This window comes from Natrix helvetica (genome assembly GCF_964273705.1).
Source record: "Natrix helvetica genome assembly, chromosome: 6".
NCBI classification, from domain to species: Eukaryota; Metazoa; Chordata; class Lepidosauria; order Squamata; family Natricidae; genus Natrix; species Natrix helvetica.
The window spans coordinates 81,269,311-81,413,489 of NC_138553.1; the positions used below are offsets into that span (position 1 = coordinate 81,269,311).

Genomic DNA, 144,179 nt, shown 5'->3' on the forward strand with positions numbered 1-144,179 from the left:
TATGGGACTTTAAAAGTCCTACAAGGAAGGTAAAAGTTACAAAACATACCCAATGCAGTTAAATTTTATAGTTTTTGTACACTTGAGTAATTTTACTGCTTATAATAAGACTTGGCTATGAAACCATCCGTTTTGTCATTGGATTGCTTTCGATTTTGCTATCGGAATCCCCCAGCCCTGAATTTAACTAATACTTGCACAAATCCATTTCAATTCTATTCATATGCGTGGACAGAAACTCTCGGTGAATATCCGAGTTACTAAATGAGGAATTGCCAACTGCTATAGGAAGTGGGACGTGGTGGCTCAGTGGCTAAGACACTGAGCTTGTCAATCAGAAAGGTCGGCAGTTCGAATCCCTAGCGCCGCTTAATGGAGTGAGCTCCCATTACTCGTCCCAGCTTCTGCCAACCTAGCAGTTCGAAAGCACATAAAAAATGTAAGTAGAACAATAGGGACCACCTTTGGTGGGAAGGTAACAGCGTTCCGTGCGCCTTCGGTGATGAGTCATGCCGGCCACGTGATTACGGAGACGTCTTCGGACAGCGCTGGCTCTTCAGCTTTGAAACAAAGATGAGCACCAACCCCTAGAGTCGGGAACGACTAGCACATATGTGCGAGGAGAACCTTTACCGTATAGGAAGACTGTTTCAGACAATGTTATGTCACCAACTTCTCCGGCACCACAATGTGCAATCGTGGGTTGTGTGCATAGGCATTTCACAACCTCCCCCCCCTCCCCAGTTCTTTCAGCTGCTGCCAATTCTCTTTTGCTGCTTTCCCCACCATGTGGCTGCAAGGCAAGTAAAATGAAAACTGGGAACTCTGAAAAGTCCCATTGTCAGAAATGGGATGCGGTTTCCGTCTTAAGACGTGGGACGGGGCTGTTAATAATTGGATAGTTTGTATGGTGTAGCTGGGAAAGGCTTAATCAGGCCTGGAACGGATTATTTCAAGTTTGTTTCAAGCGACCGGCCAATCTCTACCTTGACCCACTTAAATATGTTGTGCAAATAGAGCTGAGAAGTAATCTTTCCATATGCAGCCTCCATAGCTTTGTATCTACTAGCAGTATAAAGCCTGTCCCGTATTGGAAACAAGAAACCAAAATGTTCACCGGAGACAAAATTCCACTTTGTAGTATTTTATATCTGAAGACGTGCTTGGTATCTAATGCTGCTAGCATCAACCATATTATGGAGTTGGTTGATTGTATGCAAAAGGATGCTTGTCAGGTGGAAAGCTGCCAGGCCGGGTTTGAGACCCGAGCTCTGCGTGGCGGGGTGAGCTCCCGTTCTTTGCCTCAGCTCCTGCCCACCTAGTAGTTTGAAAGGATGCAAATTTTACCTTTTAACGACCCCATAATCCCTTGCGGGCTGGAGTCTGGGCAACTGAATGGAGCGGAGTGTTTACTGGCCGGATGCCCTTCCTGTCACCAATGCAGAGCTTCGTTCTGCAGATATATTCTCATTGTGCCGAGAGAAAGAGAAATATCTGCCTCTACCTAGGATTGAATCCACAGCCTCCTGATTGTGAGGAGAGCTCCACCTCTAGGCTACTGTACCACTCTTTGAAAAGGATGCAAATGCGAATAGACAAATAGATACCACTTCAGTGGGAAGATAACGGCATTCTGTGGAAATTTGGCATATAGCCATGCTGACCAGGTGACCATGGAAAATGTCTTTGGACAATGCTGGCTCCCTCGGCCAAGCAACGGAAATGAGCACCATACTCTACAGATGGAGACAACCGGCCAGGGGAAGCCTTTACCTTTAAAAAGTTGAGATTGTATGTAGTTGCCTTATTCTACTGCACCAAAAGGGCTGACTTTTCCCATTTATCCTACACTTTTTCCTCTTTCCCTTCTCCTTCCCTTCCCCTGACCCTCCCAATTCTCATTTTACTTTATCTTTTTTTTTTTGATTATCTGCAAGAATTTGTTCATCTTCTTGGATACCTTTTTTAAAACCGCCTTCTGCAATTTGGATGTCCCGAAGTGCAGGTTTCGTTACCAGAATTATTAACCTGAGGCATTTGTACACATTGGAAAGACGGTGAACTTGAGTAGAATTGCTGAAAACAACAGCAAAAATACTAAGGTTTCTGGTGTACGGCTGTGTAATTGCAAATTTGTATACCGTGACTCGCTCGATAGGCACGTCGGAGGCCAAGAACTTAAAATGTAGAAACCACAGAAAATATGAGGTGGTTTTATTTACAATATATACATGGAGATCAGATGGCATACCGAAGAACCACGCCTAACAACTTGCAGAACAAATGCCTATTTTAAATCATTCCTTTTAGAGGCGGTAAAGCTCGTCGCAGCGTTATTGGAAAAAAAAGTTGAACGTCAGGAATGTTGGGATGGGGTGGGGGGGAAGTTTAGTCCCTCCTTACGTAGAAAATATTATAGCCCAGTTCTATCATCCCTCCAATGAGCAGAATCCAAAGGGGAATAAAGACGTAATAAAGTTTCATGGCGGTGAATTGTTCCAGTTTCGCGCACAGAGCGAGGCAGAAAGCCAGCTTCAGAAGCATCGCCGTAAGGTACCAAGCCTTTTTCTTGAGGTTCTGAGAACCGTTGCGAGGATCGTAGCCGGACTTGCAACGACGAGCCATTTTCACGATGATCATCACGAGGAGGACGGTATCAAATATCCAAACCGGGATAAATATGAGAAACCAGTTCCAGGGAGCCTTTTCATCCAGCTTTAACACCAACATGATCAGGAAGAGTAATGTAAAAAGCCACGTGAGAAGCACTCTCTGGGCCAAGGACATTCTCATTTAAACAGCCTTGGTAGGTCAGTAGCCAAAACAGAAAAAGAGAACACCCTAGAATAAAAAGGGGAAAAAAAAATAAGGTGATGGGTAAAAGCATATAAAAAGACATTCTGCATATTTCTGCCATTAAGCTTTTGCTATTTTTCAAAAAACAAAAACCAGGGGATAACGTGAACTAGGAATTTTATGAGTTCTATAAAACCGAATGGGAAATTTCTACTTGTTCCATTTAATTCATTTGCACTGGAGAGAATAGAATATAGAATAGAACGGGAGGGGCGGGGAGAAGAAAAATAGTGAATAGAATAGTGAATAGAATAGGACAATGAATAGGAGTAAGAATAGAACTCTTTATTGGCCAAGTGTGATTGGACACACAAGGAATTTGTCTTTGGTGCATAAGCTCTCAGTGTATATAAAACAAAAGATACACTTGTCACGAATCATAAGGTACAACCTTTAATGATAGTCATCGGGTAAAAATAAGCAATCAAATCATACTAAGAATCAATATAAATCATAAGGACCCAAGCAACAAAGTTACAGTCCTGCAGTCCTAAGTGGGAGGAGATGGGTGATAGGAACGATGAGAAGATTAATAGTAACAGTAATGCAGATTTAGTAAATAGTTTGACAGTGATGATGTTGCACCAGCATCAGTGCTAGAAGGGAGTGGGGTGTGTGGAAAGGAAGAGGAGGGAGGACTGTAGTATCCTTGGTGCTCTCTGAGCTTGGTGGCTTTATTTATTTATTTTTGCATACGTTTCATTGCCCAACTAGGTAATAGCATAAGTACTAGAAGGGAGTGGGGTTTGAAGATGAGGAGGAGGAAGACTGTGGGGTCCTTTGTGCTCTCTGAGCTTAATGGTCTCCTTGAAGAATTTGCAGGACCCAACTAGGGAACATCAACAGGAGTGCTAGGAGGGAGTGGGGTTTGAGGAGGAGGACTAAGGGGTCCTTTGTGCTCTCTGAGCTTGGTTGTTTTCTTGCAGACATTTCATTCCCCAACTAAGTGACATAATCAGTGCTTGAAGGAAGTGGAGTTTATGGAGTAGTAGAGGAGGAGGAGAACTGTGGGGTTCTTGGTGCTCTCTGAGCCTGATTATTTTCTTGCAGACGTCTCATGACCCAAGTAGGTAACACCATCAGGGGTGCTAGAAGAGGGTGGGATTTGTGAAGGAGGACGACCGTGGCTTTGAGGATCTTTGATCCTTTCTGAGCTTGTTAAGTTTTCTGGCAGACATTTCATGACTCAACTAGGTAACGTCAGCAGTGCTACAAGGGGAAAAGTGGAGGAGGAGGAGGGGTGGTGGAGGAGGAGGACTATGGAGGTCCTTGGTGCTCTTTGACCTTGGTGGTTTTCTTGCAGACATTTCATTACCCAACTAGGTAACATCATCAGTGCTACTAGGGAGGTTTGTGGAGTGGAGGAGAGGGAAGAGGAAGATGACTATGGAGGTCCTTGGTGCTCTCTGAGCTTGGTTTTCTTGCAGATGTTTTATTACCAGACTAAGTAACACCATCAGGATAGAAGGGAGTGGAGTTTGTGGAGGCATTTATTACCCAACTAGGTAACCTCATCAGTGTTAGGAGGGGAGTGGGTTTGTAGAGGGGAAGGTGTGCTTAGGTGATTTGTCTTGAAGACATTTCCTTACCCAGCTAGGTAGCCTCATCAATGCTAGAAGGGAGAGGAGTTTGTGGAGTGGAAGAGGAGGATTGTGGGGGTCCTTGGTGCTCTCTGAACTTGTTTTTTTCCCCCCTGAAGACGTTTCAAGACCCAACTAGGGAACACCATCAGGGATGCTAGGAGGGAGTGGGGTTTGCGGAGGAGGAGGAGGAGAAAAGGAGGAGGCCTGTGGGGGTCCTTGATCCTTTCTGAGCTGGCTTGTTCTCTTTGCGGACGTTGCGTGACCCAACTAGGGAACAACATCAGGGCTCCCGTGAGCGCTGGGCCTTTGGCTAAAAGGCCGAAAAGGGGCTCCAGAGTCGCAGGCGGAAAAAAAGCTATTCCCCCCCCCCCCAAAAAAAACCCTCGACCTTTCCACACGAGGCAGCTCTTCATGGGGCGACGGGGGGGGCGTAGAAAGAGACCCCCCTCCCTCCCTCCCGTCCTCGCCCCTCACCCCCACCCACGACAACCACCGCACAGAGGCCCGAGGCCGCTTCAGGGAGGCTCCGGAGGAAGGCTCCGAGCCCGGCCTGGGCCCCGCGGCGGCGGAAGGCAAGCAAGGCCGACCGGCTCTTCCCGGCCTCGTCTCCAGAGCCCCGAAAAGGCAGGAAAGGCCGTTACTTACCGGCCTCAGGACCCCATGGGCGCCCGCCAAGCGACGCCGCTCTAGGACGGCACCTGCCGGGCCCGCCTGACCAGCGAGAAGAAGAGAGACGGAGAGCCCCCCCCCGCTCCACCACGCATCTCTCCCCATTGGCCGCCCTCGGCTCGTTTCCGCCGCTCTCATCGGCTGGAGGCGCTGCCTGTCATTCCCGCGCGGCGCCTTCCTTCCCTCGCTCCCCTATTCGGCAGTCCAGCTGCCTATCAAGAATCGTTTTCTCTTGAAGCCACCCCCCTTTTTTTTCCCCCACCCACCTCCGCGGGAGCTGTCATTTCCCTTTGGATGGTTTCGCCGCGCACCCGTCAATCAAGTCAAGCTAGCCAAGCCAAGCGCTTTGAGGGCCGCGCCCCTTTCTCCTTCCCTCCCCTCCCCCGGACGTCTCGCCCAATCAGCGAAGGAGGGCTTTCGAGTCACGTGAGAGGATTTTTTCGAGCCTCGCGCGCCGCGGGTCCCTCCTTTCGCTCCGCCCAATCTGGGCTCTGCTCGCCCCGCCGAGGAGGAAAGGGGGCGGGGCGAGCAGAGCCCAGATTGCCGCTCCGTCCGTCCGTCCGTCCTCCTGCGGCGGCGCGCTGTTGCTGCTGCCGCTGCTTTTCCTCCCCCCCCTCCCTCTCTCTCTCGCCCTCCCCCGTCACGGGAGCGCGCGCGCGCACCCCACCACCACCACGCGCTGCTCCCGCTGCCCCTTTCCCGGCTCTGCAGAGGCTCTTCTTTTTTGGGGAGGGCGGGGGAGTCTTCCTCCTCCCGCCCCTCGCCTGCAGGCAGCGAAGAACCGGTGAGTGCCCCCCCTCCCCGCTCTGCAGCTGGGAGGGGAAGGGTCTGGGGGGGGCCTGACGCCTCCGGGGAGGAGGAGGAGGAGGGAGGAGGCAAAGCCAGGATTTGGGTAGGGGGGGTTGTCCTTGGAGGAGGGCGACGTGACTGGGGAGGGGAGGCAGGAGGGGGGGCGTCGTTGCCTGCCAGGCAGAGGAAGGGGGGGTTGCATGCCCCCCTCTCTCTAGAAAGGGGTCTTTGCTGCTTTTGCCCCCTTGCAGGGAGGGAGGAGGGGAGGGCGCAGGTGAGGAGGGGGCTGTGGGCTCTCCTAGAAAGAGGTCTCGACTGCTTTGCCCCCATTGCAGGGAGGGCAGGGGGGAAGGCACAGATGGGGAGGGGGCTCTGGGCTGGATCTCTAGAAAGGGGTCTCGGTTGCTTTGCCCCCATTGCAGGGAGGGAGGAGGGGAGGGCACAGGTGAGGAGGGGGCTCTGGGCTGGGTCTCTAGGACTGGATCTTGCTTGCTCCCCCCCCCCCCGTAGGGAGGGAGGAGGGGAGGGCACAGGTGAGGAGGGGGCTCTGTGCACCCCCTTAGGGCTGGATCTCTGCTGCTAGGTCCCCTCGGAGGGAGGTGGGATTCAGGGGTTAAGGTGGGGGCTCTGGACCCTTCCCCCCAAAAGGGGGTCTTGCCTTCCTTGCCCCCTTGCAGGGAGATAGGAGGGGAGGGCACAGGTGAGGAGGGGCCTCTGCACCCCCGTAGGACTGGATCTGCTTGGTCCCCCCTTAAGGAGGTTGGGAACCCATGCAAAGGTCAGGTGGGGGGCTCTGGGCCCTCACTAAAAGGCGGGGGGTCTTGGCGGCTTCCTTGCTGAGTAGGAAGGGATGCAAAGCAGCAAAGATCCCCCTGGGAAGGGGTTTTTGCTGCTTGGCCCCCTCCCAGGGAGGGAGCGCCTCCCCTCCTCTACAAGGGGGGTGTCTCAGCTGCTTTGCCCCCTTGCAGGACGATGGAATGGTGGAGGGGCAGAGTCAGGACCCCCCCTAGCAGCTTTTCTGCAATTGCATTGGCACTCCTGCTTGACTACCCACCTGCCTGGATCCTTCCCAGGGAAGCAGCCCTGAGTAATTCAGATTTAATTCAGCATTAAGATTTAATTTAATTCTAAACTGAATTAAACTGACAGGTAGATTCCGGTGGAAAATCCATTAGTTTGCTTCCTTCTGGCTGATTTGAGTGTATCGCTTGTGTTTTGGGCGCTCTACCATTCCCACTTCTGTAATTCAGATTTAAAACACACACACACACACACACACAGAGAGAGAGAGAGAGAGAGAGAGAGAGAGAGAGAGAGAGAGAGAGAGAAAGATAGCAAAACAGAACTAATTACAACGCTCTGCAGTAAGGAGAAAATGGTGATTATGGTGATGCAAACAGCCCTGGTTTTGGGTGAAGGCAGGACGGGGGTTATTTCAGTGAGCAGATTAAGCAAGATGTTGGGTGATGCCTCCTGAGGCATGTCTCCCATTTGGCCGTGCCCGGGAGTTTCTTTTCGGGGCGAATGCCAAAACCTGTGGAAGTAAGGAAATTTTAAGCTTTATTGGCTGGTATGTAGGTTTTAAAAAGTGGGTAATCAATCCTGAATAGGGACGCGGTGGCTCAGTGGCTGCGATGCTGAGCTTGCCGATCAGAACGGTCGGCAGTTCGAATCCCTAGCGCACCGCGTAACGGAGTGAGCTCCCGTGACTTGTCCCAGCTTCTGCCAACCTAGCAGTTCGAAAGCACGTCAAAAATGCAAGTAGAAAAATAGGCACCACCTTTGGTGGGAAGGGAACAGCGCTCCTTGTGTCTTCGGTGTTGAGTCATGCCGGCCACATGACCACGGAGACGTCTTTGGACAGCGCTGGCTCTTCGGCTTTGAAACGGAAGTGCGGAGGGGAACCTTTACCTTAATCTATCCTGGGGTGTCTGTCTTGATCTTCAGATGCTGAGGGAGAAGAGGTCATTGAATTCCCCCCCCCCCCATCTTTTGTCTGGTGGGAGTAATATAAGAGTGAGACTCTTGCTGGGGACTCCTCTTAGGATTATCCTTGTAGGTAAGATCAAAATGAGAGAAGTGGGCTCTAGAGACGTGAGGAAAACCCACTCCCCTAAGAACAGCAGAATAGCACAGTTGGAGTTCGTCTAGTCCAAGCAGGAGACCCCACACCATTTCAGACAAAGAGTTATCCAATCTCCTCTTATAAACCTCCAGTGATGGAGTAGCCATGATTTCTTGTTGTTGGACGCCGGCCCCTCCAGCAGCCAAATCAGAGGAGGAGTCAGGGTCAGCATTAAGGCCACCTGAGAGCTCCGAGGAGGAAGAGGGAATGGAGCTAGCAGAGAGAGAGACAAAGGCGAAGCCTGGGCCGTCCGTTAGCCCTCAGATGGAGAGTCAACAGCCCCCAAATCTGGAGGTGACTGATGAGAAAGAGGAGGAACAGCCGGGTCCAGTGCCTGACGCACCGATGTGCAGAAGGCAGAGGAGAGGAGAGCAGTGGAAATCTATGGGCCGGTCCTTGGGACGGAAGAGTGAAGCCCCATCCTAGCTCTGGGGATAAAAGGCAGGGGGCGGAGATGAATAGATGTGGCAGACTTGTTAGCCTACGGTGAGAGAGAAACTTTTTGCCGGGACTCCTAATAAAGGAATCTTTGAGTTAACTTTTTTGTTGTGTTTGGGAGCTGGGTCAGAAAACTTTTGGAGGCAAGCTTGTTCCACCTTGGAGGTCTTCTAGTCCAGCCCGCAAGCAGGGGACCCTCTACCCTCTACCATTTCAGACAAATGGTTGTCCAATCTCTTCTTAAAAACTTCCAGTGTTGGAGCATTCACAACTTCTGGAGGCAAGCTGTTCCATCGATTAATGGTTCTCGCTGTCAGGAAATTCCTCCTTAGTTCTAGGTTGCTCCTCTCCTTGATTAGTTTCCATCCATTACTCCTTGTCTGGCCTTCAGGTGCTTTGGAAAGATCAAACATCCAACTTGGGGAAAAGCTGCAGCCTACAGAAACTTCTCCAAAAGTTTGAGGGCCAGAATAAAGTTTCCTAATCGGGAGATGCCCCTCTAGTTATTGCACGGCTAAGAGGTCATCTAGAAACACAATCTGAGTAGACCAAAGCTTCAACAGAGCTGACGTTTTAAAAGGAGCTCAGTTTTTGTGTGTGTGGCCGGGGTGCTTATCTCCAGACCGGTGGAATCGTGACAGCTTTTAACCGAAGGTAATGTGAAATTCTGCAAAGCAGAAATACGGCACGTTAAGGCTAACAGGCCTGGCATATTGCTTAATTCTTCTTTTGAGGAATCTTTATAATAATAATGTTAAAAAAGCTGGCTTTTTGAAATGCAGAGAAGAGTAGGGAAGAGGCATGAAATGAGGACTTGTATTGTCAGGGCATCTGTTTAATTGATGCACAGGTAATTTCAGCTTCGTGAGCTCACAGATGTCGGTGGTAGAATATTTTTTTTTGTTTTGCTTCTATTGTGCTCAAGACCGAAGTCGGATAGTTTATTTGAGAAGGATGGAGATAATTAATTGCTAAAAATTAAAAAGGAAGAAACCTTTTTCTTTTTCTTTTCTTAAAACCGTGTTTTCTTTCAGTGATCGTATTCGGCTGTTCATTGAGAGACAACGAGGGAAAGAAAGGATACATAAAAGTTTTGGAGTGTAAATAGTCCGCAGAGGGTTATTATAGTTGTACATGCCAGGTGTGGCTTAAAAACGCCATCGCTCGATTCTATCGGATGACATGAAGGTGAGGTGAGGTGGTTGGCAGGAATTTCTCCTGGCTTGAGGGCCCTTCAATATTCATTTCTGTACATTTCGGTTGCTGTTTCCGCTTAGAGAGCTTTGTTTCACCTTATATTTTGCAGAGATTCAAGAAGACTCGATAAGTGGATTTTCTGTAGAGAATTGAGAAAAGAATTATCTGTCTAACCATCCTGGGGGAATTTTATATATGTGCATGTAAGGTAGCTGAGGGTTTGAAAGTTGGTTGTTGTTGTTGTTGTTGTTGTTGTTGTTGTTGTTGTTGTTGTTCTTCTTCTTCTTCTTCTTCTTCTTCTTCTTCTTCTTCTTCTTCTTCTTCTTCTTCTTCTTCTTCATCTTCATCTTCATCTTCTTCTTCGCTCTCAGTTCCTCCTTCCCCTTGACTGGAGTTCTTAGAAGCTCCGTTTTCTTCTGTGGTTGGAGAATTTCCTCCGTAGACTTTTCTCTACTGTTTTGTCATCATCCAGAACTCTTCACGGTGATCCTTTGGGGGCAATCCCCAGCCTTGATTTTTTTTCTTTTCTGAGAAAAAGAAACTACTGTTGTAAATCAAAACGTCTTGCTGCTTGTCAGCATATATAACAGTGGTGGCGAGCGTCGGAAACCCGAAAAACAGCTGGCCAGCACGCACAATGTCTTCCCACTTGGAAATGGCTGAACTGGGCCAAAAACGGCCTGAAAAAGGCCTGGAAAACAGCCGGAAAAACTGCCCGTTTTTTGGCTGTTTTCTGGCAGTCCGGCACCCACAAAGACCAGCTGGCCGATGCATGGAGTGTCTTTTTTCCCACTGGAAAACTGGCCAAACAGGGACAAAAACAACCCAAAAAAGGCCTAATAACGGCCCAAAAAACGTGCTTGAAAAAGGCCTGGAAAACAGCCCGAAAAACTGCCTATTTTGGGGGCATTTTCTTGTGGGCCACCACCTGCGAAGACCAACTGGCTGGACCGAATCTTTTTTTCCCACTTGGAACTGGCCGAAATGGGCCAAAAACCACCCGAAAAAGACCTGAAAACAGCCGAAAAAACCTGCCTGAAAAAGGCCTGGAAAACAGCCCAAAAAACTGCCTGTTTTCTGACCGTTTTCCGGTCATACAATGAAGCAATTCTCACTTAACTGTCTTGGGTTAACAAGACAAATTCTGGGTTCAATTGTGGTCATAAGGGCTACCTGTATGTACCTGTAAATTAACTGGGGGTTATTCACCTTAAAAGCAGAACTTGGCAGGATTCTGCTTGTTTGTCTAATGTTAAATCCTAATTACATTATGTTTTGGATTTAATTACATTTACTCGTAAACTGCACACGATCCAATGCAGAAATTATTGCATCAAATCCTTCGTCCTGGATCCAAATAGCTACCATTGGTTAAGCATAGCGGATCACCTTGAACACGCCTTATTCTGAAAAATAGTCCTCGCGTTATGATCACAATGGAGCCCAACACTTTATGTTGCTAAAAGAAACATTTGTTAGCTGAGTTTTGCCTCGCTTTACAACTTTTCTTGCCACGATTGCGGTTCTGAAATGAGTAACGTGGTCTTTAAATGAATCGGGTCTCCCTGTTGACTTTCCTCATCCGAAGGTCGCAAAAGGGGATCATACGATGTCATGCGGCCGTCATAAATATGAGTCAGTTGCCAAGCACCTGAATTTTAATCACGTGGCCATAGGGATGCTGCAATGGTCGTAAGTGTGAAAAATTGTCCTAAGTTACTTTTTTTCAACGCCATGGTAACATTGAACGGTCACTGAGTGAACTGTTGTAAGTCGAGGACTAGCTGTAGTTGAGTGTTTTTCAAACCCCTGGTACTTGAAGATGGGTAGACTAGATTTTTAGACTTAGAATAACTTTATTGTCACTTTGAATGTTACACGAATTGGCATACATTAAAATGAAATTTTGTTGTGTTGTTGTTGTTAGTTGCGAAGTCGTGTCCGACCCATCGCAAGCCCATGGACCACGTTCCTCCAGGCCTTCCTGTCCTCTACCATCCTCTGGAGTCCATTTAAGCTCACGCCGACTGCTTTGGTGACTCCATCCAGCCACCTCCTTCTCTGCCGTCCCCTTCTCCTTCTTTTGCCCTCCATCGTTCCCAGCATGAGGCTCTTCTCCAGGGAGTCCTTCCTTCTCATTAGGTGGCCAAAGGATTTGAGTTTCCTCTTCAGGATCTGGCCTTCTAAAGAGCAGTCAGGGTTGATCTCCTCTAGGACTGACCGGTTGGATGGCCTTGCAGTCCAAGGGACTCACAGGAGTCTTCTCCAGCACCAGAGTTCAAAGGCCTCCATTCTTTGGCATTCAGCCTTCCTTATGGTTCAACTTTCACAGCCATCCATTGCAACTGGGAAAACTGTAGCCTTGACTATACACACTTTTGATTGGCAGGGTGATGTCTCTGCTTTTTAGGATGCTGTCTAGATTTGCCATAACTTTCCTCCCCAGGAGCAAGTATCTTTTAATATCTTGGCTGCAGCCCCCATCTGCAGTGATCTTGAAGCCCAGGAAAGTAAAATCTGTCACTACCTCCATTTCTTCCCCATCTATTTGCCAGGAATTGAGAGGGCCGGATGCCACGATCTTAGTTTTCTTAATGTTGAGTTTCAAGCCAACTTTTGCCCTCTCCTCCTTCACCCGCATCAAGAGGCTCTTTCATTGCATACAGCTCTCAAAAGGCTCACCACCTCCAATATGCACCGCAGAAGCACAACAAAAAACACATGAATACAAAGTTATGCATAGACCCACATATATTATATGACTTCAGCTCCTAGAATTCTCTCACTTGGACCTTCTTGAGGTTGAGAAACATTGCTGTAGTCCATTCAATAATACAGATACGGATTAACAGAGTTGGAAGGGACCTTGTAGGTCATCTAGTCCAACCCCCTGCCCAAGCAGGAAACCCTACGCCATTTTTGTCACAGAGCAGTCCATTCTCTTCTTGAAAGCCTCCAGGGATGAAGCTCCCACAATTTCTGGATGTGCTGCTAAGGCTGGAAATCCAATGCCTTAAATAATGGATCTCTAGCATTGCTTACAACGAAGCTCAGAGCTTTTACTAAAATCAATAAATTCTACTTCCTTCCATTAATTTCACCCCTCCCCTTAGCTTTTGATTTACGGAGACCTCGTTCAATGGATATTATCGGATTTGGGATTTCTCCTCCTTTAATTCCAGAAATGAGATCTTCAGGAATTTAAAACGCTTTCAACATTCTTGGTTTTTGACCTTTATAAAGCAAAGAATTCAAGCGGTCAACATTTCCCTCCCCCCCCTTGCCCTCTCTCTCTATTCTGGTTGAAGCAGGAATTTTGACTGAAAACCATAGATTTCTGCTGGCTTTTTTCTTTCTTTTTTTTCAATTTGTGTCAGTCGTCCCTCACTCTATATAACTCCATTTGCACCAGGAGGCAGGACAAGAAATGATGGGTGGAAACTAACCAAAGAGAGAAGCCACCTGGAATTAAGGTGAAGCTTCCTAACAGTGAGGACAATTAATCAATGGAACAGCTTGCCACCAGAAATCGTGGAGGTTTTTAACAAGAGACCGGACAGCCACATGTCTGAAATGGTATAGGTTCTCCTGCTTGAGTAGGGGGCTGGACTAGAAGACCTCTAAGGTCCCTTCCAGCTTATTCTTCCCTTCCCATTCCCTACCCTACCCTACCCTACTCTACTCTACTCTACTCTACTCTACTCTTTCTACTGTCTCCGATTGAGATATGACCTTCATATGTAAGGTCAGTTTTTGATTTACAACAAATCATTTTAGTGACTTTTCAAAGTTACAACAGCACTGGAAAAAGTAACTTGTGACTGTTTTTCACACATACAGCCATTGCAGCCTTCCCATGGTCATGTGATCAAAGGCTTGGCAACTGACTCATATTTATGACGGTTGCAGTGTCTTGAGGTCACGTGACCCCCCCCCCCACCCCCCTTTGCGACTTTCTGAGAAACAAACTCAATGAGGAAGTACAGACTGACATAACAACCAAGGGACCAAATGAACAACTAGAGGAATGCTAGTTCGAGTCACTTAATAATTGTGGCAAGAAAGGCCATAAAACAGAGCAGAATAATTGTCTCGCTTAGCAACATGCATTTTAGCCTCAATTGTGGTCGTCTCTCCTTGGTTAGTTTCCATCCATTGTTCCTTGTCTTGTCTTTTGATGCTTTGGAAAATAGTTTGACCTCCTCCTCTTTCTATAGGAGCCCCTCAAATATTGGAATATGGCTATCATTTCTCCCCTACTCCTTCTTTTCATTAAACCAGACATACCCATATGACTATTAGACTAAAATGTCTTTTAGACTAGTTAGTTGTAGGGACAATTCGCTGGAACTAACTCATGATGGCCAACTCAGTGTGAGACAATTCAACAATTCGATTTAATTATTTAAACTAATTTAAATTGGCCATGTCGTGTTGGCTATGTCCTGTTGGCCATGTCTTGTTGGTCATGTCATGTTGGCCCTGTCAAGTTGACCATGCCGAGTTGGACATGTCGTGTTGGACATGTTGAGTTGGACATGTCAAGTTGTCATAGACAAGCTCCATCATTTGAATCCTGATGTGTAGACACACACACAAAACATTGAACTGTGAGTGTGTTGGATTTTGGCAATCAGAGACCGTTCTTTTTCCAGGAAGAATTAAGCGTTGGGAATAGCAACTTATTTTGAACGCCTCTTTCTAAAAATAATAGTTATATATAGAAATTCCGCTTCTACTCATCATCCCTTTTTGCCGTCAGCTTACATTTTACCCCATTGGTTATTTTTTTTTTCTTGTGGCGTTTCTTAAATTCAACCGTTTCGGGCTCTGTGGGAAAATATTATTGTGTGTGTTTTCCAGGGCGGCATCAGGCAAAAAAAAAGGGCTGGCCAAAATTTCCTTTAAAAACAAGCATCACGCAAACGGAGAATGAGATCCCTCTTGCCTATGACTAGATAATTTACGACCTGGCATTCAGCTTGTTTAGCCAAACCCAGTTCTTGTATGAGGAAGGTTGCAAATATATCGCCACGAAAATATGTCCCGAATGAGAGAGAGAACAAAATTGTTATTGCAGATGGTTTTGCAATGAAACTCTACGAATCTGAATTCTTTTTTGGAAACAAGAATCCTGGCTGGTTTAGCAACATTTTCTAATCTGAAAGCAGGTTTTGGATACCATGCAAGATGGAGATATTTGGGTATATTTATATTTAGAACAAAAGGGACAAGGTGGCTCGGTGGCTAAGACACTGAGCTTGTCGATTAGAAGGGTTGGCAGTTTGGCGGTTCGAATCCCTAGCGCGCCGCGTAACGGAGTGAGCTCCTGTTACTTGTCTCGGCTTCTGCTAACCTAGCAGATTGAAAGCACGTCAAAAATGCGAGTAGAAAGATAGGAACCACCTTTGGTGGGAAGGGAACAGCGTTCCATGCGCCTTCGGTGTTGAGTCATGCCGGCCACATGATCGCGGAGACGTCTTCGGACAGCGCTGGCTCTTCGGCTTTGAAACGGAAGTGAGCACCGCCCCCTAGAGTCAGGAACGACTAGCACATATGTGCGAGGGGAACCTTTACCTTTATATTTAGAACAGATTTGTAGCCGCTCGAAAAGCTTAACTTACAAAAGTTGTAACAAAACTTAAAATAGGTTTACTTAACGCACTAATAAACACTGTAAATCTTTTGTATTAGAAGTCAGATAGCTTGGAATTTGCTTGATTTGAGGGTTGGGCTTAGAATCGGCTGGTTCGAATCCCTAGCGCCACGTTTGGTGGGAAGGTAGCAGCGTTCGTTGCGCCTTTGCATTAAATCATGTCGGCCACATGACCACGGAGATGTCTTCGGACAGCGCTGGCTCCGTTTTATGAATTTTCTTGGCTCAGTTGTTAAGTGAAATGCTGCAATTGTTAAGTTAGCCACATGGTTGTTCAGTGAATTTTTGCTGGTCAGAAAGTCGCAAAAGGGGAATCAATCACCCCAAGACAACGGCAACCGTCATAAATATGAACCAATTGCCAAGCGCCTGAATTTTGATCATGTGAACCCCGGAGATGCTGCAACTGTCGTAAAACAGGTATAAGTCACTTTTTTCAGTGCTGTTAGAGCAGGGGTTTCAAACTCAAGGCCCGCGGGCCTGCTCCAGCCCACGGAGCGCTTAAATCTGGCCCTGGAAATAGCAAAGGATCAGCCTGCGGTGTCTCTGGGAGCCAAAACAGAGGGTGGGTGAGCTCTTGTGTGGCCCTCCCGCGCCCTTGTTGGCCAGCAGAGTGCTGCATGAGGCCATCCAGGCCAAAAACTGTGTTTGTGTGACAGGGGGGGCTCACACGGCCGGCAGGGTGCTGCAAGAGGCGTCCATCCCATCATCCCCTGCCCCCCTCCACCCCCACTCCGGCCGGCCCGCGTAGGAGAACTCCAATGCTGATCTGGACCAGAAGAAATCCAGTTTAACACCTTTGCGTTACAGCTTTGAACCGTCGCTAAAGGAACGGTTGCAAAGCGGGGACTACTTATACCTGCGTTCAACTGAGTCTGTCGCACTCACTGAATGCATCATTGCTCTCCTATAATGCAGACTGTGGTTTCTTGAAAACTCTGCATACTACCTGTTTATTTCTGCCATATTTTCTACCCTGTGCTCTCTAGAATAATTTATTTCATTAATAATTCATGTATATGTATATGTATATGTATTGTGTCACAACCCCTAGTATGGGAGGGAGCATACTGCTTCCCTTTTCTGTCTTTCGGCTCACCTTAGGAGCCATCCAGGCAGAAAGCCATTTTTTTATGTTGCCTTGTTACATTTGTGTTGCATTTGTGCTGATGTATGTATGTATTTGTGTTACAACCCCTGGTATGCCCAAATATGGGAGGAAGCTCACTACTCCCCCTTTCTGTCCTTTGGCTCATTACAGAAAACCATCCAGGCAGAAAATGATTTTTTTTTTAATTTTTAATGTTGCCTTTTTATATTTGTGTTGTATTTGTGCTGATAAATAAATAAAGGGAGACTAGTATAGATCTATTTCAAGCTATTTAGCTCTCATCAGCTACCCGGGTTCAAATCCCAGTAGGGGTATGGCTAGCTGATGAGAGCTAAATAGCTTGAAATAGATCTATACTAGTCTCCCTTTATTTATTTATCAGCACAAATACAACACACACACACACACATATATATAAAAGCAGGAGACGGGGGGGTATGTTAGCTGTGATTGACACATCCTATGTATAATGAACAGGGTAGAGGGATAGACTTAAATAGTGCAGAGCAAGGAAATTAGCATCCTGATTTGCAAATCAATTAACAAAGCTGTTACTTGTACAGGCAAAAATGCTGCCATTCATAGAACTGCTGGCAAAGCACCCCGAAGAAGGAATGGGAAGTCCTTTCCCCCCCCCCCCCCTAACTAGCGTTCTGGATGAAGAATCTTCTCCCCCTTTGAGTGGCTTTCACCCAAAAAGCTTACTGTGAACGAAGGAGAAAAAAAAATTGCTGACCGTTCAGAACAAAGAATCAGTGGAACAATTTGCCTTCAGAAGTTGTGGTTGCTCCCAACACTGGAAGTTTTTAAGAAGGGAGGGGACGGCCGTTTGTCTGAAATGATATACGGTCTCCTGCTTGAGCAGGGGGTTGGACTAGAAGGCCTCCAAGGTCCCTTCCAACTCTGTTGTTCTGTTATGCTGTTATCCTTCCTTCCTTCCTTCCTTCCTTCCTTCCTTCCTTCCTTCCTTCCTTCCTTCCTTCCTTCCTTCCTTCCTTCCTTCCTTCCTTCCTTCCTTCCTTATTGCTGGAGGGTTTTTAAGAAGAGAGTGGACAATCAGTTGTCTGAAATGATATACGGTCTTCTGCTTTAGCAGGGGGTTGGACTAGAGGACCTCCAAGTTATTCAGTTATGCTGTACCAATCTTTCCTTCCTTCCTTCCTTTTCTCCCTCCCTCCCTCCCGCATCACTGGAGGTTTTTAAGAAGAGATTGAACAAGCACTTGTCTGAAATGGTATAAGGCTTCCTGCCTGAACATGAGGTTGGCCTAGAAGACCTTCAAGGTCCCTTCCAACTCTCTTATTCTGAGTCCCCCCCCCCGCAGTTTCCTAAATAATATCATGAATAGACTCTTATAAAAAGGAATGGAAAGATATTTCAGTTTGCATTAAGTAACAGTGACTCTTGAAATACAGATAACCTTTGACTTACGACCACAATTTCTGTGGCTAAGGAAGACAGCTGGTAAGCGAATTTTGTTCCCCTTTTTACAACTGGCCTGGCCACAGTTGTTAAGTGAATCGCTGCACTGGATAAGTTAGTCAGGCGGCTATTAAATGAATCCAGCTTCCCACTGACCTTGCTGGTCAGAGGGGATCACATGACCCCGGGGCATTGCAACCGTCATAAGTAGGAGTCAGTCACCGAGCATCCTCCATTTTGATCATGTGACCAAGGGGAGTGGCGTGAAGGTTGTAAGTGTGAGAACCGGTCATAAGTCACTTGTTTGTGGCGCCGTGGTGACTTCAACCATCATAAATAGGAGTTGGTCGCCGAGTGTCTTCATTTTGTGACCAAGGGGGAATGGTTCGATGGTCGTCAGTTGTTCTCGTGGCCATGGTGACTTTGGATGGTCATTAAATGAATTGCATTGACTTCTTGACATACAGCCGGTCCAAGCAAGGATGAAAAAACCATAACATTTTCATTGTTCACCAATGTTTGACTAAACATTTGACTTTTCCAATTATTTGGCAGAGGGTTTAACCAGAACAAGAGGCAGGTAAATACGAATAAATCCTAGGTAAGCTTTGGACAAACAAAATCCGGAATTCAGCGGTACAGATCGGTATTCCGTATTAAAGTGACTCATCTTTAGGGAATGGAATTGACGCTACCGAAAAAGGCCCCAGGCTACCTCTTTGTCAACAGGACTGTTTTAATTGTTGGAGGCAATTAAATCTCTGAAAGAAAAACAAAATAATACGTTTTGATGTTTGAGCAGAGAAGGATTTGGTTGTACCATGAAAACCTTCTTTGTGAAGTTAGGAGAAAACTAATTGTACCGCTACCAGAACAATTTGACCTCTAAGATGCGTGTAGATTAAGAGAAGGCTTTTGTTCGGTGGAATGACAACTTAAGGGAGATGTTGTCTTTGAGAAGGTTGTTATGTGCAGATGTGGTATTCGGCCGGTTCGAATTGCTTTGCCTGAACCAGTAGTGCCGAAGTGCGAGTGGGCCTGTCCACCCGCCCTCGCTTCAAAGCTTCCTGTGTAGCCTCATTTTCGACTCTGCATGCATGCATGCACGCCGTGTGCGCAAGCAAAGCACATGTGCGGAAGGCTGTGTGGAAGGTGCGCGTACTCGCTCGCTCACAGCTGCCAACCGGTGGTAAGCCTAAGTGAATCCCACCGCTGGCTATGTGTCAGTGGTGGGATTCAATTTTTATTACTACCAGTTCTGTAGGCGTGGCTTGGTGGGCAGTACATGGCTTGGTGGGCGTAACAGGGGAAGGATACTGCAAAATCTCCATTCCCTCCTCACCCAAGGGAAAGGATGTTGAAAAATCTCAATTCCCACCCCACTCCAGGGGAAGGTTACTGCAAAATCCCCATTTCCTCACAATCAACTGGGACTCGGGAGGCAGAGAATAGATGGGGGCGGGGCCAGCCAGAGATGGTATTTCCCAGTTCTCTGAATTACTCAAAATTTCCGCTACCGGTTCTCCAGAACTGGCCAGAACCTGCTGAATACCACCTCTGCTATGTGTGCTGTGAAAATCAGCGCAAACTTCATGTCCGCCAGTAAACTACAAATTCAGCGGCTCATGTGCAAAGGCGTGCATATGAATGCATGTAAAATTTAAGGATTATCTAAGCTTGATTGGGGTTTTTTTGGGTGCCGTGAGAGAGCTAAATGGTAATACGGGGAGTCCTCAACGTATGACTACATGTGAGCCCAAAATGTATGTTGCTAAGTGAGCAATTCGTTAAGTGAGTTTGGCTTCATCTTACGAAGCTTCTCGTCAAATTTGTTCAGTGAATTGCTGCAGTTGAAAAGTTAGTAACATGGTGGCTAAAGGAATCTGGCTTCCCCGTTAATTTTGCTCATCCGACGGTTGCAAAAGGAGGATTTCGTGACTCTAGGATGCTGCAATTGTTGTAAGGATGAGCCAGTTGCCAAGCATCCAAACGTAAATCACGTGACCTTTGGGAGGCTGCAAGGGTTGTGTGAAAAATGGTCATAAGTCACTTTTGCCAGTGCCGTTGTAACTTTGAATGGTCACTAAACGAACTGTGGTAAGCCGAGGACTACCTGTACGTATCACAACTTATATTAAGATCTTCTAGGAAATAAGCAACATAGTGTAGGACAGAGGAGTTAAACTGGCCCGCAGTTGGATGCATCACAGGCTGGCCACCCCCACCCCCAGTTTAGTGAAGGGGGGAATATTCCCAATATGTCATTTGACAACGACATGGGTGTGACACTCCTAGTGTAGGAGATGTCCAGGTTGAGACCGTGGGAGTGGTCAAACGTGTCATCAGTCACAAGTTCCTGCATGGCCACAAGACATCTAAATCCATCCCATCTTGAACGGCTTTCTTATCACCTGCTCATTTCCTTTGACTGTTAGTTGGTCAGATTCTTGTAGAGAACTCAAGCCTGCAAAAAGTTTTTATTTGAATTGCCTGTATCGCTGATTTCCCTGGGACCTGACACAAGGGTGTAGTAAAATTCTTTATATGCACTTTTTAATTTTGTGTTACAGGTAGTCCTTGACTTATGACCACAGTTGAGCCCAAAGTCAATGTTGCTAAGCGAGACATTTGCCTAGTGAGTTTTGCCCCATTGAAATCTTTGACTTTGCTTGTTGGAAAGTCACTGAAAGGGATCACGCGACCCCAGGACGCCGCAAACTCGCTTAACGAGTGTCTCTCTTAGCAACAGAAATATTGGCAGTAAGTCGAGGACTTCCTGGAGAAGTCTTAAGCGCTATTGCAGTTTCCTTGTATCAGTTTCAACTTGTTGGTGTTTTACACAGCCGGTTGGAATGCTTTGGGAAAAAGTGGCAAGATGCAGATACCTGTGGCTGCAACGCTTGAGAGTTGTGTTTGTGTCCTTAAGGCTAGGCGCAGTGTTAGCGGTAAGGAAAGGAATGCGTGAATTCAGCTGCTGAAGGGGAAGGCTTTCTGTGCCAGAGGTTTTTATGCGGACTCCTGTTTTTGGCACCTGAAACAGCCTCTCCCAACTCTGTAGACTCGACAGGAGTTCGAATTACGCCAGACTTCCCACACAGTGCGAGCCGCAACCACGACAGGCCACAAACGTGGGAATTGCAATTTCCGTGTATCCGGCGGGAACCGATTTGGAGAACATTGTCCTAAAAAAATAACCCTTTATCGTTTTTGCGGGATATTACATGCAAGAGGGACGCGGTGGGTCAGTGGCTAAGAGCCTGAGCTTGTCAACCGCTGCCGTCATTAAATTAGCAACATGGTTGTTAAGTGAATTTGGCTTTCCTGGAAATAAATTCTGATAGCACAATTGGCGCAGGCAGTCCTTGTCTTAACAAGCACAATATGAGCCAGAAATTTCTCTCTTTAAGTCAGTCTGGCCTTATTTTACAATCCCTCTTCCCACCGTCATTAAGTGAATCACTGCCGGCCTTAAGTTTAGTCACGTGGCTGTTAAGTGAATCCGGCTTCCCCGTGGACTCCGCTTGTCAGAAGGTCGCCAAAGAAGATCACAGGATCTGTGACCGTCGTAAGCACGAGTCAATTTGCAAAGTGTCTGGATTTTGAATCAGGGCGTAAGGGTGAAACAGCGGTCATAAGTCCCATTTTTTAGGGCCGTTGCAACTTGGAACGGTCACTCAATGAACTGTGGTAAGTCGAGGACTACCTGTAATTGGAACACATGCTGCCAGACTGCTGATTTTTTATTTTTTATTTTGCTATCGTAAACTAACCTGGTCCTTTATCCCTGGTGCAAAATTCGGTACATTTTCATCTTCACGCTAACATTTATTTACCGTTGCACGTTAAATAAATAAATATTCCCAGCCTCTCTTTTTTTTTTTTTCAAATAAAATACTTTGCAGCTGTGTCATCCGCCACTTATAAAGTCCGTTTTCTTTTTCCTCTCCTCCACTCTCCGAGAGCTCAGCCAGTTGCTCACCCACTTCCTCCCGAAGCCGGTTTATTATTTTCAGCTTCTAGCCCTTGGAGACTTCAACCGCTTGCGGCAGAAGCGAGCGAGAAGGAGAGGGGTGTGTGCTTGGGAACAATTCCATCGGCAAGGTTTGTTTGACGGCTGATCTGGGTTGGGTTTGGGGTGGCGTTGTTGTTTTTTGCACTTTTCTAAGAATAGAATTTCAGGTGGCTCAGGGGCTAAGACGCTGAGCTTGTCGATCAGAAAGGTCGGCGGTTCGAATCCCTAGCGCTGTATAATGGAGTGAGTTCCCATGACTTGTCCCAGCTTCTACCAACCGAGCAGTTCGAAAGCATGTAAAAAATGCAAGTAGAAAAATAGGAACCACCTTTGGTGGGAAGGGAACGGCGTTCTATGCGCCTTCGGCATTGAGTCATGCCAGCCACATGACCACGGAGACAGCGCTGGCTCTTCGGCTTTGAAACGGAGATGAGCACTTGAAACGGAGATGAGCACTGCCCCCTAGAGTCGGGAACGAGTAGCACAGATGTGCAAGGGGACCTTTTACCTTTTAAAGAATAGAATTGGGTATGGAAATGCATCCTTAATTTTTTTTACTCTCGTGAAGGCTGACTTTTGGATTCTTCAGCTAGGACTTTGAGTGAATTTCACTTTTGATAGCAATAGCCCTTAGATTTATATACCGCTTCTCAGTGCTTTACAGCCCTCTCTAAGCAGTTTACAGAGTCAGCCCATTGCCCCCCCCCCAACAATTTGGGTCCTCATTTTAACTACCTTGGAAGGATGGAAGGCTGAGTCAATGTTTGAGCTGGTCAGGATCGAACTGTTGGCAGTGGGCAGAGTTAACCTGCAATACTGAATTCTAACCACTGTGCCAAAAGGAAGGAGAATGAGAAAGGGAATAAGGGATAAGGAAGGAAGGAAAGAAGGAAGGGCAATAGCACTTAGACTTATATACTGCTTCAACGTGCTCTTGTCTAAGCAGTTGAGTAAGCTTATTGTCTAAGCAGTTGAGTCAGCTTATTGCCCCCAACAATCTGGGTCCTCATTTTACCCACCTCGGAAGGATGGAAGGCGGAGTCCACCGTGAGCCTGGTGGGATTCGAACTGCCAAATTGCAGTCAGCAGAAGTAGCCTGCACTCTTAACCACTGGCCTTACCACTGCGCCTAACGACTGCTCTTACGCAGACTGATTGGTCGCCCGGGGCTTGCAAGGTCAGCTCGTCCCCAGATGTGGGACGAACGGAGGCCACCGAGAACAGGCTGCTCCGAGGATTAAATACTGTATGTTGTGTGTAGTTCATTCGTCCCTGTAGTGATATGTTATCTTGTGTCTGGGGAACACTCGGAGAAGTGATGTTTTTGTGATGCTTTAGACAGGCCCTGGGGAACGTGGGCAGGGTGTCTTCCCAGAAACTCTCTGTTCAGTAACCTTCTGAAGGTCATACTCTATGGGTTGTCAGAGAGCACCAAAGACCTCCATAGTCCTCCTCCTCTTCCCTCTCCCCCCTTCCTCCTCTTCCTCCTTCTCCACCACTCCGCAAACCTCCCTCCCTTGTAGCACTGATGATGGGTAATGAGAGGTCTGCAAGAAAACCACCAAGCTCAAAGTGCTTGTCCCATTGAAGACTCTTTGTGACTCTTCTGCCTAAGAGTTGGAGCTGATCTGCTATGGGGAGAAAGGATATGGTGGGATCGGCATTTCTCTAGATCCCCTGGTTTCAAGCCAGGTTTCATTTGCAACGCAGATCTTGTGCTTATTAGCAACGCAGCTGTTTGTTGCAAAAGAAACTGGTTACTTGCTTTTTTTGGAAGCCCATCAGAGGTCTGAAGTTCTGCATTCCTGAACAGGAAGTAGAAGAAGTTGATTGTGTCACATAATTGGAAAGACGAAGCTTCAAACCTCCCCCCCAAAAGTAAAAGGAGATGGTTTCTGAATTAAGAGTGGAATGGAATAACAGAGCAGGTCTGTTGGAGGTCTTCTAGTCCAGCCCCCTGCTCAGGCAGGAGACCCTAGACCATTCCGGATAGGTAGCTGGCCAGTCTCTTCTCAAAAGCCTCCAGTGATGTAGCACCCACAACTTCTGGAGGGGAGCCCGTCCCATGGGTTAATTGTTTTCACTGTTAGGAAGTTTCTCCTTAATTCCAGCTTGCTATTTTCCTTGATTACTTTCCACCCTTTAAAAATATCGTGAAGTAGAAACTCAAAAAACATCATCTGGAACCAGGGGTGTCAAACTCTATTTCATTGAGAGCTGCATCAGGGTTGTGTTTGACCTCATGGGCATGTCCAAGAAAGGCATGTTCAGCTCGACGTCACTCATGTCGGGGGCGCCTGTGGTGGCCCGAGTGCTCTGCCAGCGAAAACGGGCTCCCCAGACCCGTTTTCGGCTGCGACGGCCTCCTGCAACCCTCTGCCAGCGAAAATGGGCTCCCCAGACCTGTTTTCAGCTGTGATGACCTCCTGCAACCCCCTACCAGTGAAAACGGGCTCCGAAGCTCCGTTTTCGGCTGCGACGGCCTCCTACAACCCTCTGCCAGCGAAAATGGGCTTCCCAGACCCGTTTTCAGCTGCGATGACCTCCTGCAACCCCCTACCAGTGAAAACGGGCTCCGAAGCTCCGTTTTCGGCTGCGACGGCCTCCTGCAACCCTCTGCCAGCGAAAATGGGTTCCCCAGACCCGTTTTCAGCTGCGATGACCTCCTGCAACCCCCTACCAGTGAAAACGGGCTCCGAAGCTCCGTTTTCGGCTGCGACAGCCTCCTGCAACCCTCTGCCAGCGAAAATGGGCTCCCCAGACCCGTTTTAGGCTGCGATGACGTCCTGCAACCCTCTGCCAGCGAAAATGAGCTCCCCAGCTCCGTTTTCAGCTGCGACGGCCTCCTGCAAACCCCTGCCAGTGAAAACAGGCTCCGAAGCTCCGTTTTCGGCTGCGACGGCCTCCTGCAAACCCCTGCCAGTGAAAACAGGCTCCGAAGCTCCGTTTTCAGCTGCGACGGCCTCCTGCAACCCTCTTCCAGCGAAAACAGAGCTTGGGAGCTCCGTTTTTGCTGGCAGAGGCACCGTGGGCTAGTCCTTTGCTGTTTCCAAGGCGGCCTCAGGGGCCAAATCTAAGCACACTGTGGGCTGAATCCGGCTCTCGGGCCTTGAGTTTGACACCATGGATCTAGACCAGGGGTGTCCAAACTTGGGAACTTTAAGACTTGTGGACTTCAACTCCCAGAATTCCCCAGCCAGCCATGCTGGCTGGGGAATTCTGGGAGTTGAAGTCCACAAGTCTTAAAGTTCCCAAGTTTGGACACCCCTGATCTAGACAAACAAGCAGAAGGTATGAGACAAGCGTTTGAACGTGGATTAAATAGTCGTCGTCGCGAGTATTACAATACTCACTGTCACGGATTAATTGGCCATCTCGATTTAAGCCAAAACATTGTGCTTGCTTTAGTTGAAATTCTAAGGTTTCAAGTTGTGTGTTTCCTTTTCTTTTTGTTGTCTCCGCAGCCTAAAATGACTTCGGTATAAACGCCACAGAATGGCCTCCAAAGTAACAGATGCGATCGTCTGGTACCAGAAAAAGGTAAGATTTTTTTTCCAGTATGAAATGATGGTCCAGCTAGGTCAGTAATGGCTAACATTTTTATCGTTACGTGCGCGACATCCCTCCCCGTGTGCCCCGTCCCCCTGTACTTACGTGCATGACTCCCCCTGGTCCTCCGCGTGACTCCCCCCCCGCAATCCTCCCCCTGCCTCCCTGAAGCCTCCTGGGACCAAAAATGAGCTGCGGGAGGGAAATGCCGCCCCCTGCGCCCTCCCCCCGCATGCACACCCCCCCCTCCTTCACACATGCGCTCTGCACATGCACAGCCCAGCAGAGACTCGGAAATCAGCTGACCGGCGGGAGGAACACACGCATGCGGGTGGAGCTGAGCTGGGGCGACGGCTCGCTGATCCAGGTCGCGATTGTCCCAAAGGTGCTTTTTCGGGAGGCCACTGGACTTTCTTCTTCTTATTTTTTTCCTTTGGAAGATGTTTCTCTTCCCATTCTCACTTGGATGAAACCTCCAAGTGGCCTCAACGACTCTCTCAAAGGATGCAAATGGCCAGGTGTCTGCAAGGAGTATCAATCCTTCCATTCTCCCGCCGTTCAGTCAGAGCTGAAGAAGCTTCTTGGATAAGAAGCGAATCTTCTTAAAAAACAAAGCAAGAAAGTCCAGTTGCCTCCTGAAAAAAAAGAAAAAGAAGCACCTTTGGGACTCATATCGGAGAGTTTTCTTTTAATAAAAGAATTCCGGTTTGATCCTCTTGTTCCTCAAAGCTTTTGTAATGTCTGGAGGCAGTAGGTGCAGTCAGTTGTCTGTTGACAACAGCTTTCATCTTTCCGTAGAAAATAAATTGCCCACCGAGCTCACCCCACATGTTCCTAGTTTTTCAAATCTTACTGGAGAAATACGCATGGGTGTAAAGTCATAGCGGCCTTGGGCACATTTGTTAATATATGAATGCAGTCATTGTGTCTTCTTTCTTGGTTCAGTTTACTGGCTGGAGTTTTGTTTGTGCGTCTGGATTTTTGGAACGCAAATTCAGAAGTGCCTTTCTGAAGGGTAAACGCTTTTTGTCTGTTTGTGTTAAGGCTTAAGGATGAACTTGATGTTCGGTTCAGTCAGCATCGCTTAGGTACAAATACAAATTATTTACTAGATCCCTTGGGGGGTCTCTGAACTTGGCTTGTTTTCTTGTTAGCGCTGATGATGCCACCTAGTTTGGTTAATGAAACGTCCGTAAGAAAACAACCTAACTCAGAAAGGACCAAGGATCCCACAATCCTCCTCTTCCTCTTTCTCTCCACAAACCCAACTCTCTTCTAGCACTGATGATGTTACCTAGTTGGGTAATGAAACGTCTGCAAGAAAACAAGCAAGCTCAGAGAGCACCCCGCATCCCACTATCCCCCTCCCTGCAAACCCCACTGCCTACTAGCCCTGATAATGTTACATAGTTGGGTAATGGAACATCTGCAAGATAGCCACTAAGCTTAGAAAGCACCAAGCATCCCACAGTTCTCCTCCTCCTCTTCCTCTCCTCCTTCTCCTCCTTCTCCTCCTTCTCCTTCCTCTTTTCACTTCTTCTTCCTCTTCTCCTATTCATTCTCCTTCTCCTCCTCTTACTCCTCCTTCTTTTCCTCATCTTCTAGCACTAAGGACTCCACAGTGCTCCTCCTCCTCCTCTACTACTCCATAAACCCTACTCCCTTCTAGCACTGATGATGTTACTTAGTTTGAGTAATGAAATGTCTGCAGAAAACAGCCAAGTTCAGAGAGCACCAAGGGCCCCACAGTTCTCCTCCTCTTTCCTCCTTCATCCTCCTCTCCACAAACCCCACTCCCTTCTAGCACTGATGATGTTACTTAGTTGGGTAATGAAATGTCTGCAAGAAAACCACCAAGCTCAGAGAGCACTAAGGACCCCATCGTTCTCCTCCTCTTCCTCTCCCACCCCACCCCAAAACTCCTCTCCCTTTTATCACTCGTAACAATCCTCCTTCTCTTCCACTCCACAAACCCCACTGCCTACCAGCCCTGATAATGTTACCTAGTTGGGTAATGAAACGTCTGCAAGAAAACCACCAAGCTCAGAGAGCACCAAGGACCCCTCATTTCAAAAATATTCTTCTTTATTGATTATTAGATTCCATTTACTGCAGCATAGAGGAGGAACATTACAATAAATCTCCTGAAATTTGGCTGGTCAATTCTAATCCAGCCTGGTATAATTACATCATGTTGTAGTAGGGTTTTCTTTATTCCTAGAAGTTTTTTTTTAATTACAAAAATTTTAGATTATAGGAAAAAGGAAGAGAAGAAAAACTTGCAGAAAATTTTCTGTCCAGGAGCTGGATTCTGTGTCTTCTTAATTAGGACCAACTAATGACTTTATGAGGCTCTAATAATCTTCCTTAGCTGAAGGTCTTTTTAGTGAATAAAACATTTTTATGTCCCGAGGAGCTTTTTAAACGGCAACAAGTAAGGCTGTTTACTGTCCAGGGCATCATCCAGTGCCTTAAATTTTAATATAATTGCCTTCTTATTTACAAAGGATGCTGAGGCTTTTAAAAAACATCAATTAGCTTGGATCCCTGTGAGGAGGCCTACACTGATTTTTGCATAAAAATAGTTGCGCTCCAAGTTAACGCATCTGTCTCCAAATTTAGATATATCTTTATTATATATAGACTCGATCAGCTCAAATACCAGTAAGGAGGGCAGGTGGGCCCTCCGGAGCGCCGTACTGGAATGGTATCTGGTGCTCCCAGCAGGCACTGGTACACCCGTACTGGGGCGTACTGGTCGTATCCCACCACTGGTATGTATGTATGTATGTTCCAGCATAACTCTGGAGCGCCTCGAGCAATTTCAACCAAACTTGGTACACAGATGACTTGCTCTCTGGAAACAAATACTGGGGGAGTAAGGCAATCCTGGTGTGTGTGTGTGTTCCAGCATAACTCTGGAATGCTTGGGCTGTTAAGGAGAGCGAGTGCGGCGTCCTAGAGCGGCAATTGTTTGTGATGTCACCTTCCTTCGCAACGTCCTCTGGAAAGCCACCAGTGGACTAATGGGGGAAGCGCCTGATGGATTTGGGGCAAAGTGCCAGGATCGTAGACAGGGCGGGAAAGAGGAGCGCATGGGAGGGGGAAGAGAGAGGGCAGGGATGATGGGCATGGGAGTAGGGTGAAGAAAAGCCCCCTCAATGGCTCCCTGTCAGACAAACGCTTCGATGTCTGTAAATACCCGGGCAACGCCGGATTATCAGCTAGTTTAAAATAAAAAAAGTCTGTATAATTGCTTGTTGTGCGTTTACCCAATTCGGCAAAGTTTTTCTCCGGAAAAAACAATACCTTTGAATTGAAGCAGTCCTCTTGATCGTCACAGAGAAGACTAGAATACAGATGCAGGAAGTCCTCGACTTACGACCACAACGGAGCCCCCCAGATTTCTGTCACTAAGTGAGACATTTAAGTGCTCCATTTTATGACCTTGCCGTGGTTGTTAAGTGAATAACCACAGTTGTTAATTGACGAACACGGTTGTTAAGTGAATCTGGCTCCCCCCCCACAACTTAACAAAGGCCATGATTCACTTAACAACTGTGACAAAGAAAGGTGGTGAAATGGGGCCAAACTCGCTTGACGACAGAAATTTTGGGCTCAGTTGTTGGTCGTAAGCCGAGGACGGCCTACATTACAGTTATGCATTGCTGAGTAGATACGGTCTCTCTCGCTGAACGTTTTATTCTTATTTCCTGAGGGCCAAAATGTCTTTATCAGGTGGATTACATCAACAATCTGGTTCGGATCGTGATAGTGAACCTATGGCAACATATGGCGTCCTCTCCGTGGGCACATGAGCCGTCACCAGCTCAGCTCCACCGCGCATGTGCCTTGCGCCAGCCAGCTGGTTTTCGGCTCTCTCATTCATGCACGGGGAGTGGGACGCATGCAGGAGGCACACGCATATGCCGGGGGGGGGGAACGGTTGCATGTGCTGGAGGTCACACGCGCATGTGGGGGGTGCATGCGCAGAGACATGTGCACATGTGGGGTGAAGTGGGGGAGCACAGGGTCATGCACATGCGCAAGGGTGGGGCACACGCGGGAGGATGCGCACGTATGCAAGGGCGGGGGTGGGTTATGCGCATTGCGTTACAGGTGCATCCATGTTTTCGTTCACGCGGTGACAAAAAGGTTAGCTATCCCTGGGTTAGGACGACAGGCGAGCGTGTGGGCATCAATTATACATGGATGCTGAAATATTTATTGTTTCTATTAGAAACTCGGCGGTTGTTAAGTATTGGACTACACAGGGATACTGTCGCAGCCTCTAGTTAAACTGAGCTCAAGGTGTTTCTCCCGAAGCTCAGGTTTACATTTGGAAAGGATGCGCATTATTCTTTCCACCAGAAACTTAAGAGAGCAATTAATCAACATGGCTTAACAAAAAAAAATCAACTCCCGTTAAACACACGCAAACGCACAAATGTAAGGGCCGATATTATTATTTTTATAAAAAGGTTTTTTTTTTTTTCCAAAACAAACACAACACATCCTCCTTTACATACTGTAGAAAGTGTATCAGTTGGTTACAAAAAAGGCTTTTGTGCATCTCTTCCACAGTCAACAAACATTACTTCATATTAACTCAAGTATTTTAAACTAAATTTATACATGTTGCCATCATCATACCTCCATTTTCATTTGACTATAATTGTTTAAACGTCCTTCATCATAAAATATTCCTAAGATTTAATACATAACCACATACTGGCATTTCATTTACTATTTCTAAAATCCTCCAGTAACACTGAATCTTTATATCCTATTCTAGCTAAACATCCATAATATTCAATAACAAAATTTTCTAATCCTTCTTTCCAAATCATTATTTGCAATTTACATCCAGTTTCCTTATGTTGTACCCATACCTATATATACGTTATTATCATTATGTTTGTTTTTGTTTGTTTGTTTTATTGGATTTATATCCCTCCTTTATTTAACTATATTCTGTATCATAACATTTCCCCCCTAATATTCAAAACTTAACTATATCTAGCTTAGTTCTTTTATTATTAACCTTTATATATAATCCAAAAGAGGGCTGATATTATTGTTGCCCTTGGTTGTATAAACCGAGGCATAGAATCAAAAATTGTGTATTGGGACCGCTTGATAAAACCTTCGTAAGTATTGCACACCTGGAATAGAGCATTGAGTTTTGGTCACCACATTGCAAAAAAAAAAAAAAAAAAGATTTGGAAAAAGCAAGGAGAAAAAGCAACAAAGATGATTAGGGGACTGGAGACTAAAATATATGAAGAACGGTTGCAGGAACTGGGCATGTCTAGTTTAATAGAAAGAAGGACCTGGGGAGACATGATAGCAGTCTTCCAATATCTCAGGGGTTGCCACAAAGAAGAGGGAGTCAAGCTATTCTCCAAGGCACCTGAGGGTAGAACAAGAAGCAATGGGTGGAAACTAATCAAGCAGAGAAGCAACTTAGAACTGAGGAGAAACTTCCTGACAGTGAGGACAATTAACCAGTGGAACAGCTTGCCACCAGAAATTGTGAACGCTCCAAACACCTGAGGTTTTTAAGAAGAGACTGAACAGTCACTTGTCTCAAATTGTACAGAGGTGTGATGGCTGTGGTACCCAGCGCCCTTTCTGTGGGCACGCAAGCCATTGCTCCAGTTCAGCTGTTCCGCGCATGTGCACTTGCCTTCCGCTGGCCAGCTGGTCTTTGGGTCTCTGCCGTGCATGCGGGGGGCGCTTGCAGGGGGCCACATGTGCAATCATAGGGGCAGGGTGTATGCGTAGGGTGGGGGGCAAAAGTGGGAGGTGGCCACACACCTGAGTGTGGGGCGGGGCGCATGCATGGGGGCCGTGCGTGCATTGCATTTTGGGGGTTCGGGTGCTTGCTTTGGGCACTTTGTTTGGAAAAAGTTGGCCATCCCTGGTCTAGGGTGTCCTGCTTGATCAGGAGGTTGGACTAGAAGACCTCCAAGGTCCCTTCCATTATCTATTCCAATTGTTAGCTCCCTCCTTTTAAAGGTTTGCCTGTGCGTAGAAGTGGGCAATTTTGTCCAAACGCTTCACTCCTACCCCCGGAGTAATATAATACTTCCACATTTTGTATCAAGTTGAAGAATAGACAGTTAAACGAAAATTCTTTCTTTTTTCAAGAAGTGCATTATCGCTCTCTGGACCACTTCCTGCCCCCTCCCTTCTTAAAACCAACTGCCATGCAACAACATTGCTCACAGTTCAAGGCTAGGCTGAGTCCTCCCCGTTCGGTTTCCGTTCACAGTTGCTGGGAGGGGAAAGCGCTGCGCCCCCACATCCTCAGCGATGCTCCGCGCACGCAAGTGCCGTGCGGAGGGCTTGCGAGTTCTCTCTCTGTCTCTCACGTGCTCTGGGAGGGCTGCAGAAAATCAAATGTATATAGACGTTTAAGTGACTTCCGGAGTAACTAATGGAGAGACTTGCCCCCAGAAGTGGTGGGGGCTCCAACACTGGAGGTTTTTAAGAGGAGATTGCACAGCCATTTGTCTGAAATAGTATAGGGATTCCTGCCTCAGCAGAGGGTTGGACTAGAAGACCTCCAAGGTCCCTTCCAACTCTTCCTTTCCCTTCCCTTCTTCCTTCTCCTCCTCCCTCTCCTCTTTTCTCCTCTTGAAGAGATTGGACTGCCAGTTGTCTGGAATAGTATAGGGTCTCCGGCTTGAGTAGTGTGTGGACTAGAAGACCTCCAAGGTCCAACTCAACTCTTCCCCCAACTTCTCCTCTCCTCTCCAAGACTGCCAGTTGGACTGCCAGTTGTTTGGAATGGTATAGGGTCTCCAGCTTGAGTAAAGGGTAGACTAGAAGACCTCTAAGGTCCCTTCCAACTCAGCTCTTCCCCCAACTTCTCTTCTCTCCTCCTCCTCCTCCTCCTCCTCCTCCTCCTCCTCCTCCTCCTCCTCCTCCTCTCCTCCCCAAGACTGCCAGTTATACTGCCAGTTGCTTGGAATGGTATAGGGCCTCCAGCTTGAGGAGAGGGTAGACTAGAAGACCTTTAAGGTCCCTTCCAACTCCTCTCCTCTCTATCTTCCCCTTCCCCTCTTTCTGTGCATGGAACTGAACGTCTCCATATCACTGTAGAAATGGAGGTCGGGTCTTCTGGATCGGAATCCTTTTTCTGCTCTTTGGCGGGAAAGGGCGAACTCCCCTTGGCAGGCAGCTTTTTGCCCCCAGATCCCTGAGGAAAAAGGTGGTTCCCTCAGCTAACCCGCTATTTCTGAACCACCACCCCTGAAAATGCATCAGAAACGCATCTGAGGTAATTTAGAAGCACCCGCTTATGGTGGCATTCCAGTTGCCCCAGTCACAAAGGTGGTGGTTTGAGCCGACATTCCCCTACACCTCGTCATACTCTTGACTCAACAGCAGCCAATTAAAATATATATATTAATATTCTACGGAAGGAATAGAATTACCCTGTCATTAAGCAATAAGTGGCTGATACAACTAATTTTTGGTCTATGATTAAAAAGACCGTCTGATGACTGGATAATTACACCGTTTCTCTTCATTAGGATGTCGGAGTGTGATGTGTAAGAGGTTGTTATTGTCAGCTTTCACCCCTGTTATTTTCATTCTATGTGGGTACCATGGTCATGGGATCAAAATTCAGGCACTTGGCAGCTGATCGTCGTATCTCTGTGATCCCCTTTTTGCGACCTTCTGATAAGCAAAGCAGATTTGCTTAACAACCGTGTTACTAAACGAACAGCCGTAGCGATACGGTGTGTCGTAAAGGCCATCAAATGCGACCAAATTCACCTGACAAATTATTTACTTTGCATCGGAAATTTTAGGGCTCAGTTGTGGTCGTAGGTTGAGCATTACCTGTAATTATCTTCTTTTAATGACACCATTAATCCCTTGCTGGATTGTGTTTCCTGGCCGGATGCCCTTCCTGTCTCCAATGCGGAGTTTTGTTTCAGCAGATATATATTCGGATTGTGGCTGGAGAGAGAAATATCTGCCTCTACCTAGGATCGAACTCACAGCCTCCTGGTTGTGAGGCAAGAGCTCTACCTCTAGGCCACCGCTCCACTAGAGCACTACCTGTAATACAATAGGAAATGTCTCAATTGCGTGTGTGTGTGTCTGTGTGTGTCTGTAAATAAAAAAATAAATTTTGGAGTAACCAGGTGTGAGTTTGGGCTTATTTCTTTATTTCCTGGCTTTATGTTAGTGTGTTTCTTTAAATTTTTTGTGGTGTCTCACAGACCTTTCCCAGGAAGTTTTGTTATCTTGTTCAGTAGATTTTGTTATTAAAAATAAACCACTGAACTGAAAAAAAAATCTACTGAAATATTTTGTTGTTGTTATGAGCAGCATGGTGACCTAGTGGTGAAGGCGCTTGCTTCCCACTTAGGTAACGGGATGTTTCTCTTTCAGGACACAAAGAGAAAATATCTGCTGTGAACTCCACGTAGGCGTCAGGAAGGGGATCCGGCCAGTAAATGCTCAGCTCCATCCAGTCACCCTGATTCTACCCCAAGTTAAAAGCTTACAGGGTTGTAAAAAGGGAGTTATTCCAGTAGATTTTATTATCTTTCTGTGTGAATCCTGTTACAGATTATTTAACTGCCTGTATTAAGAACTCGAGTTCATACAAGGAGATCCATCTCCTTGTAGTTTACCACAGGCAGAATTTTCGTTCCATCTCTTACGGCACCTGACCTTGGAGTGGAAAGGCAAAAAACACAACAACAAACGCCTTGAAGATTTAATAGAAAAGGAAGACGAATGCTTTAATGATAAAAAGACATACAGCAGAAGCACTTAGTTTTAGAAGAATGAATAACATGTAGAGTATGCCTTGTAAATCGTATTACGTGTAGTCTGTTAATCAAATTTTATGAAATTACTTAGTACTAAACCGAAATATAATGTTCCTTTGAAGACTTGTGTGTGGTAAACCACAAGTTTCTATTCCTTCTTTCTCTAAAGATAACAATTGTAGAATGGGAACTTGTTCAGCATGGCACGTAAATAATTTCCTAACGCTTGAAGTGCCTCTGAAGTGATGGTGAAGTTTTTAGGTTTTACTATAATGAAGTCGGCAAAGGAGGAGAGTCAGAACTGCCTTCCATGCATTATCTAACATTCCTGCAGTTGTTTTATTTCGCCATCTGTAACGCCAGGCTGGGTACCGATCGAATAAATGATTAGCCAGCACAAATTATTATCTAGAATAATTCTTGAGCAGGTCCTGAGAGAGATGTGGGTTCCTGGAAGTATACAGTTTACAGAAATGTTGTGCGCACCTTCTACTTTTATATATTTATTTATTTTTCTATTCCTGTTTGAACATAGAGCACGGAATGATTTTTTAAATTAATGACTGTAAATTATGGAAGTTGGCACATTAATCAGCTATCTAATTTACAAGATGGCTGGGTGGATGTGTGGGTGGGTGGGTGGGTGGATGGGTAGGTAGGTAGGTAGGTAGGTAGGTAGATAGATAGATAGATAGATAGATAGATAGATAGATAGATGATAGATAGATAGATAGATAGATAGATAGATAGATAGATAGATAGATAGATAGATAGACAGATAGATATGGATGGATGGGTAGATGATAGATAGATCGATAGATCGATAGATTGATAGATCGATAGATCGATAGATCGATAGATAGATAGATAGATAGATAGATAGATAGATAGATGATAGATAGATATGGACAGAGATAGACAGAGACAGATGATGGATGGATGGAGTGGTAGGTAGAGAGATTGATATAGAGATAGATATATAATATAGATTAGATAGATAGATAGATAGATAGATAGATAGATAGATAGATAGATAGATGATAGATAGATCGATCGATAGATAGATGATAGATGATAGATAGATAGATAGATAGATAGATAGATGATTGATAGATAGATAGATGATAGATAGATAGATATAGATAGATAGATGAATATATAGAGATAGAGATAGAGGGATAGATAGAGGGATAGATAGATAGATGATAGATAGATAGATAGATAGATAGATAGATAGATAGATACAGAGACAGACAGACAGATAGATAGATATAGATAGATAGATGAATATATAGATATAGAGATAGATGGATAGATAGAGGGATAGATAGATAGATAGATAGATAGATAGATAGATAGATAGATACAGAGACAGACAGACAGAGAAGGATGGATGGATGGATATAGGGATAGATAGACAGACAGAAAGGGAGAGAGGGAGGGATGGATGGATATAGATAGATGGATGTAAAGATAGGTAGGTAGATAGAAACAGAGACAGACAGACAGACAGACAGACAGACAGAGAAGATGGATAGAGGGATAGATGGATATTGGGATAGATGATAGATAGATAGATAGAGAGAGAGAGAGAGAGAGATAGATAGATAGATAGATAGATGTAGAGATAGATGGATATAGAGATAGATAGATATAAAGAGAGACAGACGTGATGGCTGGATGGATACAGTAGATGGAGGGATGGAGAGAGAGATGATAGACTGATCCTATTGCACCGTAAAACATAGCAAATCGTTTTTATTCTAAGGACGATCTTAGTAGGAGCAATGCTTAGACGTTTACTTCATTTATCCCAGAATTAACCAAAAGTACTATATCCGGGTGTACTGCTCTATCTCCACTTATTGTAAAGCAGTTCGTTGAATCCGATGGATGGATTTTGCTCCATCAAGTTGCTTTGGGCTCCTCACACCCACATAGATAAAATGTTATCAGGAAACAACACGGGGTCTTTTAAGATGCCTAATCACGTCATTCCTTGGAATGCACTCTCTGGAATTTAGCAATCTTCTAAGTTGAGTGTCTTAATAGGACTTCTGTCATTGTGGCATGCTCCATTTTTGCAAATGTAGAAGCACCGTTAATTTTGAAGCCCGGTAACATCAGCTGGGTGCTGCCACCTATTGGATCAGTGCAGAAAATGCAGAAAAGCCATTTTATAACTCATTATGATTTGCAAGCACATTTAGCTAAAAGTCATAAACTAAAAAACACCAGCCGTGCTGTAAAAACAGATAAATGTGATTTATTATCAGCTAAACCACTGTAATACAAGCAGCGCTTTTGTTTGTAATTGCTAAAGTTTTTTTAAAAAATTATTAAAAGGCAGATTTAAAATAATCAAATGTATTTAAGATGGTTCATCTCTTTGATTTGCTGCTTTTTCTCTCTTCATGTAATATATATGTATATGCACAGGTGCGCTATTTTGGATGCCATGCCAAATTTGCATTCTGCAATGATTTGTTATTTTGCCCTGCCATGTTTTAATTAAATCCTTTTTTTCTCCTTTATAGATTGGGGCTTATGATCAACAAATATGGGAAAAATCAGTTGAACAAAGAGAAATCAAGGTAAATTTTCGCACTTTAATTCCTTTTTTTTATAACAGTACATTCCTTAATAAATTTGTTTTATGTTGGTTAAGAAAAACAGAGATTTTAAGCAAAAACTTCTAATCTTTACAATGATTGAGTATTATTAGGCCTGTTTACGTACAACCAATAATATTTGATATTGTCAGTTGAGTTTTAGATAATTGCATACTGATTTTCCTGTTCTGGTTAATGATCACAATAAACTTTTTCAAGTTCCAGTAACATATTTAAATAATGCGCTTTATAGAAATATTTGCAGATGAATAAGTTTTGAGCAGCTTTCTTTATTAACTGACTAGCCAATAACCCGGCGTTGCCCGGCTATTTATTTATAGGGGGAAAATGTCCAGACCAAACGTAATTTCTAATGTTGGATTTTCTCCCCTACCAGAGGGAGCCCCCTTGTGGAGTACTGTGAAGCTGTTACCATGGCAACTCCACAGCGCTGTACAGTAGAAACCATTTTACGGCAGTACAGTAGAAGTCATTTTAAGGCACAACAGGCTGTATCTTAACAGAACACACACCCTGAGGGGTGTTAGGGGTGTCTTACCGCCAGAGTATTTGTTTCCAGAGAGTAAGTTATCTGTGTACCAAGTTTGGTTGAAATTGTGCGAGGCGTTCCAGAGTTATGCTGGAACACACACACGCACACAAACACACACTGTATATATATTTTAAGGAAGTCGTATAAAATTCTGAACGTGGCCCGCAGAAAATTATTTTGAAAAAAACTTTTCTCTCCCACATTTTGTTAACAAAGTGGTAGGATTTCCATGCTAATTCTTATCAGATCTGCAATATTTTAGTAGTTTTAAATCAATTCAATTCAATTCAATTCAAAGAACAATTCATCAGTGGAACACCTTGCCTCCAGAAGTTGTAAATGCTGCAACACTGGAAGTTTTAGAGAAGAGATTAGATAACCATTTGTCTGAAGTGGTGTAGGGTTTCCTGCCTAAGCAGGGGGTTGGACTAGAAGACCTCTAAGGTCCCTTCCAACTCTGTTATTCTATTCTAGTCCAAATCAGTTTTTTCTCCCACTGAAATGAAACATTAGCACAAGAATCAGGAAGGGGAAGGAAAGTTATAGGATTGGGACAACTCTGTTTGTTTTATGTCTATCAGGCTGTAAAATGGGTATAAACAGCACTATACTTTGCTGTGGGTATCCTCTGTAAAAGCTCCAAAAATCGGAGTAAAAAAAATCTACATTTCTTTCTCTCTTTGAGAAATCTAAGCACTGACAGAAAAATCGTGCTGTGTTTAGTTCACATTGCATTAAAACTGCTTGTCATTTCATCCTGCACGCTCTTGTGACTTTTTGTCCGTTTTAGTTTATTGTCTTCTGGTTGTGTTTGTATAGTTCCAGTTCACTTTTCATCCTGTTATTCTTTTGAACAGTTTATTAAACTGGTAAGTATGTGATGGTGGCCGAAATTTGCATCAGTCGAGCAATTTAACGGTGTTTGCATCTAAGCTAACCTCACTAACAAAATCTGTTTAGTATCTGGTGAGCTACAAGCAAACGTTTGAATATTTAAGGATCCCTTCCATATAATAATAATAATAATAATAATAATAATAATAATAATAATAATAATAATAATAATAATAATAATAATAATAATGCAAGAAGATTGTACAAACTGACAACAAACAGCGGCATGACAAAGTAGCAACAATGGTGCATTGGGAGATCTGCAAGAAGTATCATTTGACTGTAAGCAAGAACTGCTTAAAATATATATGAAAAGCATACAATAGAGAAAGTCATAGAAAATGAAGAAGTTAAAGCTCTGGGACTTCAGAATCCAAACAGACATGCACCTGCCACATAACACCCCGGACTTAACAGTTGTCGATAAGAAAGAGCAAAAAGTCTGGATAGTGGAAATGGAAGTGCCTGGAGACAGAAGAAGAGAAGAGAAAGAACTGGAGAAGATAACAAAAAATCCAAAGACCTACAAATAGAAATAGAACCTCTATGGCAAAGGCAAGCAAGGGTAGGACCAATAGTCATAAGTACCTGGGGCGCAGTCCCAAAACAACTAGAGCATCACTTGAACACCGTAGGCATTGACAAATTTGCCATCAGTCAATTGCAGAAGGCGGCTTTACTTAGAACTGCTTCCATCCAGCAATGAGATCTGTAACCCCATCAAACATCCAGATTTGCCTATCCCAGGTCCTTGGTAAGGACGCGATAGGTAGACAAAAATGCCAAACCCAGACTGAACATCTGGATGACTCTGTGATGGTTAATAATAATAATTTAGTGCAATTTAATGTATCTGGAAATGTCTTGTTAAACATCTGGATAAACATAAAGCATAGTGTTACACCATTGGGTAGATTTTCAGTATTTTAAACTAAATTATTACAGCTTTCATGGCTTAGCCCCATGATGGCGAACCTATGCCACGCGTGCCGGAAGTGGCACGCAGAGCCGTCTCTCTGGGCACGCCTGCCGTTGCCCATTGCTCTTCCGTGTTCCGGTGTGCACATGCGCACCGGCCAGCTAGTCTGTGTGCGTGGGAGGGTCGGAAACTGGAAGAGCAGCTTCCTGGCGTGCATGGTTTTGTCCGGAAGCTGAGCTTCCAGTTTTCGGTGCCCCGCCTCTCGCCCGGCGTGCGCACTCCCGTTTCGGCCCTTGGTGCCAAAAAGGTTTGCCAACACTGGCTTAGCCTGTATGAAATCTGCCCATTATTATAATCACCATAGATATTGTTTGGAGGCATCTCAAGAACTTTTGCTTCGTTATTCTTTGGATTCAGATCAAAGAATGCGGCATACGATTTGCCTCTTTTTCTTCTTAAATTTTGCCAGTTTTATCCGCTGTTTCCGTCTACGAAGCAGCCCCAGGCCATGCCGTTTCAAAAATCCGTCCTTTTGTAGCTTCTTTGAAAAAAATAAAATAATAAAACCCCTGCCTTTTCCCACCTTGGTGAGGCATAACGTGTGCTGTACTTCACACCAGGGTCCCTGCTGACTTCCTAATCCAGCTTTTCTCTTTGAAAACACGAATGTTTGCTTCTTTTGTTGGTGTGTTGGTGTGAAATAAGCCTCTGTAAACTTCTCAGCTTCAAAGATGGCCCAAGAGAAGAAGTCTACTCTGCTTGCTTGGGAATGGGAGTGTGTGTTGCATTCCTTCTCTGTTTACCAGTTCGCGAGCTAATCATTTCACGCATCGAAATTAGCAATACGGTTGTGTTACCAAATCAACAACAGCTATGAAGTCCAGCTCTGTGAAAGGATCCCTTGTTTTAGCATTTGGCCAACATCAAATTTCACATTCTCATTTTTTTTTTAAATGGGAAAAATGCAACAATTTGAGTCCAGCCTTAAAATTTAGTGCCGCACAGAGTGTCTGCAAAGCATGCTGGGGAAAAAAAGTCACATGGGCAACCCACCACAGTGTGATTGAACCCACAGCTGTTTCTTTGTCTGCATGTGGTTCATGAAGCGGCATGGAGGCCTAGAGGTTTCCTCTTGCTTGAAAGATTGAGAGTTCAATCCTAGGTAGCGGCAGATATTTCTCTGTCAGGGCACAAAGAGAAAATATCTGCTGTGAACTCCACATAGGTGTCAGGAAGGGCATCTGGCTAGCAAATGCTCAGCTCCATCCAATTGCCCCAACTCTATCCCAAATTAAGGGATCACAGGGCCATAAAAAGAAAGTTTGGGTGCATCTAACAAAGGGGTGGAGCATTGTTCACACCACCGTGGCCGCCATCTTGAATTTTTTGATCATATCACGTGGATACTCCCTGATTGCTAAATTTAAAAAAAAACTGTTTAGGGTTCTGATTTGAGTGAGATTAGAAGACTTTTTGGAAGCGTAATGGCTTGTTTTGGAAGACATTGTTTTGGAAGACATTGAGACAAGGGCCCTTCTGGAGAGGGTTGGAGATATTTTTTGTAGCCTGCCCCTCATTGGTTACTCCTGGCAAGCAACTCCTTGCCACTTGCACCTGCCTGTTCTTTTTTGGCTGTTTGTGGCTTCCCTGCATGCAGTCAGGGGAAACATCAGAGTTTGTTGCAGAAATCAAATCCAGAAAGCACACACAGGTAACTGATTCAGCAGGATTCATTAACTTCTTTATATACATAATGACATATGAATAAATGTACAATACCAACCGCAGATTCTTCCAATGCGGTAGAGAAATAAAGATTGGTTTCCAGCTTCAATTCAAAGAGCAGACTAGATTAGATTTTCTTCTCAGCACAGATTTTGCAGCTTTAGTACAGAACAGTTGGACTAAGTCATGCCTAGGCTCCGAGACATCTGGCATGGCTCCCAGTCAGTTCCCATTGGCTGACTCAGTTGCCATGCCTATACATTGGCTGACCTTGATACCATACCATGCCTTATTCCAGTTCATGAATATTCTGACAGGCAAGAAATCAGGAGCCAGGATAAGGTTCAAAAAGCACTCTTAAGTTTATTTCATTCTACCTGTACGCAATAATATCTCATGGGGTAATAAACACGTGTGGCTCTGGAATTTATTTCTATCCTCATTGATAAGCTGTTTCAGTTCTCTCTTTGCTAATTAGCAAGCATCATTTAGCTCTCTCTCTCTCTTGTGTAAGTTTTTACTCCAAAATAAAATGGGGGGGATGAGATTTTTCTGTATTATAGCAGAATATGCATGCGTCTGCATTCTGGGTTTACGTAAATAATCCAGAAGCCAATACCCCAAACATGAAAGCTGCAGCATTTTGCGGCAACCATAAGTTAAATTATTCAGTGTGTTGCTTGCACTGAATATTCTATTAATCCGTTTAAACTTTAGTTAACCCAAGAAGGATGAATGTCACCCTCTAAAAATAGATATAGCTAACCATGATTCCTCTGATCGTGTTTTCCAAAATGAAAAAAAAAGAGCCTTAAAAAAAAACAGAGCCAAGAAATGAAAATGTCAAGCGATTTTTTTTGTTTCGCCTCTCTTTTGCAGTGCATTTTTGACATGAAAAAAAAATCAATACAATTCTGCATTGGTGATTGGGAATCTTAGCTAATAATGCAGATACGACTACAGTTGAGATGGGCTTGCAGTATTTTTGCACCTTTGTGAATTCTGCTGTTTAATAGTGAATATAGTAAATTATTTCAATTATTGGGAGTGGTGCAGTGGCCTAGAGTTGGAGCAATCGCCTCACAATTGGGAGGTTGTGAGTTCAGTCCTAGGTAGAGGCAGATATTTCTCTCTCTGGGCACAATGAGAATATATCAGCGGAACAAAACTCCGCATCGGCGACAGGGAAGGGCATCTGGCCAGTAAATACCCCTGTTAGCTTCCATTCAGTTGCCCGTACTCCACCTCCCAAGAGATTATGGGATCGTTAAATGATGATGATAGTAAATTATTTCAATCTGCTTTTGATAGTTAGTAAGATAGGCCTGAACTGAAAAGTGGTTACAGAAAAGAGAAGGCAAAGGAACTTTTCCAACTATATCCTTTTAAACATAATTGAAAGCGTGTATTATTTTAGTAACCAGATCCTTGCGCCCATAATGGCCAAGGTAATGAGAATACATTAATGGAACACATTTGTGAGAGGTAAGAGGAATGCAGTAATGAACTTTTCCATTTGTGAAGCAATAAGACACATAATGTTTTATTAGCCAGAACTGCGGGCAGTAGTTGAAGACTTGAGGTTAGAAATGAATGCAACAAGACTTTAAAAATAACCTGTCTTGTAATGGTTTGAAGTAAGACGTGGGAAGATTGATATTGATATTAAGATTCGCCAAATAATTGATCATTATTTGTTGCCAGCAGATAGCAGGAAAAAATAGCAAGTCAATTATTCAAGATAGATTGGGGGGGGGGGGATGTTATTTCCAAAGGTGGACTGCCATGAATTTTGTGAATTCATTGGTAAGGTTAAGAGGACTGTGAATTTCAAGAACTCCAGTATAAGGTAATTTATAGTGTAAATAATAGAAGTGTTTGATGATAAAATAATAACCTTGATAGAAAATATGGAAAATATTAGCTGGTGTTAAGACGGAGATTTTTCTTAGTTGAAATGAATCTTTTGAGATGTTGCGATCATGAATTTTGGAAATGACAACTTACAGCAAGTGAAGCCATTGAATTTTTGTAAGGTATAATGTTTGATGGCACTGTGGCAACCTGAGAAAATGAGGAGATAGCAGTGATTACAAAAGAGGAGTCAAAACAAAAATAAAACCAAGATTAAAAAATGTCACGAGGGACGCGGTGGCTCAGTGGGTAAGACGCTGAGCTTGTCGATTAGAAAGGTCGGCTGTTCGACGGTTTGAATCCCTAGTGCCGCGTAACGGAGTAAGCTCCCCTGACTTATCCCAGCTTCTGCCAGCCTAGCAGTTCGAAAGCACTTAAAAAATGCAAGTAGAAAAATAGGGACCACCTTTGGTGGGGAGGTAACAGCGTTCTGTGTGCCTTTGGTGTTGAGTCATGCCGGCCACATGACCACGGAGACGTCTTCGGACAGCGCTGGCTCTTTGGCTTTGAAACGGAGATGAGCACTGCCCCCTAGAGTCGGGAACGACTAGCACATATGTAACGGTATTTTCATGGCCTTGAGTTATTTATCAAAACAATAATTTTTTTAAAAATCTAGTTCAGTTTCCTAACTTGTGGCTGTATACAGATCCGAACTATTTAACACGGCGGCCTCTCATCAGATAGATTTCGGATCGCCCAGAGGTGACCCATGTTTCAGCTTTCAATGTAGTAAATAGCATTGGTTTTTTTTTTTTTTTTGCCTCTTGCAGGGTTTGAGAAACAAGCCAAAGAAAACGGGGCATGTAAAGCCTGATCTCATTGATGTGGATCTTGTAAGAGGTAAGACTTGGTCTCCTCGACCGGCGATGTCATTTTATTCCATAGGTCAGGTTCCGGTAGATTGCGAGAAAAGAAAACGCCCCAAAACACAGTCCTGGTTTGTAGTGAGTTTATCTTCTTTGCTCCAGTATGAACTGACCATCACCAAACACAAGGAGGCAAAATGAAGTTAGGGCTAGCCGCCCAGGGCTCCCCATCACCGTTTAAATGTTCCCGCTGCCCCGCCGTAGATAATTGGCGCTAGATAAGAATCAACGGAATTCAAGGGAGTTGGACTTACATGCTTGCGGCAACATAATGATTCTAGGCTGATGACTCACTTAACTCCGCCATCCAGTTCTGTCTGCTCTTCTACTGCAGATTTTCGGTAATCCCGAGCTGCTACCTAAATATCAGCCCAGCATAGCCCTGTTGTCAAGATTAAAACCACTTATGTTTCCGTGCATCTTATCGTTTTTCAACTTGCCCAAAGAACTGGGAGGAGGTGGGAGGTGAGAAGGATATGCGGAGGCTTCAGACTTTAGCCATGAGAACCAGGTTCCCATCAAGGACACTCCTGCAGGCGTCAGCCAAGACACGAACTGTTCTCAAAACAAAAGAGCGATCCATAATTGGACAATGTGACCTCATAATATATAACATTCAATGTGAAATATTATATTATATTATATTATATTATATTATATTATATTATATTATATTATATTATATTATATTAATTATATTATATTATATTATATTATATTATATTATATTATATTATATTATATTATTATATTATATTATATTATATTATATTATTATTATATTATTATATTATTATATTATTATTATATTATATTATATTATATTATATTATTATACTATACTATACTATTAATTTATATTATATACTATACTATTATATAATATAATATTACATTACATTATACAGGTAGTCCTCAACTTACAACATTTAGTGACCATTCAGATTTGCAGCGGCTCCGAAGAAAGTGACTTATGACCATTTTTCAAGCTTATGACCATTGCAGTATTTCCCATAGTCATGCGATCAAAATTTGGTCACTTGGCAACCGTCTCTTTTTTATGACGGGGCCACACCCTTTTGCAACCTTATGAGAAGCAAAAGTCACTGGAGAAGCCAGATTCACTTAACAACCGTCTGACTAGCTTAACAACCGCAGTGATTCACTCAACGACTGAGCCAAGGAAGGTCGTAAAATGGGACAAAATTAACCTAACCATCACTTCCCTTAGCAACAAAAATGTTGGGCTCCGTTTTGGTCGTAAGTTGAGGACTACCCATACTTACAAATATATTTATATAAAATATTTTTTAAATAAATAAAATAACACATGTCTCTGTGTAACCAGTTCATTAATGTTGCTTCTCTTTAGGGTCGGCTTTTGCAAAAGCAAAACCAGAAAGTCCTTGGACTTCCTTGACTCGAAAAGGGATTGTCAGAGTGGTTTTCTTCCCCTTCTTCTTCAACTGGTGGCTACAAGTGACATCCAAAGTTATATTTTCGTGGCTGCTTTTCCTTTACCTTCTTCAAGGTACGTTGGGATGAGAACGTTCTGCCTAAGAAATACCTGGCAGTTGTGGGATTTACATTTTTTTACTACCGGTTCCGTGGGCGTGGCTTGGTGGGCATGGCAGGGGAAGGTTACTGTAAAATCTGCATTCCCTCCCCATTCGAGGGAAAGGGCGTTGCAAAATCTCCATTTCCTCCGCACTCCAGGGAAAGGATACTGTAAAATCTCCATTCCCTCCGCACTCCAGGGGAAGGATACTGCAAAATCTCCATTCCCTCCCCACTCCAGGGGAAGGATACTGCAAAATCTCCATTCCCTCCCCACTCCAGGGGAAGGATACTGCAAAATCTCCATTCCCTCCCCACTCCAGGGGAAGGATACTGCAAAATCTCCATTCCCTCCCCACTCCAGGGAAAGGATACTATAAAATCTCCATTCCCTCCGCACTCGAGGAAAAGGATACTGCAAAATCTCCATTCCCTCCCCACTCCAGGGGAAGGATACTGCAAAATCCCCATTCCCTTCCCACTCCAGGGGAAGGTTACTGCAAAATTCCCATTCCCTCCTCACTCCAAGGGAAGGATACTGCAAAATCCCCATTCCCTCCTCACTCCAAGGGAAGGATGCTGCAACATCTCCATTTTCCCCCACTCCAGGGGAAGGTTACTGCAAAATCCCCATTCCCTCCTCACTCCAAGGGAAGGATACTGCAAAATCCCCATTTCCTCCCGATCATCTGGGACTTGGGAGGCAGAGAATAGATGGGGGCGGGGCCAGTCAGAGCTGGTATTTACGATGGTTGAACGATGAATGGCTTCTCCATTTGTTTCCTCTCTTTTTCTTCCTGACAGTGGCTGCCATCATACTCTTCTTCACAATACAAACCCCGCACAGCATACCTCTGACGGAAGTCATTGGCCCAACATGGCTCATGCTTCTCCTTGGAACGGTGCACTGCCAGATTGTCTCCACAAGGACCCCCAAATCCTCCACAAATACCGGCGGGAGAAGAAGGAGGTACCTTTATGGGGAACGGGGCTGGGTTTGTTATTGTGAATATCATTTACTTTTCTCTACCTTCCTGAACATTTTATTTCTCATTAAAAGGGAAGATCCTATTATTTGAAAAGTGCAGGAAAAGGAGAGGCAGAGCCTGGGGGAGGAGTCAAGAAAAGAATCAGCCTGGAATCTCTACATGGCCACAAACGGTCTTAAGCCCAACCCCTTTTGAATTCTCTTAATTCCGTTAACTTTAGTGCTGACTGTTACCGTATTTTTCAGAGTATAAGACACACCAAGGTTTTGAAAAGGCAAATTTAAAAAAAAAAAAGTTTTTGCACTCTGCAAATCTCCCCAAAACAGCCCATTTTGGGGGAAACCTGGGCCCGTTCCCCCCCCCCAAAAGGCATGAATAGCCTTTAGGAAGCTTGTAGAGTGCTCGGGGGGAGGGGGCAAAAACGAGCAAAAAACAGCCCGTTTTTCATGAAAATGGGCCCGTTTATGTCCAAAAAGGGCATGGATAGCCTTTAGGGCAGGGGTGTCCAAACTTGGGAACTTTAAGACTTGTGGACTTGTGGACTTAGTCCACAAGTCTTAAAGTTCCCAAGTTTGGACACCCCTGCTTTAGGAGGCTTATAGAATGCTCCTGGGGGGAGGGGCAAAATTGAGTAAAAAGCAGCCCTTTTTTTGCTCATTTCTGCCCTCTCCAGTCCCCAGGAGCTCTCTGAAAGCCTCCTAAAGGCTATGAACGGCCATTTTGGTGATGGGAGCGGGGTTTCGGGAGGCCAAAAATGCTGTATTCAGTGTATAAGACGCACCCAGATTTTCAGCCTCTTTTTTGAGGGAAAAAGGTGCGTCTTATACTCCGAAAATTACGGTAAATTTCTTTTATAAAAGCCTGAGCAATAAATGAGCTTAACTGGAACTTAGCACGTGCTTCTGATCGTTTGCGCCAGACAAAAAGGCGGTCATGAAAATGGGTATTTTTCTCGTTTAAACTAACTGAAGCCATTGTTCGGCGGTAAACCTACCGAAGGGAAAACTCTGTCCATGTTGCGCTGCTAGCGAATTACCTTTACAAAACACCTCCATTTTCAATTTCAAGGAAATTACGGAAAGCAGCACACCTAGAAGTGCATCGCGAAGGGGACGGCTCCAGCACGACCGATAACACCCAAGAAGGGACCCTCCAGAGTTATGGTACCAGCACCTCTTCTAGTCTTGGCGCTGTCTTCAAGGAACTTTGGCACGCGACTTTCTTTTTATCGGGGTTGGTATATTTTAGTCAAGCCTTGGTTTGACTGTTCCTTTTCTCTTAACATCATCCTATCCAAGTTTGTGTGAGCCCCCGTGACTTTTGTTTTCCACACTTCACTTGGAAACCAGTAGGAGAAAATGGAGGCCACAGATCAGTGGTGGGTTTCAAATTTTTTTAGAACCTCTTCTGTAGGTGTGGCCTGCTTTGTGGGAGTGGCTTGCCAGCCACGTGACCGGGTGGGAGTGGCTTGGCAGTCATGTGACTGGGTGGGCATGGCCAACTTGTCAAATGTGGTGAAACTCACTTAACAACGCTCTTGCTTAGCAACCAAAATGTTGGCTCAGAAACTCTGGCATTTGAAGTGTGCAAGTCTTAAAGCTCTCAAGTTACAAGACCCTTGCACCCCTAACCCTTTAGGAAAAAAAACCCCAGGGGTGTTCAAACTTGACAGCTTTAAGACTTGTGGACTTCAACTCCCAGAATTCCTCCTCCAGTCATGTTGGCTCAGGAACTCTGGCATTGAAGTGTGCAAGTCTCAAAGCTGTCAGGTTACAAGACCCTTGCACCCCTAACCCTTTAAAAAAAAAACCCAGGGGTGTTCAAACTTGACAGCTTTAAGACTTGTGGACTTCAACTCCCAGAATTCCTCCTCCAGTCATGTTGGCTCAGGAACTCTGGCATTGAAGTGTGCAAGTCTTAAAGCTGTCAAGTTACAAGACCCTTGCACCCCTAACCCTTTAGAAAAAAAAACCCTGGGGTGTTCAAACTTGACAGCTTTAAGGCTTGAGGACTTCAACTCCCAGAATTCCTCCTCTCGCTCTTCATCTTGATGATGCGCGGACGGGCAGGGGGAGGGAGCTGGAACCAGTTCTAAACGGCACTGTAGATTTGTGGAACCTCTTCTATAGAAGAGGTTAGAACAGGCAGGAACCCACTCCTGCCACAGATTCTCAGAATTAGATTCTGTTCTAAATCTGCTAATTATTTTCAAGCCCGATTTTCTTATTTTGACTCCGGTGCATTTGCTGTTAAATTAGGGACTACTTTTTCGGTCTCCATTAATTAATCTGGAAAGGGGGAAAATCCAACATTAGAAATTAAGTTTGGTCTGGACATTTCCTCCCTATAAATAAATACGCGGGCAACTCCGGGTTATCTGCTAGTTAATAATAAATGTATGATCAGCTTATAGCCTAAGAATTCTCTTATTGCCATTTTTTCTCTTTGCATGAAAGCAGTTTGGGAAACGGGAAAATTCTTTACCCAAACAATAACTATTTCGTGTGTTTGGTTTGCCTCTAGAGCAAAGAAAGCAAAGAACTCCATAGACAAATCCACCGAAACGGACAACGGCTATGTTTCTCTTGATGGAAAAAGGACAGGTAGAAACAACGAAGATGCTTTACAATCCCACGAGCCACTTTCTGAGACCATCCGGTCAGAAGAACCTGGATGGAATATCGGAACTGCCCGGAGTACATACAACACTTCGAATCATAAAGTGAGCCCTTTATTAGGGGACTGGAGGATAAAACATATGAGGAACGGTTGCAGGAACTGGGGATGTCTAGTTTAATGAAAAGAAGGACCAGGGGAGACATGATAGCAGTCTTCCAATATCTCAGGGGTTGCCACAAAGAAGAGGGAGTCAAACTATTCTCCAAGGCAACTGAGGGTAGAACAAGAAGCAATGGGTGGAAACTAATCAAGGAGAGAAGCAACTTAGAACTGAGGAGAAATTTCCTGACAGTTAGAACAATTAATCAGTGGAACTACTTGCCTCCAGAAGTTGTGAATGATCCAACTCTGGAAGTCTTTAAGGAGAGATTGAACAACCATTTGTTTGAAATGGCATAGGGCCGTTTAAAAAAATAACTTATGCTGATTTTTAGGACTTACAATCAGCATCCTGTGTTTTAAAATAGCAGGTAAGGAGGTTCACAATTGAGGACAACCGATCAGTAGCAGATACAAGTGGTAGTAAATGGGTTCGGCTACAGGGCGCAGCCCAATTCTCTCTAGAATGGTATATTGAAAGCGTATGAATTGTTTGAGATAGAAGACGTGGCTTTTATTGATGGTAACTTCTTCTTTGGTTTAGGACAGCCACCGAACAATGACAAATATATCAGATGAAGTTTCTAGTGAGGAGGGGGCGGAAACTGGCTACCCTTTGCGACGGAATGCTGAACGCGCTTCCAGCGAGTGTGCGTTTCGAAACAAGAAATCTCACCATTATAAGAAACATTATCCCGTAGAGGTAACAGCACTTTTCATGGTTGCGGAGTAAAACTTTTAAGGACATCAAATTCACGGGTACTTTTGGGGGCGTGTAAAGAGCCGTGGGGGTTAGAGTGTAGTATTGCAGGCTAGCTCCCTGCCCACTGCCAGGAGTTCGATCCTGACCGGCTCAAGGTTGACTCAGCTTTCCATCCTTCTGAGGTGGGTAAAATGAGGACCCAGATTGTTGGGGGCAAGAGGCTGACTCTGCAAACCGCTTAGAGAGGGCTGTAAAGCACTGCGAAGCGGTATATAAGTCTAAGTGCTATTGCTACTCCCCCCCTCCCTTCCTCTCTTTCTTATTCCCTTTCTCATTCTCCTGCCTGGTGGCACAGTGGTTAGAATGCGGTATTGCAGGCTAATTCTGCCTACTGTCAGCAGTTCGATTCTCATCGGCTCAAGGTTGACTCAGCCTTCCATCCTTCCGAGGTGGGTAAAATGAGGAGGCAGATTGTTGGGGGTAATTTGCTAACTTTGTAAACCGCTTAGAGAGGGATGTAAAACACCGTGAAGCGGTATTTAAGTCTAAGTGCTATTGTTATTGCTATTTGTCCAGCCTGGCAGGGAGGAGGGATCAAGTGTAGAAGTAGCCTGGAATCACTGCGCAACCACAAAAGGGCTAGGGGTAAGCTTATTTAATTGTTCCCAGGTGTAAGCTGCCAAATCGGGAAGATTCCTGTATTATAGGCCGAACGTAATGAAGTACTTAGCTCAAACTATGCATGAATAGGTCCGGTGGTTTGTGCAATAACATCCTATGGCTCTTCCTGTCTTGTTCAGGATGTCCCCAAATCGGGCACCAGCTGCAGCTCAAGGTGTTCGAGTTCCAGGCAAGATTCGGAGAGCACCAGGCCAGAATCGGAGACGGAAGACGTCCTCTGGGAGGATTTTTTGCACTGTGCCGAGTGCCGTTCGTCGTGTACCAGCGAGACCGACGCGGAGAATTCCCAGGTCAACTCTTGTGTGAAGAAGGAATACAGAGACGACCCCTTTCATCCGGTGAGTAGAAGAATAAATCATACAACGGAATCATAACAGAGTTGGAAGGGACCTTGGAGGTCTTCTAGTCCAACCCCCTGCTTAGCCAGGAAACCCCCACAACATTTCAGACAAAGGGTTGGCCGGTCTCCCCTTCTTTTTAAATAGTATGTATTGTTTTATCATAAAAAATAAAATACAAAAAACAAAAAGGGAGCGTACATTCAATCAGTGATTACCGTATTTTTCAGATTATAAAACGCACCTGACTATAAGATGCACCTAAATTTAGAAGAGGGGGGAAAAAGGATTTTTGCCTCTGCACGCTGCATTTTCAGCCCTTTTGGGAGCCTTTTTTCAGCCGTTTTCCAGCCTTTTTTCTACCCATTTTCGAGGCTTTTTGGGGCCTATTTTTGATGCTGTTTTCAGCCCATTTTGAGGCTTTTTTTGGCCTGTTTTTGAGGTTTTTTCCGGGCTATTTTTCAGGCTTTTGGGGGCTTGTTTTTGAGGCTTTTTGGGCCTGTTTTTCAGGCTTTTGGGGGCCTGTTTTTCAGGCTTTTTCTGGGCCGTTTCTGAGGCTTTTTTGGCCTCTTTCAGGCTTTTTTGGCCCATTTTTGAGGATTTATTTGGCCCGTTTTTGAGGATTTCTTTGACTTGTTTTTGACGCTTCTTTTGGCCTGTTTTCGAGGTTTCTTCTGGGCCATTTTGAGGTTTCTTTTGGCCTGTTTTCGAGGCACTTTTTTTGGCCATTTTCGAGGCTTTTTTTTTTGGCCCATTTTTGAGGTTTTTTTCAGGCCATTTTTTGAGGCTTTGGGGATGGTGTCTTTTCCAAAGAAAATGGCTCAAAAAAGCCTCAAAAGCAGCCAGAAAAGAGCCTCAAAAACGGCCCCCAAAAGGCCTGAAAATGTGCCTGAAAACAGGGCGTATAGAGGCTAAAAAATGGCCGGTGGATGGGAGGGCTTCGGCAATATTCGGTCTAAAAGATGCACAGACATTTTCACCCCCTTTTGGGAGACAAAAAGGTGCAACGAAGGTGCAAAGTGGATAAGGGGAGGCTAAAATATAGGAAGAACGGTTGCAGGAACTGGGTAGGTCTAGTTTAATGAAAAGGAGAACCAGGGGAGACATGATAGCAGTCTTCCAATATCTCAGGGGTTGCCACAAAGAAGAGGGAGTCAAACTATTCTCCAAGGCACCTGAGGGCAGAACAAGAAGCAATGGGTGGAAGCTAAACAAGGAGAGAAGCAACTTAGAACTGAGGAGAAATTTCCTGACAGTTAGAACAATTAATCAGTAGAATGACTTGCTCCGGAAGTTGTGAATGCTCCATCACTGGATGTTTTTAAGAAGAGACTAGACAACAGGTTGACTTTTTGTTTACACACACACACACACACACACACACACACACACACACACACACACACGGTTGCTTCTCTCCTTGATTAGTTTCCACCCATTGCTTCTTGTCCTGCCCTCAGGTGCTTTGGAGAATAGTTTGACTCCCTCTTCTTTGTGGCAACCCCTGAGATATTGGAAGACTGCTATCATGTCTCCCCTGGTCCTTCTTTTCATTAAACTAGACATACCCAGTTCCTGCAACTGTACTTCATATGTTTTAGCCTCCAGTCCCCTCATCCTCTTTGTTGCTCTTCTCTGCACTCTTTCTAGAGCTTCCGCATCTTTTTTATATTTATATTTATGTGGAGCTTGCCAAATCTGTCTAAAGCCATAATCTTTTCTTCTGTCCTCACCTGCTATTGTCATTTTTGTTATTGTTGTTCCTATGGCTTTACAGAACCTTTTATGCCCTGCTTTTATCTATTTGTCTGTTTTTGGCAGGGTCATTTGCCCTGGTTCCATAGTTCGAACCCCGGGCTGGAGAAGGTCAGTGCCATTGTGTGGGAAGGCAACGACTGTAAAAAGGCAGATATGTCCGTCCTCGAGATCAGCGGCATGATCATGAACAGAGTGAGTTCTGGGTTTTTTGTTTTGTTTTTTTAAGGTCTAAGATTTGCCCCAATGAAAGAACGATGCTTGAGACGTTCTAAGAATTGAAGTCTAGAAGCGTTGCTATTTCCTTACATTTTAAGAGCTGTTGGGATGTACTAACTGTTGCTAAACTAAAACCGCTGGGGAGTTTCTCTCCAAAATGAAATGCAAAACGTGAAGGGAGATTCTCTGACTTGATGCCTAATCAGTTTTTTTTTAAATTGACTGAAGAAGTTACTTGGATGTGTAACGAATGTTTCAGTTAAATAATCTTTAGTCCTGTTGCCATGATTCTGTGGATGCTGTAGAGTTTAATTAGGATAGGGGAGAAGGAGGGGGAAGGAGAGGAACAGGGGAGGAGAACAGGGGGAGGGTAGGATATGATAGGATAGGGGAGGGAGGATAGGATAGGGCCATGATGGCAAACCTTTGGCACGCGGAGCCATTTGTCAGGGCACGTGAGATGTTGCCCTATTAGCTGCCAGTGTGGAAGTTTGGGAACAGACTTCTGGTTTGCTCGTAGGACCGTTTTTCGCCTTCCAGAGGCTTTAGGGAAGCCTCCTGAAGGCCCCTGAAGGCTCCGGAGGGCAATAAATGGTGTGGTACGCTAGCACACGACTCCCCTGTGCTCCCCCCGCTTTTGGCATGGCAGCCAAAAAAGGTTCGCCATCACTGGGATAGGGGATGAGGAGGGAACGGAAGGAAGATGAAAGGGAATGGAGAGGGGAGGAGAGGGGATGGAGAGAGAAGGGAGAGTACAAGGCAGGGAGGATAGGATAGGATAGGGGATGGGATGGGGAGAGAAGGGAAGGCATAGGGGCAGGGGAGGAGAGCAGAGGGAGGATAGGATAGGATAGGATGCAATAGGATAGAGGAAGGGAAGGAGGATAGGATACAATAGGATAGGGGATGGGGAGTGAACGGAAGGAAGGTGAGGGAATGGAGGGGGAGAATAGGATAGGGATGGGGAGGGAAGGAAAGAGAGAGGGGAGGGAGGATAGGATAGGATAGGGAATGGGAAGGGGAGGGAGAGGAGGGAGGATAGGATGGGGAAGGAAGGAGAGATAGGATAGGATTTGATAGGATAGGGGATGGGGAGGGAACAGAAGGAAGGTGAGAGAGAATGGAGGGGGAGGATAGGATAGGGGATGGGGAGGGAAGGGAGAGAAGAGGGGAGGGAGGATAGGATAGGATAGGACACAATAGGAGAGATAGGGGATGGGAAGGGAAAGGAAGGGAGAGCGGAGGGAGGATAGAATAGGGGATGGGAATGGGGAGGGAACGGAAGGAAGGGGAGAGGGATGGGAGGGGGGAGGATAGGATAGGGGATGGGAAAGAGAGAAGGGTGGAGGAGAGACTTTATTTAGCCAAGTGACAAGGAATTTGTCCCCACTGCGGAAGCTCTCAACGTACACGCAACCCAACAGAGTAATAACAAAGCATCATCATCATATCAATACCAAGGTTCTCACGTTCGCTTTTACACTTTCTTCGAGCTGAATTCAGATTCCCTTTTTCATGCATCGTAAACCACTTCCGGAACGGGACGCGTTAAAATGCGAAGCTATTATCAACGTCTTCGCTTTGTTTTTGCTTTTTTCTTGTCTTCAGGTGAACAGCTACGTTCCAGGAATCGGGTACCAGATTTTTGGCAATGTGGTCTCCTTAATCCTGGGATTGACGCCGTTTGTATTTAGACTTTCCCAAGAAAAAGACCTGGAACATTTAGCCACGCACACGGCTACCGAACTCTATGCGATTGCCTTTGGGTCAGATGGGAACATAATGGTGATATCCATGGTCATTGTATGCTTCGTAGTGCGCGTTTCCCTGGTGTGCATATTCTTCTTCCTACTATGTGTGGCTGAGAGGACTTACAAGCAGGTAAGCAAACAATTGACATACAGGTAATTTTCAATTTACAACATCTCATTTAGGGACCGTTCAAAGTTAAAACGGCACGGAATAAAGCGAGGTACAACCATTTTTCACACTTATGACCCTACCGGCCACTTAGTCTTCAGGTTTCCGGGGCTCCAGTGCGTGCAAAGACCTGCTGACCTTCACCTTTGCACGCGCCGGAAACACAACACACGGCTTTCCATGCGCACTGGCCAGCTGATCTTCGTGTTTCTGGCACTCCGGCCAGAGGTGATATTCAGCAGGTTCTGACCAGTTCTGGAGAATTTTAAGTAGTTCGGAGAACCGGTAAATACGCCCTCTGACTGGCCCCGCCTACATCTATTCTCTGCCTCCCGAGTCCCAGCTGATCAGGAGGGAATGGGGATTTTGGAGTATCCTTCCCCTGGAGTGGGGAGGGAATGGAGATTTTGCAGTATCCTTCCCCTGGAGCGGGGAGGGAATGGAGATTTTGCAGTATCCTTCCCCTGGAGTGGGGAGGGAATGGAGATTTTGCAGTATCCTTCCCCTGGAGCGGGGAGGGAATGGGGATTTTGCAGTCTCCTTCCCCTGGAGTGGGGAGGGAATGGAGATTTTGCAGTATCCTTCCCCTGGAGTGGGGAGGGAATGGAGATTTTGCAGTATCCTTCCCCTGGAGTGGGGAGGGAATGGAGATTTTGCAGTATCCTTCCCCTGGAGCGGGGAGGGAATGGGGATTTTGCAGTCTCCTTCCCCTGGAGTGTGGAGGGAATGGAGATTTTGCAGTATCCTTCCCCTGGAGTGGGGAGGGAATGGGGATTTTGCAGTATCCTTCCCCTGGAGTGGGGAGGGAATGGAGATTTTGCAGTCTCCTTCCCCTGGAGTGGGGAGGGAATGGAGATTTTGCAGTATCCTTCCCCTGGAGCGGGGAGGGAATGGAGATTTTGCAGTATCCTTCCCCTGGAGCGGGGAGGGAATGGGGATTTTGCAGTCTCCTTCCCCTGGAGTGGGGAGGGAATGGAGATTTTGCAGTATCCTTCCCCTGGAGTGGGGAGGGAAGGGGGATTTTGCAGTATCCTTCCCCTGGAGTGGGGAGGGAATGGAGATTTTGCAGTATCCTTCCCCTGGAGTGGGGAGGGAATGGGATTTTAAGAAGAGATTGGACAACAATTTTTTGGGTGGAGTCCAAGGTCCCTTCCAACTTTGTTCTGTTCTTTGCAAACAATTTTTTTTTATCAATTTAAATATTGGCCACCTATATCTGCAATCCATTCTTGTAAACCAGGCCTTGAGTTAACCCATTCATTATTTTTAGAATAAGTATTACCACAAGCAGATCCTTTGTGCACCTTTTGATGTCTTGGGAGATCCCTAATATTGGGGATCTAATAAAGAAATCAGCGTCCTTAATACACAAGAATGTCAGAGTTTGTTGCAGAAAAATCAAATCCAGAAAGCACACGCAGATAACTGATTCAGCAGGATTCATCAACTTCTTTATCTACATAATAACAGATGAATAAATGTATAATAACAACAGCGGATTCTTCCAACGTGGTACAAGTTACAAGCAGAACACAAGCAGGAGAGAACAGTTTCATTCAGTGTTCAGAGCAGACAGAGAAGTTTAAACTAGTTTACTTCTCAGAGCAGCAAACTGAGAGCTTACAGACTAGTTTCAGTTTCAGTTCTCAGCTAAGCCACGCCCAGACTCCAAGCTTAAGTTTCTGTTTCCAAAACAGCCCTCATTGGCTGACCCAGTTGCTATGCCTATTCATTGGCTGACCTATTCCAGTCTATGAATATTCATCCCTCGGACAGAGAATCAGTTGTGTAAGTAATTATGGTTGTATTTTGCGTGTTCGTTCTGCCCCTGAAGCGGATACAACGAAGAACGTCATTTGTTTCATTTCGAACTCTTGTGTTTTACAGAGATTGCTTTTTGCCAAACTTTTTGGCCATTTAACATCTGCCAGGAGAGCTCGGAAGTCAGAGGTTCCACATTTCCGACTGAAAAAAGTCCAGAATATTAAAATGTGGCTTTCCCTTCGCTCCTATCTAAAGGTTTGTGGTTCTTTATTTATTTCAACTTCCGCCTAAATTAACGCCATAGAAGGCACTATTGATGCAATTGAGGCTTAAACTCCCCCCCCCCAACTGTCCCCCGCCCCCCACAAGTTGTTACGTAAGTTTGTCCCATTTCATAACCTTGTTTGCCACCGTTCTTAAGTGAACTACTGCAGTTGTTAAATTAGCAACGCGGTCAGAGATGGTATATAACCGGTTAGGACTGATTCAGGCGAACTGGGAACTCCGACAATCAGCTGTCCCACCTACCCCCCCCCCCCCGCTCTATCCTGTCCTTTATTTCCTGCTTTCTAGCTCATCTCAATCGTGTGGCAGAGCTGACTCCCCTCCCTCCCCGTTCACCGTTTGTTTTTATTTTCAGAGAAGAGGCCCTCAACGTTCAGTGGACGTGATCGTTTCCTCTGCTTTCTTGCTGACAATTTCAGTTGTCTTTATCTGCTGCGCACAGGTGAGGAGCCTGATGGGAACTGAATTCCTTCATGTCGAAATGTCGCAGTTAAGCAGCCTAGATAAGTAATAGCCAAAGTAATAGCCAAAAGCCAACATGGGTTTGTCAAAAACAGATCATTCCAGACTAATCTTATTGCATTCTTTGACAAAGTGACAAAATTAGTGGAATTCAGAGGAATGCCGTCGATATAGTTTACTTGGACTTCAGTAAGGCATTTGATAAGGTAGACCATAACCTACTACTAGATAAAGTAGAAGAATGTGGGTTGGACAGCATCACCACCAGATGGATTCGTAACTGGCTGACCAACCGCACTCAACGTGGAGTCCTCAATGGAAGTGCATCTACATGGAGGGAAGTATGCAGTGGAGTACCCCAAGGCTCTGTTTTGGGCCCAGTACTCTTCAACACCTTCATCAATGATTTGGATGAGGGAATAAATGGGGAACTCATCAAATTTGCAGATGACACCAAGCTGGCAGGAATAGCCAACACTCCAGAAGATAGGCTTAAGATACAGAAGGATCTTGACCAACTTGAACATTGGGCACTATCTAATAAAATGAAATTCAATGGTGAAAAGAGTAAGGTTCTACATTTAGGCAACAAAAATGGAATGCACAGGTACAGTATAGGTGGTACCTTGCTCAGTAGTAGTAACTGTGAAAGGGATCTTGGAGTCCTAGTGGACAACCATTTAAATAGGAGCCAGCCGTGTGCAGCAGCTGCCAAAAAAGCCAACACAGTTCTAGGCTGCATCAACAGAGGGATAGAATCAAGATCACATGAAGTGTTAATACCACTTTATAATGCCTTGGTAAGGCCACACTTGGAATACAGCATTCAGTTTTGGTCGCCACGATGTAGAAAAGATGTGGAGACTCTAGAAAGAGTGCAGAGAAGAGCAAGAAAGAGGATTAGGGGACTGGAGGCTCAAACATATGAAGAACGGTTGCAGGAACTGGGTATGTCTAGTTTAATGCAAAGAAGGACTAGGGGAGAGATGATAGCAGTCTTCCAATATCTCAGGGGTTGCCACAAAGAAGAGGGAGTCAAACTATTCTCCAAGGCACCTGAAGGTAGGACAAGAAGCAATGGGTGGAAATTAATCAAGGAGAGAAGCAACTTAGATGGAAATGTTTTTGCATGCCTCCTCAGATGGATGTCACGGGGCCTAAATGCATCCATAACCCCGAAGCAAAAGTAGATTAAAAAAGAGGTTGGGTCCCACAGCAAATGCGTTTAGCTGGATTAGTTGTTTTTCAGCCTTCTCAGCACCTCCCGCTGATTTTCAGGTCTCTGCCGTGCATGTGCAGGGGGCAGGGCGCATGAGGGAGACGAAAGAAGTTGGTGAAAGAAGATCGCAGATGAAAGGAGTTGGAATCCCTTTACTTCTACTAATGCGTGTCTACTCAGAAATAAATCACATTGCAATTAAAGGAATCAGTCCTCAGGAAAGTGAGGATTTCACATTATTGCAAGCGAAGTCGTTTATTAATGAGTTTTATTCGGTGAAAGATAACTACGGCGCTGACAGAGAATTAACCCCTCTTTTTTCTTCTTCTTCTTTATCTCAGCTGCTTCACGTCCATGCGGTCTTCCTTGACTGCCATTATAATTGGGAGCTGGTCATATGGTGCATTTCATTAACCCTTTTCCTTTTGAGATTCGTGACCCTCGGATCCGAAACTAGCAAGAAATACAGCAATACGTCCATATTGCTTACTGAACAGGTGAGAGAACTTTCCCCGGGGTAATCGGGGAAAAAATCCCCTCAAGACTTTAAATGTTACACTCATCGATATACCGTTAAAATGAAATAAGAAACTGAGAATACTGTATATCTATGAAAATTCAGTCATTTAGGTTATGGTAGGCCCAGATGTGTTTTTTCAAGAAGTAACCTTCTTTGTTTTTCCTTGAAGACGTTTCGCTTTTCATCCAAGAAGCTTCTTTAGTTCTGATTCCTGACAGACCTTCTGACAGAACTGAGGAAGCTTCTTGGATGAGAAGCAAAACGTCTTCAAGGAAAAACAGAGGAAGTCCAGTTGCCTCTTGAAAAAGCACCTTTGGGAGCAAATAACTGTAATTTTGATGCTCTGTCCTTGAAATTATCTCCGTCGGAATAGCGGTATCTTATACGGCTCAGTGGCTGAGACACTGAGCTTCTCGATCAGAAAGGTCGGCGGTTCGAATCCCTAGCGCCGCGTAACGGATTGAGCTCCCGTGACTTGTCCCAGCTTCTGCCAACCTAGCAGTTCGAAAGCATGTAAAAATGCAAATAGAAAAATAGGGACCACCTTTGGTGGGAAGGGAACAGAGTTCTGTGCGCCTTCGGTGTTAAGTCATGCTGGCCACATGACCACGGAGACGTCTTCGGACATGGCTGGCTCTTCGGCTTTGAAATGGAAATGAGCACTGCCCCCTAGAGCCAGGAACGACTACCACATATGTGTGAGGGAATCTTTACCTTTACCTTTTAAGTACCAAAGGAAAGACTTTATTAAAACCTTTATTAAGCACGTCAGCTCATTGTCTTTTGTTTAATCATTTTACGGTTCTTCGTAAAACAATAATTGACAGGCCTGTTTGAGTTTAATTTAATTTGGTTCGTTAATTATACATTGCCCCGAGACTCTTAGGCTGAAGTGCCAGCTTATGAGTTGTTTATATAAATAAACATTTTTAAAAAAAAAATGATAATGAAAGATAAACACTATCATTGTTTGAAAAAAATACAGCTGCTTGAAACGATTGTTTGTTTTAACCTGTTTCTCCCCCCTGGGTTAGATAAACTTGTACTTGAAAATGGAAAAGAAGCCGAACAAGAAAGAAGAACTAACATTGGTCAATAATGTCTTAAAACTCGCTACGAAGTTACTGAAGGTCAGAATTTTAAAAATGGAAACGATTTTGGTACCGATAAATAGACCGATCGCTCTCAGATAAGGTCTCTTTTGAGATGGTCATCTCATTCCCCCTTTGCGTTTTGCCGGTTCTTGGATTTAAACAATTAAAGAAAAAATTAAATCCAAAAAGCAATGCGAACCCCCAGCAGCTCACCCCTGCAAAGGGAACCTTAGCCAAAAATTAAAATCCATGGGAATGCTGCCCACGGCCATATGTGTGGAAAACGGCCATAAGTCGCTATTTGGAATGCCGCTGTAACTTCAAGTGGTCACGAAATGAGTGATTGTAACTGGAGGACTAACTGCATTTCTTCCAATTAAACCGTTTGTATTTCTTCCATTTATATGAGGTAAATATATTTCTTCTTTCCAGGAATTGGATAATCCCTTCAGATTATATGGATTAACAATGAATCCTCTGCTTTACAACATAACACAAGTTGTTATCCTATCCGCCGTTTCGGGTGTAATCAGCGACTTGCTTGGATTTAACCTAAAGGTAACTTTCTCAATTATGCCCTTAATTTATTTTTAATCTGTGGAGTTGGTTTTTTTTTAAAGGTAACCATGATTTCATGCTATGAAGTAACCATTGCATCATGTTATGAAATTTCTTTAATTCCAGTCTTAAAATATTGATATGAATGTCTGAACACATAGAAAGGTATTCCACAGCCCTGGCATAATTTTATTTATTTGTTTGTCAATTTAGTTGCTTCCTGTCTCATTTTAAGGCTACCCTTACGGTCATAAAAAGGAAATGAAAGGCATGTAAACAGTAGTAAAACAATAGAACTCATAAAATAAACAATGAAAAAAGGAACACGAGAATGAAATTGGAGCTGTTCAGACTTGAGTAAGCTTCGACTAAACACGTGATTTGCAATTTATTGCAATTTCATTTGCAATAAAAAGAGCTTTAAGTGGAAGCCATTACCTGCATCCTTCGAAGCTGTTAGATAATAATTGATTGACATAAGTGATGCATCAACTTTTCAGTGGAAAGACTTTATTGACAGATATTTTTGTCATTTCTGTTTTTCAAACATGGCTTTGAAAGACAGCAAAGTACTTTCTTGACATAGCTGTAGGTTTAGATTTTTCTATTGAGATCCTCCTCACCAAACTCGCGTTTGATAAAGAGAATTTTGGATTGAATTGTGAGGTCCTTTTGGTGTTTTCTTAGTGAATTTCTTGCCGATGGTTCATTACCCAATTAGGAAAAACATCATCGGTAGTAGAAGAGAGTGGGGTTTGTGCAGAGGAGGAGGAGGAGAAAGGAGGAAAGAGGAGGAGGAGAGAAAAGGAAAGAAAGGGAGAAGGAGAAAGAGGAGGAGGAGAGGGAAAGGAGGAGAAGAAAGAAAAAGGGAGGAGAATGGAGAAAGAGGAGGAGGAGGAGGAGAAGGAAAGAGGGAGAGGAAGAGTACTGTGGGGTCTTTAATGCTCTCTGAGCTTGATGGTTTCTTGCGGACGATTCATTACCCAACTAGGTAACATCATCAGCGGTAGAAGGGAGGGAGATTTGCAGAGAGGAGGAGGAGGAGGAGGAGAGAGGAAGAGGAGGAGTGGGGGTCCCTCAGTGCTCTCTGAGCTTGATGATTTTCTTGCAGACGTTTCCTTACCCAATTAGGGAACATCATCAGTGCAGGACTGAGGTTACCTAGTTGGGAATGAAACATCTACCAGTGCTGACAGAGCAAGCCACTAGTGTAATAGGAGAGCAAACCCTCCTCCCTTAGTAGCATTGATGAGGTTACTTAGTTTGGTAATGAAACGTCTGCAAGAAAACCACCAAGCTCAGAGAGCACCAAGGACCCCACAGTTCTCCTGCTCCTCCTCTTCCTCCTCTTCTTCCTCCTCCCTTCTAGCACTGATGATGTTACATAGTTGGGTAATGAAACGTCTGCAAGAAGACAACCCAGCTCAGAGCGCACCGAGCCCCCCAGTTAAGTTTCTATCGTCTTGTCACACACTCCCACCTCTGACACCAGAGGAGGACAAGCCCAAGAGAAACAATGGAATGATGATCCATTTTTAAAATTGTTTTAATTAAACAAAAAACACACACAAAAACATTCTTCATTACATCTTCCAGAAAGCATGTCGATTGGTTACAAATAAATTTCGTGCGTTACTACAATCATTCTTTATACTTCATTCATATTGTACATTTTAAATCAAAAATCTTTATACCATCAGTATACCATCATTCTCATTTAACTATATTTGTTTAAACGTGCTTTTGTCTAGAATCATTTATATTTATATTATAATAAATCTAGACAAAAATTTGTTACTAGAATGTATAAGTACCCAGGAGAGATTACATCTTTATAACAAAATCTAAACAAAAAAAAATATTAATAAAATTAATAAATCCGTTTTTGGCTTACCACAGTTTTTTGATTTCAGCTTTGGAAGATCAAATCCTGACCCTCTTCCAAGAAGGGAGGCTGACGTTGCGCTAAAGAAGACAACTAAGAAAACTGAACTGCCTCCACGCAGCTCTGCCGTGCTCGATTCGCAATCTCTTTATGGACATCCGCTTACGGCGGAGAGAGAGAGAGAGAGAGAGAAAAAAAAATACAAAACCCCAAAGTGTTTACAACTGACAGTCTAGTGCAATCCGAATATTTATTTTACCGTTTCGATTTTTTTTTTCTTTTAGGAAACTTTTGTTTTAGCTGACAGCGTGTTTGGTCGCGGGCTTCGGTCGCCGAAAGGGTCAAAATATATATATCAAATATATATATATATCAAATCGGCTTCGCGGATTTGTGAAAGAACGAAGGACCTTTTAAAGCTATAAAGATGTTCTCGTTACAGCAAAGTCCGCCCGGAAGTCACTTTATCGGAGAAAGTATTACCACGTATTTAGAACGTTTTTATCCATCGCCCTCGAGATGCGGGGCATCGGCACACCAGCATATTGTCCCTTAGAAAATTACGCTGACTGTTAACAACGACACATTATGCCAGAGAGCTAACAGAGAGAGGAATATAATGTGTTCTTTTTAAAAGCATCAATGCAAAATCCAGCAGCTCTCCTAACACAAGGGATTCCAGGACCCACCTGGGAACTGTGGTTTAAACGTGACCGAATTTCAACAAGGTGTGTTACCGAGCAAGTCAACAAGTGCTCTTTCACGATGGATTTGTTTTTGTTTTGTTTTTTTTAGCTGAGCAATAATTGTAAACTGTTACTACACTGTAAGATATTTTGATAAAAATAAGCTGTAGTATTTATTGGGAAAACGTGGAAGCTGTTTGCCCAGCTCTCTGCCACTCAGTATGTGCACTTTTGTGGTTATTTTAATAACAATCTTTATATATATACAGTGTATCACAGAAGTGAGTACACCCCTTCACATTTTGTTAAAAATATTTGAGTATATCTTTTCATGTGATAACACTGAAGAAATGACACTTGGCTACAATATAAAGTAGTGAGTATACAGCTTGTATAACAGTGTAAATGTGCTGTCCCTTCAAAATAACGCTAGTGTCAATGTTTTGTGCGGCCACCAGCACTGCCTCAACCCTCTTGGTTAAGATTGTTAAAATATTGACACTTTGGGCCCCATTTGGACATTAGCACTTAGGGATGTACTCAATTTTTGTTACCAGCAGTTTAGACATTAATGGCTGTGTGTTGCGTTATTTTGAGGGGACAGCACATTTACACCAAAGGTGGGTTCCGGATCCTGCCTCAACTGGTGTGCGCACCCACCACCCGTGATGCTCCAGCTGCTCGGCAGAGCATCGCGCAGGCTCCGTACACTGCCTGCCCATGCGCAAATGGCTCTGTTGGGTCAAATACAGCTCAGGAACGTGGGCGGGTCGGTGGGCCCTCTGCAGCATCATACTGGCTCCCAGCAAGCACCGGTATGCTCTTACCGGGACGTACCGCCCGCTACCCACCACTGATTTACACTGTTATACAAGCTGTATTCCCACTACTTTACATTGTAGCCAAGTGTCTGTGAAGTTTCCAAAAGATGACCTAATTAATTTACGAGCCTCGAGACAAAGTTCAAAAGAAATCCATCCATTTATTAGGATCATCATTTTGGCATGTTCTTCTGCCGAGCTGAAACTGATTTCCGTTTTATGGCGTCTGAACTTTACCCCTGTATCCCCTCCCTTCTGTCTGTGTTATAAATCACATCCACCAACAACGTGCTTGCGGCAGGCTATGAACGTGCACACTGTTACAAGTTGACAGTGTCATTTCTTCAGTGTTGTTGCACGAAAAGATATACTTAAATATTTACAAAATGTGAGGGGGTTTATATTATGGTGCACTGTGGGGCGATAATCTTGCCGTCGCGATTGGGCATAAAAACGGAAGTGTATGCTCGATCCGAACATTTTCTTTTTCCCACAGTACACTATAGTATATGTGACTTATACCACACAGAGGCTTCAAATTGAACTCTTCAACAAGGTGTATGTTATAAATTATAGGATGAAATGCCAGTTTTCCCACCCTGTTCCTAACCCTTCCCAGCATACCGTATTTTTCGGAGTATAAGACACACTGGAGTATAAGACATACCAAGATCTTGAAGAGGCAAATTTAAAAAGTTTTTGCACTCTGCCGACCTCCTAAAAACGGCCTGTTTTTCGTGAAAATGGGCCCGTTTTTTTTTTTATTTAAAAAAGGGCATGAATAGCCTTTAGGAGGCTTGTAGAGTGATCCTGGGGGGTAAGGTGGGGGGCAAAAATGAGCAAAAAATGGCCCGTTTTTTGCTCATTTCTGCCCTCCTCAAGCCCCCAGGAGCACTCTGAAAGCCTCCTAAAGGCTGTGCACGGCCATTTTGGTGAAGGGGGGTGGGGTTTCCGGAGGCAAAAAAATGCTGTATTCAGTGTATAAGACGCACCCAGATTTTCAGCCTCTTTTGAGGGAAAAAGGTGCGTCTTATTCTCCGAAAAGCACGGTATTTTGGAGTGAGCGTATTTAAAAATCAAACTAAGAATTTAAAAACTCCAATTTGAAAGCTGAAAGCACAGGGGGGGGGGGATGTCTTCCTTGTTTTCAAACACATGACAGACGAAATGTATTCCCGGTGCAAGGAAGAGCCATTTTACTGGATTTCCTAAACTCTGCTTATAAGCAATTGCGGATTATTTCAGGAACTGTCTTTCCTGATGTACACACACCAGTTGTTGGGATCCTGCCAGTTTAACAACCGGTTTGGTGATCATGTCTTTTGCGCACTCACGCGTGCGTGCATACCCTTGCCTGACACGCGCTGTTCTCAGTTTTACTAAAACTTACCTACCACGTTACTTCTTGGAGAATAACATAGCTGAGGTGCAGCAATCCACTTTGGCGCGCTAATCAGCTGAGGGGATATAGGTAAGTGAAGCACAAGGGCGGTCGATCGAACCTGTCGGGGCGTACCCGTTCGCTCTCAGGTGATCGTCGGAGCTACCAGTTCACCTGAATCCCACCCCTGACCCACACCCCCAAAAATTCTTGAATTCCTGGGAAAAAAAATTAATAATCCCAAATTCCCAATTTGCTTCTTTTTTCTGGAGGAAGTTACGATACACTGAACTTCCCAATGTACTTTTGGAGTGAGTATATTTAAAGATCAGGCGGTCGGACTGCGAATTTAAAAGTTGTGATCTGAAAAGACAAAGAGATTCTCTTCCTTGTCCCAAAGGTGCTTTTTTTTTCTTTCCCCAAGAGGCAAACTGGACTTTCTGGTTTTTCTTTTGAAGACGTTTCACTTCTCATCCCAGAAGCTTCTTCAGCTCTAACTGAATGGTGGGGGAATGGAAGGATTTATATTCCTTGGAGAAGCTGGTCATTTGCATCCTTTTTAGAGAGTCGTTGAGGCCACCTGAAAGTTTAGCTGTGTCCTTAAGGCAGTGGGTCTCAACCTTCCTAAAGCCGCGACCTTTTAATATAGTTCCTCATGTTGTGGTGACCCCCAACCATAAAATTATTTTATGTTTTCCGTATTTTTTCAAAAATATGTGTTTTCCAATGGTCTTAGGTGACCCCTGTGAAAGAGTCATTTGACCCCAAAAGGGGCCCAGACCCACAGGTTGAGAACCACTGCCTTAAGGACACCTGAATGGTGCTAAATCTCTAGATAAACCTCCAAGCGGCCTCAACGACCCTCTCAAAGGATGCAAATGACCAGCGGTCTGCAAGGAATATAAATCCTTCCATTCCTCCACCATTCGGTCGGAGCTGAAGAAGCTTCTGGGAAACGTCTTCAAAAGAAAAAACAAAGTCTGGTTGTCTCTTGCGGGAAAAAAAGCACCTTTGGGACAACCGTGGCCTGGATGACTGAGAATCTCCATAGACAGATTCTCTTCCTTGTTTTTTGAGCATAAAATGACGGGCTCAATTTATTTCTGGCTCAAGGTAAGAGCCATTTAATGGGGTTTCTGTAATTTTCTAAAGCTATGTATAGGTTTATACGTGCAGACAGTATTAGTCAGTTTCGGTTTTAGTGGTAATACTAGTAACTAGTGGTTAGTTATGCAGTGAAGAAGGGTGATGCCTACAATTGAGTTACCTTGATATGATGTGGCACAACTGTGATCTAGTGGGGAGCAGAGAAAATGCTATTTGTTTGTACACAGAGCAGAAGTGGGATCCTACTGGTTCGGACCGGTTCAGTTGAACCGGTAGTAACTTGGCGGCCTCGGTCGCTGGAACCGGCAGCGACCAGGCCTGCCACACCCCTGTACCAATTCTCTCCATGGCGCCGTAGCTGGCGCCATCTTGTTTTTGTCTTCTGCGCATGCGCAGAGCAATTTTTGTTGCACTGGGCGCGTGGCACATCCCTGAGTGAACCAGCAGTAGCGGCAGCCGGAACGCACCCCTGACACGGAGACCTCTGGATTTCTATCATTTAGTTGAGCGGTCAACACAGAACGCACAATAGCTGCTTAGGGCAAGTTGCCACTCCGTTAGGTGAGCTCAAAAGTGTTGAGTATTTGCTGGAGGGCAGCCTGGGTTCTCAGGTGAAATTTCCATAAAAGTCCATCCGAGTCGGAAAGCTATACCAAACTTGAATCAATAAAAAGTTAAAACTACAGGGTCGATCAGGGGTGTTACACACGATTTCATTGAGGGCCGCATCAGGGTTGTGTTTGACGGAGTGGGAGTGGACAGGGTGGGTGTGGCCAGCTTGATGTCACTTGTGTCAGGGGTGCCTGTGGCGGCCCAAGTGATCTGTCAGCAAAAACGGGCTCCCAATGTCCGTTTTCGGCTGGGAAGGCCTCCTGCAACCTCCTGCCAGCGAAAATGGAACTCAGGAGGGCCCTCCGCGAGCTCCGTTTTCACTGACAGACAATTGCAGGAGGCCATCCCAGCCGAAAACGGAGATTGGGAGGCCGTTTTCGCTGGCAGAGCACTTGGGCTGCTCCTCCTCTGTTTCCAGGACAGCCTCACGGGCTAGATCTAGGCGGACCACTGGGCAGATCCAGCCCTCGGGCCTTGAGTTTGACACCCCTGGGTTAAACGAATTGTTATTTGGAGAAAAAGGATCTGTTGGTTTTTGGTTTGTTTAAAAAAATCTGCCGAGAACAAAGTCTTTGTGAAAGTTGGCTTACATTATCAAATTGTAATCAAGCAGGGAAAAAGATCCCGTTGTATTAGGTTGAGGTCAATTAGCTCAAGGCTGATCCCTTGAGTTTCGAGTTTTTAAAACGTAGTCATTGTTAAACGTAAGTAAGAGAAAATAATGGAGCTGAGCAGAAAGCATATGGAGACAGTCACTTCCTCTGCAGAATTATTACAACTGATCTTGTGTGTGGTATAAGATATTTTTATATATAAAGTAATGCAGACATTTTGTATTTTATTTGTTGCTGTACTAATGACCAAAGTATCTTCTGTTGTATTATTTGTTTGTTCACCCTTTCCCCCCTCAAAAGAATGTGTTACTAGAGCTTTAACAACATGCAATGTGTAATTTATCACGTCAAATTTTGACACACAGGTGACCTGTTCTTCTTCATTTGTGTTGTCTGACGTTCAGGTTATGTTTAGGGTAATAAGTCTATTTTATATATTATTTTTTGTTCCAAAATACGGTACAGACCTACGTAAAAAGCTAAAATTTTACAAAGAATATATTTTAAGATGAAAAAACAAAAATAAACTAAAGAACAGTATGAATTTGCGGAGGAGTTTTGCGTAGCGATCAGAAATCATATTCCATTCTGCCTTACCATTTAAAAAAAAAAAGAAGAAGAAGAAGAAAAGAATAGATGTTTTCATCAAGAAGCATTCTGGGTTTTTGTTTTTAAGTATCAAAATACGGAGTGCGTCCTCATTTGAAGGCAGCGGTTTGAGTTTTGATCGCGAGCGTACCATAACTTTGCAATTTAGTGATATGCTGGTTTGTTGCACTATTTATGGTTAGCATTAGCAGACTTAAGCATGAGAGCTAGCAGTTAGGAAATGTGTACCTCACAAAACGACAGGTTTAAATTGTGCCATTGGTATATCAAACCTACCATTGAGAAGCTAAGCATACCTTAAATAACCCTTTATTTGACAGAGATGGCGGTTAAGGAGAGTGTGGCAAATGTTGTTTAATTGTGGTTGACTTATGTTTGTAACTGGCAACGTGCTGAAGCTTGGAATAAAATATTGGGCTAATGGTATAAGGCTGAGTCTTCCTTTGTGGGTTGTTTTGGGGGGGTTTTTTGCTACCAAAGTTTTCCTGTCGTGCATCAACAGATCAGACCCACACATGAAGGTCTGATCAAAGTGATTTATTGCTGAACAGCCACTGGACATGATTCTTCTAGAACGAGAACTAGAAAAGGACTAGAACTGCGATGGCGAACCTAAGCCATGATTGCCACAGTTGGCACACATTGTCCTGCCAGCTCCAGCGTGCATGTGTGTGCTGGCAAGCTGATTTTCGGACTGCAGTTGTTAACAACAGGTTGTTATGTGAATCTGAGGGACTCGGTGGCTAAGACACTGAGCTTGTCAATCAGAAAGGTCGGCAGTTCGGCGGTTCAAATCCCTAGCGCCGCGCAACGGAGTGAGCTCCCGTTACTTTTTCCCAACATCTGCCAACCTAGCAGTTCGAAAGCGCGTCAAAAATGCAAGGAGAAAAATAGGAACCGCCGTTGGTGGGAAGGGAACAGCGTTCTGTGAGTCTTCAGCATTTAGTCATGCTGGCCACATGACGTCTTCGGACAGCGCTGGCTCTTCGGCTTTGAAACGGAGATGAGCACCGCCCCTAGAGTCAGGAACGACTAGCATGTGTGAGGGGAACCTTTACCTTTATGTGAATCTGAGTTCCCTATTGACTTTGTTTGTCAGATGGTGGCAAAAAATGATGATATGACCCCTCTCCCTCCCTCAGGACACTCTACGACTGTCATATATGAACCCGTTGCTAAGCAACAGAATTTGGAACAGGTAGTAGCATGGAGATGCTGCCATGGTCATGTGTGAAAAACCTTATTCTGTTCTGAAATGCCACTTCTGATCTCTTGATGCTTCCCTTCCAAGTGCCACAAGGTGTCTCTGTGACCACCCAAAAGCTTATCTACGGCTAGTTGAGCTTATCAAGAAAATTCAGACTTTTGCTATCAACGTTCTCAAGATGCTGTAACGTTGAAGCCCGTGAAGAAATCCCAATTCACTACTGAAACATTTTGTGATTAATGTCACATGCTCCCAATTGAGGAGACTAAGATAAGGGGCAAACCATACGAGGAACGATTGAGGAAGCTAGGTATAGAGTAGAATAGAAAAGCAGTGGGAAGGGACCTTGGAGGTCTTCTAGTCATCCCCCTGCCTAGGCAGGAAACTCTACATCACTTCAGACAAATGGTTATCCAACATCTTCTTAAAGACTTCCAGTGTTGGAGCATTCACAACTTCTAGAGGCAAGTTGTCCCACTGGTTAATTGTTCTCACTGTCAGGAAATTTCTCCTTAGTTCTAGATTGCTTCTCTCCTTGATTGGTTTCCACCCATTGCAAAGCAGAGCAGACAAGAGTAGAGTAGAGAAGCAATGATTCCTTTATTAGGAGCGCTGGCAAAAAGTTTCTCTCTCACCAAAGCTAACAGGTCTGTCCGACAGGGAGATAAATAGTTGTCTGCCACATCTATTCATCTCCGCCCCCTGCCTTTGATCCCCAGAGCTAGGGTGGGGCTTTGCTAGCATCAGTGGTTCTTCTGTCCCAAGGACCAGCCCATAGATTTCCATTGCTCTCCTTTCCTCTGCCTTCTGCGCATCTGTGCATCAGGTACTGGACTCTGCTATTCCTCCTCTTCCTCATCAGCTACCTCCAGACCTGGGGGTTGTTGACTCTCCGCCTGAGGACTGACAGATGGCCGAGGCTCTGCCTCTGCCTCTCCCTCTCTCCCCTCCCCTCTCTGTGACAGCTGCATTCCCTCTTCCCCCTTGGAGCTCTCAGGTTGCCTTGATGCTGACCCTAACTCCCACGCCTCCTCCTTTTTCTGATTCAGCTGCTGGAGGGGCTGGCGGCCACAACACTTGCCTCCATGTTGTAGGTGCTCCAACATTGGAGGTTTTCAAATGAGATTGGCAGCCATTTGTCTGGAATAGTATCAAGTTTCCTCCTTGAGCATGGGGTTGGACTAGAAGACCTCCAAGGTCCCTTCCAACTCTGTTATTCTGAGTTTGGAATGTCTGGTGGGCAGGAAGAATGCAAAGACGGACATTCCCTAGCAGGTCAGAGAACAGAGATAGCCCTAAACGTACAACCATTTCTTTAGTTAACTGTTTGAAGTTAGAACGGCATTGAAAATAAGTGACCTATGACTGTTTTCCCCACTTACGACTGTCGCAATATCCCCATGGTTATGTGATCAAAATTTGGACGTTTGGCAAATGGTTATGACAGTTGTGGTGTACCAGGGTGATGTGGCCACTTTTTGCGATCTTCTGACAAACAAAGCCAGAGACTCAACAACTGTGTAACTAGCTTAACAACTGCCGTGATTCACTTAACAACTGTGACAAAAAAGGTTATAAAATGGGACACAATTCTCTTAACAACTGCCTTGCTTAGCAATGGGAAATTTTTGTCTCCATTGTGGTACATTGAGGACTATCTGTATCTATAGCAATGTAGATAATTGCTTTAGTCTGGCAAGATTCAGTCGTAAGTGCGCACCAATATAGGAACTACTCCGAAGTAACTCCACGTGTCCTTCACGGTTCTTGGTGTCCGGACGCTTCCTCTCATAATGAATTACACGGCATAAACAGTTGGGAAAAAAAAGATTCTTGGATATATATTTTATTTGAGTGGTTTAGAATATCATACAGTAAACAAGATTTCTGTAAAAGTTAATTTATCCATAGTGGTGTTTCATAAAAATAGTTGCTCACTTTCAGCTTTTCTGTGACTATTAATACATGGAATTATATTTATAGCAATAGAGCTGTACAAGGTAAATTCACAGCTAACACTACACAGAAATATTATCTGGAATGGGGTTTAAATGATGCCTTCACATGTTATCAATTACAGCCACATAAAGCCGTGTGATCGACACGAAAAGAGGGATGAGCAAGATGCAAACTGAAGTCAAACAAGAATCTCAGTTTCTCCCTCTTCGCTTGAGATGTCCTGTCTACATTTCAAGGTTTAATAAATTAAACAGCAACTTATGCCAAATATCTAGGCTGGGAATAAAGATATATCTCTCTCTATTTCTCTTAATTAATATATATAGACAGATAGATATTCTATTTTGTAAACAGCTACATATCTTTGTGCTTTCTTAAAAAACTAGAATGGGGCAGGTTCTTAAATATGCATTTTTTTTATTATTATTTTTCCCCCCAAGGTGCAAACATTTCCTTTCCTTCTTTTCAATCTGATTTTGTCTTAAGATAGAAGAGAGCTCCATCGCTCCCTAAGAAAACAAAATGAAAATGCGGATTAACTGATTGTAGATCGAGTGGAACTACCCTGTTTCCCTGAAAATAAGACCTCCCCGGATAATAAGCCCCATCGGAGCTTTTGCACGCGTGCGCTAAAATAAGCCCTCCCCGAAAATATTGCAACACAGCAGCAGCCATGAGGTGACCACGCTCGCTGCCTCCTGCACCTCAAAAATAATAAGACCTCCCCGAAAATAAGGCCAAGCGCTTATTTCAGAGGTCAAAAGAAAATAAGACCCTGTCTTATTTTCGGGGAAACATAGAAATGCAGGGTTTTGTTGCTTGACTAAGGTTCAATCTCTTCTTTATGCCCTGGATCAATTCGAAATACCTCCTGACTGGATTCTGCTCACCGAACAAGGTTACTTCTGAGAAATAGGGAGGGTTTGCAAGAAATATATATATATTGATAACCCTTTTGTCTGGAGAGAAAAATTAAAGTTATTACTGAGTGCTGCTGCTTTTGTTCCTATTGCTTGGGAAAAAAAGAAAAATAGCAAACCTTTCGGAAATTAACAGGGGTGATTCGCAGAGTTTGGAGAACAAGCCAACACTTCATCAGTGTGCAAATGAAACGTCGTTATGGCACTGGAGACGTGAAAAAGAGACGCAGGATAGGGAAGGAAGGAACACGGCGTTGCCTCACACACAAAAAAGAGGACTTTCCTGGACATCTACTTTTAGACTTTCTAAAGTGCGACGGGGAGTAAAATCTAAAGGCAGGCCTATTTTTTAAAAAAAGTTGAATTAGTATTTAGACCGTGATGAGTTCTTGCAGGAGACCAAGGCTTTTCGGATAGGAAAAAAAAAAAATATATATCTGTTTTTTTATTTTTCAAGAATCACTCTCTCGTCGTGGTCATCTGGCAATTGTAGTTTAGGATCCCTTCTGTGAAACCTAGGCCAGTGCCCCTCCCCCCATCCTTTTGGGCACCAGGGACCAGTTCCATCCCCCCCCCCCATTTATGTGGGGTTTGTGTGGGTTTTTCTGTGGCCTGCTTCCCACAGAGGGGACTTTGCTTGTTTGCATGGTTTCTGGCATGCCGCAGCCCGATTCCGGTCAACAGACTGGGGAGGGGGGGGAGGAAGGTTGGAGACCCCTGACCTAGGTGATATTTGGAGATTCGAATCTGTAGGTGGGGGCCTGCCTGGGAGAGGAATCTATCTGAGTCTAGGTTTCTGAATGTAATTCCACTCTTAATTTCTCCGTGTACAGAAATATGGTTGGCTCACAAAATGGACGTAGAAATGATTCTGCTTGAGCGAATTCACTAGGGTGCCTCGTCATGAATTATGATACTAACATTGGACAGATTTGGTTCTTTTTTCCTTTTCTTTTCCCCAAAAGTGTTAACAGTAGAGACGTAGCATGGATTTACAATGTCAATGCTTCAACCCCTGTCTAGATATGCCGAGAACTATTTATTTACAACGATGAGTTCAGATAAAATATTCTATTTCCACTTTTAACTTTCCCCGTGCAGTTTTATTTAAGGCGATGTTCCAGTTTATGATTGCTCTAACTTCTTCCAGTTTCTCGATATAAAGTCTGAATTGAAAAAAAAAAAAAAAATTCCCAAGACCTTCATGCAGTGGAAAACGTCAAAGTAAAGCTACACTGCATGGGGGTCAAATGTCCTTCTCGTATTATTTTGGTTTCTTCCGTAGCTGCCAAAGTCTCTAAAATGAAACTGGGGGCTTCAAGGTCACGTTTAGATACAGAGAGTGACTCTTATCTTCCATGAACGTATTAAGACGTAGCTGCATGTGATGCATGTTGTCGCAGAGTTACATGTTAACGGCTTTTCGCTTTTTCCGTCACTTCGAGCGGATGAGTTAAAATAAATTAAAATGAGGGGGGAGACAGAAATAGAGGACGCTGTTTCTGCATCACTCGTGAACCACGAGAAGGCAACAGTCGTGGATGGCTTATCTGCTCATGGCAGAGGGGGTGGATTTTAAGATCCCAGGTAACTTATCGGAGCCAGGAATTTTCCACGGCCCCGGAGAGACCGTTGCCTTCCGAGCGGTGGGGTTGTGTGTCGGGATGGGGTGGGCGTGTCCCTTCCGTGGGAATTCGCCGGGCTTCCTCTCGGATTCTTTCTGGCTGTGATCCATGTCACTTCCATGGGAGCTGCAACTATTGCTACTATACGCCTTGGTAGCACCAATGGGATCCAACTTGACGTGTTCAGTTGACTTCTTCTCTGCCGCCACCGTGACGTAAGGATCCTTTCCTCCAAGGGATCCTCCTCGTTTGCTCTTGGATCTCCCAACCCATTCCTCATTGGTTCCAGCACATCCATGTCCTCTGACACCATCCTCGGCCATTGGGTTGAGTCCTCCTGCCTTAGTTTCCGGCAACGGCCTTCCGCTCTCCGTACTCTTACTCTTGCCTTCCGAGCTTGCTTTCCTCCATACCTCTTCGTGTTTTGACCTATCTACCTTCTTGGGACTGGCAGACCGCTCTGTCTGTTCGCCTAACCTTTTCTTCCTGTGGCCGTTGACTGAAAACTCCTTTGGCTTGTTGGCGTGATGTTCCCTCTTGATATCCCAAGCTGAGTCTGGGCTTATCTGGCAGGAAGGGTCAGAGGGTTGGGCTAGATGCGATGAAGATAATGGCAAGACAATGTCATCGGGGGAAAGAGTTACTTCCGACAGACCTGGGGAGGTGGCAGCGGGAGCCCTCCAGGAGTTTGGTTCGTCTGTTTGAATGAAGAGAAACAAGGTTAGTTCCAAATCCCCCTGCTGAGTATTCATTGCAACGCCTAGACAGCTCAACAGGAAGTCGCCTCCGTCGTTTTCAAAAGCTTGGTGAAAAGGAGGGAGGAGACAGGCAATTAAGTGAAGTCATTTCAACAGAAATTCCAACCGAGGGGCTGCTCTTCTAGAGCTACATCTTTCAACATGGGGTGGTTTCCCCCCCTCACAAAAGTTAGCCATGGTGGATCATTGACTCTAAAGGAGGAGGAAGAGGAAGAAGGAGGAGGAAGAGGAAGAAGGAGGAGGAGGAGGAGGAGGAAGAAGAAGGAGGAGGAGGAGGAGGAGGAGGAGGAGGAGGAGGAGGAGGAGGAGGAGGAGGAGGAGGAGGGAGAAATGCTTGGCTTTCATCTTTTGGGTCAATCATATCTGTCCCCTGGCTATCTTTTGGAAGGGGCTTGGCCCACCCAAGGGAGAACATTATTGCAAAATTGAATCTCGGTTGGTCACCCGGATGAGAGGTTTACTCTTCTGAGCTTTCATACGTGTTGGAGCCCATCATCGGGGGACTTCTCTCTACTGCTATATGTGCTGTGGGGTATTCTGTGAGTCGTATTTATGTGGTGCTTTCTATTGGGTTGGTTGGTGTGTTGATAGCAGGTGATTGGCTGTTGTTTCCTGGTGCTGCCGAGCCCTCAGTTCCTAAGCATTTGATAGGCTGGTGGCAATTCAGCACTCCTGTTGACTGACCAGGGGACCATTTCCCAAGGTTTAACCATTTCCCCAGCTATCTTTGTACCGGCGGTGAAATCCTCTGAAGTCTGCTACCAGTTCGTTGAGTCTGCTACCGCGTGTGTGTCCGTACAGTGCAAAAAAAGGGACATTTTGAAGCCTTCTGAGTCTGCAAAGGTAAGTAGAACAGGCGGGGCGAGGAGGGAGAAATCCGCTGTGTCACGCAATTTAGATTAGCTACAAAGCAGGAAATCCGATGATTCTAGCTAATATATATCATGCATCACAGCTGATCTTTGCCCAGCTGATTGTTGGAAATACCGGTTCGCCTGAACTGGAAGCATTTTTTACCACCGGTTCAGGCAAACTGGTCTGAACCGGTAGCATTTCACCCCTGCTTTGTACCAATCTGGAAAATGCAAAAAAGATAGCTAGGGAAGTGATTGAAGCCTGGGAAATGGGCCCCTTGTCAATCAACGGGAGTGCTGATTTACCTCCAGCTTATCAGGGGTGGGTTACGGCTGCTCCCACTTCTGGTTTGCTTGATGCGCGCAATGCGCTCATGTGCAGTACTGAAACATTGCTTCTGCACATGCACAGAAGCAAAAAACAAGATGGCAGTGCCTATGGCGCCACCGATAGAACCAGTTAGGGGGTGTGGCAGGACGAATTACTACCTACTCGGTTGAACCACTCCAAACTGGTAGGAACCCACTTCTGGTTTGGCAGGAAGCAACAGCCAATCGCCAGCCATCAACAGACCAATCAATGAATAGGAAGGCACCACATAAATACAACTCAGAGAATAACCCGAAGCTCATATTCCAGTAGAGAGAAATTCCCTAAGGATGAGCTCCAACATGAGTCCGAAAACTCAAAAGATAAAACCTCTGGTCCCCGGTGACCGACCCCGATTGGATCGTACAACATTAATCCTGGGACATGATTTTTTGCCTTTATTCATAAAAGATTAACTAGATCATTCCTTCCCCTAGGCCAATTTGTAACCCACAATGCAACACACCATAAAAAAGGGTGAGCACTCTAGTGAATTCTTAAGGAGGAATGTTGGAAAGTTGACCTCACTCTGTAGCTTGGATCATCGAACGATTATAAAACAAGATGGCAGGTTAACCATTATCCGACGGAATGGAGCCCATGACCTCAGTTGTAAGAAAGGCAGCATTCAAGGACCGAAACATGAGCCCCTCTGGCAGGGAGGTGGGTGGGTAAGACATTGGAAATATAAATAAATATTTGCAGCACGTTGAACACCAAAATTCAGGGGTGTCAAACTCGATTTCGTTGAGGGCCACATCAAGATTGTGTTTGATTTTAGGGGGTGGGGCAGGGTAGGCGTGGCCAGCTCAACGTCACTCATGTTGGGGGTGCAAGTGTTGGCCCGAGCACTTTGCCAGCAAAAATGGCCTCCCGAGCTCCGTTTTCAGCTACGATGGCTCCTTGCAACCCTCTGCCAGCAAAACTGGAGCTCGGGAGAGTTGTACGCGTCCCGTTTTCGTTGGAAGAGGCACTGCGGGTGAGTCCTTCACTGTTTCCAGATCGAAGTACCCCATGGGCTGAATCCGGCCCCCGGGTTTGACACCCCTGCCATGGTTGATCCTGATTTGCACACTCTGAGCTAGTTTTTTTCAAAATTATAATTTGGTTCATTGGCCTTTGATGGTTCTTTCATGTCTCCCTTAAGTCATACACATTTCATTCAAGCCAATAACATCTGGACATGGAGAAAATTTGCAAAGGGAAGGAGATGGCAAGGGAGACGAAGAGGGTTTGTTGGTTTTACTGAGTACGTCTAGGCCACCTGGAGAAATTATGATTATTTCCTCTTTTCCTCTTTCACCCTGCCCTTCGGAAACGGGAACAGAGATATCATTAAACCACCTTCGGCTTGAGTTGTTAACAGTCAGCAACGTTGTTTGTTCAATTAAAGGCAACCAGCAAAAATCAACCAGTCCTCTTTATTCATGACTTGGTGATAATGCAGCATTGCCCGGGCATTTATTTATAGGGGGGAAATGCAGTGGTGAATTCTATTTTTTTAAACTACCGGTTATGTGCGTGTGGCTCAGTGGGCATGGCTTGGTGGAGTCATGTGACTGGGTGGGTGTGGCTATGTAGTCATGTAACTGGGGAATCAAAACACAGAAACTCACTTTAACAATGTCCTGCTGGAGCAGGGTTGGACTAGATGACCTCCAGGTACCTTCCAGCCCTGGATTATCCCCTGAAGCTTCTAGTGCCAAGTTTGTAGTCCTCCCTTCCTCTCCTTTTCCCCTCCCTCCTTCCCCCCTCCTCTTTCTTTCTTTCTTTCTTTCTTTCTTTCTTTCTTTCTTTCTTTCTTTCTTTCTTTCTCTCTCTCTCTCTTTCTCTCTCTCTGTTTCTTCCTCCCTCCCTCCTTTCTTCCTTCCTTCCTTTCTTTCTCAGCACACCCCACCCACCGTTTTTGGCCTAGCAAGCCTCAGGGAAACCTGCTGGGGGCAAAAATGGACCCTCCCACCCCCCACATTTCTGGAGAACTAGTAGTTAAAAAAATGCTTAAAAAGTAAAAAAAAAAAAAGTTCCGAAGCTCAGACATGCGATGGTTGAAACGGTTTTTTAAAAAGCGTTTAAAAGTATTTTTTTACTACCGGTTCAGGCGAACTGGCCCGAACCAGTAGCATTTCACCCTTGGGAAAATGTTGGATTTTCCCGCATATCAGAGGGAGCCCCCCCTTGTGGAGTACTGTGAAGCTGTTATCATGGCAACTCCATTGTGCTGTACAGTAGAACTGAGAAGATATAGGTAGATAAAGCAAAGGAGCAGGCGGGCAGGCGCACTTGATCATCGGAGTGAACCGGTTCGCCCGAACCAATCCGAACCGGCTAAATCCCACCCCTTGGTAAGATTAGAACTCATGGCCTCCAGGTTTCTAGCCTTCACCAGGGCACCAAACTAGCTTCCTGTGTTTAAATTATCCAGGTTTTTTTTGTTTAAATTATCCTTTGTTTAAATTAGAACGTTTTAATGGAGGAAAGAGAGAAGCTTCAAAAAGAATAAGAACAAGCCGGTATCAGGTTTAGGTGTGCCCTGGAAGTAAATTTTTAATTCTATAATGTCAATTCTAACATTTTAAATTTTCTATACTGTTTTTTTACATTGTGATGTTTTATTGTACACCGCCCAGAGTCCCTCTGGTGACTGGGGCTGGCCGGATCGGAAATATGAAATATAAATAAATAAAAGTATCCTGCAGAATTATGTTTATCAACCAAGCTATTAACTTGGTTAGCTATTAACAAGAAGCAATGGATGGAAACTAATCAAGGAGAGAAGCAACTTAGAACTAAGGAGAAACTTCCTGACAGTTAGAACAATTCATCAGTGGAACAGAAGTTGCCTCCAGAGGTTGTGAATCCTCCAACACTGGAAGTCTTTAAGAAGAGATTGGATAACCATTTGTCTGAAACGGTATAGGGTTTCCTGCCTAAGCAGGGGGTTGGACTAGAAGACCTCCAAGGTCCCTTCCGACTCTGTTATTCTATTCTATTCTAACTCAACTTCTGTGTTAACTCAAGACTCAATGCCACTTTTTATTTCTTTTATAAAGGGATGCACGTTGGGTATATTCCTTATGGAGTGGATATACCCCAAAGCGAAGGGAGCTGAATCTGTTGGCATCTAGACATTAAATATTCTTGAGAAAATCATATTTATCATCTATTTCTAGTAGAGCAGGGGTATCAAACTCAAGGCCTGGGGGTCAGATCCGGCACACGGGTTGCTTAGATCTGGCCCACTGGGCCGCCCTGGAAACAGCGGTACCTCTGCCAGCAAAAATAGAGCTCGGGAGGCCACAGGTGCGCCCCCCCCTGACACGAGTGACATTGAGCTGGCCACACCCACCTGGCCACGCCTCCCCCACCTCCCTCCCCCCCAGGGTCAAACAACTCTAATGCATCAATCAATGTAACCACGTTTGACACCCCTGCAGTTTAAATCTTAATGGGAGCTCTGTCACTCCAGCTGTTCCTATTAAAGGATACGTTCAAAGCAATCAACAAGACAACTTTTCACAATAATAATTGCTTTTTCTATTCAAGTGATTTGTGCCTAAGGGTCTTAAAAATGCTTCTAGACATTGTCTTAGTGCGGAGCTCAAGAAAGGCTGCAAAAGTTACACCAAAAGTCGGCAGATAATTAAGCAATGGAATGAATTTTAAATACCTTTTATTAATATAATGAAGTCACTTGAGGCAGAGGTGGTATTCAGAAGGTTTTGACTAGTTCTGGAGAACTGGTAGCAGAAATTTTCAGTAGTTCGGAGAACCTGCAAATACCACCTCTGGCTGGCCCCGCCCCCATCTATTCTCAGCTTATCAGGAGGAAATGGGGATTTTGCAGTATCCTTCCCCTGGAATGGGGAGGGAATGGAGATTTTACAGTATCCTTCCCTTGCCACGCCCACCAAACCATGCCCACCAAGCCCCACCCCGCCCACTAAGCCCCGCGCACAGAACCGGTAGTAAATTTTTTTGAATCCCATCACTGACTAGAGGGGTTCATAAATAACTCAATGCATGGGCAATTAATACATTTGCCAATTAATCTGATTATTTACATGACCTATTTAAGAGATAGGGAGTATATTAGTTAAAATCACACAGATTTTGTGTGAGGGAGTATCAAAAAACTCAAAAAACTCACAACAACCGTAATTATGTGATCCAAGATCTTTTCTTATTAAGGTGCCTATTGCGCGCAAGGAGCGCCCCAAAAGTTGGATTTTGGCCATATTATTTTTCTGTAGGCCAAGTTCGGAGCATCTTGTTCTTATCCAGAATCAGCTTGTGTTGGAGGCTGAATTACAAAATCAATTTGCACTAAAATGGTTTATTTTGTTTTGATACTGTAAAGACACGGGATACATCCAGGTAGAGCTTTTAAAAAGTCAGACAAAAATAAGGTTTCTTTTATTCTATTGCAGGGCGTCAAATTCAAGGCCCAGGGGCCAGATCCGGCCCTCAGAGTGCTTAGATCTGGCCCATGGGCCACCCTGGAAACACAGGGCATCTGCCAGCAAAAATGGAGCTCGGCGGGCCGCACGTGACCCCCTTTGAGCTCCATTTTCTCTGGCAGAATGCTGCAGGAGGCTGTCCCAGCCGAAAACAGGGCCTGTGAGCTCTGTTTTCACTGGTAGAGGGCCACGCCCAGGCTCTGTTTTCAGCCGGGGACAGCCTCCTGCAGCCCCCTGCCAGCGAAAACATAGCTCGGTAGGCTTTCTCTGGCAGAATGCAGCAGGAGGCCGTCCCAGCCGAAAACAGGGCCTGTGAGCTCTGTTTTCACTGGTAGAGGGCCACGCCCAGGCTGTTTTCAGCCGGGGACAGCCTCCTGCAGCCCCCTGCCAGCGAAAACATAGCTCGGTGTTCTGACCCCCTCCTCTTGTATACCAAGACACTCCGACACAAAGTCTCTTCAAAGATGTTTATTGACATACAGGTTCCACCTTGGCAGCAATCCAGCCTGCCAAGGTCAAGATAGCACTCTGGGCAGCAATCCAGCTACAGCGACACCCCTTGGCAGCAGTCCAGCTACCAAGCTCCAGATAATCACCTTAGCAGCCAAGGTCCAGGGCACAGATTGACAGTAATCCAGGTAAAACCTTTAGCAGCAATCCAGCCTGCCAAAGTACGACACAGATCTGAGCTTCTCCAACTCCAATGATCAGTTGATTCCTGCAAAGGGTGTGTCCACAAGCAGTCCCTTTATAGTCTGGAGAGGAGTCTAATGATCAGCAGCTGAGAGCCATTACCTCCTGTAATTGCTCAACTGCTCCTTACGCCGGGTAGCACGTCGGTAACGAGCATCTAATAGCTCACTGCTGTCTGACTCACTGTCCTGTGACTCCTCTCCACTGCTCCAAGGCATGACATCAGGAGCCCCCTTCCTTTGGCTTTCACCACTGCTCCATGCCTCAGGCGCCCCCTGGTGGCCAACCAGCCTCTCTGTGCCCTGCTCAGCGTCGGAACCCTGTCCAGGGTCCCCCACCTCCTCTTGAGCCGACTCAGAGGACACCTCGCTGTCGGAGTCTGGTGGCAGCGGCACCGGCACCGGCTGGGCCACAACAGCTCGGTAGGCTTTCTCTGGCAGAATGCTGCAGGAGGCCATCCCAGCCGAAAACAGGGCCCATGAGCTCTGTTTTCACTGGTAGAGGGCCACGCCCAGGCTCTGTTTTCAGCCGGGGACAGCCTCCTGCAGCCCCCTGCCAGCGAAAACATAGCTCGGTAGGCTTTCTCTGGCAGAATGCTGCAGGAGGCCATCCCAGCCGAAAACAGGGCCTGTGAGCTCAGTTTTCCACTGGAAAACTGGCCACGCCCGCCCCTCCCCGAGCTCAAACACAACCCTGATGTGACCCTCAATGAAATCAAGTTTGATAACCCTGTTCTATCAGCTTCTATAGGTACTCCCCGACTTACAACAGTTCATTTAGCGAACTGAATTACTGAAAAAAGTGACATTTGATCGTTTTCCCACAGTTACGTCCTCTGCAGCATCCCCGTGATCACGTCATCAAAATTCTAGCTCGTATTTATGACAGTCGCAGTGTCCTGAGGTCACGCGATCCCCTTTTGCGACCTTCTGCGAAGTCAATGGGGAAGCCAGATTCGCTTAACAACAGGGTTACTAACTGAAGAACTACAATGATTCTCTTAGCAACTGTGGCAAGAAAGGTCGTAAAACGGGTGCAAAACCCACCTCAACGCCTCACATAACAAGAGAAATGTTGGCCTCAATTGCAGTCGTGAGTCGAGGATTACCTATACCACTGTAGTATTAATGAATATATTTATTTCACTGTTTGTTATGGCTGCCGCTGTTAATAATTTAAGTTTATACGATGAGAATGACTTGGCTATCAAAATGCCCATTATGTAAATGCAATTTACGACTTCAGGAGATGTTTTGAGAAGAATTACTGATTTGAAGACAGATCCTGTAGATGCATTTCTCTGATCTTCTTTTTGTTTACAAAGTTGGGATCAAAGCGACATATTTTCAAAAAGGATGTTTTATACGTGTTATTTATTTATGTTTGCAAATCTCTCCAGACTGAAACTAATCCTCCTCCTCCTCCTTTTTAAAAAAAATCCTTTTCAAAGACTGTCTCAAATCTGCATTGTATCTTTGTTAAAATACAGGGCATAATCTTCTAGGATAGAAATTTGTCAAAACATTTGAACTACGGTCAAATACACATCGTGGTGTCTTTTTTAGTGTAAATAGCATAAATGTCTGAGGTAAATATCAGAATAATTTCTGATAATTCTAATCTTTTCTTCGGTTCAGACAAGAATGGAATAACTTTGGGTTACATGAGATGGAGCAATACATACATTTTTACATTCAATGTTTTTTTTTAAAAAAATCTGCATTTCTTAAAAGGGAGATTAATTCCTTAGCTTCTCTGAAAAGAAGGACTAGGGGAGACATGATAGCAGTGTTCCAAAATCTCAGAGGTTGCCACAAAGTGGTCAAGAGGGAGTCAAACTATTCTCCAAAGTACCTGAAGGTACAACAAGAAGCAATGGGTGGAAACTAATCAAGGAAAGAATCAACTTAGAACTGAGGAGAAATTTCCTGACAGAACAATTAATCAGTGGAACAGCTTGCCTCCAGAAGTTGTGAATGCCCCATCACTGGAAGTCTTTAAGAAGATGTTGGATAGCCATTTGTCTGAAACGGTATAGGGTTTCCTGCTTAGGCAGGGGGTTGGACTAGAAGACCTCCAAGGTCCCTTCCAACTCTGCTGTTGTATTGTATTGTATTGTATCTTCTTTTTGTTTCCGCACTAGCTGATAATCCAGCGCTGCCCAGGTATTTATTTATCCCAACCCTCCTTCCATGAATGTTGCCGCAATTTCTAATGTTGGATTTTCCCCCTTAACAGAGGGAACCCCCTTATGGAGTACTGTGACACCGTTCCAATGGCAACTCCACAACGATGTACGGTAGAAGCCATTTTAAGGCACAACAGGCTGTATCTTAACAGAACACACACCCTGAAGGGTATTAGGGGTTTCTTACCCCCACAATATTTTTTTCCCAGGGGTAAGTCATCTGTATACCAAGTGTGGTTGAAATTGCTCAAGGCGTTCCAGAGTTATGCTGGAATATATATATATAAGATATAATATGCTGAATTCAGATCACCCTTTTTAAAACCCAAGATAAATGTATACTAATTTTACAATGAGTTTTAATCTCAGGTTAACCTTGAATGAAATGCATAATTGCCCAAGGAAGCTCACATTGCACCATTAAAAAAAACAAAACCATGAGAAGAATATAAAAGAACTCCAAGTCAACAATTTATATCTTCGGTTGCAACATGCAACTGAAAATGTTCAAAAGAAACTCTAAATTGTTTAGAGTTAAGAAACACGTAGCCCATCAAAGAATCTATTGCATTAATTGAACTGAAGCAGGAATCTAGCAGTTGAAGTGGCAACATACAGTTAAATCTCAGATAAAGTTTATTTTTTAATGCTGCAGCTCTAATAAAGGATATTGAAGTCACTCTGCTCCATAAAGGACTTGGCATAATGGTTAACCTAGCATCAAATCAGTTTATAAAGTTCTTTTGGGGGGGAAAGGATTTAGTAAAATTTCATCAGGGTTGTGTCTGACCTCAGCGGAGAATGGGGGGCATGGGTGGGGTGCGTGTGAGTGGGGTGGGTGTGGCCAGGGTGGGCATGGCCAGATTGATGTCACTCGACTTGGGGGCACCTGTGGTGGCCAAGTGCTAAGGTAGGACTTCCTTCAGATCCTCCCTCCCTCTCATAATCTCCTTCCTTCCTTCCTTCCTTCCTTCCTTCCTTCCTTCCTTCCTTCCTTCCTTCCTTCCTTCCTTCCCTCCCTCCCTCCTGGAGTTTGACACCCCTGGTATAAGATCTCTTGCTTGAGCAGGGGAGGGGTGCGGTTTGGACTAGAAGACCTCCAAGGTCCCTTCCAACTCTGTTAGTCTTATATTTTCAAGATATTTTAGAGCAATATCTACTATTAGAGGAGACGCTGTACATGTTACGAGCAATCGGACAAAGCTCCATTAAAGAAAGCGAAAGAGAAATCTGTCATAGTATATTAATAAATGGCAGAGATTACACACCGTATCTTTAGGATGGCCCAGTAAGTAGAAATATGGGGAGCCATGCTTGTCACTTTTCATGCACATGGAGAGACTGGAAGATAGCGTTCCTAAAGGAAGGGGAGGAACAGCCTAGGACCAATCATTAGAATTAACAGAAGCAGTAACATCAAGACATTATTAATCATTTATTATTATTATTATTATTATTATTATTATTATTATTATTATTATTATTATTATTAATTTACAACAAAACAGCTTTGCATGAATAGAAGAGACATTTATAAGCAAAAGCCAAGGTTTTTTTTCCTAATACAGATAGAGCCAAAGAGGCATGCAAGCAATTAATAAAAGAAAGAGAATTGCAGACACATTTTAGAGACAGATATATACAGGCAGTCCTCGACTTATATCAGTGATTCGGTTGTTAAGTGAATTTGGTGTTTCCATGGACTTTGCTTCTCACAGAAGGGGGGGGGAGTCACATGACCCTGGGATCATGCAACCGCCGTAAATTCGAGTCCGTTGCCAAGCGTCTGAATTTTGATCGCGTGACCGTGGGAATGCATGGTCACAAGTGTGAAAAATGTACATCACGTCACTTTTCCCCCTACTGCTGTTGTAACTTTGAACTGTCACTAAATGAACTGTTGTAAGACGAGGACTACCTGTAGACAGGAGAATGTTCAGATCCTTTCTGCCCCATGATTGCGAACGGATAACCATGGACAATTGTTGGAATTCATTGTTGGGATTTATTTCTATGCAGCAACTACAGTAGTATTCGGCCAACAGATGGCAGTATTTACAAATTTGGATCTATTATTTATCTGTGTTCTTTTGTTCTAATAGAGTTTCCTGTTTCCTGTTACAGTATTTAGTTGGGTAGTAAAGCACATGTTGACTGTGTTCTTTGTTTGCTCTGGGTGGTGTTTTATATAATCAGAATTTCGAACAATAACCTTCCTAGTTTCTTACGGCTATTTGAGATCTTACCAGTTATTTTAGATCTCTGGAAGATTAACTGCTCTCGATGAATCTATATTTCACCTCTTTTGAGGTTCATGAGCTTCACAAGCATCTTTGTTTGCTGAATTTTGAATACCAGAAGCTTTTCTTGTGGCCAGCTCAGTCCTTGTATCTTGACACGGAAAAGTCCACATCAAATGACTTTTAATTCCTCAGTTTTGCCTGTTCAGTTCCTTGAGCGGTGGGAGAGATGGCCTTTCTTGACTAGAACGGGAATTCTAATGCTTATTGTCACGGAGAATTTGACTTTCCGAGGGACCCTTTTTTAATACTTCTTTTCATGGCAGCCTGTCAAGTTTGTTTTCCTTGAGGCACAATACTGCCTTTTACAACTCCATCTAAATGTCATTTTATAGAAACAAAGTAACCCGACTCACTAGGGATTCCCACACTTCTCGACAGATATTAGTATTTTTAATCCTGCTTTGAACACTTGAGACAATTATGTGTGGACTTCAAATGCATTTGTTTCCCTGACTATCTTGTCTGCCTGTCTGTCTATCTGTCCGTCTGACTCTCTCTCTCTCTCTCTCTGTGTGTGTCTGTCTCTCTTTCTCTCTTTGTCTTTTTCTCCCTCTCTGTCTTTCTCTGTCTCTGTCTCTGTCTGTCTCTCTGTCTTTCTCTCTCCCTCTCTCTCTCTCTCTGTCTCTCTGTCTTTTTCTCTCTGTCTGTCTCTCTCTCTGTCTCTCTGTCTGTCTGTCTGTCTTTTTCTGTCTCTCTCTCTCTGTCTGTCTTTTTCTCTGTCTTTCTCTCTGTCTTTTTCTCTCTGTCTTTCTCTCTCTGTCTCTCTCTGTCTTTCTGTCTTTCTCTGTCTCTCTCTGTCTCTCTCTCTCTCTGTGTCCCCCTCTGTCTCTGTCTTTCTCTCTCTCTCTCTCTGTCTTTTTTCTCTCTCTGTCTCCCTCTCTGTCTCTATCTCTCTCTATTTCTGTGCTTGAATAAGTTTTTAATGACTTCATTCCTTCTGATTCTCTTCTCCCTTTCTGTAATGTAATAAACTCAGATGAATGCATGTTATTGTTTTTTTGAACAATGGTATAATAATAAACTCGCATTACTTTCTGTTTTTTAAAAAAAATTCTCATCAGTCCTAAGAGCCTTTTAATTAGGGTATTTTGGAATAGAGAGATGGACAGCTTAACTCATCTATATGTTCACCCTTAATTCTGTTGCTTCTTTCTTAAATAGCCACCGAGACAGCGGTCACATAAAAATGCAAATCATTGTGGAAGTTTTCATGTCACTGTTCTTTGCACACAACTGTGCATCTCTTTCTTTTATAAAACAAACTCATCAGAAGAAAAATACCACCAAAATAAAATATTGTTTGAATTATCTCAGTCCCTGGTTAATGCTATCAGTCAATAAAATACGCTTCTTAAAGCTTTTTAGCTGTCGTTATGTAGACATCTGTTTTTAACCTACTGGGATATAATGGAGGTTTAAAAGAGGATTTTTATGTGCAGGAAGTCCTCAACGTACGACCAAAATTTCCATTGCTAAGTGAAACATTTATTAAGTGAGTTTTGCCACAATTTAAGATTTTTATCTTCTGACAAGCAAAGTCAACGGGACGGCAGATTCACTTAAAAACCATGTTGCTCATTTAACAACTGCCGTGATTCACTTTTCGCGAGAAAAGTCACCAAATGGGGCAAAAGTCACTTAACAAACGTCTCACGTAGCAACAGAAATGTTAGGCTCGGATGTGGTCGTAAGTCAAGGAGAGTCCGTATTCAAAATCTACTTTCTCCTCTTCTTTCTGCGGGTTAATGATTGCAATAAAGCTATTTGAAAATGTGAAATTTTATCCAAAGCAACAAGTTTTTTTCAAAATTTCCCTCTGGGAAAAAAATATATCTGCCCTTATTCCTTGAAATAGGACAAAATAAGACCAACGATTAACATTTTAGCATGCACAGATTTACACACAGAAGGGCACATCCAAGAGAAAACTGACATTATTCCATGCGTCACACCACAGAAGAAACTACAGGTTCCAAATGAATATTTTTTTTTCTTTCTGCATTCATGAGTTCAAGATCAACACTAAAAATTTCCAAACGGTTCTATCAGGATAATAGCATACGTGCCCGATCTCATTTTCTTTTGTCTTATTTTATAAAGGTGTATTCCTACTCCCCTTCCCATTAAAAGCCAGAGCAATTAAAACCAAATATTAAAAAAAAAAATCTCTCGGGAAAGAAAAACCAATGAAAATACCAGGGAAAAGTCTAGCTGTTCCAAAAACAAGCATCGAAAGAGAAATAAAATAGACATTGTGGGAACCTCCGCGGATGAAAACATTCGCAAGATATTTGATTGTAGAAAGGAGTTATGTCAGCAACCAATTAACTGCTAGGGTTCCCCCCCCCAAAAAATAGATTTATAGGCAATATATGTGCATGTCTGTTTTGGGGCAGCTTGGGGGGCTGTTTTCAGGCCATTTTCAGGCTGATTTTACGCCGATTTCAGGCACATTTTGGCCCCAAAACGGCCTGAAAACGGCCAAAAACCCATCTAAAAATGACCAAAAACCCACCTGAAAACGGCCCAAAAATGATGTGGGTTTTTTGCCGTTTCCCGGGCTGTTTTCAGGTCGTTTTTTGATCCAGTTTCAGTCCATTTTCAGGCTGTTTTGGGGGGCCACTTTCAAACTGATTTCCGGCACTCCTGCACCTGTGAAGACATGCTGGAAACCAGAAGGGCAGCTGGTGAAGGTGTGCCATAGGTTCACCATCACAGTTGTAGGGTTTCCTGCTTAGGTGGGGGTGGGGGGTTGGACTAGATGACCTACAAGGACCCTTCCAACTCCGTTAATCCTCTGTAATGTTGTATTTCATGGCAATTTGGTAGGTAGGAGTGTCAAATTGAGAGGCCTTGTAATTGTATTCATTTGGCCAAACTTCATGTAAGTAAACATGTATGTCAGCAAGAATAATACTGCACCAGTCTGATATAATAGTATATGTAATCCTCAAATTGCAACCACCTTTTAGTGACCGTTACAACAGCATTGAAAAAAGTAACTTATATATGTTTTTCACACTTACGACCATTATGGCATCCCCATCGTCACATGATCAAAATTTGGATGCTTAGTTCATATTTATGACGGTTGAACTGTCCAGGGGTCGTGTGATCCCCTTTTGCGACCTTGTGACAAGCAGGATTCACTTAACAACTGTGTTATTAACAATTGCAGTGAATCATTTAACTGTGGCCAGAAAGGGCGTAAAACGGGCCAAAACTCACTTAACAATGGTCTCAGTTAGCAATAGACATGTTGATCGTAGGTTGAGGACTACCTGTAGCGATGTTTACTATAGGGAGTAGAGTGGCTAGGAGTTGGGTCCAGACGTCAGTGGGGTTACAAATGGATCTTTCTTCTACCACATCTATATAATTTTTTTCCCTCAGGGGATGAAAGAATGTTCTAGAAAGTCTACGTCTTTCTGGAACGTTCCTTCAGGACGGAGACAAAGAGGAAACTCCACTACACAAACAAACATCTCCCCCCCCTTTTTTGCAGCGTTACTTCCATGTTACACCAAACACAATACAGGTAGTGTGAAAGGTAAGGGCCACTAAATCGACAACCGCCACCACCACAATGACAACCATAATAAAAGAAGTGGAAACCCACCATATTCTGGGACCTGTCCAGTTCCACGTTTTAGTAACAACCGTACTCTTCGTCCACCGGATTTGATGAGTTCTATTGCTCTGGTATGGGTCATGTCTCTCGTAGTTTCCCCGTTGATTTCAATAATTTGATCTCCCACCTGCCGGGTTGGAAAAATAAGGGGACCAAGTTACACCTTGTAGACACAACGCTTCATACGGGAGTATCACGACGATCAATTCACACACTACTCCATTCGATAAATCTGGATTTTCGACCTGTTTAACGAAGGACAGATCTACAGTCTGACCTCAGGAATGTCTATCTCCTCCTCCTGGTCTTTCTTATGATGACTACAAGCAGTCCTTGACTTACAACAATTCACTTAGTGACTAATGAAAGTTACAACGACACTGAAAAAAAGTGACTTGGGACCATTTTTCACCCTTACAACTTTTCCATCATCCCTGCGATCATGTGATAGAAATTCAAATGCTTGGTAACTGGTTCATATTTATGACTGCTGCTGTGTCCCAAGGTCCCTTTTAGTGACCTTCTGGAGAACGAAGTCGATGGGGAAGCTGGATTCACTTAACAGCTGGGTTACTAACTTATCAACTGCAGTGGTTCACTTAATGACTGTGGCAAGAAAGGTCATAGAATGGAGCAAAACTCACTTAACAAATGTCTCACTTAACAACAGAAATGTTGGGCTCAGTTGTGGACGTAAGTCGAGGATGATCTGTATTTAGAGTCTCACATCCAATGTGAATTTCCCAGGAGATGCGCCTCAGCTGTTTCCCTCGCTAGCAGTAATGCTGAAGGTGAGTTTTCTGTAAACTGGGCACGCACGCGCAAAGTGCATGCTCAGCGAACTGGTTGTTAAACCAGTAGGATCCAATGGTAGGTTTAGGATCCCATCGCAACCGGTACACTGCGACAGGGCCGGGCGTCCACCACGTGCATGCGCAGGCGTACTGCCCGCAACGGTCCAGCTGCTCAGCAGAGCATTGCGCAGGCACTGTACGTTCCGTGCGCATGTGCAAATGGCCCTGTTTGGGTCAAATACAGGTAAGGATGACGGGTGGGCAGGTGGGCCCTCTGGAGCACCGTACTGGAATGGTACCTGGTGCTCCCAGCAGGCCCCGGTACATCTGTACCGGGGCGTACCGGCCATAACCCACCACTGGTAGGATCCCCTGAGTGCGTGCTTTATGCGTGTGTGCAGTTTACAGAAAACTCACCTTTGGCATTACTGCTTGCGAGGGAAACAGCTGAGGTGCGGCAATTCACTCTGCCACGCCGATCAGCTGGGCTTTGCAAACTGGTTCGTTCCCAGCTGATAGTCACAGCTACCAGTTCACCTGAAACGGTCCAAAACGGTAAAAATCTCACCCCTGTATATATCTTTTGGAGAAGAAATTGGACTGCCATCTGTCAGAAATAGTGTAGGGTCTCCTGCTTGGGCAAGGGGTTGAACTAGATGACTTATAAGGTCCCTTCCAACTCTGTTAATCTGTTAACATTCAGAGGCGACTGTGTGGAGTGCCGAATTGGATAGCCACTGCTGTATCTACTCTATTATATACTGTATTTTTCGGAGTATAAGACGCACCAAGATTTTGAAGAGGTAAATTAAAAAAAAAAGTTTTTGCACTCTGCAGACCTCCCAAACCCTCTGCATGCTTCATTTTCTGTGAAGATTGGGGCATGCAGAGAGTTTAGGAGGCCTGCAAAGTTCTCCTTGGGGCTGGGGAGGGCAAAAACGAGCAAAAAACAGGTTGTTTCCCCCTCCCCCAGCCACTGGGACCATTTTTGTGAAGGGGCGGGGTTTTAGGAGGCCAAAAATTCTGTATTCAGTGTATAAGATGCACCCAGATTTTCACCCTCTTTTTTTGGAGGGAAAGATGCTTCTTATACTCTGAAAAATACAGTATATAATTACTTGGACTGTGTACACTGTATTTTTGGGAGTATAAGACGCACCTTTTTCCCTCAAAAAAGAAGCTGAAAATCTGGTTGTGTCTTATACACTGAATACAGCATTTTTGGTCTCCCAAAACCCTGCTCCCTTTGCAAAAATGGCTGTGCATAGCCTTTAGGAGGCTTACAGAGTGCTCCTGGGGGCTGGGGAGGGCAGAAATGAGCAAAAGATGGGCCATTTTTTGCTTAATTCCCCCCCCCCCCCCAGCCACCAGGAGCACTCTGTAAGCCTCCTAAAGGCTATGCATGCTCTTCTTTCTGTCTGCAGAATGCAAAAACTTTTTTTAAAAAAATTGCCTCTTCAAAATCTTGGTGCATCTTATATTCTAGTGCATCTTATATTCTGAAAAATACGGTATATGTTTGTTTCTCTTCTGCCACGTTCTCATCTTCCCTAAATAATAATAAATAAAAACTCTGCCCTTCCAATAGGCCTGCGAGGACAAAAGCAGACCGGTGATTTTCGCATCCCAGTAAATATTTTCAGTCGGATGTTTCTGGTTTACCTCTGAGGTTTCAAAACAATTATACGAGCTTTGTTTAAACCAAGGATGTTGCATGTCATTCCTGAATGCGCAAAGTTCGGTCAATCAACAAAATTCATTCCAGGTGGACTATTTTCCCTGCCAGGTCAGAACGAAACGTAATTATATGTATGAGCTTTCAGCCTCTGTTAAGTGGCAACTTTTAATGACCAAAATAGCCTCTGATTGTGCACCGGGGTACCGTTGTCTGGCAACTTAATGCATTTCCATAATTAAAGCTCCTGGAAAAGACCAATTGCCTGGCAAAAAAAATATATGACACCATCTTTCTAAATGTGGATTGTTGTTTCTAGACAAATTGTTTGGTTATCTTTTCCTTCCCCATCCTTCCCGCTGATGGGAAGAGGCAGCTAGCGAACTTGTGGCGTTCTCTGATCACATCCGGCCTCATAACAAAAACTAGTCATAAGTTCCCCCCTCGGGGTTAACAGCATAGGTTTTATGACCCACCTCTAACACTACATCCCTGAAAGTTTTGCTACTCTGCCATGATGAGATGGAAAATGCATTAATTGTTACTGTTTGGGATAGGAAAACAGTGGTGAGGACAGAGTGGTGAGGACAGAGTGGTGAGGACAGCAGAAAAGATGACTGGAAGTTCACTTCCTTCTATCCAAGACGTAAGCGATGTTTGGCTAGGATTGTCAGGGACGTTACATAGCCTCTCCATGATCGGTTTTCTTTCTTACCTTCTGGGAGGGGGATTTGTGGTATCTGAAGCTGAACCCATAGATTCTGTAATAGCTTTGTACCAATAGTACCAACCTTGTTAACTCTCAAGATTCTTTTTTCCGGTTATATATTGATATTCTTTTGAGAGTGGGCATCAGAATTTCAATTTTTTAATGGTGCCAGTGTGTTCAGAGAAAAAAGTGATGACAAAGGTTAGCTCATCTCATCTTACCTTACCTCACTTTACCTTACCTTACCTTATCGTCTTGTCCTATCTTATCCTCCTGCATTCTGTTCTGTTCTATTCCTATTCCTATTCCTATTCCTATTCCTATTCCTATACCTATACCTATTCCATTCCATTCCTATTCCTATTCCTATTCCATTCCATTCTATTCTAATTCTTTTCTACTGCTAATTCATTCCACAGAGGGGGAAAAAACATATGGACTCTTATAGATAATTCAGACTTAACCGCATACATTTAACATTATCATTTTTTTAAAAGAAAAGTTGAATTCGATCTGATTAAAGCTGAGATTAATAGCCTGGCTTTTCTTCTTTGGAGGTTATTTTCCATAACATACTTGCAGCTAGACGTGCTGACTTGCATGTTTTAAAAGATAGAATTAATCATAAGTGTAAAAAGAAAAAAAGTCCTTTCCTTCCTGTTAACGTTTCTTTAACTATGAGAGCTGAATTGTTTTGAAAATAGGCTACATAATAGATCCCCCATTTGTTTCTTATTAAGATAAAATAAAATATGTAGCGGAAATCAATTCAAGTACCCGCAAGAAAATGCGTTCTACTTTATCTATTTTATTTCACTTCTGTCTTCCTGCAATTCAATACATTATGTTACTAGAGTTTTAGGTTTCCAATCCATCAAAAACGAATCCCTATTTTATTAAAAGTGGCTAAAGAAGATTGCAGTAGAGAATTAGTGTCATGTCCTCTAAATGCTTTAGAATTAAAACCAATGACCAAATACTTGGCAACGGGAGCTGAGATGGATGAGAAAGAAATTCCACTTTAAATTCAGAATGCAGCCTATACGAAACCTTAACAAAAACGACTGGAACCTAGAATGAATGCCTAATTAATATTTAGTGCGTTAATTATTTTTTGTTCAGTTATAATAGAATAACAGAGTTTGCAAGGGACTCTGGAGATCCAAACTGACCAAAAGATGTGAGATAAAAGTTAATGCTTAATATAACAGAGTTGGAAGGGAACTTGGAGGTCTTCTAGTCCAACCCTCTGCTCAAGCAGGAGACCCTATACCGTTCCAGACAACCTATTCTTAAAAACTTCCAATGATGGAGCACCAATAACTTCTGAAGGCAAATCATTCCATTGATTAATTGTTCTAACTGTCAGGAAATTTCTCCTAGGTTGCTTCTCTCCTTGATTAGTTTCCACCCATTGCTTCTTGTCCTGCCCTCAAGTGCTTTGGAGAATAGCTTGACTCCCTCTTCTTTGTGGCAGCCCCTGAGATATAAGAAGACTGCTATCATGTCACTCCTAGTCCTTCTTTTCAATTGGACTAAAGATAAAAGTAGAGGTTCCCCTTGCATGTATGTGCTAGTCGTTCCTGACTCTAGAGGGCAGTGCTCATCTCCGTTTCAAAGCTGAAGAGCCAGCAGTGTCCGAAGATGTCTCCATGGTCTTGTGGCAGGCATGGCTAAACACCAAAGGCGCACGGAACGCTGTTACCTTCCCATCAAAGGTGGTTCCTATTTTTCTACTTGCATTTTTACGAGCTTTCGAACTGCTAAGTTGGCAAAAGCTGGGACAAGTAATGGGAGCTCACTCTGTTACGCGGCGCTAGAGATTCGAACCGCAGAACTGCCAAGCTTTCTGATCGACAAGCTCAGCGTCTTAGCCCCTGAGCATCCCCTCTTCATTAAACGAGACATACCCAATCCCTTCAATTATAAAACATAACTCCCCAAAATTGCTCAGCCCCTATCTTGGTTACTAGAGATCCGAACACCCAGATACAGAAGTGATACTCTTAGAACAGTTGTGGCCAAATATCGCAGCTATACGTAGTAACATGGAAAATTTGAGCCTTTTAAGGGATAAAGTGGATATGTCAACGGATGGCAAATTTGAAGCTTTTAAGGGTTAAAAAAATGGATATGTCGATGCGAGTAAATAAGGCCCACCATTTCTTAAAAATTTCCCTCTTTTGCTTTCAGATCTAGTTGAAAGATTCTAAGTCTTAGAATCTTCTGCATTGGCACTGGATGATTCCTTCAGAGCGGTCAGACCAGAAAGCAAATAGAAATACATTCACTGAAGTTTGGAAAATAATTTATGAACAAGGAAATAGCAATAGCACTTTGGTCGCCATGTTGTAGAAAAGATGTGGAGACTCTAGAAAGAGAGCAGAGAAGAGCAACAAAGATGATTAGGGGCCTGGAGGCTAAAACATGAAGAACGGTTGCAGGAACTGGGTATGTCTAGTTTGGTGACAAGACGAGGGAAGACAGGATAGCAGTCTTCCAATATCTCAGGGGTTGCCACAAAGAAGAGGGAGTCAAACTATTCCCCAAGGCACCTGAGGGTAGAACAAGAAGCAGTGGGTGGAAACTAATCAAGGAGAGAAGCAAACTAGAACTGAGGAGAAATTTCCTGACAGTGAGAACAATTAACCAGTGGAATTCAAAATTTTTCCCTACCGGTTCTGTGGGCGTGGCTTGGTGGTGGTGGTGGGAGTCATGTGACTGGGTGGGCATGGCCAATTGAAAAAAAAACTTTTAAAGCATTTTTTAACTACCGGTTTTCCCGAACCGGTAATTAAAAAATGCTTTAAATTTTTTTTTAAAAAAAGTTCTGACGATTGGGCGGATCAGCTGATTGTCACACAGCTGATCGTTGGAACTTAAAAAAAAACTTTTTAAAGCATTTTTAAAGTGCCAGTTTGACCAGTAGTTATAAAATGTTTTTAAAAGTTAAAAAAAGTCTAATTTTAAAAGTTTAATTCTAATTCCTTCAACTGTTCGAACATATTTATTAAATGTTTGTTTATGTTTATCAACAATACCAGCATTGATACTCTACCCTGGGTATATTTAGTGAGGCATATTTAATTTTGCTCTTTTTGTGATTTGTTAGCATTTACCTCCTCAAGCCACCTTACCCTCATTCGTCCGTTTCTTATTGCTGGACCATCCTCTGCCAATCTCAAGACATAGAGGTCCATTTTGTATTCTCTCCCACCACGAATGCTGAATCCGAATCCTTTGGCTCCCTTTTCCAAGTCCACAGTAAAATAATCAAAATCCTGGACAAACCAAGGGAGAGAAGAAAAACCAACAATTTTAAGAAAGGGTAGCATTATTATTATTATTATTATTTACCAAGATCAATGCTTTTAGCGTATTAAGAGATTACGGACTCAGATTAAGTGACCTCTTTATATCACAATGCTTAATTCAAATATTCACCAGGTGTGCGTGTGATTTTTTAAAAATGATCGTACGGATCTCATTAAGAGCGCAGTAGTAGGCTAATTCTGCCGACTGCCAGGAGTTCGATTCTCACCACCTCAAGGTTGACTCAGCCTTCCATCCTTCCGAGGTGGACAAAACCAGATTGTTGGGGGCAACATGGTGACTCTGTAAACTGCTTAGAGAGGGCTGTAAAGTACTGTGAAGCGGTATATAATCCCAAGTTCTATTACCCTTCCTTCCTTCCTTCCTTCCTTCCTTCCTTCCTTCCTTCCTTCCTTCCTTTCCTTCCTTCCTTCCTTCCAGAGGAAGAGAAGGCTGTAAAAGCACCGTAAAGCGGTATATAAGGGCTCAATTGCCATATGCTTAGCGTGGGATGTTGTCCTCATACCAGGAGATCTTGCCGTGCAATTGATGTGCGGAGAACGTCTGTTTCGACAGTTCAAACAGCAACGCAAATAGACGCATAAAGAGAAGCTGCTAAACCAACAGTCCTTTTTCAAATTTGCTTGAGCGCCTTTGTGGGTTTTTTAAATGATTTCCTAATTCCGAAGGAATTGATCTGTAAAAGGGGGAGGGAGAGGGGGGGAATGGCAATATTGACACAGTCCCTCCATAGAGTTTATTTTTAGCCAGTCTGCTGGTTGGAGCTGCTTAGATTATCCATGCGTAAAAGTGACTCTCTTGTTCTCGCGCTTAGACACATGATATGGCTCCCATCCAAAGAACAAGGGCAGACATCACTCTACAAGGATTTGGCTCCATCAGCTATTCCTTAGCTGATCAGGGAAGGTGTGCCTGTAAACGCAGAAGGGTTTCTGGAGCTTGCTTTCACAGGCATCAACACAAAGAGAGGGGAAAAAAACAGTATTGCAGGCTTCTTCACTGCCCATAGCCAGCAGTTCGATCCTGACCGGCTCACGGCTGACTCAGCCTTCCATCCTTCCGAGGTGGGTAAAACGAGGACCCAGATTGTTGGGGGAAAGAGGCTGGCTCTGTAAATTGCTTAGAGGGGGCTGTAAAAGCACCGTGAAGTGGTACATAAATCTAAGGGATATTGCTGTTGTTCTATCATCTATCTCACGCCATCTCTCTCTCTTTCTCATCTATCTATCATCTATCTATCTATCTATCTATCTATCTATCTATCTATCTATCTATCTATCTATCTATCATCTATCTATCATCTATCTATCTATCTATCATCTATCTATCTATCTATCTATCTATCTATCTATCTATCTATCATCATCTATCTATCTATCTATCTATCTATCTATCTATCTATCTATCTATCTATCTATCTATCCATCCATCCATCCATCCATCCATCCATCCATCCACCCACCCACCCACCCACCGCTGAAAAATACAGTAATTTTAGCCAACCGAAACATCAAACGATTGGGGTGCAGAAACAGAAAGAGTGGTATACAATTACGCACACCGATGCCGGGGAATACCTGAGGTGGCCTGTAATCCGATAAGGGGAACTGCCTGGTGTCAGGAGAATGTTGTCGGTAATCTATCAAAGGCGGCTGCCGGTAATCCAAAGGGGGGGATTGCTGGTAATCTAATACAGGCGGATGCCGGTAATCTAACGGAGGCTGTCTGTAATCTGTAAACGGAGGTTGCCGAATATCGGGTTTGACATCCTGCCTTGCTTTTACTTCCGATCTGTAACTGAACAAGAAAACAACAACAACAACAACAATGGCATTAGGAGGGAAGTTTCTGTTGTTGGCCAAATGACACACCTGTAAAATAAACGAAATCCACGAGATTGCTGGATTGTAAAAGCGAGTCCCGTAATCTTGGCCAAGCAATTAAAGCAAGTAGTTCCATAGTTTACTTTATTGTCATTGCACCTCATACCACGACATTAAATGCCATCTTCCGTCTACATCTGGAGTCTGGGGAAGGCTCTGAAGAGGGCTCTGAGTCAGAGGCTGAGATGGGGCCAGCCCGCCTGACAGTTATCAGCTGTCTTCTGAGTTGGAGATCAGTGGGGCAGAAGAACAGCTGGAGCCTGTTCCCGATGTGCGCATGTGCAGAGCTGCCAGGAGAAGGGAACAGCTAAGGAACAAGGGCCGACTTGGGAATAAGGCCACAGGTGGATGGTGAATGGCCCCTCCCTTGGGGAATAAAGAGGAGCGAAAGGGGAGTGGAGTTTGCAGGAGACAATTCGTTCAATTCATTCGGGTGAAGATCTGTTCCTGACTTCTTGCCAAGGAATTGCTGCTACAGCGTGGAGTTTGGAAGATATCGGCCTGGCAGCTCTCCAAGCCTGATAAAGGTCTGTCGTTGTGAAATCTCTGTAATGACTTTTGGCTGGGACGTTGCTGGAGAGGAATTCACTTTAAACTAAATAAAAGAGGTTTTATTGGGATGAGGAGTCAGCTTCGTGCTTTTGGGAAGCCTAGGTCAGAACAATGTGATACATATGAAAACTATAAAAATAAAACAAAAAGACACCTCCTTCACATTATATACAATTGAATTGAAAACCCCTGATATTGCATTAATATTGCACTATACAGCAGAATTCAATATAGTTACTGCTCTGGGATAGAAGCTGTTTTTCAGCCTATTCGTCCTTGTTTTTATTGCCCTGTACCGTCTGCCAGATGGTAATAGTTCAAAAAAAAAAAAAAAAGGATGCCCAGGATGAGATGGATCTGCAAGAATGTTTTGAACTTTCTTAAGGCAGCAGGAGCTCTAAAGCTCTTCCAAAGAGGGGAGAGGGAGTTGGTTTTAAACCATTGTGGGAATGAAATGACTCTAAACTGATGACTTGTTTAAGTCCGCCCACCCGTCTCCTTTTCTACGAATTGAAATCTTCCTTCGCTCTAACAAAAGTGTTCAGGGAAGCTGAGCTGTTTGACTTTAAGCCCGGTAAACTCTGCCCACCTTCCCCATGGAAACAAGAGCCAAAGGTTCTTGCCTTACCTGTTCTCATGTCCTTGAGTCTGTAGAGGCTGTGGAGGGGTGGGTTGGGCTACAGGGCTCTGCTGAGTCCCAGGACTGTGTTGCTGGGCCATGGGACTCTGTCTTTCTGAGCTGGGTGCGGAAGCTGGGCTGTTCACCTCTGCAGGGTGGAACAAGAGACATGAGAGAGTGGTCACCCTAGATGGCATTCAATGAAGGAAAAAAAAGGAAGGCAACCAATCTAATCCAATCAAACTATCTACTGTATTTTTCAGTGTATATGATGCACCGGAGTATAAGACGCACCAAGATTTTGCAGAGGCAAATTAGAAAACAAAAGTTTTTACACTCTGCAGACCGCCCTAGGAGCACTCTACAATCCTCCTAAAGGCTATGCATGCCCTTTTTTTTTGGCAAAAAAGGGCATTCATAGCCTTTAGGAGGATTGTAGAGTGCTCCTAGGGGCTGGGGGGGGGGGATGAGCAAAGAACAGCCCGTTTTTTGTTCATTTTTGCCCTTCCCTGCCCCCAGGAGCACTCTGGAAGCCTCCTAAAGGCTATGCACAGCCATTTTTGCAAAGGCGGCAGGGTTTTGGGAGGGGATTCTGTTGTGGCCTGCCAGCGGCCAGCGGAGCTAGGGCAGACTCAGACAATGAGGAGGTTGGGGAGGAACACAGGCCAGTCCTGGAGTCTAGGGAAGGCTCTGATGAGGGCTCTGTGTTGGAGGCAGAGAGGGGACCAGGCTGCCTGACAGTTATCAGCTGCCTTCAGAGTCGGAGGTTATTGGGGCAGAAGAACAGCTGGAGCCTGTTCCCAATGTGCACATGCGCAGAGCTACCAGGAGACGGGAACAGCTAAGGAACAAGAGTCAACTCGGGAGTAAAGGCACAGGTGAATAGTGAATGGCCCTTCAAATAGGGAATGAAGAGGAGCAAAAGGGGAGTGGAGTTTACAGAGACAATTGCTTCAATTCATCAGGGTGAAGATCTGGTCCTGACTTCTTGCCAAGGAATTGCTGCTACAGCATGGAGTTTGGAAGATATTGGCCTGGCAGCTCTCCAAGCCTGATAAAGGTCTGTCGTTGTGAAATCTCATGAAAGACTTTTGACCGGGACTTTGCTGGAGAGGAATTCCCTTTAACCTAAATAAAAGGGGTTTTATCGGGACGAGGAGTCGGAGTCACGCTTTTGGGAAGCCTAGGTCAGAACAGTAGCCTCATCAGTATTCCAGCAAGATCTGCAGGGAGCCAGAAATACCCTTGATAGGATGTCCTGCCCTGTCCGCCCCAACAAAAATCGCTCCGCTTTCCCCAAGAGAGCCGTTTGGATTGATGGGTTCCTCCGTCAAGTCCCCTCCTGGATTTTAAGGCTGAAGGACTTACCCTCTTGAGGAATGATGCGAAGAGTTACGCTAAGGCCAGCATCTTTAATGAGCTTCACAATATCAGCGTGAGGCATGTTGATAATGGACTGGCTATTCACAGCTAAGATCCGGTCTCCGACTTTTAATTTCGCACAGCGATCGGCAGGGCTCCCTTCAATTATCCTCCCTATTTTATGGGGTACAGCTAGAAGACAAAAGGAAGAGGAGATAGGAGCAAGCAAGCAAATAAGGGCTTATAGGTGGACAAAATGGCTCCCCCTGGAAAAACGTCTAGACCAGTCGTCTGTCCGAGTTTTTCTAGTTATTCCGTGCCTCGTTTTTCTCTTGGTCCTGTCTGAGCTTCCACCGTTACCTCGGTTGTGTTTTCTTTCAAAACTTCAGCTGCGAGTTTGACTCAGCCTTCCATCCTTCTGAAGACAGCAAAACGAGGACCAAGATAGTTATGGGCAATAGGCTGACTCCGTAAACTACTTAGAGAAGAGTGTGAAGCACTATGGAGTGATATATAAATCTAAGTGCTATTGCTATTCCTTCCTTCCTTCCTTCCTTCCTTCCTTCCTTCCTTCCTTCCTTCCTTCCTTCCTTCCTTCCTTCCTTCCTTCCTTCCCTCCCTCCCTCCTTCCCTCCCTCCCTCCCTTATTCCCTCCCTTATTCCCATTCTTCCACTCCTTCCTCGTGGCTCAGTGATTAGAATGCAGTATTGCAGGCTAACTCTGCCAACTGCCAGGAGTTCGATCCTGACTGGCTCAAGGTTGACTCAGCCTTCCATCCTTCCGCGGTTTGTAAAAGGAGGACCCGGATTGTTGGGAGCAACAGGCCGACTCTGCAAACCACTTAAAGAGGGTTTGTAAAGCGTTGTGAAGCGGTACAGAAGTCTAGTGGATACAGCCAGCAAGATACCTAAGGCTCTAAAAATGGAGTAGAGTCTCCCATGTTACCAATCCACTAATTTCCAGAATTCTACCCAGGGTACCTATGAATGTCCTGACAAATTGTCAGTTAAAAAATGCTAACAAAAGGTTGTGTCTTCTGTTTTTTGTTTTGCTTAATCCCAGGTTTTCCTATCTAAAATTTAAACATCTGGATGATGGCTACACTACGAGGAAATCCAGAACATGTCAATCCCTTGTAGCCACTTAGTGTTGGCCTTCCTGACGTCTTCCATTGGGAGTGGATCATTCTGCTTTGTTAGATACGAGCAGGTTGATCCAACTTTACAATAGAATAGAGTAACAGAGTTGGAAGGGACCTTGGAGGTCTTTTAGTCCAACCCCCTGCCTAGGCAGGAAACCCTACACCACTTCAGACTTATCCAACATCTTCTTAAAAACTTCCAGTGTTGGAGTGTTAACAACTTCTAGAGGCAAGTAGTTCCACTGCTTCATTGTTCTAGTCATTCCTGACTCTAGGGGGTGGTGCTCATCTCCGTTTCAAAGCCAAAGAGCCAGCGCTGTCCGAAGATGTCTCCATGGTCATGCGGCTGGCATGACCAAACACCGAAGGTTCACGGAACACTGTTACCTTCCCACCAAAGTTGGTGCCTAATTTTCTACTTGCATTTTTACATGTTTTTGAACTGCTATGTTGGCAGAAGCTGGGACAAGTAATGAGTGCTCACTCTGTTACGTGGCAGTAGGGATTCGAACCACCAAACAGCTGATCTTTCTGATCGACAAGCTCATCTTAGCCTTTGCCTGCCTGCCTGCCTGCCTACCTACCTACCTATCTATCTATTTATCTATCTATCTCTTTAATCTATAAGTCTCTCTCTCTCTCTCCCTCCCTCCCTCTCTTCCCATTTCATTCACTGGGAAGAGAGTAGCTACTCAAAAGTGAGGGGCTGGCTAGTTAGCTAATATTTTGCTGCCCTGAAACAATCACAGTGTCCTTGTCAATCCATAGGTGAGAATGGCAAATATTGCTAGTTTTAATATGAAAACAATCACCTAGAAAGTCTTGACCACAGACGGACATAGGAGGAGCGCACTGAAATACAGTGGGCACAATCCAGAGAAAGTTAACGATGAAATCAATGGGGTTTAAGTGCTGATCTCTGAACTTAATTCTCATTGATTTCAACTGAACGTAAGCTCACTTAGCTTTCTCTTGATTGTATCCAGGGACGTCTTCCAGCCTCGGTCTTCTGGTAATGTAAGGCTGAGAATGACTCTGCGTCCCCACTAAATTCTCAACACATCAATCTGGCATCCACGGAACTGCAAACAAAGAAACAAAACCCAGGGGAAGTTTCTACAAGGAAATCCAAGCACAGCTTCATGTATGAACGTCAACAGGGGGTACAAAAATAGGTTCTGCAAAGGGGTTTTTGAAAGCTTCATCTCCTGCCTGCCAAAGAGACTGGACAGCTAGCCCTTGGCCCCAAATGCTATCGGATCTCCCTGCTTGAGCAGGGGGTTGGACTAGAAGACCTCCAAGGTCCCTTCTAAACCTGCTATTCTACGTTCTAGGCAGTGGTGAGATTCAGCCGGCTCGCACCTATTTGGGAGAACCGGTTGTTAACTTTTTAAGCAATTCGGAGAAGCGGTTGTTGGAAGAAATTTCCTTTTGTCCCATCCCCCCCACTTTATGGGGCTAATTCTGTAAGGAAGGCAGGAAGGAAACATTCTGCTGTTGTTTGTAGCCGAATCTTTGTTGCCCTGCTTACAGAAACTGCCTCTCCGGTTAACCCTTATGACATCGCAACAGCTAAGGCGAAGCGCCCATCGATCTGAGTGACGTTGAGTTGGCCATGCCCACACGGTCAAAAGACCAGTGAGCCATGCCTACCCAGCTGGTCATTAGGGCAGAGAACCAGTTGTTAAATTATTTTATATTACTGCAATGCCCTCTACATGGGGCTTCCCTTGGGACGCATCCGGAGACTGCAGCTAGTTCAGAACGCAGCCGCGCGGGTTATTATGGGAAGTACACGTTACTCCCACGTAACACCTCTCCTGCGCGAGCTGCACTGGCTACCTGTGGCCTTTCGGGTGCGTTTCAAGGTATTGATCACCATCTTTAAAGCGCTCCATGGCATAGGACCTAGTTATCTGCAGGATCGCATCCTACCACACACGTCCCTGCGACCTATCCGCTCACACAGGGAGGGGCTCCTCCTGGTGCCGTCTGCTAGGCAATGCCAGCGGGCGACGCCTAGGAGTAGATCCTTCTCTGTGATGGGCCCAACCCTCTGGAATGACCTCCCCCCAGACATTCGAACTACCACCGACCTCCGTTCCTTCCGGCAAAAGTTAAAGACTCACCTATTTCAATCAGCTGGCCTGGCACTTTCTTAGTTTTACCTCCCGGGGATTTATTTTATTTTAATTGGGTTTGGGGTTTTAATTGTGATGTTTTTAGGATTAGAATATATTTATTTCTTAGTACAGCCTATCTCCCCCTCCAAATGTATCTTAAATGTATTTTATTATTATGACCGATTTTATTTGTATTGACTGTACACCGCCCTGAGTCCCTTTCTGGGAGAGGGGCGGTCTAAAAATCTAAGAAATAAATAAATAAATTTGAATCCCACCGCTGGTTCTATGCCATTTTAGAAGGTAAGAAAGACCCCTCGCTAATTTATTTCCATCCTCTTCCAAGGGGGAGCCATTCATGCTGCAATTTAACGCTATGTGAATTATCAGGCAGATTATCTACTCCTTTAGCTCAGAGGGTGAACGATTCACGGAGCCTGTCCCCACGATGAATTTAGGTCTCTCCCCCATTAGAAAGATGTTTGTCCTAAGTGGCATGTAGGTGCACAAATTGTAAAAAAAAACCCAAACCCAGGTAATTCAACCAAAGTAATTTAATGGAAGGATTTATACTCCAGACAGCTGGTCATTTGCATTCTTTTAGAGCAGGGGTGTCCAAACTTGGGAACTTTAAGACTTGTGGACTTCAACTCCCAGAATTCCCCAGCCAGCCATGCTGGCTGGGGAATTCTGGGAGTTGAAGTCCACAAGTCTTAAAGTTCCCAAGTTTGGACACCCTTGTTTTAGAGAGTCATTGAGGCCACTTGGACGTTTGTCTGTGTCTTCAGTCCATGCTCATTTACACCACTCAGGTGACCCTAAGGACACAGGTAAGTCTCCAAGTGGCTTTAACGTCCCTCTAAAAGGATGCAAATGACCAGCTGCCTGGAAAGAGTATAAATCCTTCCATTCTCCCACCATCCAGTCAGAGTTGAAGAAGCTTCTTGGATGAGAAGCAAAACATCTTCAAAGAAAGATAAACCAAGTGGCCTCAATGGCCCTCTAAAAGGATGCAAATGTCCAGCTGCCTGCAAGGAGTATAAACCCTTCCATTCCCCACTATCCTCTCAGAGCTGAAGAAGCTTCTGGGATGAAGAGAGAAATGTCTTCAAAGAAAAACCCAAAAGTCCAGTTGCCTCTTGAAAGAAAAAAAAGCACCTTTGGGACAGCTTTGTTCAGGGTTTTACCACAGAAACGAGGAAGAGCAGAAGATTCAACTTACCCATCGTCGACCCCGATTCGGGCCTGTTTAAGGAGCTAATGATTACGAATCCAAACCCTTCGTTCTCTTTCCGATGGATGATGACGTCGCTGGTTTGCACGCTGTGCGAAGGGAAGCTCTCGGGGGGCGTGGCGTTGTTGCTGGAGCCGACATGATTGCTGTTGGCGTAGGTGGCGTAGTCGCTTCTGGGGGAACTGTGGTGGGTGGACACTGAGCCTGGACTTCGGCCGTTCTCTGGACACGGTTCCCCTGCTGGGGGGGGGGAAGAAGGAAGAATGACATGGAACAGAATCAGAGAGGCGTTCTGCATTCCGTGGTGGCCCAGTGGTTAAAATGCAGTATTGCAGGCTAACTCTGAATTCCCACTGCTAGGACTTCGATCCTGACCGGCCCAAGGTTGACTCAGCCTTCTGTCCTTCCGAGTCGGTGAAATGAGGACCCAGATTGTTGGGGGAGCTGACTCTGTAAACTGCTTAGAGAGGGCTGTAAAGCACTGTGAAGTGGTATCTAAGTTTAAGTGGGAGTGCTATTCCTCCTTCCTTCCTTCCTTCCTTCCTTCCTTCCTTCCTTCCTTCCTTCCTTCCTTCCTTCCTTCCTTCCTATCCTTCCCTCCCTCCCTCCCTCGCTCCCTCCCTGATGGCACAGTGGTTAGGATGCAGTATTGCAGGCTAATTCTGCCGACTGCTAGCAGTTCGATCCTGACCGGCTCAAGGTTGACTCAACCTTCCATCCTTCCGAGGTCAGTAAAATGTTGGGGGCCATATGCTTATAAACCACTTAGGGAGGGCTGTAAAATACTCCTTCCTTCCTTCCTTCCTTCCTTCCTTCCTTCCTTCCTTCCTTCCTTCCTTCCTTCCTTCCTTCCTCCCTCCCTCCCTCCCTCCCTCCCTCCTTCCTGATGGCTGCAGTGGTTAAAATGCAGTTCGATCCTGACCAGCTCTAGGTTGATTCAGCCTTCCATTCTTCCGGTAAAATGTTGGGGGCCATATGCTTATAAACCACTTAGGGAGGGCTGTAAAACACTGTGAAGTGGAATATAAGTCTAAGTGCTATTGCTATCCATCCTTCCTTCCTTCCTTCCTTCCTTCCTTCCTTCCTTCCTTCCTTCCTTCCTTCCTTCCTTCCTTCCTTCCTCACTGGCCGCTGCCGGCCCATACAGGGTGAGGTTACTTCCTTCCTGTTGCACCCAGAGTGACCTAAACGCCACTCGGCCTTCCGAATCACTACAGCCAGAAAATAAGATTTTTCTCGTCACTCACTCTGGTGCTTAGTTTTGACTCGGGTTCAATACGTTTTATTTTCCGTTCCAAACGTAGCAGCTTAATCCCTGTTCAGAGGGTTTTCTTTCTTTCCTTCAAGCATTAATCCCTTCCTATTGAAGGTCTGCTAGAGGAGACACTTCCAGGAATAAATAATTGCCTCAAGAAAGACTTTTCAACTGGAAGGTTTTTTGCTTCTCGGGGAAAAGTCATAATCCGTGCTGCGTTTGATTTTATCTGAGCTGAAAGATCAAAAGACGATCCCATTATTTATTTGACGGCAAGCAGATGGCACCCGGCTAAGACTAACCCGTCACTCAAACGATTGCATATTCTTGTAAGAATCAATACTGTTGCATTTATTGTCATGTGTTTTGGGCAAGACACTTCTTGTATTAACCGTTCAGCCATATCCGCAGCGACTGAGAGCAGCAAAAAGCAAGGTTTTAAACCTAGGTAGGAAAAAAACCAAAGCTACATCTTCAGATTACCGTATTTTTCAGAGTATAAAACACACCATTTTCCCACCAAAAAGAGGCTGAAAATCTAGGTGCGTCTTATACACTGAATACAGCATTTTTGGCCTCCTGAAACCCCGCCCCCTTTGCAAAAATGGCCGTGCATAGCCTTTAGGAGGCTTCCAGGGTGTTCCTGGGGGCTGAGGGCGCAAACAAAGTGAAAAACAGGTCTTTTTTTTTGCCCCCTGGTCCCCAGGAGCACTCTATAAGCCTCCTATGCATGCCATTTTTGTAAAAAAATGGGCTCGTTTTTGTGAAAAATGGACCGGTTTCTTTGCTTGTTTTTGCGACCCCCCAAGCCCCCAGGAGCACTTTACAAGCCTCCTAAAGGCTATTCATGCCCTTTTTTTTGACAAAAAATGGGCCCATTTTGGGGAGGTCTGCAGAGTGCAAAAACTTTTCTTTTTTAATTTGCCTCTTCAAAATCTTGGTGCATCTTATAGACCGAAAAATACGGTAGGTGAAACCTGGCTCAAAAATGGGAACTGTGTGAGAAGGACCTTGGAGTCCTATTGGACGATCACATAAACATGAGCCAGCAGCCAAAAAAGGTAATACGATCCTTATGTCAGGGTCCCACGTAACACCCGCAATGGAAGAAGACTTGAGTTTCCTCAAAGTTCCATTTTATGAGAGATGTCCTATTGGCACATCTGGGAAAACCCCAATCTGAAAGCTTCCAGGTTTTCCCCACCCAAAAGAAAGTCCGAGCCCTTTCCCCTGCACCCACATGTCCATCCCATGGCCCAAACAGGCACCGTCCCAACTGGAGACGCCTCCCAGTCACGCCATCGCAGCTGCAGGGCAAGACGTCCTTGACTCTCTGAGAAAGGAATGTCATTTTGACTATATATCTCCCATACTCCATATAACCCCCCCTCTCCCAATTCCCCACAGGCATTGAATGTGGCAGGCCTGAAGGCTTCCTGGCTTGGCACCTGGGTTGCGCATATATTACCCGTAACGCTGTTTTACATCATCAGTTGCAATGCACAGCTGGGGACCCAAGCAGCACAGAAAGTTTTGATTTATTAAGGGTTGTCACAGATAACTGGCAATCTAATGAATTTCCTTGGGCTGGAAGGGACCCTTGGAGGTCTTCTAGTCCAACCCTCGGCCCAAGGCATGAGTCCTTATACCAGTGATGGCGAACCTTTTTGCAAACACGTGCCAAAATTATGTGCATGTGTGTGATAGCAAGCATGTGCGTGTCCAACACCCACCCACAATGTAATGCGCCCCCCCACCTGTGCATGCATGTGCAACCATGTGCATGTGTTCATGACACCCTCCGTGCATGCGTGCAAGACCCCCCGCATGCATGCATGACTCCACACATGCACGCACAACCACACGCATGCACTCATGACCCCGCGCATGCATGCATGACTCCAAGCATGCGCTCATGACCCCACGAATGCGCTCATGACCCCACGCACGCACACATGACCCCAGGCATGCGCTCATGACCCCAGGCATGCACTCATGACCCCAGGCATGCGCTCATGACCCCAGACATGCGCTCATGACCCAGGTGCATGCATGCATGACTCCAAGCATGCGCTCAGGACCTCGCAAATGCACTCACAACCCCACACACGCACTCATGACCCCAGGCATGCGCTCATGACCCCAGGCATGCACTCATGACCCCGCGCATGCATGCATGATCCTCCCCACATGGGGGGGAGTTTCCCCCCCCCCCGCAGGCTTTAGGAAAGCTTCCATAGCCTGGAAAGGGTGAAAAATGGGTCAAAATGGGCCAACCGGAAGTTCAGAAACGGATTGTTTCCAAGCTTCCAGTTGGCCCATTGGGCTCATTTTTTGCCCTCCCCCTGAAGCCTCCGCCAGGCCTCCGGAAGGCCAAAAAGCAGCTGGCCGGTGTGCACATGCGCACCGGACCTGATGGCTCACGCCCCTGCAGCTGTGGCTCCACATGGCACCTGTGGCATGCATGTGATAGGTTCGCCGTCACGGACTTATACCATCCAGACCAAACGACTGTCCAATCCTTTTTTTGAAAACCTCCAGCGATGAAGTACCCACAACTCCATTTTCATTCCCCACTATTCTGTCAGAGCTGAAGAAGCTTCTTGGATGAGAAGTGAAACGTCTTCAAAGAAAAAAACAAACAAGAAAGTCCAGTTGCCTCCTGGAAAAAAAAATCACCTTTGGGACCAATACAGGAAAGGTTCCCCACCCCCACCCCCACCCCCGCCTTCCCTTCTTCTGCAGTAGAAAAACTGGAGGGAGTTAAATGGCCTTGATCCAGCTAAAATTAGTAATATTTAATTGAAAACAAGGGAACACATTAATTGAAACTAATTTAATTAGCAGAGATACTCACAGGGAGAAACAGCACAAAAGGACTTTTGCAGGCAAGGATGGTGTTTCCTTGTTTATCATGTTTAGCTTGATTCATTTCATTTCATTAATTTTATATCGTTTTTAACTAGAACCAGTTTTCTTGTTTTATTTTTAATACTGAATGATGACAATGGTCACCAGCCTCGGAAAATTGAAATAAACTAATTATGGCAGCGTGCGGTTGATTTTAGCTGAAGGAGAATATAAATAATTCATACCATTAAAAAAAAAAAGGATTGCAAAACTTTTATAAATGAACGTAAGAAGAATCTTGCTATCCTAATTCCAGTGAACCTGAAGCTTAATTAATAGCGTACAACTAAAGAATTACACAGCGACAAAGCCAAATAATAACAGAAGTACTTTGGAGGGCAATAGTGAATAGTATTTGTATTAGATTAGATTTTGATTTTAACCCATGTTCAATCAGTGGAATTATATTCTAAGAAGCTGCAGAATGTGCCACCCTGATTAAATCATGTCACGCAGTGAAACTTCAGGGACAAGAGCTGAAATTCTGTGCCTTATTGGTAAATTGAAAGATAACAAATCACCAGGCCTAGATGATGATAAATTATGAAAAATAAAAAAGGAAAAATCTCTGTATCAGCCACTGGCTGTTCCTGGTTGAGTAACAGGTCTCAAAATAAGATTTATTCGCATTCTCTTGCCACTGTAGTTAAGAAACTGAGGACCTTGGAAGACATGAATATATTGAATATCTTAATGCATCTTTTTCTCAAAATATCTTCTTCTTCTTCTTCTTCTTCTTCTTCTTCTTCTTCTTCTTCTTCTTCTTCTTCTTCTTCTTCTTCTTCTCCTCCTTCTCCTTCTCCTCCTCCTCCTCCTCCTCCTCCTCCTCCTCCTCCTCCTCCTCTTCCTCTTCCTCCTCCTCCTCCGAATGAAGAAATAAACAGCAAGACTAAGTGGAGATTCTCTACCAATGGAAGAATCAATAAAGGTGAATATTTGTAGCTCAGAGTTGGCAGGAGGGGTCCTTGGTGCTCTCTGAGCTTGGTTGGTTTCTTGCAGATGTTTCATTACCCAACTAGGTAACATCATCAGTGCTACAGGAGGGAGGTTTGCGAGGAGGAGAAGGAGGAGGAGGTGGAGGAGGAAGACTGTGGGGACTTTGATTCTCTTTGAGCTTGGTGGTTGCAGACAATTTATTACCCAAACTAGGTAACATCACCAGTGATGTATCAGTGACGGAGGATGTTAGTTTGGGTAACGAAACAAGAAAGCAAACTAAGCTCAGAGAACACCGAGGGTCTCCAGATAAAAATGAGCTTCTCAAAGCTTTTGGACGTACCAACCTCGTTATCAAGACCATCAAAGAGTTGTCCTTAAGTGCGAGGAGCAAGAACGAGACACTCATAGCTGCTGCGGTGATGGAAATAGATCTTTCTAAACTGAAGATGCATCCACGGCCACAACAAACACAATATCAGGGCAAACAACTATCAAGAGACACGCCTTGTACCAAAAGGTTTTCCGTCTCAAAATCAACCTCGATGTTGAGGCAGTGATGAAATTCAAAATTTTAAACTATTGATTCTGTGGGCGTGGCTTGGTGGGCATGGCAGGGGAAGGATACTGCAAAATCTCAATTGCCACCCCATTCTGGGGCCAGCCAGAGGTGGTATTTGTCGGTTCTCCGAACTACTCAAAATTTCCGCTACCGGGTCTCCGAACTACTCGAAATTTCCACTTCTGGTTCTCCAAACTACTCAAAATTTCCGCTACTGGTTCTCCAAACTACTCAAATTTTCTGCTACCGGTTCTCCGAACTACTCTAAATTTCCGCTACTGGTTCTCCAAACTACTCAAAATTTCCGCTACCGGTTCTCCAAACTACTCAAAATTTCCGCTACCGGTTCTCCAAACTACTCAAAATTTCCGCTACCCAATCTCCAGAACGTATCAGAACCTGCTGGATTTCACCCCTGGCATTTTCCTAGTTTGACTGCTTAGAAAATAAATGCCTGCGGTTATGGGGGACCGGTTCAAGGAAAATATCAACCTTTGCAAAAAAAGAAAAAATTCCACATTAGGAATTATTAAGGGGAAGAAGAAGAAGAAAAAAAAGAACACAGTAGATTGTGCATGGAAACCTTCTGTCAAGAGTGCAAGACAGCTGTGAAAAAGGCAAAATTGCATTTTAGGCCCCATTAGGCAAGGCGCTGCAAATAAAAGTGACTAATGTAATAATGTCCGAAAGGAAAGCTGCGTTTCCCCGATTGCGGCAAAAACGAATGTGCGATGGGAGTAATCTGTTAAGGCTGATGGCAGAATTCCTGCGTTAATCTTTAAGGCAAGAAAAGACCTGGTTACTTTTTAATACAGTCATCATTGCAAACCTCCCTGTGTTGCAAACACCCCCTTCTCCTCCTGCCCTCCTCTTCCCCCTCTCCCCCTACTTCTCCTCCTCCTCTCTCCCTCCTCCTCCTGTTCTGACTGAGGCTTCCCAAGAGCATGAAGCAAACTCTTTGTCTCGACAGAAACCACTTTCATTAATTGACTGTGAATTCTGCTCCTTCACATCCAGCAAAGTCTTTCAAGGGAGGATTTACAGTCACAGACCTTCTCTGGCTTGGAGAGCTGCCAGGCCGATCTCTGCAGAACTTGGCCAGGAGTCTCAGAATGTCATGTACCAATTAAGCAAACTAATTGCCTCCTGCAAACTCCACTCCCCTTTCACTCCTCTTTTATTTCCTTTTGGAGGGGCCATTCATCGTTCACCTGTGGCCTTACTCCCGAGTCGACCCCTGTTCTTTAGCTGTTCCCTTCATCTGGCAACTCTGTGCATGCACACACTGGGAACAGGCTCCAGCTGTTCTTCTGCCTCACTGATGTCTGACTATATGTATTATCATTTACTATCAATATATCTGTTATTTTTCTGTTTTCTTTTGTAAAATGAAATGCCTGTATTCAAAATACTTGAAGGTTCCCCTTGCACATATGTATTAGTCGTTCCCGACTCTAGGGGGCAATGCTCATCTCCGTTTCAAAGCCAAAGAGCCAGCGCTGTCTGAAGACGTCTCCGTGGTCATGTGGCCAGCATGACTCAATGTCGAAGACACACGAAACATTGTTACCTTCCCACCAAAGGTGGTTCCTATTTTTCTACTTGCATTTTTTACCTGCTTTCGAACTGCTAGGTTGGCAGAAGCTGGGACTCACTCCCTTTCAGAATTTGAACCGCCGAACTGCCGACCTTTCTGATTGACAAGCTCAGCGTCTTAGCCACTGAGCCACCTTCAGAATACTTATATATAAAACTAAAAAAACTTGACTTAAAAAAAGGGCCTCCCTGCAAATTCTCAACTCACCTGTAGGTGGCACCTTTCTTCTCACCGTGAGGTTCACCTGCCCGTTCCGAGCTGCGTTATGCATGAGGTCAATCACGTAGCGGTGAGTTTTGCCAGCCACGGGGATGCCGTCCACGTAAACCAATTCGTCGCCAGGATGCAGGCGCCCATCTCTGTCAGCTGAGCCCATCGCAATGACGGCCCCGATCAGAATCTAAGTCCGAAGACACAAGGGGTGCGAGAAATGGAAATACAAAATCAGACGACAAATTTCTGAGAATTCTGAAATGAGTAGATATAATTTTCCTTTTGTCCAATCCAGATTTTGTGTGTTTGTGCATGTAGGTTTGTGATAGGATTCATAGCGGGCGCTGCTCATCTCCGTTTCAAAGCCGAAGAGCCAGCGCTGTCCGAAGACGTCTCCGTGGTCATGGGGCCGGTGTGACTCAACGCCGAAGGCGCATGGAACGCTGTTTCCTTCCCACCAAAGGTGGTTCCTATTTTTCTACTTGCATTTTTACGTGCTTTTGAACTGCTAGGTTGGCGGAAGCTGGGACAAGTAACAGGAGCTCATTCCATTACACGGCGCTAGGGATTCGAACTACCAAACTACGAACCTTTCTGATTGACAACAGAGTCTTAACCACTGAGCCACCGCGTCCCTAAACCCTTTTAAAGGATGGATTTAAAATTCAAAAATATAAACTCTCAGGCAATTTAGTCTGTAAGTATATAGGAGACCGGGAAAACTGTGTTTTCCCCAAAATAACACAGGGTCTTATTTTCTTTTGACCCTTGAAATAAGCGCTTGGCCGTATTTTCGGGGAGGTCTTATTATTTTTGAGGTGCAGGAGGTGGCGAGCGTGGTCACTTCATGGCTGCTGCTGTGTTGCAATATTTTCGGGGAGGGCTTATTTTCAGGGGAGGCTTTATTTTAGCACATGCGCTCAAAAGCCCGATTGGGTTTATTACCCAGGGAGGTCTTATTTTCGGGGAAACAGGGTAGAGTTTTGTAGGGCAAAGCTATTTTGGTTTTTAAAAAGGATTTATTTGGTACCGGTAACCTATGGCCCATGCCCTAGCTGGAGAAATTGCTTTCTCCAGAAGTCGTGTTTTAGCAGAAATTGTGGTTGTGGTGTGTGAACTCCGGAAGGCTGCGTGACAAGATAATTGCAATTGCCTGCTCCTGTAGGGCTTGCTTCTCTCGATTTTAATCTGATAATACATTTCATGTTGTAAAACGTTGATTAGACACTCGGGCTATTAAAGAACGTTTCCGCTTCCCGCAGATGAGAAATAAATGTTGTGTGTGAATTGTGTTGTTATCTTTTGACATCTCATTTAATTGGAGAACCTGGCTTTTGACTTGCTCCTCTGCTGCAAAAGTTGGGGGAAGGGGGCTGGCACAGTTGATAATGGACTATTGTAATGGGGGAACTGGGGATCTAAGGACCTTCCCTGTAACACGATTAAATAAATGAAGCAAAGGAAAGCAAAAGAAGAGAATATTTGTCGCTCGGAGTTGAATTGTGAGGTCCTTGGTGCTCTCTGAGCATGGTGTGGTTTTCTTGAGGATGTTTCATGACCCAACTATTCAATGTCATCAGTGCTAGAAGGGAGTGGGGTTTGCAGAGAGGAGGAGGAAGGAGGAGGAGGAGGAGGAGGACTGAGTGGTCCTTGTTACTCTCTGAGCTTGATTCTTGCAGATGTTTCATGAACCAACTAGATAATGTCATCAATCCTAGAAGGGAGTGGGGTTTGTGGAGAGGAGAAGGAGGAGGAGAAGGAGAGGAGGAGGAGAAAGAGGAGAGGAGAAGGAGGAGGATTAGATGACTATGCGGTCTATGGTACTCTCTGAGCTTGATTCTTGCAGATGTTTCATGACCCAACTAGATGATGTCATCAGTGCTAGAAGGGAGTGGGGTTTGTGGAGAGGAGGAGGCGGTGGAGAAGGAGATGGAGGAGGAGAAGGAAGAGGACAACGAGATGACTATGCAGTCCATAGTACTCTCTGAACTTGATTCTCACAGACGTTTCATGACCCATCTAGGTAATGTCATCAGTGGTAGAAGGAAGTGGGTTTTGTGGAATGGAGGAGGACAGGGGTGGCCACAACTGCTGGTTCGCTCATGTGCATGCGCTCGGGCTTGATGTGTGCTGCGCACACATGCGCAGTGCAATAAAAATTGTTCTGCGCATGCACAGAAGCGAAAAAGAAGATAGCGGTACCTATGGCGCCACCTGGAGAACCAGTTTGGGGAGGGGGGAGAAGGCCTGGGTCACTGCCGGCTTCAGCGCAACCCTTGGGGTGATTGCACAGCCAATATTTACCGTATACACTTCGGCTGTTGTGAACAAAAATCACCTTTGACCGAAAAGTCAGCTCAACCGAGAGCGTGAACGAAATGAGGAATGCTTTCCAATGGAGTCATCCTTCACCTGATGAAGCATTGACAGACATCATAAGGGAAGCATAGACGTGTGCATAAATCAATCAGTGGTGAAGGCACACCATTAGTCCTGCTTCTTGGATGCTGAGCAGCAATATTAGATTACTTCGTAGGCAAATATGTTAGCGCTGTCATTTAAGAGCCTTAATCACACCCTAAAGAAGGAGGCTAGTTTTCCAGTGAAAATATACACCTTTTTTAAACCATCCCACCAAAATTCCTTGATGAACAACTGACTTTGGTTGAGAATCCCATCCTAAGGTGTTCTCTACATCAGGGGTGTCCAAACTTGGCAACTTTAAGACTTGTGGACTTCAACTCCCAGAATTCCCCAGCCAGCAGAGCTGGCTGGGGAATTCTGGGAGTTGAAGTCCACAAGTCTTAAAGTTGCCAAGTTTGGACACCCCTGCTCTACATAAAACAATGGTTTCCCCATTATTTTTAAAGTCTACGTATGGTTTTCTTCCACGCTGAAGGATCCCATGCGCCCTTGAAAAGAAAACTATAAAATAAAAAGAAAAGAAAGGTGTTCTTTTACTCTTTGTCACCCAGGATAAAGAGGAACCTCAGAGCGTAGCGAATATAAAAGACAAACAGAGAGTAGTGGAGAAGACATCAGCTCCACACAACTGTCCCCCCCTCCCCTTTTTTTGAATGATATACATCAGTATGTAGGAGATGACCAGGCTGAGCGTCAAAGGAGGGGTCAAACATGTCATACATCACGAATCTCTGCACCACCACAAGAGATCCCCGCAGCCTTGAACCTGTCTGAAACGGAGCATTCAGAGGCTGAAAAGGCAAGGCGCAGAGGCCAAAATGGCAACCCAGAACAGCTGCTACCTTTTCTGAACAGTTCCATGCTGTACTCACTGGAGCGCCCTCCGTCAATCAGCCGTGTTTTTGATGCTGTGCATCAGCCCAAACGCGCCTGCGCTCACAACCAGAGAACCTGTTGCTAAAGTTCACCTCTAGGAACAGCTGATTAGAGGTATTCCGGGACGCCGATCCACCCGCCAATCAGCTGCTCGTGCTGAATCAGGCTGCGATAATGTGCTGAAGCTGACCAGGCTGTTTGCTAAGGATGCAAGCCGGATGAATACCGATAGGTGCTGGTAGGCAGAGGCAGAATATTTTTTTTTCTTGTTTTCCTCCCCAAAAACTAAGGTGTGACTCAGGAGTGGGTTCTGGCAGGCAATGAACACGCATATCCAGGGCGGTTGAAATGGTTCTGCGCATGCGCAGAATCAAAAAACAAGATGGCGGTGTCATAGGCACCACCCGGAGAACCGGTTTACGGGCGTGGCAGGCCTGAGTTGCTGCTGGTTCCAGTGACCCAAGCTGCCAAACCACTACCGTTCAGCCGAATCAATCCGAACCAGTAGTAACCCACCACTGGTGCGTCTTATACTCCATTGCGTCTTATACTCTGAAAAATATGGGTATTTCTGACAGATACCAGTGACGTGCGGTGAGGATTATGGCTGGTAAGGCACTGACCCAGTGGTGGGTTTCAATTTTTTTTAGACTTGTGGACTTCAACTCCCAGAATTCCACAGCCAGGCATGCTCAGTTCCGATTTAAAGCGACAGCATTTGGTTTTTCTCCTTTGCGAAAGAAGATTCCTTCTTTCTTTCTCTTCTCCCTTCCCCTCCTTCCTCCCTCTCTCCCTCCCTCCCCCCTCTCTCAAACACACACACACACACACACACACACACACGTTGGATTGACTACACACACTTTCCCCCAGCCCCGGAAGGATCCAGTCCAGCTTCACTGATTACAGGTTTGAAAAGGCAACGTGGCTCTGCCTGCAATCAAACTACACTTTGAAGTTTGAAGTTTGAATTCCTCCCCCTCCCTCCGACAAACACGTACCTTTTCCAGCTGTTTCAGAAAGGATTTCAACTCTGCTCTTGCCTCGGGTCCTCTGAAGAAGCCCCGCCCAAATGAGCGCCCTTTACTATGAGGCAGGAGAACTGCGTGCCTCACCTACGTCAGGAATTTTTAGGCTTTTAACCCTTGCTTAACTCTGCTCGAGTGATCATAAAAGGCCTAAAGTCAGACTAGAGGAGGCATGCAGTTCTCCTGCCTCATAGTAGAGGGCGCTTTTTTAGAGGCTTTTTTTAACAGTTAAGCAGAGTCATCCACGGTGAGGCAGCAACTAGCTCAGCTTTTTCCTTTTACATTTTTTTTCTTTTCATGATGAGAGCGGTGAGGCTGTGCCTCCCTGCCTCCCCTGACTGCATGTCACTGACAGATACAGATACCAACTGCACAGAGTTGTCAAGAACCTACTTACCGGTTGTCCCGGTTCATCCCCTCCAAGAATTCTGAAGCCAAATCCCGATTCCATCCTCCAAAGATGAACATCCAAATCCTTGTAATCGGAACCTGCTTTGAGATAACAGTTGATTGAGAGTTGATTTCTGCTTTGTAGGTGAACTTATGAAAAAAAAAAGGCTCTACTGCTCTAAGGAATGAGTGACAGCTTCCAAAGGACTTTTCAAAATTAATTTTTCAAGTGGCCCAGCCTTAGTGCGTATATTAAGGCCACACCTGTATCCAGTTTTGGTCAAAGCAACAAAAATGTTGAGCCTTTGAGAAAAAGTGCGAAGAAGGACAACTAAGACGATTAAAGGCCTGGAGGCTAAATCATATGAAGAACGGTTGCAGGAATTGGAGAGGGCCAGTCTAGAGAAAAGGACTAGGGGGTGACATGATAGAAGTACTCCAGTATTTGAGGGGCTGCCACAAAGAAGAGGGTGTGTGTGTCAGCCTATTCTCCAACAATCATCCATCGTTAAAAATAAAAGACACCACAGCAGATTAAAAACACGAACAGATAAAATCATGGCGTTGAGATTTTTGCAACTATCAAATCATAGCAGCGGCAACACTGCCATGGAGGCAGTTGATAATTTTATACAACCTATCCATGTGGTTTTTCTATTTTATTAAAATAAATGGTTGCACAGATTCCCAGAGACACATTCTGTCAGGCGGATGGCCATGTAAATTTGATTAATACCCCGTTTTCCTGAAAATAAGACCTCCCTGGATAATAAGCCTGATTGGGCTTTTGAGCGCATGCACTGAAATAAGCCCTCCCCTAAAACATTTAACCGCAAATATACAATACAATAGCAGAGTTGGAAGGGACCTTGGAGGTCTTCTAGTCCAACCCCCTGCCTAGGCAGGAAACCTTATACCATTCCAGACAAATGGCTATCCAACATCTTCTTAAAGACTTCCAGCGTTGGGGCATTCACAACTTCTGGAGGCAACTTCTGTTCCACTGATTCATTGTTCTAACTGTCAGGAAATTTCTCCTCAGTTCTAAGTTGCTTCTCTCCTTGATTAGTTTCCACCCATTGCTTCTTATTCTACCCTCAGGTGCCTTGGAGAATAGTTTGACTCCATCTTCTTTTTTGGCAACCCCTGAGATATTGGAAGACTGCTATCATGTCTCCCCTAGTCCTTTCTCTTAAGCTAGACATACCCAGTGCCTACAACCATTCTTCATATGTTTTGGTCTCCAGTCCCCCTAATCCTCTTTGTTGCTCTTCTCTGCACTCTTTCTAGAGTCTCCACATCTTTTTTACATCGTGGCGACCAAAACTGAATGCCGTATTCCAAGTGTGGCCTTCCCAAGGCCTTATAAAGTGGTATTAACCCTTCACGTGATCTTGATTCTATCCCTCTGTTGATGCAGCCTAGAACTATGTTGGCTTTTTTGGCAGCTGCTGCACACGGCTGGCTCATATTTAAATGGTTGTCCACTAGGACTCCAAGATCCCTTTCACAGTTACTACTGTTGAGCAAGGTACCACCTATACTGTACCTGTGCATTTCATTTTTGTTGCCTAAATGTAGAACCTTACTCTTTTCACCATTGAATTTCATTTTATTAGATAGTGCCCAATGTTCAAGTTTGTCAAGATCCTTCTGTATCTTTAGCCTGTCTTCTGGAGTGTTGGCTATTCCTGCCAGCTTGGTGTCATCTGCAATAGAAGGCCAAGCGCTTTTTTCAGGGGTCAAAAGAAAATAAGACTCTGTCTTATTTTCAGGGGAACATGGTAAATAGAACAAAGCAAGTAAATCACTTTCAGGTCACCATTAAAACTCTTCGACATTAAAATAATTGTATTCTATGTTTAGAAAACGTTGAGAGTTTAGCACACCTTTAAATATTTAAATCTACTGGTAAATTAACCCTAAAAACAAAGCAAAACGCAGTTAAAGCTAACACCTACAGCCCAAATACGAATATAAATCTCTCTCGAATTTGTTGACAGTTACATCCCTTATAAATTACATGTTTACATTATGAGACACATGGACCTCACACCTGTAATAACCTGGGAAATAGATTCGGAATGCAGTGGATTAAAATAGTCAAATGGAGTAAAATGCAATGGATTGGAATGAAATATAAAGGAATTAAGAATAATGTCCTATATATCCTAAACCATCAGACAAACACATTCTAAATTTGGTGCACCCGTCAAGTGAGAAAGACAAATGCGATGGAATGTGGGCATTTGTTAGAAACTTGATCGATGGAAACAGTTTTCTATGTAAATATGAATATATGCTGGATGAAGTAATAGGTGAGTTGGTTTGCATACGTAATGAATCTATCCTCAAACAAGAGACAACAGGGGCCATAAATCCTAGGAAATAAAGGAGAATATTTGTGGCTCATTGTTGCTTGGTGCTCTCTGAGCTTGGTGGGTTTCTGGCAGACGTTTCAAGACTCAACTAGGTAACATCATCAGTTCAGAGATTCATTTATCTTATTTATGATGGTTGCAGTGTCCGGGGGTCGCGTGATCCCCTTTTACAACCTTCTGACAAGCAAAGTCAAGGGGGAAGTGAGATTCACTTAACAACCGTATTACTAGCTTCATAACTGCAGTGGTTCACTTAACAACTTTGGGGAGAGAAGTCGTAAAACTGGATTACAGATTAGCAGTGTTGGAAGGGACCTTGTAGGTCATCTAGCCCAACCCCCCACCCAAGTAGGAGACCCTACACCCTTTCTGACAGATGCCAGTCCAGTCTCTTCTTGAAAGCTTCCAGTGATGAAGCTCCCACAACTTCCGAAGGCAACCTCTGTCCCATTGAATATAGAACTGCAGTGTTGGAAGGGACCTTGTAGGTCATCTAGTCCAACCCTCCACTCAAGCAGGAGACCCTACAGCATTTCTAACTAAATGGACCTTCTTGGTGTAGTTCAGTTGAAACACACAAAAGATGAGTTACATGAGATGGATGGCCATTGGCTACTCAGGGTTTCCAGTGGCTCTGAGCTGAGATTTAGCAAGGCTAAAATCTTGTCACAAAAGGGAGAAAGAATGGATAGCACAAGGAAGCGAAAATAATACTTGCCCGAAGTATCCATTCGTACACCAGTCCTGGGAGGTGCTTGTTCTGAACGAGAAAACAGGGAGATAAAAACAAAATGTACATTTCTCCAGACATTGAAATATACAATATTATTGTCTGCCTTGGTACTAAATTAGGGTTTCAGGAACTGGGTATGTCTAGTTTAATGAAAAGAAGGACTAGGGGAGACATGATAGCAGTCTTCCAATATCTCAGAGGTTGCCACAAAGAAGAGGGAGTCAAGCTATTCTCCAAGGCACCCGAGGGCAGGACAAGAAGCAATGGGTGGAAACTAATCAAGGAGAGAAGCAACTTAGACCTAAGGAGACATTTTCTGATAGTGAAAACAATTAATCAGTGGAACAGCTTGCCTCCAGAAGTTGTGAATGCCCCAACACTGAAAGTTTTTAAGAAGATGTTGGATAATCATTTGTCTGAAGTGGTGTAGGGTTTCCTGCCTAGGGGGTTGGACTAGAAGACCTCCAAGGTCCCTTCCAACTCTGCTATTCTTTTCTGTTCTATTCTGTTCTGTTCTACTCTACTCTACTCTACTCTACTCTACTCTACTCTACTCTACTCTTATTCTATTCTTATTCTTATTCTATTCTATTCTATTCTGTTCTCTCTCTCTGAATGTGAGTGTGAGCAAAATCTCTAAATGTCTAAAAGCAAGTAAAGACTCTTAAAAAAATTGATATTTTAAGAGACTGAGGCACCCGTTAATAGAGCGATGGGCTGTTCAACTGACACTTTCCATTAGCATGAAACTCCTCTGGGGTTTCCTTGCCAGCAATCACAATTGTTTCACATCCACAGTGCTTTCCTCTGGTGTTGGTATTTGTATAAACATCTCTGAAAATGCTTCTGGATTTACTGTCAGATCCTACAAGCCACCAAAATATTTTGTCACGATGAGTAACTCTCATCCCAAGATGAAGAATAACTGGGAAAATCTTTTGACTTAAAGCATTTTCAAATCCCCCCACACTCTGTCTGATGTTAGTGGCATAATTTGTATTCCTAAGAGGTAAGCCTCTTACATCATATCCAAGAGAGAAAGAGAGGGTGGGAGGGAAGGAGAAAGAGAGAGAGGTGAGAGAGAAGAGAAGAGAGAGAGAGACAGAGGGGGGAGAGTGACAGAGACAGACAGAGACATAGGGGGGGAGAGAGGGCGGAGAGAGAAGAGAGACACAGGGTGAGAAAGAGAGACAGGGGAGAGAGAGAAGTGAGAGAGAAGTGTGTGTGTGAGAGAGAGAAAAGGGGGAAAGAAAGAAGTGAGAGAGACAGAGGAGAGAGAGACAGACACACAAACAGAGGCGGGGGAGAGAGACAGGGAGAGGCAGAGGGGAGAGAAAAGAGAGAGAGACAGAGGGTCAAGAGAGAGGGAGAGAGAGAGAGAGAAAGAGGTGAGAGAGAAGAGAAGAGAGAGAGAGGCAGAGGGGGGAGAGTGACAGAGACAGAGGGGGGAGAGAGAGGGCAGAGAGAGAAGAGAGACACAGGGGGAGAAAGAGAGACAGGGGGAGAGAGAGAAGAGAGAGAGAAGAGACAGAGACAGAGACAGAGATGGGAGAGAGAGTGAAAGAGGGGGGAAAGAGAGAAGTGAGAGAGACAGAGGAGAGAGAGACAGAGACATAGAGAGAGAGCTGGGGGAGAGAGAGAGAGGGTTGAGAGAGAGGGAGAGAGAGAGATGGAGGGAGGGAGGGAGGGAGGGAGGGAGGGAGGGAGAGAGAGAGAGAGAGAGAGAGAGAGAGAGAGAGAGAGAGAGAGAGAGAGAGAGAGAGAGAGAGAGAGAGAGAGAGAGACCCCTACAAAGCAGAATACTGTTTAGATGTTCTTGTACTGCCTGATATTGGATATTGGAGTAATAATGGATCTCCTTAGAAAACATTAGTAAAAGGCAAAATAAACTATCTGAATAGAATCTCCCTGGACTTTATGGAAGAGGGGAAAAAGAAGTCTATAATCTGGCATTTTATTCCACAGATCCCCCAAAGGGCTTTTTAAGCTGTTTGGCACCTTTCCAGTTAGAAAAAGATTGTATATTTTTCAGAGATTTTATTATTTACCATCATCAGATACCTGCCTTGTAGACATGACTCTCTCTGGGCTTCCTCGGGTTCCTTTAACAAGGCTAAAAAAATACCCTTCTCAGCTTACAGAAAGGCAGAACAGCTGTGGGCAATTTATTTCCAGAATTGTTCCTGGACCATATTGATCGATGGGTTCCCAAATTGGCCAAAATATTTACCCAATATTGATTGCACAGAGGAAGATGGGTAACCGGTGTGTCATTCTATCACTCTTCTATTATGTTTGAAAGGTAAAAAAAAAAAAATACAGGAAATTATTGTCCCATTCGAGAAGCAAGTTTTATATCAGAAACCTCCATATCCAATTCAGATACAGATTAACAGAGTTGGAAGGGACCTTGTAGGTCATCTAGTCCAACCCCCTGCCCAAGCAGGAGACCCTACACCCGTGATGGTGAACCTATGGAACGAGTGCCACAGGTGCCACAAGCAGCAAGCGATGCAACCGGCCCACGAGCCGCGAGTTTGACACCCCTGAATTAGAAGGTTCTGGTGAACTGAGCAGGGGGGGGTTGGACTAGAAGACCTCCAGGGTCCCTTCCAACCTTGTTATTCTATGTTCTGTGCAAATGACACCAGCCACAACATCCTCACTGTTACAAGAAATAAACCCCACTCTAGAAACAAGTACTTTACTCTGCCTCATTAGGGAAGTCTATACTTAGAAGCCAAAATCAATCAATCGGATGCTTCTGGGTCACCTTTTCAAATCCCCACTTACTCAAAAGGACTGAAGACATTGGTTTCTTTCCTTCTGTTGGTCTCAAAATGCAGAAAAGGAGCATACATTCCTACTTTGAACTTTGAATAGGAAAAGAAATTCCCTCACAAAAGAGGATAAAACAATAGTTTGTACCTCTCTCTTGTTTGTACCTCAATATTGTAAATGTGGTGTCCATTTATCTGGTTTAATTTCTGTCTCTGTCTGTCTCTATCTGCCTCTGTCTTTCTCTGTCTCTCTCTCTGCCTCTGCCTCTGTCTCTCTCTCTCTCTCTCTCTGTCTCTGTCTCTGTCTCTTTCTCATCCTTTCATCTATCCCACTGGTTGAAAAGCCACTGATACACTTTTCTCCTTGAAATAACTTTTAAGAAGATGGAAGCACCAGAGCCAAGAGGCACAGAAAGATTTCGATTCCTGCAAATAGGTGACCGGATCTTAACAATAGCAGTGGTTCACTTAACAAAGGTGCAAAGAAAAGTCGTAAAATGGGGCGAAATTCACTTAACAGCTGATTCAGTCATCAATGGAATAGTTGGGACTCAATTGTGGTCGTAAGTTGAGGACTACCTGTATTTGAAGACTGCTATAAGGTCACCCCTAGTCCTTCTCTTCAATACGCTCCCAGTTCCTACAACTATTCGTCATACGGTTTAGCCTCCAGTATAGATGACCTCTATGAACCTGTACACATAACAGACTAGTTGGAAGCACATTTCATAATCTTAATCTAAAGCCATGGCATCATTTTCAACTGAACATTGCAAAAAACATGAAGACGTTCTGAAATACATCAAGCAAAGGCAAACTGCATTGTGAAACCATCCCGACATTAAGTGGTCTATGATTTGATTTAACTATTGAAGGTGGGGAGGGGGTTCAAAGCAAGCATTTCTCCACAGAGCACCAATTTACACAAACACAAATGGTGAACAACACCAGACATGACTGTTGCATCTGTTGGAATACAATGTTCACATAATTTGTGCAACGACTTCATCCAACCACAGATGGCAGTGTTTATAAATCAGTAGTTGCAATTGTGGTATGCTCTACGTCTTTCCTTTGTATAAAAAGTTTCCTGCTTCTTTCCGGCAGTTAAGCAGAAAAGCACATGTGGACTGTGCACTGTCTATTCTGTACGGCTATATACAGAATTTCTCACAGTATCGTTCTCCATCTGATCCTACTGAAGTTAACCATCAGGGGTGCCTTCAGCAAATTTAAGACAAATGCATGAAGAGTTTCTTTTTCCTCCTCCTGGTCTCCATAACACATTAAAATGTCAGCTGGTTTACGATTAGTTACAACATTCAATTCCATTAGGCCAATTTGAATGTCCCAAAAAAGCTTTTTCAAAAGGCAACTAGACTTTGCTTCTTCTTGAAGATGTTTCGCTTCTCATCCACGAAGCTTCTTCAGTTGTGACAGAGCCTGACAAGAAGCTTCTTGGAATGAGAAGCAAAACATCTTCCAAGAGAAACCAAGTCCAGTTGCCCATTTGAAAAGGCTCCTTTGGGATAACCATGACATGCATAACTAAGAATCTCCATAGACATTTAGCCAAGGATTCTGCAGAGGTGGACCATGGCTTCCACTTACGCCTACTTTCATAAATAGCTCGTGACTTCTCATACAGCTCGTAAGGGTCAGGCTTTCTCGGGTCAAAGGCTTCTGTTGAATCGGGAAAAGAGCTTCTGTGAAGGGCTGGTGGGAAGGGAATATTCTGTGGCCCAACTGGAGCAGATAAACTTGTCTGTGGACTCCCCTGGGTCTCCCATTTTTCCATCATCTACAACGAATAAAAGAAAACGAGGCCTTAAGAACCTGCAGACAAACTCCATAGCCTTTTCTCTCTCAATCAGGTTACACCGCCTTGTTGTTCGGCAACATGGTTTGGAAGATATCTACTCAACGTCAGGTCTTATGTACAGGGCTGTCATCTCAGCCGATAAATAAATGAAGGGAGACTAGTATGGATCTTTCTCAAGCTATTTAGCTCTCATCAGCTAGCCATACCCTTACTGGGATTCGAACCTGGGCTGTTTTTATATATTAGGCAGTTGTATTAGCCTCTAAGCCACAAGCTCTCCTCCCTTATCAGCTGAGCCAAAGAAATGATTAAGTGTTATGTCAAAGCACCTGGTGTGCCCAAATAGAGTTATGCTGGAGCATACATACATACACACACCACACACAGCCATATATATTGTTATGTCAAAGCACCTGGTGTGCCGAAATATGGGAGGGAGCATACTGCTTCCCTTTTCAGGGTGGAGCTGAAAGGTAAAAAGGGAAGCAGTATGCTCTCTCCCATATTTCGGCACACCAGGTGCTTTGACATAACAATATATATGGCTGTGTGTGGTGTGTGTATGTATGTATGCTCCAGCGTAACTCTGGAAATCCTTGAGCAATTTCAACCAAATTTGGTACACAGATGACTTACTCTCTGGAAACAAATACTGTCACATCAGATTTATATTCCTATATTTGGCAGCAGGGTACCCTGAAAATCTTGCAATGCAGGTTATTGTTTCCTGCATGCATTATTTCCTTCATTTATTATTCAACCATGAGTCTTATCGCCATGCATTTTAAGAACAACAATTTGGAAAAACAAAACAAAACAAAAAAAAAAACTTACAGGCTTTGGAGTTTTCCATGGTGAAAAGAATCCTAAAAAAGAAAAGACAAAAAAGAAACAAAAGGAAAAAGTAATGAGAACTCAAGTATGATTAATTTGTCATCATTCTTACCGACATCTTTATCTCCATTTCTACGAATTACAAAGGAAAGGGATGGCACCTTATCATCCATTACCACCACAGGACATGTGGAAAAAGATTATTTCACACTCAGTCATTCTCATCTTTAAAAACAAATGTCAGAGATAAATCACCACAGTAGAAAAAAAATAAATTAGAAAGTTTTTTTTTAAAAAAATCTCTAATTAGTACAACCAGAAGCTAGTATCACCAGGGTTTTCCCTAGCTTAATACGTTATCTGTCTATCTGGATGATAGCCTGTGCATTTATCCACATTTATCCACAGTATCTACAAATATACAACGGGTTGATTGAGGAGGATCTTGGCATTCTAGTGGACAATCACTTAAATATGAGCCAGCAGTGTGCAGTGGCAGCCAAAAAAAGCCAATGCGATCCTAGATTGCATTAATAGAGGCGTAGAATCAGGATCACGCGTAAAGTTAGTACCATTATATAAAGCCTTAGTAAGGCCACACTTGGAATAACTACATTCAGTTTTGGTCGCCATGATGTAAAAAAGATATGGAGAATCTGGAAAGAGTGCAGAGAAGAGCAACAAAGAGGATTAGGGGACTGGAGGCTCAAACATATGAAGAACGGTTGCAGGAACTGGGTATGTCTAGTTTAATGAAAAGAAGGACCAGGGGAGACATGATAGCAGTCTTCCAATATCTCAGGGGCTGCCACAAAGAAGAGGGACTCAAGCTATTCTCCAAGGCACCTGAGGGTAGAACAAGAAGCAATGGGTGGAAACTAATCAAGGAGAGAAGCAACTTAGAACTGAGGAGAAATTTCTTGACAGTTAGAACAATTAATCAATGGAACAATTTGCCTCCAGAAGTTATGAATGCTCCAACACTGGAAGTCTTTTAAGATGATGTTGGACAGCCATTTTCTGAAATGACACTGGGTTTTCTGCCTGGGTGGGGGGTTGGACTAGAAGACCTCCAAGGTCCCTTCCAACTCTGTTATTCTACGCTCTTCCCCAGTGTGGGTGTGGCAGGTTGGAGGTGGCTGATGGAGTAGAGAATACCCCACTTCCTCCCTACTTGCACCTTGTTCCTTCCCTCTCTTAATTTTATTCTAATTGCATTTCTAAATTTAAGATCTTTATTTAGTGTTTCAATGTTCTATACTACATTTTATTCAACGCCTGTAAGCCATCTTTGGCGAACTGGGTGGCATATCAAGTTTGATTCCTAAACGTTTCACTGGAAACATTTTTAACTGTGTAAGTTGCCTAAATGCAGATTATCCACTGAAAGGATGAAGCGCACACATACCCAAACATTAACTAAATCTGTTTTTTATGCTCACCTTTGTAAAAGCAGAATCCAATTTAAATCTCCAAGGCTCGGTCTCAGCCTGGATGGAAGACCTACACTGTACATGACAAATAGCTGTCTCTTCCTTTACTGCTATATGTGCTTCTTTCTTTTCATCTTAGGATGGAAGACTGTAACAAATCCTTCAGCTTTTCAGTGTTACAACAAGGCTGCTTTGAAGTATTGTTTGCATGTCATAATGTTCATAAATTTAGTGAACAGGAAAAGTTTTGAACAGAGAGACAGGAAGCCAGCTTTTGGGTTAAGTTAGTCCTATAATTTTTTTTATGACGCCGAGTATGCAAAAATCCCAGTCTTTTATTGATATCTTACTCTGTATCATCTTGTGCTCTCTTTCTCTCTCGCCCTCTCTCTCCTCTCTCTCTTGTCTGTCTCTCTCTGTCCATCCATCCATCCATCCATCCATCCATCCATCCATCCATCCATCCATCCATCCATCCATCATCTCTCTCCCCCCCTAAGTCTCTCTCTCCGCTCTCTCTTTCTCTCTCTCTCTTTCTCTCTCTCTCTCCTCTCTCTCTCGAGCCTGTCTATTTTTCTTTCTATCTATCTATCTATCTATCTATCTATCTATCTATCTATCTATCTATCTATCTATCATCTATCTATCTATCTATCATCTATCATCTATCTATCATCTATCTATCTATCTATCTATCTATCTATCTATCTATCTATCTATCTATCTATCTATCTATCAATCATCTATCATCTACCTACCTACCATTTATCACCTTAATCAATGTCTTTCTATAATCCATCCATCCATCCATCCATCCATCCATCCATCCATCCATCCTCTCTCTCTCTCATCTCAGTCTCTCTCTCTCTTCCCCCCCTCTCATCTCTCTCTCTCTCTCATATCTACCTACCTACCTACCTACCTACCTACCTACCTACCTACCTACCTACCTACCATCTATCACCTTAATCAATGTCTTTCTACCATCCATCCATCCATCCATCCATCCATCCATCCTCTCTCTCTCTCTCTCTCTCTCTCTCTCTCTCTCTCTCTCTCTCTCTCTCTCTCTCTCTCTCTCTCTCTCCTCAGTCTCTTTCTCTCCCATCTATCTATCTTCTATCTGTTTAACCACCCATTTCCCTTACAGACTCTTTTTCTAGTGTTTCTAATTTTTTAAAGTACCGGTAGTTCCTTCAAGATAGCATATACACTTTAAAAATTAGCTGTTCACTTGTTCCAGATCACTTGGGTAATTTGAGAGAGAGTTAGATGTGATCTCTTGAGCTTGGTGGTTTTCTTGCAGACCTTTCGTTACCAAACTAGGTCACAGCATCAGTGCACTGATGTTACTTAGTCTGGGTAATGAAACGTCTGCATGAAAACCACCAAGCTCTGAGAGCACCAAGGATTCAATAGCTCAACTCAACCCTGAGCTACAAATATTTCTCTTCTATAGATAGTTAGATCTATTGCAGGACTTGTGGTCTTCCATACTGTTAGCCCTACTAATGAGGGCTCCTTGAAGTTGTACTAGGAAGAAGGTAGCAGGCAACAAGTTTGATACCCTAATTCCATGATGGCTAACCTTTGTCATCCCAGCTCAGGTCCACTGTGCATGTAGTGCGCCTCCTGCCGGCCAGCTGATTTTTGGATCTCTGCTGCGCATGCGCAGGTGGCTGGAGCGCACACATGGGTGGGGGGCAGGAGGGTCATGCATGCAGGCGTGGAGATTGGGGGAATGCATGGGGGTGCAGTGTGCATGCACAGGGGGACATGGGGGGTGTCACACACACATTGCATTATATGATAGGTGTGGACAAGTTGTTGCACATGTGCATGATTTCTGTACACTACAACAAGTCAAAATATTCTAGAGAGCTGGCTCAACAGATGTCCTTTGTTTGCACATCCCTTGTCACAACTGCATCGAACTGTATGGATTTCATTGTCTTTCGCCACAGGCAGCATCTCTGCATAAGGCTGCCTTAATTAAACTGTCTGAAGAGTAGGGCAAGGATCTTTCCTGAAAATGAACAGATATTATTCTGGCCCTTTCCCGTCCCATCATGAGTCTCAGCATGCGTCTTTAGAGGTCCCGAGTAGTGTGACCTTTATTTAATTTAAGGGCAAACTTTTCACGAAATGACTTCCTGTCATTAAATTTGGTGGCAGCGGCGATTCCGTGCTCAAGTGGAGAAATTAAACCTACTTGCGTGCTCATGAGCTCTGAAATAAATTGCCTTCGAATATGAAGTTTCTTGAAAGGTTTGTCTGAGTTTGTTGCAGCAATCACATCCAGAAAGCATATACAGGTAACTGATTCAGCAGGACTCATTAACTTCTCTTTATAGATAATATAACACATGAAGTAAATATACAATACCAAAAGCGACATGGTAGTAAATACAAGAAAAACATAAGCGAAGGAGAGAACCGTTTCAGTTTCAGTTCAGAGCAGTTTAGAGCTACGCAGACTCAGAGCTACAGAGCTAAGCCACACCCAGGCACCTTGCTGTCTCCTTGTTGCTCACACAGCAAACATTGTTTCAGTTTTCAAACAGCCTATTCATTGGCTGAACTTGTTACCGTGTCTTCCAAGCTATGAACTCTCATGCATTGAAAAGGTTGTGGAAGAGATTCCCACAAGTCTCTGAAACAGACTTCTAGAAAATGTGGATGTTCAGGACATTGGTATAAATTACTTCTGCGGTAGGTGTATGTTTATAGGAGAAGAGTGGGCAGAGTCAAGTGAGCTATCAGCCTAGAATCAATACAGTGCCGCAAATGGTCCAAGTTCAACGCTTATTGAATCCTGTTGACGCTTATCTGGCACCAATTTAGCACTGAACTTCAGTTGACTAGATGTGACCTTGAGCAGTAATTCTTGACATTCATCTGGAAGGGATGGCCCTAAGGATCTCTTTGAGATGTCTTCTTTTGAATGAGAGGATCATCAATCAAAGGGAAGGAAATTCATATAAGGCTGTATGTCCCTAGAAAAGTTCACCACAAAACATTTTGTGTTTTCTTTCCCAAGCCTTTATGAAACACGTTAAAGATTCTTCTAGTGACTTACTAACCATTTGTATATGAAAGGAGAGCGAACGTCTCTCCCTTCTAGCACTGATGATGTTATCTAGTTGGGTAATGAAATGTCTACAAGAAAACAACCAAGCTCTGAGAGCACCAAGGGTCCCACAGTCCATCTCCCTCCTCCTTCACTACTCCACAAACCCTTACTCCTTTCTGGCACTGATGACGTTACCTAGTTTGGTAACGAAACATCTGCGAGAAAACCACCAGGCTCAGAGAGCACCGAGGACACCACAAAGCTACAAACATTCTCTGCTATCGCTATTCTAGGATAATCTATAAGTAAAAGGAAGTAATATGATTGTTGGCTGAGCAGGGACAAAAATAGCCAGAGAAATGCCTGAAGCCTGAGAAACGAACCTCTTGTCAGTCAATAGGGTACTGATTTTCCACCAGCCTATCAGGTGCTTATAGGAGCGGAGGGCATGGCAGCACAAACAAATTGCAATTAACGACTTAATAGCCCACCACCAACACCCCACTGACAACTAAAAGCTACACACAACCAGGAACCATACAAACGCAATGCGTAGAGCAGCCCAAAGGACATAGATCCTCATAGTTCCCTGAGGATGGGATCCAGCACAAGCACTGAAAGCTTGGAGGAACAAACCTTTGATTGACTCAGATGGGATCCTTCCATCACAACGGTACACTGTGCATGGGACCGGGTGTCCTAGCACATACCCTGCGCCCTGCGACACCCAGCTGCTCGGTGCAGCACAATTGGCCAGTCGTGTTATAAACCGCTATGGAAAGTGGGCGGGAGGGTGGGCCAAACGAGCCACCATACCGATACGGTGGCTGCTGTTCCCGGCTACTACCGGTATGGCCGTACCGGGCCGTACCACCTGGAACCCACCACTGATACAAACCCAACAAAGGAGAATCCAGGAGAAAAAGAGTGAGGTTCAGTGCCCCCAAATTCACCCCCAGCACAAATGGCCAAAGCGAAGGCCATTTCAAGAGAAGACTAGATCACTGGATCACACAACCAACCTGTCAGCCTCTATCTCGCACGCTTGCCATCAGCTGCCATAGTAACGGGGAGGGTGGGGGCTCATGGTATTTGGGAGGGGAAACGTGCTGATGGAGGTATCTCAAAGAAGGGAGTTTTGTTCTCACCATCTTCTGCGCATGCTGATGGTTCGGGGTTGGGGTTGGTCAAGGCCAACTGCCTTTGCATACCAACTGAACGAGGCCACTTGAAGATGCGCCCCACATGGCATCTTTGGGAGCTGGAGATTGGACATTGGGTTGGGGTAAATGGTGGGAGGGATTCGGGTAAACGTTTGATATGTACACGTTTGCGCTCTTTTGCTTCAGATCTTGCTTCACTTTTGCTGTTTTCATTCCACACCCAGTAAAAGTACCTTTTATCTCTACTCAAATGGAGTTGGGGGTTTTCTTTCTTGGATACTGAATGAGGCAAGCCTGACATAACTAATAGAATAGATTTGCCTTCAGAAGTTGTGGGGAGAGAGGGAAGGAAGGAAGAGGAAAGGAGAGGAAGGTTGGAAGGGAGGGAAAGGGAAGGGAAGGAGTGAGGGTAGGAAGGGGAAGAGGAAGAGTAGGAGTAGGGGAGAGGCAAGGGAAGAAGGAAAGGGAAAGGAGAGGAGGAAGGAAGGAAGTAGAGAAGGGAGTGAGGAAGAAAAGAAAGGGAGCGAGGAGGAGGGAATGAGAGGAAAAGGGGGAAGAAAGAAAGAGGTAAGGAGAGGAGGGTAGAAGGGAGAGAAAGAGAAGGAGAAAGAGTAGGAAGGGGAAGAGGAAGAGTAAGAGTAGGGGAGAGGCAAGGGAAGAAGGAAGAGGAAGGAGAGGAGGAAGGGAGGAAGTAGAGAAGGGAGGGAGGGAGAAAAAAAAGGGAGCGAGGAGGAGGGAATGAGACGAAAAGGGGGAAGGAAGAAAGAGGTAAGGAGAGGAGGGTGGAAGGGAGAGAAAGAGAGAGGGTAGGAAGGGGAAGAGGAAGAATGGAAGTATAGGAGAGTCAAGGGAAGAAGGAAGAGGAAGGAGAGGAGGAAGGAAGGAAGTAGGGAAGGGAGGGAGGGAGAAAAGAAAGGGAAAATAAAGTGGTGTTAAAGTAGTTAATGGGATGGTAAGCAAAGCAAACCAGAATATATATTCTCACCTTTTATATGGAAGAATAAATGTATAAGAATGACAAATGTAAAGAAGAACAATAACTATGTGAACCCATAATTGTATGTAAGAGAATAAAATAAAAATAAAAATAAACTTTTCAAAAAATAAAGAAGTTCTGGGTGTGCCATCATTAGAGATTTTTTTGTTTGTTTGTTTGCAAAATGTAGTCAACGATATATGGATTATTTATTACAGGACAGTCTTTGGGGACAGATGTGGATTTGTGGTTTCTTTCCCATAAAGACACAATTGCCTTCATTTGTAATGGCTACACAAAGATTAGAGAAAGGATTGTCACTTATTTATAAGGAACTAAAATTTCCTCACAGCGACAACAATTAACCAGCGGAATGGGTTGCCACCTGAAATTGTGGGTGCTCCGTCACTGGAGACTTTTGAAGTAGAAGTTGGACAACCCTTTGACTGAAGTGATTCAGGGTCTCCTACTTGCCCAGGATAATGGACTAGAAGACCTCAAAGGACCCTTCCAACTCTCTTATTCGGAATGGAAGTAAATCAAGGAGAGAAGCAACTTAGAACTAAGGAGGAATTTCCTGACAGAGAACAATTAATCAGTGGAACAGAAGTTGCCTCCAGAAGTTGTGAATGCTCCAACACTGGAAGTCTTTAAGAAGATGTTGGATAGCCATTTGTCTGAAATGGTATAGGGTTTCCTGCCTAGGCAGGGGGTTGGACTAGAAGACCTCCAAGGTCCCTTCCAACTCTCTTATTCTGTTATAACTGGCTGTTGATATTTCATGACTGAACTAAATTAGCATTTTCACTACTTTATCAGCTCGCATACTGTACGTGTAAAATTCTACAGGTACATGGAACTTCCCGACCAGAATAAATGTTTCATTTTTGTTTTCAGCAATACTTTATTTTAATTTTTTTTAAAAAAAAGAGAGACTGGCATTTTGATATGAATGTCACTGCCAAAATGTTTTCCACTTAACCTGTCATGTTTATGCACTATTGCTCTAGTTTTGTTATTAGGAGTTCTTTCTGTTTTGCTAGCTACGTCTTTCAAATCCAAAGAGGCTGAATAATTTTTGTTTCAAAGATAGAGAAAAAAAAAAAAGGATTCTCACGGGAAGGGGGAAAGGAATAATCCAGTGTATTATTTTCCTTCTGTCTTTCAATTGATCTTAAATTCTAAGGATCTTGTTGGGAGGTTTTGTTATAATGCATTTTTATATATTTGTGCTAAATGAAACTCTCCCTCTCTTAACACACACACACACACACATGGCTGTCTGTCTGTCTGTCTCTATCTACACCCATCTCTCTCTCTTCCCCTCCGCCCGTATCTATCTATCATCTATCTATCTATCTATCTATCTATCTATCTATCTATCTATCTATCTATCTATCTATCTATCTAATCTTACACCCATCTCTATCCATCCATCCATCCACACCCATCTCTCTCTCTCTCTCTCTATCATCTCTCTATCATCTATCTATCTATCTATCTATCTATCTATCTATCTATCTATCTATCTATCTATCATTTATCTATCATCTATCTATCTATCTATCTATCTATCTATCTATCTATCTATCTATCTATCTATCTATCATCTATCTATCATCTATTTATCTATCCTATCTATCTATCTATCTATCTATCTATCTATCTATCTATCTATCTATCTATCTCTCATCCATCCATCCATCCATCCATCCATCCATCCATCCATCTATCATCTGTCTGTCTGTCTGACAAATATTATAAATCAACCAACCAACCAACCATCCAACCAATCAATCAATCAGAAAAGAGCTGAAAGGGACATTGGAGGTCTTCTAGTCCAACCATCTGCTCAGACAGAAAACCCAGTGTCATTTCATGTTTTAGCCTCCTGTCCCTTAATACTCTTTGTATAAAGTGGTATTAACCCTTCACGTAATCAGAAGATGAAGGGAATCCAGCCAAGAACAGGATTAAGTCAAGTCCATCCCATCCTTGACTACGAAATGCTTCCATGCTAATGGAGCAGGCTCCACCACAGGTGGTGCTTTTTTGTTGCTGTTGTTGTTGTTAGTTGTGAAGTCTTGACCGGCCCATTGCGACCCCATGGACAACATTCCTCTAGGACTAGGCCTTCCCTTCCTCTACCATCCTCTGGAGTTCATTTAAGCTCACGCCGACTGCTTCTGTGACTCCATCCAGCCACCTCCTTCTCTGCCGTCCCCTTCTTCTTCTTTTGCCCTCCATTGTTCCCAGCATCAGGCTCTTCTTCAGGGAGTCCTTCCTTCTCATTAGGTGGCCAAAGTATTTAAGTTGTTATTTTTGATAATTGCTACTTGTGTGTTGATTCCTTTGCTGCCAACAAGGGGGTCTTGTTTCCCTCAATTTTTGCAAAAGAAAAGTTTGAGAATTTGAGAGCTGTTTCGAACCCTCTTTTATTTGCAAAGAAAAGACCCCTCCCTGGTTTATTTTCAGGACAGGGCAATTCAGCAGTTCCTTAATTGGGATTTTGTTTACTTCTTGATTGTTGGTCTGTTTACTTTTGGTCAGCGCCCAGAGGAGCACAGATTAACACAAAGATTAACAACAGACCAATCAAGTCAACAATACCCCAATCAAGGAACTGACCAACAAGCTAACAGCAAACGGCCTAACTAAAGAACCTCTAAGATCACTTCCAACAATACTAACAGGGCAAGCCACTGGACTATAAGCTGAGTTCAAACTCCCCTCCCTTCTAGCATTGATGAGGTTACCTAGTTTGGTCATAAAACGTCTGTAAAACAAGTCAGAGAGTCCCACGATTTACCGTATTTTTTAAAGTATAAGACACACCTTTCCACCCCCTAAAAGTTAGGTGCGTCTTATAAACCGAATACGGGAAATTTTGACCTCTCGAACCCTCCGTGCATCGCATTTTTGCCCTCCCTGGCCCCCAGAAGTGCTCTGCAGTGCTCTGCATGGGTTGTTTTTGCCAAAAACAGGCCCGTTTTCACAAAAAATGCTCACTTTTGGGCTCCCAAGCCCTCCGCACGTCATGTTTTTGCCCTCCTCAGTCCCCAGAAGCACTCTGCAGGCCAAAAACAGGCATGGTTTTGGCATAAACAGGCTGTGTGGAGCACTGCAGAGTGCTTCTGGGAGCCTGGGAGGACAAAAATGCAATGCACAGAAGGCTTTGGAGCTCAAAAACGGGCCTGTTTTGGGCACAAACTGGCCCATTTTGGCATAAACAGGCCATGGGGAGCACTGCAGAGTGCTTCTGGGGGCTGGGGAGGGTGAAAATGTGACGTGCGGAGGCAAAAAACTATTTTTTTTTCTTGGTTTCCTCCTGTAAATTTCGGTGCATCTTATAGTCCGAAAAATTTGGTTATCCTTCTTAACGTTTGTTTTCAAAATGTGGTGCCGGTATATTTTAGAATAGACTTCACCCCCATTCAGAAGACAATAATTCAGGAAGTTGTTGGAGGGAGCGAAATAATGAACATCTTTCTCCCTTAAGTGTTGTATTTACCAGTCGCGGGAAGGTGCAAGATAATGGGCAAAATTTCTTCCCTGTTCCGCAAAACCAATTTGAAGAGAAGTGATTTGACAAGAGCAGTTGTCGTCATGTGAGAGATGTAGAACAAAACAGCAATTAAGAAGGGAATAATGTGGCAGGAGGGGAGGAGAAAGGATAATCGGAAAGACTGTCGCAAAACATACAAATGTTTTTAATCAAACGAACGGAGAACCTTTCCAGCAGACATAATTAAATTCTTCCCTATCTCAGTCTTGACAAGTCTCAGTCTATCTATCTATCTATCTATCTATCTATCTATCTATCTATCTATCTATCTATCTATCTACCTACCTACCTACCTACCTACCTACCTACCTATCATCTATCTATCTATCTATCTATCTATCTATCTATCTATCTATCTATCTATCATCTATCTATCTATCTATCTATCTATCTATCTATCATCTATCTATCTATCATTACAGCAACCGAAAATTAAAAAGAGTAAACTAAAATGTTCCTTGCTGAGATGGGATGTGATTGGCAGCTAGTGCAAATGACAAAAGCGGTGTTGCGTTATAAGCTCCTACTTTTTGTAGGGGTGTTGAAAGGGTGCGTAAAAGGGGGTGCGTAAAAGGAGCAGAATTTCTTGTTCTGACCTAGGCTTCCCAAGATCACGAAGCCGACTCCTTGTCCCAATAAAACCCCTTTTATTTAGTTTAAAGTGAATTCCTCTCCAGCAAAGTCCTGGCCAACAGTCTTTCAAGAGATTTCACAACTACAGGCCTTTATCAGGCTTGGAGAGCTGCCAGTCACTAAATGAACTGTTGTAAGTCGAGGACTATCTCTCTATCAGTTTCAAGGAGTCCGAAAAAATAAGCCATCCGAAATTCCTTCACCATTTTCTCCAGATTTGTAGACTGCCACAGGTTTCCTCTTCCTTTGCGAGTCAGTTCAATTAATTTTAATTCGTCAGGATAGTTTCTAATGAAGTTTAATCTGTGCTAATTGTTTATAAATGACTTATAGATTTGAGCATTCATCTATTCACGCCAGACGGATAGCGGTAAAATCTGAAACTAATTTTGTAAAATGGATTATATCCAATCTCAGGAGCGGTGCTGTGGCTTAGAGGGGGAGCTCTCGCCTCACAATCAGGAGCTCTGTGAGTTCGATCCTAGGTAGAGGCAGATATGTCTCTCTTTGGGCACAATGAGACTATATCTGCTGAAACAAAACTCTGCATTGGCAACAGGAAGGGCATCTGGCCAGTAAACACTCAGCTCCTTCAGTTGCCCAGATTCCACCCCACAAGGGATTATGGGGTCATAAAATGAAGATGATTATATCAAATATCATTCAGTTGGAGAATAGTCTCAAAGATAAGGAATCTTACATGATATAAATATGGGTATCTATTTTACACAACCAGTTTCTCCATATGTTCTCTGCCAATTTGACTGCGAGATCCGATTAATCAGTCCACAAATTCCTTTAGTGACTGTTCAAAGTTACAACGTCACTGCAAAAAAAAAGACTTATGACCATGTTTCACAGTTATAACCGTTGCAGCAGATTCGCCTAACAACTTTGTGGCTCACTTTACAACTTCTGATTCACTTAACAACAGGGACGCAAAATGGGGCAAAAGTCACTTAACAAATGTCTCACTTAGCCACAAAAGTTTTGGGCTCAATTGCTAATCTTAAACTGAGGACTGCTGTAATGTGCTTTGATCAAATATTACACCACACAAAATGGCACAAATGTCATAATTTTCACATACAAGTGTGGGTCCTTGATGGGAGCATTTAATGTCTTAAAAGTCATGGGAGGAGAATTCATAATGTTGCATTTTGCCTACATTTGCATTTTTTAGTTTAACGTATTGAATAACACGGTGGCTGTCACCATCAAAGCTAATGCCAGGCAGAGCATAGAAAAACTAAAAGAAGGAGACTCAAAGATGCTTTTTCAGGAGGCAAATTGACTTTTTTTGTTTTTCCTTGAAGACGTTTTGCTTCTCATCCAAGAAGCTCCTTTGGTTCTGCCCAAAGAACAGAACTCAAGAAGCTTCTTGGAAGCGAAACATCTTCAAAGAAAAACAAAGGAAGTCCAGGTGACCTCAATGACTCTCTAAAAGGATGCAAATGACCAGATGTCTGCAAGGAGTATAAATCCTTCCATCTCCCACCATCTAGTGAGAGCTGAAGAAGCTTCTTGGATGAGAAGCTGAACGTCTTCAAAGAAAAACCAGAAAGTCCTGCTGCCTTTTGAAAAAAGGATATTTGGGACGAAGAAAATCCAGTTGCTTCTTTAAAAAGCACCTTTGGGACAACCATGACCTGGGGGACTGAGAATTTCCAGAGACATCAAAGAAGTAGTGCAAGATTGGAAGATATAGAGAGACCTGGCCCATGGAATCACCAAAAGTTGGAGACAATTGAATGGATAACACCATCTTCATCATCACCTATTATATTTAAGGAGGTAACTGACTCCCAGTTGCAATAGATGGCTGTGAAGGTTGGACCATAAGGAAGGCTGAGCGCCGAAGGATGGAGCCCTTTGAACTCTGGTGCTGGAGAAGAAGACTCCTGCATTGAGTCCCTTGGACTGCAAGGCCATCCAACCGGTCAGTCCTAGAGGAGATCAACCCAGACTGCTCTTTAGAAGGCCAGATCCTGAAGAGGAGACTCAAAGACTTTGGCCACCTCATGAGAAGGAAGGACTCCCTGGAGAAGAGCCTCATGCTGGGAAAGATGGAGGGCAAAAGAAGAAGGGGATGACAGAGAAGGAGGCGGCTGGATGGAGTCACCGAAGCAGTCGGTGTGAGCTTAAACGGGCTCCAGAGGATGGTGGAGGACAGGAAGGTCTGGAGGAACATTGTCCATGGGGTCACGATGGGTCGAACATAACTTCGCAACTAACAACAACAACAACATGGGCTTTCTAAAGCTTTGTACGATGGTAAAATGAGATAAATAAAAATAACACATATTTTCACATCACGGCTGGTGAAAATAAGTACAGTGTTAAGTGATGTGGAAGACATGTCAATCAGTAAATAAACACACTTCCTTATTTATCGTAAAAACCTAGATCAGGGATGTCAAACTCCTTTCATTGAAGGCCGCATCAGGGTTGCGTTTGACCTTGAGGGGCCGGGATGGATGTAGCCAGGGTGTGGCCAGCTCAACGTCACTCATGTTGGGGGTGCAATGGGTTGGACACCACTTCTCAACTAAGAACAACAACTGACCTCTACTTCACAACACACTGAGAGAGCAAGCATCTCTTAAAACTTTCGCAACGAATTACTGTAATCGCGTCAACTTCCCAGACTTACCTCCTCTATGGATGAACAAAGATGTTTCAGTTCCAACTGGACATTCTTTAAGTATATCCACTACTTCGGCGTGGCTCAGGTTCTGTACATTTTGTTGGTTGATCTCAACAATGAGGTCACCTTCACACAAACCGGGGCAGCCCTGAACATCTAAGATCTGCTTCACCCTTTGTCCTGTGGGACTGTCCGCGATGGTGAAGCCGAAGCCCTGGGACCCTTTCACAATGGTTAAGGTCATGAGTTCAGCTTGAGTGGCTCCCGACGAGGCCATGGAGACGTTGTCGTCGTGGAGGGGTGGTGGGAATGCGCCGTCGAGCTGACTCTCTGCTGGAATGGAGTGCAAGGAATGTGGCGGCCGATCCGTGATATCCGGAACGGACTGGGAAGTTCTAGAAATGTATTCCAAGTACGTTTCATAGTTATGCCTTCCATTGACGATGACCGGAGGCCTATCCATCATGGCGAGCGGCGGCACTACGCTGTTGGCAGGATCTTCGGGGTCGAAGGGCAGAGGGTATCCGCGACATAGCACCAGGTTGACGCTCTGGCCAATGGGAACAGACTGGAAGAGTTTGACGACGTCCGCGTGAGTATGTCCGAGGACGCAGACTTCATTAATGTAGACAATGACGTCACCTGGACAAAAAGAAACCACAATGCATTATAAAGTCATTTTGTTGTGAGACAACAACTATGCTGCAGCTACTGAGATAATTGCTTAAAATGACAAGGAATATATTACCGGTACACCTCGACTTACAACCACAATTCAGTCTAACGTTTCAGTTCCTAAGTGAGACATTTGTTAAGAGAGTTTTGCCCCATTTTAGGACCTGTCTTGCCACAGCTGTTAAGTGAATCACTGCAGCTGATAAATTAGTAACCCAGTTGTTAAATGAATCTGGCTTCCCCATTGACTCTTAAGTAAAGGTAGAGGTTCCCCTCGCGCATATGTGCTAGTCGTTCCTGACTCTAGGGGGCGGTGCTCATCTCCATTTCAGAGCTGAAGAGCCAGCGTTGTCCGAAGACGTCTCCGTGGTCATGTAGCTGGCATGACTCAACGCCGAAGGCGCAACGAACGCTGTTACCTTCCCACCAAAGGTGGTTCCTATTTTTCTACTTGCATTTTTTACGTGCTTTCAAACTGCTAGGTTGGCAGAAGCTGGGACAAGTCATGGGAGCTCACTCCCTTATGCGGCGCTAGGGATTTAAACCACTGAACTGCTGACCTTCTGATCAACAAGCTCAGTGTCTTAGCCACTGAGGCACCTCGTCGCTTAATGCTTACAGTAATAGCCCACAAAAATTCTACACAATTGACACATTCCCATGTGTAAAATGGGACAACGCCCAGAACCCCACCACAAGAGTCCTGTACGGTTAAGCGGCAGATACAACTTTATTTGTTATAATTTGTCAGACACAGACTCACATATTAGGATGTGTAATAGGTGTGGAGATTCTTTTTTAGACAATAAAATTGTCTGGACAATAAGGTGAAGACGCAAGATCGATAAGGCCAGGCTTGTACCCACAAATAATCTGCTCCAGGAGTGACCCAGAAAAAAACCGTGCCAGAACATGAATTATTATCTGTAGCGGCTTTAAAACAACACCACAGTATCATCAGCAATCTCCTGACCCCTGAACTACTTTGAGGAACAGTACCTCGGCTACTGACAGCTTCTTAATCTAAAGCAATGGCTTAGCAGTAACAGGAGACCAAATCACCAAGACAAATGTGCACCATTTGAAGCTTGTGAGAGAAACTCCAGAACGAACAAACATCGAGAGCGATTACGGCCTACAAGACATAATAATGTGAGTGAAAACTGGAGAGTATCTGTGGAGATTCTCAGTTGTCCAAACCAGACTTGTCTCAAAGGTGCTTTTTCCACACACACGCCCCCCTCAAAAAGCAACTGTTTTTTCTTTGCTTATTTCCTTTGAAAAAGTTTCACTTCTCAACCCAGAGGCTTCATCGGTTTCAGCAGAATGGAAGGATTCGTTCTGACAAGACGGGAAAGGGGGTGTTGAAAGGATCACCTTTCTTGGCAGTCATCTGGTTGTTAGTACTCTCCCTGAGAGCTCTTGAGGCCACCTTGGGGGAGTTTAAAAGCCTCCAGGGATGGAACACCCACAATTCCTGAAGGCCAGCTATTCCACTGATCAATTAACTTCACTGTTAGGAAGTTCCTCCTTAGTTCCTGGTTGCTTCTCTTCTTGGTTAAGTTTCTGTCCATTGCTTCTCGTTCTGCCTTCAGGTACTTTGGAGAATAGGTTGACCCCCTCTTCTTTGTGGTAAACCCTCAGATTTCGGAAGACTGCTATCCTGTCTCCCCTGGTCCTTCTCTCCACTAGACTAGACATACCCAATGTTCTGACTCAGCTCACGAAATACGAGAAATCATCTGTAATCAACCAATTATTCCTTTATTAGGAGCGCCGGCAGCCACGGCAAAAAGTTTCTCTCTCACCGCAGGCTAACAAGTCCATCCGGCAGGAAGATGAATAGTTGTCTGCCACATCTATTTATCTCTGCCCCCTGTCCTTTATTTCCAGAGCTAGAGTGCGGCTTTGATAGCAGCAGTGGCTGTTCCGTCCCAGGGGCCGGCCCATAGATTTCCTCCCCTCTCCTCTCCCTTCTGTGCATCCACGCATCAGGCACTGGACCCAGCTGTTCCTCCTCTTTCTGATCAGCCACCTCCAGATTTGGGGGCTGTTGACTCTCAATCTGAGGGCTGACAGACGGCCCAGGCTACGCCTTTGTGTCTCTCTCTGCCAGCTCCATTCCCTCTTCCCCCTCGGAGCTCTCAGGTTGCCCTGATGCTGACCCTGACTCTTCCACGCCTCCTCCTCGTCCTCTGATTCGGCTGCTGCAGGGACTGGCGGCTGTCAGGCCACAACGCTCAATTCCTGTAATCATTCTTTACATGTTTTAGCCTCCGGCCCCCTAATCATTTTTGTTGCTCAAATGTTGTGGTATAAAAAGTGGGTCTGACTCACTTAACAACCTTCTTGCTTAGCAATGGGCCATCTGTGCCATACCTTGTTCAAAGTACAAGCTGGCCCTTTGTTAAACTGGCCGATACAGGATAGTAGCAACTCAGTCCATTGTTGTAAGCACAATTTTCCCATGGTGCCTTGAAGAAGGCGGGTGTGGACTTTTCAGCAAACATCAGCCATTAAAATAGAACTCCAGTTTTACATTTCTATGACTCTCTCCTAAAGGCAAAGGTTCCCCTCGCACATATGTGCTAGTCGTTCCCAACTCTAGGGGGCAGTACTCCTCTTTGTTTCAAAGCTGAAGAGCCAGCGCTGTCCAAAGACGTCTCCATGGTCATGTGGCCGGCATGACTCAATGCCGAAGATGCACAGAACGCTGTTCCCTTCCCACCCAAGGTGGTCCCTATTTTTCTACTTGCATTTTTTTTTACGTGCTTTCGAATTGCTAGGTTGGCAGAAGCTGGAACAAGTAATGGGTGCTCACTCCGTTATGCAGCACCTAGGGATTGAAAGTGCTGAACTGCCAACCTTTCTGATTGACAAGCTCCGCATCTTAGCCACTGAGCCACCATGTCCCTATAGCCACCGCATTCCTATACGTCCCTATACGTCCCTTTAACATTTCTATTTGCCGGAAATGATAGTTGCTGAATAAGAATGGAGGACAGATATAGAGTGTATGGAGCTACCATTTTTATCTATATTTAAATTTTTCTCTCTTCTCTTTAAGGAGCCCTGATTGGTATCCTCTGTGTGTGTGCTTTTTAATTAAAGAAGCTAGCTTTTCAAAATTTGGGGGCTAAACCAGTGTGCATCCGGCAATTACATAGAAACAGATGTGCATTAGTTGAGGCTATTTACATTTCTATTGTGTTCTATTGAAACGAAAGCGTTTGTAACTATTACTTCTTCTTCTTTGCATGAAAAGGAAAATAAAATGGATTGTGACAATCTAAAGACTTTGATTATTTGCTGATGTGGCAAATATCAAACCGCAGGGAATAAAACTGCCAGTGAAGCAGAAATGAGTGAAGAGTAAAAAAACCAGGCAGAAATACTGCACCGATGTGGCCTTGTGAGTCCCTTGGACTGCAAGGCCATCCAACCAGTCAGTCCTAGAGGAGGTCAACCCTGGCTGCTCTTTAGAAGGCCAGATCCTGAAGAGGAAACTCAAAGACTTTGGCCACCTGATGAGAAGGAAGGACTCCCTGGAGAAGAGCCTCATGCTGGGAACGATGGAGGGCAAAAGAAGAAGAAGGGGACGGCAGAGAAGGAGGTGGCTGGATGGAGTCACCAAAGCAGTCGGACTGAGCTTAAATGAACTCTAGAGGATGGTAGAGGACAGGAACATTGGAGGAACATTGTCCATGGGGTTGCGATGGGTCGGACATGATTTCGTAACTAACCACAACAATATATATCAGATTCCCCCCAGCACGTCTCTCCAATTAAAAATCTGCCCCCAAATTCTTGGAAGTGTAAAAAAACACCAGGGACTTTTTATCATATGTGGTGGACATGCAATGAGGCCAAAAGATACTGGAAAATGATTCAATCATGGTTGGAATAAATGGTGGGAGACCAAATTTTGTTTAAACAAGAATTTTTTCTCCTAGGCATAATACCGGAGGGGTTTAAGAAAAATGTACTCTAACTAATTATACATATGCTAACTACGGCACGCATAACTTTTGTGCAGTATTGGAAAAAAGAAAATACACCATCAGAGCTAGATAGAATCAGAAAAGTGTTGGCCTGTGCGGAAGCAGATAGGCTCACTCTTGAACTTAAAAATAAAGGGGAATCAGAATATTTTGAAGTCTGGAACAGATTTTATGATTGGTATAAGACAAGGTGACAAAACTGGAACAAACTGTATATATTGCGATTGGGCAGAAGGATAGATAATGCACTAAGTAGGCTAATAGTTAATGGTTGATACTAATTGTGTATAATGTGAATGTATGGTCACTTCGACTCTGCGGTACTGCATTGTTTTAAATGTAAAAATAATAAAAATATATTTCAAAAAACAACCCCTATATATATCAGATATACCAGCAAAAATGGGTGCAAATTTGAATGCCATAGCATTGCAAGGAAATAGATGAAGGTGGAAGATAGTTTATCCTATTTTATCCTACCCTTTCTATTCTATTCCATATATTCTCTTCTCTTCTTTTCTCTTCTTCCTTATTTATTTATTTATTTATTTATTTATTTATTTATTTATTTATTTATTTATTTATTTATTTATTTATTATTTATTTATTTATTTATTTATTTATTTATTC

General features: G+C 44.3%; 3 protein-coding genes across 10 annotated transcripts in view; 1 reads left to right on the plus strand and 2 right to left on the minus strand.

The window, feature by feature from the left end:
• Nucleotides 1-2,197: 2,197 nt before the first annotated feature.
• On the minus strand, nt 2,198-5,249 carry TMEM60 (transmembrane protein 60). The gene is made up of 2 exons (XM_081956757.1): nt 5,085-5,249; nt 2,198-2,841 (listed from the first exon to the last, which is right to left on the minus strand). Exon 2 carries the CDS (start codon nt 2,791-2,793, stop codon nt 2,389-2,391), a length of 405 nt encoding a protein of 134 aa, XP_081812883.1. The 5' UTR covers nt 2,794-2,841; nt 5,085-5,249; the 3' UTR covers nt 2,198-2,388.
• A 478-nt stretch (nt 5,250-5,727) lies between these two features.
• Nucleotides 5,728-62,601, plus strand: PHTF2 (putative homeodomain transcription factor 2). The gene is made up of 18 exons (XM_081957541.1): nt 5,728-5,892; nt 25,323-25,398; nt 36,746-36,802; nt 43,599-43,668; nt 45,067-45,225; nt 46,056-46,221; nt 47,309-47,473; nt 48,764-48,962; nt 49,563-49,721; nt 50,522-50,740; nt 52,562-52,690; nt 54,323-54,595; nt 56,522-56,653; nt 57,039-57,125; nt 58,706-58,861; nt 59,919-60,014; nt 60,411-60,536; nt 62,450-62,601. The coding sequence occupies exons 2-18, from the start codon at nt 25,354-25,356 to the stop codon at nt 62,468-62,470; spliced, it is 2,259 nt and encodes a 752-aa protein (XP_081813667.1). The 5' UTR covers nt 5,728-5,892; nt 25,323-25,353; the 3' UTR covers nt 62,471-62,601.
• An 8,685-nt stretch (nt 62,602-71,286) lies between these two features.
• The window catches only part of MAGI2 (membrane associated guanylate kinase, WW and PDZ domain containing 2), a 498,445-nt gene continuing 425,552 nt past the window's right edge, over nt 71,287-144,179 (minus strand). For 4 of the 8 annotated variants that reach the window (XM_081957507.1, XM_081957512.1, XM_081957511.1 and 1 more), the window contains 13 exons: nt 138,880-139,515; nt 125,384-125,415; nt 124,339-124,528; nt 119,933-119,974; nt 116,841-116,932; nt 112,110-112,302; nt 104,631-104,879; nt 100,150-100,335; nt 98,791-98,929; nt 97,305-97,524; nt 95,532-95,675; nt 89,205-89,343; nt 71,287-74,659 (listed from right to left, as the gene is read on the minus strand). In XM_081957507.1, coding sequence (XP_081813633.1) covers nt 73,884-74,659; nt 89,205-89,343; nt 95,532-95,675; nt 97,305-97,524; nt 98,791-98,929; nt 100,150-100,335; nt 104,631-104,879; nt 112,110-112,302; nt 116,841-116,932; nt 119,933-119,974; nt 124,339-124,528; nt 125,384-125,415; nt 138,880-139,515 — 3,038 coding nt within the window. In that variant the 3' untranslated portion in view covers nt 71,287-73,883. Of the gene's footprint in view, nt 74,660-89,204; nt 89,344-95,531; nt 95,676-97,304; nt 97,525-98,790; nt 98,930-100,149; nt 100,336-104,630; nt 104,880-112,109; nt 112,303-116,840; nt 116,936-119,932; nt 119,975-124,338; nt 124,529-125,383; nt 125,416-138,879; nt 139,516-144,179 lie in introns of all 8 variants that reach the window. The other 4 variants (XM_081957510.1, XM_081957508.1, XM_081957513.1 and 1 more) reach the window with 2 other exon arrangements.

Coding starts and splice junctions, on each gene's coding strand:
- TMEM60 (XM_081956757.1), bottom strand. CDS start 2,793: ATGAGAATGTCCTTGGCCCAGAGAGTGCTTCTCACGTGGCTTTTTACA.
- PHTF2 (XM_081957541.1), top strand. CDS start 25,354: ATGGCCTCCAAAGTAACAGATGCGATCGTCTGGTACCAGAAAAAG. Junction 52,691..54,322: donor GCGGCATGATCATGAACAGA/GTGAGTTCTGGG, acceptor TCTTGTCTTCAG/GTGAACAGCTACGTTCCAGG. Junction 60,015..60,410: donor TCGCTACGAAGTTACTGAAG/GTCAGAATTTTA, acceptor TCTTCTTTCCAG/GAATTGGATAATCCCTTCAG.